Source organism: Cyclopterus lumpus, chromosome 16 (genome assembly GCF_009769545.1).
Source record: "Cyclopterus lumpus isolate fCycLum1 chromosome 16, fCycLum1.pri, whole genome shotgun sequence".
NCBI lineage: Eukaryota > Metazoa > Chordata > Actinopteri > Perciformes > Cyclopteridae > Cyclopterus > Cyclopterus lumpus.
In genome coordinates, this window is record NC_046981.1 from 8,966,440 (window position 1) to 9,103,757 (window position 137,318).

Sequence of the window (137,318 nt, forward strand, 5' to 3'; positions counted from 1 at the left end):
GTGTGTGTGTGTGTGTGTTGGGGGGGGGGGGGGGGGGGGGGGGGGGGGTTGTAAAGTTAGTGTTGTTAAAAACAATGCTGGATGTTTTTCCTATGTGTTTATGTTTGTGAGAGGACAAAGTGTCTCATCAGCGTTTAGATGTTGTTTTTGGCACATAAATAGTAAACTATAGGCCATTAGCTATTTGCATGACAGGACCCTTGAATGTCTTTCAGCTATTTTGTGTTGTTTAAGTTATTCTTTTGCAATGTAGATGTTTTTGACCATTAGGTTTTAATCCATTTGTGCATTTCAAATACCTCGTTGTTCCTGTTTCACTCACAAATAAAGAGTTGTTTGTATTGTTCATGAGAAAATGATGGCTTATTCATTTGTAATATTACAATATTTATTAAACACATCGAAGACTTTAAGACATTTTAGCTAAATCTACACCATGGATTGATAACATAACTTACTTAAATGCACTGCTCTGTTCGCTTTAAACATTTAAACAATCTATTTCTACAAAATTATAATCTTCACTTTTGTCACTGAAAATGAATTGAACTACAAAATGTTTTTTATCTCTGGAAATAAAAAAATAGAAATATTACACTTTTATTACGTCTTCATGGCTTGTAACCATTTAACTTAATGGCGCCAACAATCCCAATAAGCCACAGGGGTGAAAACATCCTGAGGCCTGTCCAGATATTTTATAAATTGTTCAATCTCACTGGGATGAAGTTAGGTCTTTAATAATAGTATTCATCAATAATGGTATTATGGAAATGAGATTAGTCTTTATTTGATTGTAACATGACCAAACACTATTTAGAGAAAACTATCGATGAACAAAGCCAACCACACACAGCGATGCAACCATTTAAAATAGAAAGTCACCAGATTGAGGTCAAATTAAAGCAACAGCGAAACACAGTTCATTTGTTTGCACTTTTAAATGGCGTTTCGTTACATGTTCGGCCTCTGGACGTCCTACAAACTGGACTAGATGGCCTCCTGCAATAAACCACGACCACAGACTCGACTGTTTACAAGGTGCGAAAACGGCAAAGCATGTATAGCGGCTCTGTGGCCGCAGTGAAGCATTTCTAATGAGCCTCGGGCAAACAGTATAACATGTGATATCGTTGGGTATAGGCCGCGCGAGGGTAACACGCACACGCACACACACACACACACACACACACACACACACACACACACACACACACACACACACACACGCACACACACACATGGAAAGAGAAGTGGACCGTAGGCCGATGTCCGTGTCGCTGGGCTGCAGAGGGTCATCTTAAAACGTCTAATTACTTTACAACCGTCTACTAACAATGTGTCTGTCTCGTTGCAGAAACATCCGTTTGACACGTTTCACACACTCAGATAGTTTTCAGATGAATGACACAATATTCATCACTTTATTTGGTGAACAACATGACACAGTTAAAAGAAAGAAGAAGAAGACAGTCCACGGGCTTCTGGCGTTGGGGTCAGAGCTGATCTGAGTGCTGCTTTGCTCGGCCGCCAGCAGGTGGAGCCAGCGGCTCGTCAGAAGAACAACTCTCAAACTGGATGATGCGTTCATGGCACACCGAGATGCGTTCATGGCACACCAAGAAACCACTCCCCATTTATTACAGACCTGCACCAGGTGTGTTGTTTTCGTCGTAAAACATCTAACTAACCCTGCACGCATTCTCATTTGATGGCCATCTTTGGCATCATTTGATCTTTAAAGATCCTTATTCATAAGGGGTTCCATGATTTGTAAAATAGTTTATCTGTAGTATTATCCTTGGTCATGAAATTAATGGATATGTTATAAGAAATACTCACACATCAGAGATGCAACTGATATTGATTAAATAAGGCAAATATATAATGTTATACCTGAATCAATAAATAATAATGTGAGCTCTATAAGCATGCAGATAATTCATCTGTTCATGTAATCACTTCCCTTTAGTCCAGGAGCCGGACTGGACCGGACTGGACCTCATCGATGAACTTGAGGTCCTAAAAGTGAGAGATAGCCGAACCAAACCTCCCCTCTCTTCCTGGTTTCCCTCAGCAACCCCCTCCCTCACCTCAAAAGGTCACCCACATGCAGCTCATTAAGTCTCTTATTCCTTTTGCAAAATACTGTAAAGATAAGCACGATACAATAGTGACATTACACTAAGACCTTCTGTAAAGTCTCTTCAGTCACTATTAGATGGCATTCCTGAGCCCCCCTGACTGTGTGGGTGCATATCACCAATGCAAACGGCCATTTGAGGAGCGATGCTGTGGGAAAACAGAAAGTTGCTTCGCTGCTGTTTGCAGTGACCTCTCACGACCCCAATACATCAAACCTCATGACACGCTGGTGACAGAGGAGCCACAAGTGAACCCTGGAGGAGAAGTTCAGGGGAGTAAAGTCGTGAGCACATGTGAGTCTGTTTAACTTATCCTCACTACGATGGTCTGTTGTTCTGGATGTACGTGTTACTTTTGGGATGTGTGTGTGTGCGTGTGTGTGTGTGTGTGTGTGTGTGTGTGTGTGTGCATGTGAGTGTGTATTTAGATAGGCCTTAACATGTTTGCAAATAATTTCTTGAAAATTATTAATATATCGAGCCATATGTGAACAACTCAGATCAATGCCATTTTCAAGTGAAACAGACATTTTAAAGCTGGACTTTGCTTTCTAGAGAGCTGCTTTATCAACTACTCCTAATCCCCAATTATTTTACTGCATCGTTATTAATTTTGTCAACCTCACATGAATTTCAAAGTATGCTATTTCTTTCTTTAAACGTGTTCTTATCAAGTTTTGCCTTCAGGGCTACTGCAAGGATACTTGAATCAGGTATTCTCTTAAAATTGTGTGTTTTATAGCTTTTATTCCTTTTTTATATTCCCACATTTGTTCATAATTTTGTCTTCTTTGATTTAAACAAAGGACCAGGAATGACCGAATCTTCATTTTCTTCACGACATTTCTACACATGACAGTTTGATTTGCGGCCCTTCCTCGAGCCTCAATCTGTCAAATCTGCTCATGAATCCAGGGGGCTCAATAAATAAAAATGTAATGTGGAAATCCTTTCGTGAACACTGCTTTGTTTCCAGGACACAAGCACATCTCACACACTCTCTCTCTCTCTCTCTCTCACACACACACACACACACACACACACACACACACACACACACACACACACACACACACACACACAGAAGGACTATAAAGCTTACGGCTGTATTTCTTTTCCTTTTTTTCTACACGCAGAATATGAATTCATAGCAGAAATTATATCATGTCGCAATATTGGCAGACACAAAATGCAAATCACAGTTTTTTAGACAATTGGAGCATGATTTTTTAAAAGACATTACCTTGCATTTAAATAGACGAGGTTAAGTCATATGCGAGGTTTAATAAATGTATAATATGCAATTACATTTGAATACATTTATCATATTGTATACAGTATAAAACAAAACAGATGTACATTATACATTATGTACATTATGCAATTATATATGTTTAGTCTGGGTATACATATGCATCACACTCCCAATACATGGAAATGATTGTACAACACAGTATAGGCTGTACATTGTAATTAAAATATAGTTTCTTGACAAACTCAAACTAACGTGGTCGCATGTGGCTCCTTGCTCCCCAGATGTCTCTCGTGGTCTCAGAACAGATGGAAACGCGCCGCTCCTCCTGCAGCTGCGCACATGTGTTCTGACTCCACCAGCTCATAACCAGAAAGATGTGGCGTTATGTCTTAAATCAAAATGTAGGTGCAGAACTAAATGTCCAATGTGTTCAAGTCTCAGAACCAAATTCCTATTTATCGATATTGGAGAGGTTGATTTGTCTTTCAGAGGGCTCTTCGTTCTGTTTCAACACCTGTGTCGGTTTAAATATGGCCAGGTTTATACAGTCTATAAAACATAAATTAGCTGCACATCAAATAAAAAGAAACAGTCAATTAATGTGGTTATATTAGATATTATATTTAGATGTATATAATTTGCCTCAATACATTCTTAACAATGAGCAACACACATTGAATTCGGTTAAATGTAAAGGGCATTTTAATAAGTTCTAAGTCATGTATCTGTTATCTTTCGTTATAGCCTAATATTATGCAATATAAGGATATTAGTTGTTCACAAGATATTTAGTAATACAAATAAAAAAAATAAAAAAAATACACATATTAAGTTTAAATCAAACATTTCAAGCAAATGTGGTCAAACTGAATGATTCGTGAGCCCGAACCGGCCAAAGAGAGACGTGTTCACAAGTGACGCGGAGAAAAGGTATCCGAGTCTGAATGGGATTTCTGCTGAATGCCAACACCCACTCACCTCAGCAAACAATCGATCCCATGCAAAGGCTTCTCCACGTGTTTCTCTACCACTAACCAAGTCCTTTCCACTCCTCTGTGATTTTGTTCCTGTGCCAGTATATTCCTTTTTGAAAACGAAAAGCGAGAGAGTTTCATCATTAGACGGATTTCTGATTTATTATCGAGCGATGGGAAACAGCTTGTATGTAAATGGCAGTGCGTCTCATCCGTGTTGCTCAAGAAATGCCCACATTTCTAAATGTAAAACTTCTCCTACAGCCAGTGGCTGCCCTCTTCCTGGCCATATGATCTAAGGGAGTGTTAGATGGTTTAAATGTGTTCTTAGGGCCAGGAGCTGTCAGACGAGAAAGATTGATCACACACAGTCTGCCAGGGCTCTTTGTTTAGAGCCGCAGCAATAAACAGCCATCACATCCCCACCTTTCCTCTGCCTCACACCACAGTGGCAAATCATCTCTACTTCCCGCTATGTTATAACCAATGATGCTGAGGGGTAAGGATGATGGCTTAGGTCAATATCATCCCTATAGGTGAAATAAAATAAATGAAATGGGATGTGCAGGGAGCCGTAAACTAAAAGGGTGACACATGCCTGTTAAATAACATCATGCCCTCTTACAACGACACCATTTTTCTTTCAGTTTTCCAGAAAACAAAACTTGGATACATATAAAATTACCCCAACATCTGATGAACTAAAAATCACACTCTCTCTCTCCCTCTCCCTCTCTCTCTCTCCTGTGGTGTGGTTGGGGGAGGGGATGACATGCTGGATGTCTGGTGCAGCTTTTCTTCTCCAAGCAAACCTCCAAGAAAGTCTCAAGATTAACGCCTCGCCTCTGCTAACGACTGTGGGCGGCGCCGCATTATGAGACACAAATGTGACTGCTGAAATGATTTGTGCAGTGCCACGCTACGAATAAATGTACACGCTCACACACATGCGCGTACCACAACTCATACGCGCGCACTCGTACGACATGACTGCGTGGACGCGCAAAGGAGGCACAGGGTGGGGAGGGGTGTGTGTGTGTGTGTGGGGGGCGGGGGGGGGGGCGGGGGGGGGGGGGGGGGGGATGTGAGTGGCGAACACACTGACCCCCAAAAATGTGTAAATAAAGCAACCCCTACCCCCGGAATGAGGCGTTACCCCTCCGACTTTCTCGATCAATCACAGGGGACAGTGGCTTCTTTTGATACAAAACCCAAATTGTCATTGGGCAGATGCAATCATGTGACAAGCAGCAGAGTCTAATTCCAACCATGTCTTCACGAAAGCAATAGTTCATTCGCCATACGACTATATCGAGTTTTGTAGTTTATGACAATAAACTGCTTATTGAACTGAATTGGTCTTCAAATCAGGGAGTTTTCTAGACAAGCAGGAGGAGATGAATTACGAATTTGGGCGAGAAAGTGGTTTTATCAACAGCCAGCCGTCGCTCGCAGAGTGCCTGACATCACTCGCCAACCCTGTCGGTGATGCATTTCAAAGTTCATCAATCAAGAGCTCGGAGCTTTCACAGGCGACACTGATTCCTCCTCCTTTCGAGCAGACCATCCCCGGCCTGAACCCGGGCATCCACTCACGCCACAGCCGCTCAAAGCTTCCGCTGGAAGCTGCATCCTTGCCCCCGGAGTACCCGTGGATGAAGGAGAAGAAAAGCATCAAGAGAAATCAGACTGCTGCTGCTGCTGCTGCTGCTGCGACGGCTGACTCCTCGCCATACTTCTCCCCCCAAGGCAAGACGTGATGATTAATAACCTCCATGCAAAAGGCTCCTGGTTGTCTGAGGATTCCCCCAGCGAGGAGCTGCATCCCGGGCCTTTTGCAACGTGGGCGTCCCTTTAAGCCAATATAGGATTTTGATTTAAGCATGCTTAATCTCATCAAGTAACGCACTGACTTGTGATGTAGTGTAAGAGTGTTAATGTTTGACAGTAATGGAGAGTGATAGATTGTTCTTACACGGTCCAGCAGCTGGCATGTTCATTAATCTTCACCCTCCGTCCTGTCCTGTCCACGCAGACCCATCATATTCTGTCTGGGGCCCATAAATCTTCCCAGTCCCGGTGCTTGCTTGCCACAAGTTTCACCCCATGGAGCTTGTTTTTGTGTCAAACACACACGCACACACACATACACACACAACTGTTTGTATTTAATGTGTCTGATTAAAAATATAATCTTTGGTTTATTTGTGTAGGTTCTCCAGAGGTGCCAGAGGTTCCTGTTGGCGGTGGAGGGGCATCCCGGAGGTTGAGGACGGCGTACACCAACACCCAACTTCTGGAGCTGGAGAAGGAGTTTCATTTTAACAAATACCTGTGCAGACCGAGGCGAGTGGAAATAGCTTGTCTGCTGGATTTAACAGAGAAGCAGGTGAAAGTGTGGTTTCAGAACAGGAGGATGAAGCACAAGCGGCAGACCCACTGCAAGGAGAACCGGGACAGTGAGGGGAAATACACGTGTCTGGACGACGGGCCGGAGGATGAGTTTGAGCATGCGGCGGACAGCAGCGCGGCCGGGACGCTCCTGGAGAGGGACAGCTACTTCCACCAAAATACCTTAACTTCACAACAGTGTCACAACTGCCACAATGGAGAGAACCAAAGCCCGACGGTTACGCCTTTGAACAGCAATGAGAAAAATCTGAAACATTTCCCCAACCCGGCACCCACTGTTCCCATCTGCGTGTCAACAATAGGCCCGGACAATGATCATTCCCCGGGCCTGGACGTGTCTTTGCAGGATTTCCACGTTTTCTCTTCCTCCTCCTCTTTCTCACCAAGTTGGTCAGATTCGGCACAAAGTCCCCTGTCGTTATCATCCGAAACATTTGACCTCTTCTCAGAAACACTCACAACAATCGACCTGCAAAACTTGAGCTACTGAAATATTGCAACATGTTTTATTTGAATTCAGACACTTGTGTGCAGTTTTGGTACTAAGCTTTAGCGTTAATATATCTCATAAATAAGGTAAGTTAAAGCAAAAACAACACAGCTATTTATCATGGACAGCAAGAGGAGAGTTTAGTTTTATGGATTCGACTATAACTGAGCATAATATTTTTCTTCAAATAAAGCTTTACATTGATCGGAAACAGCAGCGCTATTGTCTTATTTCACTGTGAGAAAGTTAAACATAAACATACATATTTAAAAATATCGGCGGCCAAGGGATAACTTAATTATTGTCATGCATAATTCATAATTCATAACGCTGAATATAGTTTATCACATTATTCACATAAGGACACTATAAACTGTTTAATTAAAAGCCACAGGATATTTTCAGAATTATATTCTGATGTTGTGAGGAAACTATTGATTTTATAATCTCAAACTTCCTCAAACAAATAGCAAGTGACCATGAGCACTATGGAATACAAATGCAAGTGAAATAAGTTGCAGCCCGCAGTTTTTTAAAAATGTAGTTCATTTTCATATAGATTTAGTTGAAATCTATTTATTTTTCAACGTGACCATGCTTCTAGTATACAAACCTCGGTGATTTATCTGACGAGAAAAAGGCAGATTCATTGCCCCCTCATGTTGAAACCCAGAAAAAGAACCACATTGAGTTGCAGGAGTCCCAGGCCAAAAGCTGTGACTTTTCTTGGCTCTCTAATTAAAAATTTTATTGCCTATAAAACTCACAGCACTGATGGTGCTTGTTTATAGCCCGATCCAGTGTAATACAATAGTTTTAGAATCGCGCTTTATACACCATTGTGTTTTTTCAAAACTTTTTTATCAAATTATATCCGGTTAATTCAATAAATACTTTTTTCCTAATTAGGTTGCAATTTGAATTAACATTGTTCTGCCCGTAAAACAGTAGCAAACACATACAGATACGCATAATTAATGTATAATTTGTTTTAATGAAGGTAAATGTGTGTTAACATGGTCCAAATTGACTCCGTGTCAGGAATCCCTCACACCCACCATGAGCCTCGGCTCGATAAAGCGCACATCACAGTCGCTGTTTTTTAAATTAGGATACTGATATTAAATCTTTAGGGGAATTGGTCGATGAAAAGTCAGAGATTGTTCCAGGAATCACAAGATTAACAATCACGCTGATCAATTATTCTGACCACAGTCTGCAGGCGACGTGATTCATAGCTCCGTATATCTCAGGATTGTGCGGTTGGAATTAGAGCCTCGCAGCAATAATTAAAAAGATGAGGCGAGGTGGTGAACTACTATTTCTACTGAGATACGGTACTAAGTGATGGCTAATTGTGAACCTTTTTTAAAATATAGGACAAGTCTCGAAGGCCCAGGAGGCAGAGAGAAAGTCCGATTTGGTTAGTTACTGAGCTCATTTTAAATAGTGTCAGCATGTCAGTGTCTACAGAGTCTACAGGAGATTAAAAAAATGCAGTCCACAAAAATTAAAAAAATGCAGTCCACTTATTCCTGAGCACACTCTGCTAGTCTCTTTTAAATAAAACATGGGATACACCATGCTGTACCACATTTTCCACATTCTACAACTCATTGCATTAATCATCACATTCATTAATTTTATTATCTAATTTCTTTATTATGTATAATTATATGAAAGAGTTAAGTGACTTTGAGCAACTTGATCATCCAGTGATTCATAAACATGCAATGAGTGATAAAAGGAAAAGAACCAATTGCAAGGAGGAGATGATGCTTTATGGGAAATAGGAAACAACACTGCCATCAGATCCCTAACCCTCTCCACACACACACACACACACACACGCACACACACACACACACACACACACACACACACACACACACACACACACACACACACACACACACACACACACACACACACACACACACACACACACGGGTCAAAGGTCAAGCTGGCTCTCCTTTCCTCTCCAAGCTGGGAGGAACTACTGCCAGGTCAGGAGGGGGTCAGGTTTTGAATGACCTCTGAGGATTTGTGGCTCATAAAGAATGTACCGGTTACTCTGATAACTCGGAACAGGAAGTTATGTGTGTGCAGAAACAATAATATTCATGCAGAATATGATCTTAGCTGAGGAACGCAATCATACATTTCATGACAATGACACACAGATTTAAAGTGCTGTTGATCCTTTTCTCAGGACTATTCTGAATAAACACCCATAGCATGTTCACACTCAACCAAAGTATATAGGACGGAAAAGTAAAAGTACATCACGTTTTTTCTTCATGAACTATCTTTGGATTTCAATCATCAAACCAACTTTTCCTCTCTGACAATTAAGAAGGACAGCAGATAGACAATTACAAATCAATATTGTGTGGGTGTGAATCCCAATGCTGGTCTAAAACTGGAGTAAATAAAGGAGAAGAGTGTGTGTGCGTGTGTGTGTATGTGTGTGTGTGTGTGTGCGTGTGCGTGTGCGTGTATATGTGTGTGTATATGTGTGTGTGTGTGTATGCGTGTGTGTGCGTGAGTGTGTGTGTGGCAGCACTGACAAACACGTCCACCACCTGCAGCTAAAGTACGAGCTAAAGCTTTTCACACAGCCCCTCCAGAGCTGCACTGACATGTCTGTCTCATTTCTCCACAACAGGCGATACAGTTCAAAGGCTCAGTTTAAAACCTGGATTGGGTGATTCTTCCTGTCAAAAGATGAGTCGTGAATGACTGACACCTTTATAAACAATATGACAACCGGCTGCGTTCACTGAATACACAGCTGAGTTATTTTATTTTACTTGTACTGGTGCATTGATTGCATCAGACAGGAAGGGAACATTCTGTTGGTCATTGATTGTACAATAAATAGATACTGATTACAAACGGACTCACAAAAGAGATGCAAACGATGCACATATTTAAAATGTGCAGGAATAAACCAGTGTAGCAGAATTGGCAACGGTTCTTTCAAACATCCACGTTGCTCAATGGCGAAGAAGAACTGTCAGAGAAACCTGCAGAACAGTAATTGCCGAAGCCTATTAATGATCCCTGTTTTGATTTACAATGTTAACATATTCATAAATCCAAAGTGCATGCATCCTTTTTAAAAAGACACTGCCAATGTGTCCAGTGAGTCAGTCACGGACGTAAGTGCCAGATAAATATGATCTGGAATCAATCAAAAATATGATCATGCGTTTTCCGCTGACTTTATTAGTCTGTAAAGACTCGTTGCTCCATTAAAGCATCAACTCCCCGTCAACAGTAGCAGACACAAACATAAATATATATATATGTATACACACAAAAGCTGATAGACTAATAAACCCACGTGTGCATGTTGAATACCAGGCCGTTTTCAGTGCGGAACTGTGTGGTCAGTTATAAATAATCAACGGATTAACTTCCGTGTCCGTGAACTCATCGTTGCTTCCGTGTCGCGTGAAGTTCCCCTCGCCGGACGGTCCACTGAACACATGACGATGCGTGCGATTCCCGAGGAATTCACGACGCTACTTTCAGGTAAAAACCTTCATAACATAATGTGTATTCGCCCACGCCGGTTGTTTCCCTCGTGCTGCGGGGGCTCGTGTCACAAAGTCAGAGACCGTTTTGTAAAAAAGAGGAAGCGCAGACTTAGTATGGAGGACTAGTTTTTTAGTTGGATGTGAACTGCTTCCGTCCACTTCAGAACTGGTGCTTTTCCATTCATGCTGATGAATATCAAACAATACGCCAAAGCATGCGAACTGCCGGAGTATGATCTCCAGCAGTACTGGGCCTGATTGTATGAATGTTTCACCTGGTGGTGTTTTTTTTTTTTGCTCCTAGACCTAGAATATTTTCTCTGTGATGGATTAAAAGGGGAACATCTAAGCAAGAAGGCAAAAGAGAAGAAGGATGCCTTCATCAAGCGGATTAAAGAGGTCAAGTTGGGGTAGGTTGTCTGTTTGCATATTCATCAGATATTGGTTTTAAAGATGCTAATGCCAAACGTGAAAGTTGTTAACAGCCATTTACTGTTTCCCCAACAGTTTCCCACACGATTTCAAGGACAAAAGTGAGTGTTTGTCTTACACTTAACTTAATATACCAGTGGTTCCCAAACTGGGGGTCGGGACCCACACACGAGGTCGCAGCATGAATCTAAGGAGTCACACGATGAGGCAAATGTATTTTATCAGGACAAACCCCTTGAAACGTGTAATCTAATTTTCAAAGACATGTCTCTATTATTTGCTTGTGAAATACTGTAGTGTGCTTTTAACCCGGTCTGAAAAGGGAAAATCACTCTTCAAATAAAATGCTCACACCTCATAGAATCGCACAACAAGTCGGGACCCACTCTATTACAATATAGCATGCACCGTAACTACATTTTACTGCACTTTTTGTGCACTCGAGGTGGAGATGACTCCGATGATGACGAGGAAGTGGACAGCAACAACGATGGAGGGTCGCTGCAGTCGGAGCGCGCAGACAAGGATGAAGAGGCGTTTGAAGGTAAGCCACCAGGACTTGACAGACATCCAAAAGTGGACTATAACAAGCTTTGGATTTCAATTATTAAAATTGCATCTCGGCATGAACATATACAAATCTTTGGGTCTACTCCTTGGAGAAAGTGACTTTGAGTGGCACAATGAGAGAGGCATTCCAACTGTAACTTAGCAACATACTTGGGAAGCAATTTGGGGGCCACAACAGCTACTCCCACCACCTCTTTCACCCCAGCGCTTTGACAGCTAGAGCGTGCTTTATGGTTCTCAGCCACGATCTGGGGACTGAACATGGTGGTAGTTTGAGCAAACACATGCCTCGATATACAGTAGCTTTAACCTTGTATGCTCCATCGTGGAAATATACAAGATTTTGTGTTTACTTGGATAACTAGTGTATCAGGGAAGTCCTTGTGAAGTGGCTATTAGGGGTCTGGAGTTTATGGGCGGCAAGCAGCTGCCAGTTTTATGGCTGCTCTTTCACACAAAGCAACTCTGACACAGCAGTTGAACATTTGCATTGAAGTTGCATGCTGCAAGAGGAATGTCCTCCAGTGAGAAGCAAAATATTGCTTGGTGAAGCTTCCATAGCTTTTACTACTTATTTAAACATCAGTCACACATATACCTATACCTAACACGGGACGTTAGTCAGAAACCCATCTGTTAATGTTCAAACATTTTAAAACAAATTCAATTTTCACTTTTATGTATTAAACACTTCTCCTCCCCAGGTGCTCATCAGTCCCCACCTGTGGCGGCTCAGGACCTGACGTCTGTCTTTAAAGCGGGATACCTTGAGAAGCGTAGAAAGGGTGGGTGCTTTAATGAGGAGATGCATAATGGTAACGATGTCGCACACTTAAATTCATTTAAAAAAACAGATTGATGTTTTGCTTTTACTTTTCAAGGCCTACTTCAAGGATGTGAACAAAACGCAGGCTATTAACTGTAAAGACAAAAATATCAGCTCCACTACAACTAGGATATCACATGCTCTAACAACCAGAATCCCTTTGACATACACACAGCTCTGATTGCCCCCTAAATAAACCAGAAAATGATCCATCTATTCTATGTTGAGATTATTGTTGGTTTTCCTTCCTCAGATCACAGTTTTTTTGGCACAGAGTGGCAGAAGAGATGGTGCGCTCTAAGTCATCATACCTTCTACTATTATGGCAACGAAAAAGGTGCCTCCATTTTCTTTTTTTTTTTCTATTATGAGTCACAGTATACTGTTTGAGAAATTTAAAGTGGATGGACATTTGGCATTCTGCTTTTGAAAGTGACATTGCAGTTATATCTGAACCATTAATGATGTTTTATTTCCCTGTAAGCAGACAAGCAGCAGAAGGGGGAGTTCAGTATCGATGGGTACACTGTCAAAATGAACAGCACCTTACGAAAAGACTCCAAGAGAGACTGCTGCTTTGAAATAACGGCTCCAGACAAGCGAGTCTATCAGGTGCGCTCGTGTCTTGGTGATGATTTGAGTCAGAAAAACTAATGTGGGCTTGAGATGTACCATGTTTAAAACCTGGCAAGGCATGTGTGTACGTGAATTTCATTAAGTCGTTAGTTAAAAAAACCTATTCATTCATTTGACACTGCTGCCTTTGCAATGGCTCAACCTGACATGCATATTTAAAAAGTCTAAATGAGTGTTTCTAACATTCAGGCTCTTCCATGCGGAACATTTTACTATGCATAAATGCAGTATTATTTGTTTATGTTAATTAATATATGTAGAACTGCATATTGCACTGACTGCAGTTCTCATTTCTCTTCTCTTTCATCATAGTTCTGTGCGTCATCGCTGAGAGAGGCGGAGGAATGGGTGAAACAGATAGACTTTGTCTTGAGAGGTTTGAACTGTTTCAATCATCAGGTTTTTTATGCTCTACGTTTAGAAACATTGGTTTCTTCATGAATTAAAAAAAAAAACCAAAAAACTATCACTATTTCCATCAAGTACAGTGTACTTGTACAAGAGTTTTTGTCAAATGTACTACTTCTTGTTTGTAGATATGACGGGCATCATCCCAGAAGATGAAGAGGAGGACCAGGAAGTGTACGACGATGTTGGACCCATAGAAGATGTAGTTGAGTCTGAGCTGATCGACGAAGACATCTATGAAGAGCTCCCAGGTCCGACCACACGTTGGATCATGTGATGACCTCTGTTGTCCTTCAGAACATAGACAAATTGCATGCCTCTTTCATATTGTTTTAATAATGTTTTTCAAAGGGTTAATTTTATGCCAGTGCACTCTTCTCTGCGACAGGTAATCATAACCCTTAAACATAGCACACACTCATGCATAAATACATTTGTCTTGTTTCTCCAGAGGAGGACACGCCCACTCCAGCAAAGCCTCCTCCAAAGTTGGAGCCAGCCAGCAAACCTGCTTCTCCTGCTTCAGGTAAAGCACAGCCACGTGTGTTTGTTCTGCACAGAGGAGTGAAATGTTTAGTTTGTGAATTAGAGTCTAGTAACTTTCACCACATATGCTCAAGTGTGGAACTGTGATCAACAAATTAACATTCTGGCACTTATAATTCAACCTTCTAAGCTGCAGTTAGAGGAAGAAGTGACTTTTAAAGAGGAAGTTTCTGTGAACGTTAACTCAATGCTGGAAATAACTGTTGGCCGAATTGGCCAACTTCCTTTAGCAATTAGTGACGTATTAAAGTTGTGCAAAAATGGCATACCGTCTCTATCTACTTTATCTATTTAAACTTTCCCACAACATTAACACATCCAAAGGGTTGCCTAGAAACCTAAAATGGTCCCAATTCGGATCAATAAATAGTCTGAGACCTGGAAACATTAACAATCAAGAACCTAGCTGCTACTTACTAATTGTGTACAGCCTACTATAATGTTATATTTCTCGTTTCAATTAGTAAAACAAAAAAATCCTTTTTATTTCATAGTAACATAAAAGGATGAAATACATCTGCGGTGCAAAGACAAACAACCAATAATACAACAATACAGCTGCAGCTAATAATTTGTTGTCATTATCGATAAATAAATTTATCTACGAAATGTAAAAAGTAAATCACAATTAACAAAAGGTGACATCCTTGAATGAGTTGTTTTGTCTGACCAACAGTCCCAGTAATTGATATCATACCGAGAAAAGTAGTAAATCCTCACAATAGAAAGGCAATACGTTTTTGCTTTAAAAAATGTCTTGACGAATCGTTTGCAGATTTAATTTTCTGTCAATCAACTAATCATCTTTACAATGTCACAACTAATTATTCCAGACATGGACAACGCTTACAATTGTTATATTTTCAGAGGTGTTCCTGGAATGTTTAAGGCTAAGAATGAAAGCTGGGACACGGTCTTGAGCTCTGCAGGCACACGCGCATCGTAACTGGAGCTGATGATGGAGGGTTACACTTGACTGGATGGTGGCAGTATAACGTTAATAAAAACAAAGCATTGGTTTATGGTCTTTTATATAACATCCTTTAAATGATTGCAGACTGGTAATCCTCACCCGTAAAGTAGGCTGCTGTGGCTCACTCCTCGATGAATTCATCCTCATGTTCTACAATCGTGCGCCAGCTAATGAGCCAAGTGTAGAACAGATTTGACTGCGTGAACGCGATTTACCCCAAAGAAATGACGCATTATGAAGCCTTGACATCTCCTCTTTTAACCCTACATGGGAATGTTTTGTCTTCATCTAAAGTTTTTGTAGTCTGCAAACTTACTGTTTTAAAGGTACTTCATTGTGTCCCTTTGCCAGTGTGAACATACTCAATGCCTAGTACATGAACATGGCATAGAGCTACTGTCTGCCTCCACTTCTAATTTAGGCTCTCCACTGCCTCCTGTTGGATGTGCACACAAACAAGCACTGCTGTGTCTGACATGTGCACGTATTGTTGTCACTCTCAGTAGAAAATACAGCACCTAATCTCTTCCCCTTTTCCATGCAGTTGATAAAAGCACAGACTACCCCAACTTCTACCAGGGCCTATGGGACTGTGCAGGGGACCACCCAGATGAGTTGTCCTTCAAGCGTGGAGATGCCATCTACATACTGAGCAAGGTATGGTCAGAGGTAACACATTGATTTGTCCCATGATGAGATGTAACCAGGATGAAATCAATGTTATGAGATGGGGTTAGTGGTTCTACTGGCCTCAAGACCACCTAAGTGAGTTATTTCTAGGCCCTCAGAGGAACCGACTGTTCATATCCTTTACTGGCAGCCCCTGGCCTACCGCCTGGAGGTGGACAGCTGACGGTGAGAGGCGCAAGGTTCTCTCTCTCACAGTGATGGGGATTAGTTGTGTCACAACGGAAACTGTTTTAGTGCTGCTGGCGGAGGCTGAGCTTAGCTGGCACACAGCGCCATTCCATCACTTCCATCTGCACTGTTTCAGCACGCTGCCGCCGCTGCCGTGCCAGGCGGTGAGCAGCCTTCAGCCCACACACCTCTCAGACGTCTCTCGCACCTCGCCAAATAGGAATGTGTGTTCTCCAGGCTCAGTCCGCCACTTTATTTCAGAGCAGGTGAGGACGTGTAGTGGACGCACAATTTCCGAGGCTTGTCGGCTGGCTGCGGGCGCCAGGTATTGAGAACTATATATTATGTAACTAAACAGGAGTCCTTTTGTGCTTAACTGGTTTATTTGAAACTGGAATTAGATTTTGATGTGATACATTTAACAAGCTTGTTTTTGAACATTGCACTGCAAATAAGTCAAGGCATTTAATATTTTTCAGATGCATGTACACCTTGGGGGTTTGTGTGAAATGTGCACCACTGGCTATATTTCCTGTCTGGTTTGTTTTCTATGAAGCATGAAGTCAACTGAGACATATACTGTTGTCAGTTGGCCAGGTCCTTTGCCAAATTCAAGTCTGCCATCTAGTGGTATATAAAAGCCATGACGATTTAAAAATCGTGACTAATATAATAATTTTTATGTAAAAACCTGAATTAGAATTTCGACCAATAATTAATTTGTATTTTTCAGTCTGGAGCATGTGGCGTAGTCTGTAAGAACACAATATTTTCATTATTGATTCTTCTTCTGATTTATCTGGTCTATAAAATGTCAGAAAGAAGTGGAAAATACTCGCCAACATTTAAATGCCACAGCGTGAACTGACATCTTGTAACATATTGTCAGCCCATCTGTACAAAATCAAAATTTAAGGCGTAACATTTTCACATTCAAGAAATGCAGATGTTTAGCATTTTTGTTTGATGAATGACTTGAGCAAATATAATGGATGATCAAAATTGTTACTCTTTTGTTGACCAGTGACTTGATTAATTGATTCGGCACTAATTGCAGGGAACAAATGCACAAAGCAGACAGACACCATCAATACTCATCGGCCAAATGCCTGTTTATGACTCCTTCTTCGTGTGTGGAAAAGGACCAAGAATCAAGTTGCCTTTTCACTCAGACTGGGAGTGCCATTAGCTGAAACCTTGGTGTTGGGGGTTGTGGCCTGCTGCGGGGGCAATGACCATAAAACCTGTCTGGACTGCAGCAGCCAGCTGCAGCTCAAGGGACAGTTGACTCCTTTCCCCCCCCACACCCCCGGTCGCTCCCCATTCTCCTTTCCCCTCTACCCTGTGTCCCTCCCCCATTCCAGAGGCCAGCAATAGCTGTAGTGTTACAGCTGCGAGACCCCCCAGTCGGGACCTGGGTGTTGTCCGACTCTGCTGCACCACCCCCTCGTCCCTCCCCAAGTCACAGCACATAAAACAAATCAAGAGATGTAACATCTCACTTCAAGGAAGTGGCGAGATGGGTCGATTAAAAAAAGTAGACTCTGTCCGAACATGTTTCTTTCTCGTTATCGTGCCTGCACATCTTTTCACCTCATCCCTTGTTTTACAGTTTGTGCTTATAAACTGATGCATCAGCTGTAGAGTGTTTCATTTGGCACACGTAACTACATTATGGGATGGTCACGTTTTGTATCAATGTGTGCTTTGTCAGTGTGTAGTATCATTAGTCTTCCACAGCTCCGTGTGCATGTTCTCATGCGGTGTGCCGCACTCACTCGAGCATAACTTATTTGTCAGGCAGAACTACACAATGAGGTGTTGCGTTTGTTCAAAGACAAACTGCAGGAAGTCATAACGTGCACTCACACCCTCGCTCTCTTACACACACACACACACACACACACACACACACACACACACACACACACACACACACACACACACACACACGCCTCATGTCAATCTGCTATATTATCCCACGGGGGCTTGTGAAATGTCATTTTAATCATGAGACTCATTCATTATTTGTTTCTTATGATGTTTGATTTGCTGTTAATAATTTAGATCTACTAAATAACTTTTTACTGTATTCATGTCCTGTGAATAAATATTTGACATGGACAGTAAGTCAAGTGCCTTTTTATCTGGCGTGATAAATGGGCCATCTCAAGACAACGGTCAGTGCTAGCCATAACTATTTTTATTGTAATGTACTTGTGTCTAATACTACCATAAGATCACTTACATCCATTACTCTCTCCTGGGAATAACTGGACACAGATGTGGTCCCTCATCGTGCCTGAGTTTTGGCATAGATTTGAAACACTGTGCAGGTTCCTCTTCCTTCAACCTTGTTAGTACATGAGCGCCGGTGTTGATTCATGGGACGACTTTGATGTGAGGTCAGGCTCTTGGCCAGAGGGGGAGAGAGGGGGAGAGGGGTATTCTCTTCTTGTGTCAGATCTCATCTCACATTGTGCCCCTCACATTTCAGCATGCTGACAGCCATTTGGAGCCATTACTTGTCGTGCTTTGACATATTTATGTGTGATGTGCTCCGTGCACATGGGGTTTTGTGTGGAGCAGGAGGATGTGTGTGCAGTCTCAACAGTGACGGTGCAGAGGCAGGACAGGGAACGGGAGACGGAAAGTTGTTGATGCGATGTAGGTGTTGCTTTGGAGGTGGGAGTGAAAAATAAACAAAGAAGATTTTGTAAATGGACAACTGTGTATGCTGTTAAGGAAAGTACTTGCAGCCAATGACGGCCAATAGTGGTGAGCTGACGGGGGAATGAGAGCAGGGAGAGATGGGACATGGCGTGCAAACAAAGGTCCCTGCCGGACACACACCGGGGACGTTGTGGGTCACGGTTGGCATCCTACCTATATGCCTCCAGGGCGCCATATCCTTCCTATGCATCTTTATCTGTTAAACATACTTTCAGTCTCAATGCTCCCAAAGTAACATGGCTGCTCTATGTACCTTTTCCATCAGACAACATGTTATAAACCCTCAACTCTGTTTTACTTTATCAAAGTGTTTGCTGCTCAGTGACAACTACATGACTTCAAATGATGGCTGCCCCCTTGTAGTGGATTAGTCAACTTATTGATTGTTTTGGTCTACTAAGATTTCTTTCATTAACTAGTCATTTTTAATGCTTTTTTTTTTTTTTTATTCCGAGGGATTTGTTTTTCTTTCAAGCTTTAAAGTAGTGCTTTTTTTTTGTGCTTCATTCTGAAGAAACTCTATTTTAAAGCTATGTCAATGAAATCAACTAATCGACTACTGTATAAGATCGTACGAGTGTTAGTCGACTAAGAGTGTCTTCAGTTGAGGACAGACATAAGTGATAAGGTGATGTGGACTCACTCTGATCATCTTCTCCACTCGGTCCCGTTTCAGGAGTACCAGGGCTTTGGCTGGTGGGTCGGAGAGAAGAATGGAACGATAGGAATCGTCCCCAAAGACTTCCTGCTGGAGCTGTACGCGCTTTAGGTTCTCCTCATGCAAGGTGCTCAGACCTCATGACTGCAGAGAACACAGCTCTAACACTTGTAGGATCAAAATGTAAATCTGTAGTTAATCCACTTTACTTTAACTGGTACATTGTCATTTCCAGGATTATTCCCTCCCATATAAACTGTAGGAGACTGATTGGATGAAAAGGGTATTTTTCTACAATATCTACATGTTGCACCGCCCGTTTGTATTTATTTCCTATCTAAGATACTGTTTTTCCACACAATTTCATGCACTGCTTTTGGCAAATTTGATATTTGCAAATGGTGAGATTAATAAAGATTAAACGCATCTGTTGTTTCAGAGCATTTTTACAATGTATTACTTAACCTGCGACTTAAGCCACAAGGTGGCAAAAGGTCTTCTCAAAGGTCAATGATTACTCCCTCTGGAACAGAGATGCTCAAGGCAGAAATGCCGTAAACATGTTTTCTTCTTTTGTTTCCTCAGGACACAAGTTTTGAAATGATGTTTGCAGAATGATCAGCAGAAATTAATTTAAAAAACAATGCAAAGGAGATTTGTCAATGTATTCTCTGGGGGAAATAAACTATTTACATGCGTAGACATAAGGAATAAGTGCATTTATCAATAATATTTCATCCAATGGAATCACAATATCTTCCCTTTTCTAATTCTCATTCTCAGTTAACAATATCAAATCCTGCATGCATACCAAACATATGTACATAACTTCCTGGATAAATGAAAAAAAAAGTTATTTATTTGTAAAAAATAGTTTATTCATCTGTTCAGCACTTTTGTTCCAAGCTTCAAGGGGACAGGTTTTCTTTTTTTATGACACCTGAGAGACCTTGCCGGGCAGAGGATCACAGCGAGCAGATGGTTAGCTGTGCTGATGTACACTAATAAGACAGCCACCCACACACATAGTAGGGATGCCTATCACCCTCTGAGGGGCTGTTTGACAGCAGGCGAGGTGGCGTTGGCTAGGCAAACCCCCTCTGAGGTTACATGCATACTGTACATATCTTTTCACAGCCTCGTCACTGAAATGCCAACGTTTTACAACCATTGTATCTATCGGGGAAGTCCGCTCCTTTTTAAGGTTTCTTTAGACAAAAGGGGCCATATCAAGGTTTTCTCAAGGTTGCAAGAAAATGGGAAGGAAAATGTGTTCATTAACCAATAACTCAGTGTATGTTTCTTTCCCTCTTCCCACTATTTTTCCCTGCTCCTGTCTCTCCGTTTTGTGCCTGTTGAGTGATGAGCTCGTCCTCCGTCCGCTGGGTGACATTCAAAGCCAACATAAATCCTGCTCTTTACGGTACAGTGCAGCGATAAAGCTTCTCTGCTAATTACAGATGTAATGAATTACCATAATTAGTTATCGAATATACTACATTGAATATGGAATATGCATTTTAGGGGAGGAATAGGGATGTCGCGAAACACTGTGATATTCAGAGTGGAAATCAAGAAGATGGCAACGTTATTCCATTATTTAGGCAGATTATTTAACACTTAAAACATGTTTTCAGTTGAGTTACTGTTTTAATACATAAACACAACTATTTCTTTACTGCTTGGTATTTCCCCCGAAGAGTCCTCCTTTTAATGTTCGGCTATGGGTTAGGTTGCTAAAGGCAAGTAAGGCTAAATATTGCCTCTCATTTTAATGTGCCAATAAAGGATTTCCTTAATGGATGTCAACTACACCCCCATCCCCCTCAGTTAGATTTGGACAGCCATATCTGCAAAATATACAGGTTCTTTTATTGCAATTTAACATCAAGATATAATGTTTCATAGATAAATGCCATCATGTAATTAATCTAGTGAGCACTAAATTACACTAATGATGCCAGAATATCTCTAATTAATACAAGCAACCATAAAGATACACTTTTAACCGGTCAAATATATATAGATTGAGCTGCTGAGTAATAATAAATAACATTTGATTTGCTGAGAAAGATGCTGGAAATATAACACAGCATTTCCCTTCAGGACAGAATACATTCATAGTAATAGGCTATTTAGACCATGTATACTTATTCTTACACAGCCAATTAGAATCTATACTTAAAATAACCAATATTCCTATACGTTTGTTAATGTGTGCCTTGTGGGTACACAACTCAGGACATTATGGCTACACTACCGTGTTGAGTATTATCATGTGCTATCACCATTTCATACCGTCACCTCTGGGGTTGGTGAGAAGGCTAAAGACTTGATCTATACCACTTTAGAGAGGTAATCTTGATCAAGCTGTCAGCTGTTTCTGCTGCTCTTTAACCGGGTCTTTCAGCCGTAGATCACAGCACAGCTTCATGTAGAGTTTCTGTCAGGGATAACACTGCCTTATTTATGTGGTATCCACTGGCATTTTGCAGGAAATGTATTACCTCTCCAACTTGCCCTGTGTCAGCATTCCATTAAATGGTCTAAATCTTAAAATCTGATATAGACACTTTTTAAATGCAAGTCACTCTTAATTGAGGTCAGTTTCTGTTAGCATAACTCATGGCAGCTGACAAATGAAGGTTTCCTCTGCTGGCTTTTGACATTGTGAGAAGAAGAAATGGTGTATTTAAAGTGAAAGCTAACGAACATCATGACAGCCTGCTCTGAAAATTCATATTTCTGGAATTTGAGGCTGCCTTTCAGTGATTTTTCAATATATAATGTGTAATATTACGACCTGAAAACCAGGGTTAGTGGCAGGCCAGTAAATATGGGTCTAGACAGGTCATTTATTACAACCACCACACCCACCTCTCTCACAGGTCTGCTCTGGCTTCTTGTTAATTGACCTCTGCAAGTTGCAGCCAGTAATGTCTCTGCAGCTGGATGGGAGACACAAGAGGCTCCAAGTCCAGTTTCTGGCCTTAAAGAACATCACCATCCCCCAAGAAGATGATAAGTTAAACACTATCATGTCACAGCCAGTACTTTAGTTTGATGAAACTGTTGTTGTCGCCTCTCACTTACTGGCTGCGTCACTGCTCCAAACAGGTCTCATGTCTCAGAGTGTGGGGTCGGCAGCCCAGGCTGTCACAGGCTGGGTAGAGCTATTTGTGCTGACATGTCATTCAGGATAAATCTGACTTATCAAAGTGACAGGTGTTTGTCCACCTGCTATAAACATGTCCCACGCCCTCGCTCCTGCTCTCCTCACAGATTATTTACAAGGCTTCAGCCTCTGTACTCCGGCCCTGTTTACTCTCTGGCTGTGGCTCTAATATCAGGTCAGCGGTCTGCCACTGATTTACTCTTAGTAGTGAGTAGTAACGACCCTGGATGGTCTGGGAGGATAGTTTGTAATCAGAGGAGGTCAGAGATGCTCTAACTGTAATTACAGCCCTTTCCACACTGTACCTCTTACACCTCTCTGCAGCTGACTGCCTGCCAATCCAGTGAAAGCTGATCACTACATGGTTGTCCCCACATTCAGGTCCCTGAGCCAGATCTAATTTAGGGCCCATGCCAAGGTACGCCAGGAGCATGGGTACAGAGTGACCAGGCTGATGGGATGGACAGGATATGATGATTATCACGGTTACATTGACAACACCAATGCTCAGTATTATTATTTTGTTTTTGAAACAACCAGAGGAGTTTACATCCTCCAATTACACAGAAAATACATATGCTGAGTTTTAAAGCCTCCAAATTCATGTTTTAGGCCAAAACCCCAAATCAAAAGCATTGCATATTTCTCTGCATGTGGGGAAGGCTTTGAAAAAGCATTCAGACAATTGTGTAGGGAGAGAAACATTTCAGAATATAGTCAAACTCTTAAATGCATACACAAAATGTGAGTGAAAATAAGAATCAAACTATCACTGCTTTGGTTGTATTCCAAGTAGTGTTTGTCAACCAGCTGTATAAAGTATTATACACTGTATCTATATTTAATTTCCCTGTTGGTTTCCCTTCAGATGTACATTATGTTGCAGTTTCAACTGATGCACCTGCAGTTCTCTGAGATGATTTGGCCTCAACCTGCAGGACATTTTCTCATGTTACTTAAAAATGTTTCTCAAGTTCTTTTAAAACCAACTGGCTGCACCAGATTTAGGTTTGTTCTATTAAAGTTGGGGAATTCATGTATTTTGAACAAACATGTATTTAGCACTTTTAAATGTTTATTAATTTAGATACTGTTGTAGATACCTGTTTTCACTTTAACATTAAATAACCATTTGTATCATCTGTAGATCAGAGTAAAAAAAGTCACAGTAAATGTAATCTGATTCAAAATTGTAAAACAATAATACATGGAAACTTCCAGGGGACCTAAATACTTTTTGTAAGCACTGTACTTAAACTTAACAGCTAATGCTTGTATTAATGGCTTACGGGTAAGAACATGTAAAGAAAATGGGCTGAATGTGATAAATCTGATGATGATGTTGCCTATATGTTACAAACATAATCTAAGATCAAAGATCCACACTCACACTATGGCACCTAAACCATTTACCGTTTGATAGATCCAAAAGCCAGTCAGAAGACCTTTGAGTTTGGATTGTTTTGGCTGTCCAAAAAGGTCAATAAAGAGGTGCTGTGCTCAAATAACACAAGTTTGATCTCATTGGTAAACTTATTTCCAAGACTCTGTGTATTTGACCACATTTGAAGAACGTCAAACATTCTGGTTTGGCAATCCACATAATTTTACATGCATATTAATGAATTTGACACAAGCCCTATTAACATACCGTGAATGATAATCATGTGAATTTAGAATACTCATTACATATGTATTACATGAATAGCAGGTGGGGTAATTTGAGTAATTTGTGGCGTTATGCAGACACTGGGATGATAGACGGCGTCTGGAGAAGACAAGCTAAGCCAGCCACTGGATCTACTGCAGAGTAAGGAGAATTTAGGCTCATCATAAAAGATTTCTTCTTGCCTCTTATTTCACTTGGACATTTTTATCTTTTTTTTATTTTCTACCTCATTGCAGCCGTGAGCTGCCTGCTGATTTACACACACTGGCAGCGACGCACAGAGGCCTCAAGAGACGGTGCCCTCCACACCTCCATTCCCCCCTCCCTTGTTTCTTCACCTTCTTTTGTCCTCTCACTGCCACCACGGGACGTCTCTGCATCCATGGAACTGGGTCTGGCCAAAGAGCTCCCCCTCTACCTAACTCCTCATCTCTAACAAGACGGTCGTCTGGAGGGCTTGTTTTTCACGCCTGATCCTGTGACACACAGAGGGGCTGTTCCCATGACACACATTCCTATAAGGATGAGCAAAAGGCATCATAGACACTAAAGGTATGACGCGCATTTTATGAGTTCTTATTAGCTCATTAGTAACCTTGCTATTTGTACAATATTCACATGTGTTTTAGCGTGGATTACAGAATATTTGTGAGTAAATGCAGACAATATTTTAACTCCAGGCCGTCCTTCTCCATCTGTTTGTATGCTCCAAAGGAATTTTTTTTTTGATATTACAGACTGTATTATTTCAGGAAATTCTGAAACAGTGATTTCATTTTCCCTGTTCCCCCTTGAAACCAAACCAAGCTCCTCTGCATTGAACACATGGGTGTTCAATGCAGAGGAGCTTGGTTTGGTTTCAAGCTGATCAGCCCTGATTCCAGGAGACGAGAAGCTGTTGCTGGCCTTGGTACAGTGATCCCTCCCGTTCCCAGTAATTGCTACATCCGTGCACCAAAAGGTGACAGCATGTGGATGGTAAAAAGCAGGTATACCGCACACCGTACAGAACCGAGGAAAGGCACTGGGGTTGTTGGGTTTGATGACTGATAAGTCAGCTTGTTTCCACCCCGACAATTGGGTGATGAAGTTTCAGCCTTGGCGAAAAGTACGTTTCCACCATATTTTAAAACACACACACAAAAGCCACAAGGACAGACCTGAAAATATATTTTTTGGAATCTTTGTGGCCCTCAATAAATCAGAGCTCAGTATTGGCTTGAAATGTGGGAGACCTTGAAACATTTTCAGATAAATTGATAATGATGTTATTAACAGTTCAATTAACCTCAGACTTCCAGGTCATTTACCTTGCTCCTTCTCTTGCCCCGGTTGAATTTGATTGTCTTGCTGTAAAACAAGCTACACATCAGTCTCTCCAGCCTGTGCCGTTATCACACGACTGTTGTTTGTGTATAACTCGGGCATCATTCTTTTAGCTCTCATTCCTTATCTATTGGCATTGCAGCTGGGCTTCTCTGATATTGACTCATCCTGGTTCCACTGAGTTGCAGGCAAAGAGATTTAATATCTCAAGTGGTGCTGAACTCCTATTGCTACTAATGGATTCTGTATAATGTGGCACTTAAAATGCATGAGCAGCTTCTGATTTATCTGTAATTTGCCTTCACTGGAGCATATCTCCCTCAATACCTCCATTTGTGTTTGGCTCTGGGCATTCTGCTTAGTAAACAAACCTTGATTGGGATTTCATATTGTTGCATTCTAATTTCACAATTTGGTTCATTCCAACATATACAATTCTTAAAAAGGATTTTTAGCGATTTTGTTTTAATTACTGAACAGAGGGAATAGAAAGTCAAGCATGAGATCACAGACATAAGGTGGGGTTGGTTTGAGCTGTCGCTGCAGAAAGACATGCTGACTTGGTCAGAAGCAGATGGGCACCTCCCAGAGGGACCATTTCCCTTTCTGCTGCTTTATGTTTCAAACAATATGCATACTAATTAGATTAAATGGAGATAAAGCATTTGTGGAAATAATTAAAATGTGATTTTGATCTTGTACATTTCTGGTTGTGTTCAGCTAAAAACTGACCCTGAAACCGAGTGACATCGCTGGCTCCCAATGTTTCCACGCCATTTGACCTCCCTGGGGTCACACAATATGGAGCAGAGAGCTGTTAGCCAAGGTTTAAAGGTGTCGGTGCTGTCACTAGGCTACAGTTGCTCAAGGTTAACAGCCAGTGGACCAGAGTCACAGACCATTAAAAGCAGAGTCAATAGGCTACTCCTGGACAGGTCGAACTGAAACAAGTAATGTAAACCTTTCAACCCACTGGACTAAACAACACAGATTTAATGTTATAGTGACCTATTTGCACCATGTGCTGAGCCATGTCTACTTTGCACGGCAACTGTAATCTGGGGTCACTTGATGAATCAGTAAACATTTAGCCTTCGGACTGCAACACAGTTTGTGTAATTGTAGGCTTATTGAGTATTACTAAAAATTGGTAATTTTACAAGCAGCTTTCTAAAAAAAAGTAAATTAAAAAAAAGTCACATGAAAAGTTCCATGATAAGAAAAAAAGATAAATCTGTGGCTACAACAGAGAAGGAGTTGCACATGTGTCTGCGCCACAACAGGCAGATACTAGATTTATAGCTTCCCAAAACCCCCCAAAAATATTCTTCAAATTAAAGTGACATTGCGGTACATTTTTAGCATTGTTGCCTATTTAAAAGATCACTAGAAACACTGGAGTATGCCCAACACACCACTCTCGGAAACCACATTTAACTTCTTTTTTTTTATGTTTAGTTACTTGGAATTTGAAATTGTTTATTTATTCAGTTATATGTTCTTTAATCTTTTTCTGTCTAAAGGAGAGCCTAAAAATGGATTCATGAAAAAATCTCATTGAAACGGGGATGGCTATCCATCTACACATTTGTGGGGGAAAATGCCCATACTACAACAATTCAGATGTTCACAATCTCTTTTGAATATCTAATGAAAACAAAGATCTGCAGCGCTGACAGCCTCAGTGTTTGAAGCCATGCAGGGGAATGCTGCCCCACAGCACTGTCAAACACGACACATGTACTGCATTAGCATATGTGGATATGCATGAACACACATGTACCCCCACACATCTTCAGGCAAGATGTCCCCTCCCTCCCCACACCCAATTTGAGTTGGTGGGCTGTCTTACTGTCCAAACTGTTCTCCTTCTCAGAGCAGGTCTGAGGTGCTGTCACCTCTCCATTCTCTGCAACACAAGCCTATTGTCTGCTCTGAATTTATAATGAAAATCACCACCGCTGCAGAAAGACAAAGCTAATCTAATTAGCTGTGAAGATGTCTCAGCCTGCCGTCACTCTGTTTAGTGGTCATTACCTCTGCTTAACATGGTGCTGCACCCTGTGGGAGCACATGTGTGTATGCAGCTCACGCACACAGATACACGTGAGTGTAGTGAACAGACTCATACATGTATATAGCAAGAGAGAGAGAGACGGGTAGAAAAGGTGGCTTGTCAGTGCAGCTGGCATTTTGTTCAGCAGGGAGCAATGTAGCCAGTCTACTTGGTGGCCCTCTCAGACAGGAGCGAGTCCATTGGGATCCCACAGGACCTCCTACCAGCCACACACCTGACAGGGGGGCTGAAATCACTGCAGAGACCCTATTATACATCATACTGCTCAGCAGTGCAGAGGCCACCAATGACAAGCTTCCCACACCTTTCACTTTATGAGGGGGAGGTCAGCCACGGAGAGAGACTTCAGGCTGTCACTGCTTACGGTACTGCATTGTTATCTGCGTGTATCTGGCAGAAATACACCTTGTGAATGACTATAACTAGTGATGCTTCTGCTTTGCTTGTAAAGTAAATATAGACAGTTGCCACATATGTTCATGGGATAAGTGATTATACAAACAGATTGATGTACCAACACTGCCATCTTCAGGCAAGTTGTTGCAACAACTGTTTAGCTATGCAGATGGAACATACTGGTTCACAACACTTGATGGATATACAATAGTTACATTTTTATTACTATTTACTGTACATGGTTCAAACTGAAATGCCCCAATGAGAACATAATAAGCAATGATTGTTTTAAACAAGTGAAATACTTAACAACTACCTAGCCAAAAGGGCATTATGATGGGGTAACAGGTAAATCTCTTCTTCACTGTTCCAGACATCTGTGCCGATGATATGATGATGTGATAATGATGATGGTCTCATGTAGAACCACATGAGCAGCTGAGGGGTTTCTCCTGGCTGGTTCCCATGAGATCAAGTGAAGTCGTACTCTCTGCTTTGTTTATTGCCAAATCCTTAATCCGAAGCTCTGGATCTAAACACTCTGAGCTGGAATGACAGACACCAGAACAGGGGTTGGAAAGTGAAAACAATCTCATAATTTGGAAAATGAGGCCCGAAGGAGTTCTCACGTTAACAATCTGTTCTAGAAAACACATCAGCGAGTCTATTCTTGCTGATGGCAAAGCTCTAACCTTCGATGTAAAAAGGCTTTCAGTTCTATGGAATTGTTGTGGAGAAAGACTAAAAAGACCAATATTACAAACCTGTCCGAGTCAGAGTCACAAGACATGCTGAGGTCCTTCTCCAGATCCTCTTCAGAGTGGAATCGCCTCAGGCCACATTGCTGGACTGCCTGGGCCACGGAGTAGTGGGTCTGTCCAGCAGCACAGGCGTTCATCTTGGACACGCTGAGCTGCGACTGCAGGAAAAGATGCAGGCAGCTGTCCGACAACAGCAGAGGGCTCTCGAGGATCCTAGAGAATAAGGACCATTTCAGTATATTGTATTGCTCGTGAGAACAGTCGTCACATGGCCCAGTGTTTCTGGAAGCTGTCAGCAGTTTTCTTATGGTAGGTTGTGCTCTGTCAAAGGTCACATGTTTATTGATCTGATCACTTACTGTTCCAAAAACCTCTGGAGCCCTTTCATCCGCTCAGTGATCTGTTGACCGTTGTTCAGGCTGAAGAAGGGGTTCTTTGGGGGCAGCTCTGGTAGCTGTACCCTGCAACAACAACAAAAAACACCCTCAAAATGACCATAGTGCAGATTATCTTTAACAGGAAAACTAAAAATATACTAAAATTGTCAGTTCAAAACAGGGTAAGATTGACTTACATTAGCTGTGAATTTGCCTGTAGCTTCTGCCTGAGCCATACAAACTCACTGAACCTCCTTCTCACAATTGAGATCTTCTTGGTAAAGCACACGCTGTCGGTCTAAAACAGGACAAGTGTGACACACGTTACAGTAAACTCAACCTTTATGAAAAGGCTAAGACAACCTTCTTTTTTCGTTTTACTTACATGTATACAGATTTCGTAGTCTATGTAGGCATGCCAAAAGTCATTCTTTCGTATGCGTGGGTCCCGCACCCAAACACTGATCACCTGCTGCATGGAGAAGGCAGGAGAGAAGCTGAACTGACCACGTTATGATCAAGGGGAAGTGTTTTATTGGCAGATAGAGGAAGTGCAATGACCAACAGGAAAAGATTCAAGATCGGAAAATCCCACCAAATATACTTTTATTGCTCAGACAGAAAACCACAATTTTTTTTATTTTTAAGTCTGTACCAGAATTGAAAGCTTCTGAATTCAACAGAACATTTAAGGTTTTTTTAATAACTATGACACTTGTTAAAAATATCATCCGAATGACAGTATAACTTCCGACCTACCTGAGTCAGAGCGCTGTCAGTTTCTTTTCTCATAGTCCAAATGTTCTTGTTTGACTCTCAGTAACATTCAGTCAGCCAGATAAAGTGGTGCTTATCTTAACACAAGTGCCTTTTATTTTAAACTTTTACTGTCTAGGACCAAAGGTTTCAAAATAAAGTCACAAGACTGAGATAAGCTCTTCCTCCTAACGGTCAAGTCACATCAACAGAAGTCCCCGTGCCGACATGACGAACAAACGGCTTATTGACCGTCATTGAGAAAAATACCCAACTGTTTCACTTCTTTTTTTCAATTGATCATTTGTTGAATTGATGTTCCTAAATAATTTTGCCGTACAAAATAAACGAGAGAAAAGTTTCCTTTATTCACAGAGACTTCACAGATCTACGGTCAACAGTTACAGGTATTCAGTAGTAGGCGTGTTTTTAGGAGGTTTACGGGTCCCATAACAGTCAGGGGAGAGATGTGGAGTCAGGACAGTGTCATCAACATACAGGCTTAGTGAACACGGACCTGTAGACGATGCTCTTTGTACAGTAATTGGACAGTCTCATGTCTAAAGTGCTACATTCAACAACTTATTAGCCATGCCAGGTGCACACAAGTTTTTGTTTCAATCTCACTTGATTTATTTTAGATTTTCTTTCCAGAAAATGTGATTCATTGTGCCAGGACTTTGTGTACGCACCAGATAACATTTTTTTTAAAACTCAATCATATTCTTGTTATAAGTCAATACAGAGTAGAAGATACTATTTGGTACTTAACAGCGGATTAGAAAGATTTGGACATTTATTTAAATATTCCACATCAACCACAAGGGTCATAGAGAGACAGTAAAACTGTGGCTATAAACAGCAGACACAAAACAAACATTAGAACAACAGGTTTTCAGCTCTACATGGAGGAAAGGATTGGACAGCAGTTATAATAAACTATATAAAGCACACACCAAACAATCAAGATGTAGCTAAACAGGACTTCAAATACTAAATTACAACACTGCAACAAAAACACAACGCATGTCCACAGTGATCGAGTCCGCTTACCAAAGCTGCTACGGGTTAGTCTGATCTCAAATCAGCTGCTCTACACAAAGGTTAGTTGTAGTCCCCATCGCAGTCGTCTCCTCAAAAGGCACACGGACCTCATTGAGCCCCACGGGGCCGAGAGGACTTAAAGCCCATCCAGCTGAGGATTTCGCACCTGCCAGAATCTGGGATTCTACCTGCAGCGCAATTTCACACCGTGTGCTTTTAAAGTCAGCTGAAGGAGGACACTCAATGGAGGTTAAACTAAGCTTCGGGCGAGAGCACAGCTGTTTATCAGTTCGCCTCTGTACACAACGCACGTACACATTTCACTGCTCCTCGTCGCCGCAGTGCCAGGTCAGCTTCTGCTCATAGAAGTTGATGACCACCTGGGGACACCTGGCGCTGGCTTCGCGGGCCGGCAGCAGGGCCACATCGTCGGAGTTCTTCCTGTGGGGATACACACCATTAAGATGGCCGCCTCCTACTTTTAATGTTTCAGCAGAAGCACAAAGTCCTGACAGTTTTGAGAAGGTTATTGTGAATTAGGAAAAACTAAAAAGGGACTGAAGAATATCCAATAACACTTCAAAAGGGTAATACAGCTATTAGTACTGCATTTCAGTTAAGTTATGAGATTCTTAATACATATTTAAATGTTTCAGGCTGATTTTTTAATAGATTCTTATTTTATTGTGTTTTAAATGTGTTTATTTCTTGTTCTTAAATGAAACACTTTAAAATTCCTCTGTGTTTGACAGGTGTTAATAAATAAATTAACAAGTAAAATTGCCTTGTTTTATGTGGATGAAGCTCCAAAAGGAAATAGGACGTTTCCCGTCAGTTCATTTTAACCCAAACCACGAACTTTTTCAAAACTTAACCAGGTTGGTTTGTTGCCTAATTCTCAGGAAATTTCTGTCAGAAAGCCCTAAAAGCAGAGATCTCCAATGTGCACTGCAAAACACTTGCTCCTCACTTCTCATCGTGCAACTAAAAAGTATATTTACCATAGCAGGATTTGAGACCAAAGAAGTTGAAAATAAATAAAATGTAAGCGTCTGTGTTTTTGAGGGGCGTGTCATGGCAGCTCCCAAATCGGTTACTAATCTGAGGACTGTTTTATCACGTCTAACTTCAAGTCTCCTTTGTTAATTTTATATATATATATATATATATATATATATACACACACACATTCACATAACATGACATTCTCACTGCACAATAAGATTTAAAAAAACCCTGCATAAACCTGACACTACATGCTTCCTCTTCCTTCCTGTAGATTGCAGCATTAAACATGAACGATTGTGAGTTTCAACATCGGACAAACTTTTCCCCAACCACTGGCACTCATTCAAAGACGGAGAAAAGAGGAAGTGCTGGAGTTACCATTTGACGAGGAACATAAGCTCTCCCTGTCTGTCTGTCGAGCCGATGATGCATTCAGGCTCGAGGTAAGTGCTGAGGTTCGCGGGGCTGTCTGCCTGCGTGTCATTTGGCTCGCTGTTGCTCTGCACAGTGAGAGCCTGCTGCGGAGACTGCATGCAGGACTGCAAAGACAACGTCAAGGACAAAGGAGCCGGCGTTAGAAGAAACCACAAAGACAACATCGGCACGCGGAGAAAGCTTGGCTGGGGAGACGTTTCCCTTTAGTTTTCACTGCACATGCCGATTTCGAAAAAATACATTTGATTGATTTCACTTTCAGGAGCATTGTGAAAATAACCACCTTCACACACCATTAAGTTTCATATTCAGCCTTAAAACCCTAAAAAAAAAGGAACAAAGTCTGCCAAAATGGTCAGATGTTTTTACTCAAATCCAGAGCAGCTTCTTTTAACATTAAGGCATAAAGCTTCCTGAATTCTCTGAGCGTAAGGCCCGACATAAATCGTATCTAATAATGTGTTGTGTTGTTATTCTTCTTTATAGGTTTAGGAGCGGAAGTTCTGTGAATAACATGGAAAACAACATCCACTTACAGCCGCTCTGCCACTGCATTTCTCACACTCACAATTTCCGTCTCCTGCTCTGTCATTTCTTCTTTAGGAATTAACTCTTGCTCGGTTTGATCTTCCTCATTCCCCTCAAAGAAATTAGTGTTTCTCAGGAACTCTTGAATGAGTTCAGGGCAGTCCAGATTGTCCTCAGGTTCCCATGTGTTTTCTGCACTGTAAAAACATAAAAGGCAAGGAGAAAATACACGTTAATATCATGCAAAAACGAAACAAACATAATCACACAATATGAGAAAGCAAATCTCTCTCACTCAGTGAAACCTTTCCACTTCAGGAAGTACTCCACTCTCCCGTTAAAGATTCTGCGGCGAATTATTGTTTCTACCACAAACTCCTGTACAACTGGAGTGTCCTCAGTCTTCCTCTGTTTGGCAGTCTGCTTCTTTCTCATCCTGCCATGAACGAGAAGCCAATTAATGCCAACCTGCTTGCATCACTGGCAGTTCACAGCGCAGAAAACAAAGCATAAAGTGACAGTTTGTGATTGCTAAAACTCCACCGTGATGTTAGAAATAAACACTTCCGTCCCCCTGCTGATGGGGTATGCGCAGAACAACATGGCAGTGTTGAGTGCTCAGCTGTGCCCTGCAGACAATGAACCGTACACTTATTCTAGCGCTCCACCTGCTGCCTCTTCCGGGAGCACAACATACACGTTAATCTACACACATGCACAGCTCACTCGGGCCGTTTAGCGTTGAGGATGTGGCGCAAACAGCAGCCTGAAAACGTGCCCGAGTGATGCACAAGACGCGACACTGAACAACATGCACGTACGCTTTCGGGTGTTTACTTAATCTCGGCGGACTGCCTGCTGCGGTGCTGCTCGGCTCAGTTTGGAGCGCGTCGCTGGAAACTACACGCGCACGCAGCGCCGTCGATGCTGCGTTGTGCGCAAAATGTGTCGCTCGGCGTGTTTACATGAGCGAACCAACTTTTCATGAACGACTTGAAAAGAAAGATGGCCGTGGATGCTCGGAGGAAGTGGTTGCCAAGGGAAAAGGTCATGCCAGGAAAACCGGGAGGAGACGACGCGGACGCGCAACCTGCCGACCAATCAGAGAGCAGTCCGTCCCCATTTCCAGTGGTCGGGAATAGCCCCGCCACCCATGGGCGTCAGCTGTGTATGGCAAGAGACTGACTGTGCAATGCCTCACCGTAGACTGTCAATGTCAGTTGAAGCAAATATGTATTTATTTGCAGGGGACATGAAAAAAGAAAATAAATCTTATCAGTGTGAGCAGTTTCATGTCGGGACCCACGTGAAAAAAAACCGTAGCAAAAATGTGAATGTAATATAATATAATATATTATATTTACAATATATTTACAATTTCGAAGAACTTGTATTTTACTACTTTATACGTTATATTATTCCACTACATTTCAAACGGGGGAAAAAAACACTTTTTACTCCACTACACTTATGTTGCCTCTAGTTTGTTACTTTGCAATCAAACAATGTACATGTAAAACATATCTGATCAACATAGAATATGATACATAGTTATATTAAATTAATAGTATACGTAGTTACAATTAGCTTCATCTTTAACGCCATTAAAATGCAGCTTCATGGATAAAACAATTATATACCATGAATATAACATTAGGCCTTTGCAAAATAGTGCCATTCTGTCTCATATTGATGAGAACTTGTAATTGTTATTATTTATTTTTGGAAGTACATTTTGTTACTAACATGTTAAATACATCTGTGAATGCAGCATCTTGTGTATTTTACACTGCTGTATTACTACTTTATACAAAACGAGTTTGGGGTTAGCGCGTGCATTTTCACTGATGGGATCTGTTCTCCACAACCTCCTAAACGGCACTGAGGAGACCACAGAACAACACCCTCTGAGGATTTGATTGACAGCTCCATTTCGGCCAATAGAAAACCCCATAGCTGCTGATTGGACAAGTAAGCGCCACAGGCCTTCCTACTAGTTTTCTTTTTTTCTCACCAGTCACTCTAAAGTGTTTTGTAACTCACCACTGGAGGACGCTGGCTGCTTGTATTGGATTGCCAGGTTCAGCCCCAGTTTACTACGAGGGTGGATGTATGCTGGAAAGCTCAACGGCAGCAGAACAAAAGGTTTTACCAGGAGATGGACTCACATTGGAGCTGTCTCTGATGCACAGTTGTTTCTGATACCATCTCATCCTCAAGGCAGAATTATATAACTTTGCACCCATTTGTTGGTGAAATTCACTAAAGCGTTCAGTACATCAGCCCCGTAATAACGTAATACAGATACCGGGATGCCTCCAATATAAGCAGCACATGGTGATGTGTCACAGTTCTGGAAATGTGTATCTGTTTAATTGTAACAGTAGGGAGTCCCTGGGTATGTAATTAAAGTGTTTTCTGTGAAAAGACTGGCAGACGCCTCCATGGATGATGAATGTGGTGTGTATCATATCCAGAAAAGGAGCTTATTGAGATCACGGTTACAGACAGGCCAGAACACAGGTCTCACGACCTCATGTAGCGTACATCAGCTCGCAGTGCAGTGGATGTGCGATAGGAACTGCAGGTTCTCTATTGATAAAGGCCAGGTACGCTGCTGTTTTCTTCTGTGAAACATTATTAACACTGTGTTGAAAATGTTCTCAACAATTAAACACAATTTTTGTTTCAAATGAGTAACTCCATCTTACTAACTTATAGATCATTGGAGAAACTTTCTCTCCTGAATTGTGACAAGCAACTACAGTTGTGGTCAACTGTGTGTTTCTTCAGTTGCATCCTAAAATTAACATTTCTACAGTGCCAGAGCTTTGGAAACATTGTCAAAATCTTTCAAAAGTTAAGTCATTATTAAGATTTTTTTCTACAGTCTGCAATTGTAGGTTTAAGTTTAAATGAATTGTTGATACATGGATTGTATATATATATATATATCCATCCATCCATTTTCAATACCGCTTATCCTCATTAGGGTCGCGGGGCGCTGGAGCCTATCCCAGCTGACATAGGGCGAAGGCAGGGGACACCCTGGACAGGCCGCCAGTCCATCGAGGGCACATGTAGGGACATACAACCATTCACTCTCACATTCACACCTATGGGACATTTAGAGATCAATTAACCTGCAGCATGTCTTTGGACTGTGGGAGGAAGCCGGAGAGCCCGGAGAGAACCCACGCTGCCACGGGGAGAACATGCAAACTCCACACAGAAGGACCGCTCCGAACGGGAATCGAACCCGCAGCCCTCTTGCTGTGAGGCGACAGTGCTAGCCACTACACCACCGTGCAGACATTAATATATATATATATATATATATATATATATATATATAATATATATTAATATTAATATATATATATATATATATATATTAATGTTTTTACAGTTTTCCCAACAGAACCAGGTTAACCATATACCTACAGTAGGTTACAGTATGCTTTCGCTTTAGACCCAGATTTCAGGGCAAGACATGTGCTAGTTATCTGCTGTATGTCCTGCAGTTGCCCTTTGACCCGTCCCTGTTGGCTCTTTTGAGGTTTTAGTACTAGTTCCCATAGTAACCAAACAGCTAATGGGGTTGAGCTGTCGCAGCAGGCGCGGTAATGGCAGTAATGCATGCAGTGAGGTTCTGTCTGGATTTACTGCCTAGTATGGTATGGATCCCTTTGGGATATCTTAACCAAACTCTGGAAAGTCAGTGGATCGTTTCAGCTGTGAAATGCTCAGAATCAATGTTTACAACTTGTTTTGCATGTTTACTTTTATGGAATAAACTGACAGATAGATGATGTGGGGAGAGAGTTAAGCATCATACATCACTGGCTGGTGAACTATGCCTACATTTACAAATAACTCAACAACTCATCATCTGTTATAATCTAATACGGAGCCATTAAAACAATTAAATGACAACCTGGATCGTAGGACTTGGAGTTAATTATACAAATATTTTAGATGTTTTATAAAACCAATTACATGTTTTGCATGTGTTTGTAGTGTAAATGACTCAACAACAGGTACAGAGTGATTTAAGTCCTATCTTTGTGCCTAAAACCAAACGGACTGAACCCTAGATTGACCAGGGCACTAAAAATGAAATACAGATGTTGATGAAATGACATGCTCCAGTGTAAAGGGTGAAAAGATATATTGCATCCCTTAAATCAGCTTAGTTCTCTCCCAGACAAGCACATTCCTGGGGCCCTCTGTGAATGCAGCCCTCATACAGATGGGCCTTGAGAGCCACCTTGTCAGAGCAGAAATGAGTCCAGATGGCTGGATCCTGCTGTGAGGGGCTGTGCATGGAGTGAGTAGTGGTCTGTGTGGCGCAGGCCAAGCCTGACTGGACGCTTTTCCCTAGCGTTCCCTCAGTACCACCTCGAGGCTCTCCGGTTACAGCGAGGGCGAGGACATTCACGTCGGCCCTGTTATTCTTAACCAGCGTTAATCTGGTTGTATAAAGAGCAGTGAAACAGTAATATAGATGGCTGGTCTGAGTGACTGATTGACTGATTGATTGATTGATTGATTGATTGGCCGCACATTTGCTAAGTGGTGTTCTTGGAGATGATTCCTACATGTAATGCACACACACACATGCACACACACACACACACACACACACACACACTCACACACACACACACAGCACATTTGGAGTGAAGGCAGCAGTGTGAGAGCTTGGATGCTTTACTGTCACCAACTCTGTCACCACTGCAGGAGCCCTCAGCACCTTCAACAGCTCCACACACGGTCTTCAGATCACAATCAGAGTCACACACTAAATCAATCTGGCTCTGGTGCAACGGGCTCCAGTAAAGTTTATGTCCTCTGTATGAATGCAGCAGCCTTGGAGAGAAAAGTGACTTTTCATGAGTAACAGGACATGGGACGGCCGACCACCTGGGTTTGCTTGCGGAAATTTGTCTCCTGTTTCAGAGCTCTTATCGTGCCCCCAGATACTTTCCTCTGTGTTATTCTATACCTTGTTCTGGAATGGAGGGCTTCAGGGGGGTAGTTATTGCTATACTTTGTTTCTGTAGAGTTATTTGGAATTAATACAGTAGGAATGTGTAATGTGTATCTTCAGATTATTAATTTCACTGCAGGTTTCAAGTAGAAGATTTCAATTTTAAAAACAGAAATGTCTGTTTAGGTCACTGAAGGAAGCACTTTATATGTGCTCGGAGAGTTAAGCTCTCTCTCTCATATATATATATATATATATATATATATATAATATATATATATATATATATATATATATATATAGATCTGTGGCTGTAGTGCTATACATGACTTGGCTGAAACAGGACTAATAAATCGTAACCTAACCAATAGATGCAAATGAACTGGACTCTCACAATTGAAAGTTTATGACTCTTCTGTAGAGAAACAGGAAGTAGTTCCCGGGCCAGAAGAAGTTTCAGAACAAGTCAGATAGTGAAGGTGGTTTTGTTGCTATAGCTTTTAAGGTGGTGACTTCATCCCATGTGCCTCATGGGGGGGTTTCCGCTCTAAACCCATCAGATCCCGTAACACTCTGATTGACAGGTGAATGGCACCAATGACAAGCTACCCCCATCCCCCCAGGGGCCAATGTGGCACAAAGTGAATGGATAAGAGTGGAAGGGAGAAGGATCGCCTTTGAACCTATTTCCCCCCTTCTTCTACTTGTCTCCCAGTCTCTCTGTCATTCTCCTCACTTTTCTTTCTTTTCTCTGTGGGGTGTGTTTTGTTCTTGTGAGTTCTGTGGCTGATGGAGCTCGTTGACTCGAAGCAGAGTAAAACGTGAAGTTAAATTAAGTCCTTTCAGAGGGTCATGAAGGAATGTGCCAGTTAGCTCACATAACTGATACTGTCAGGGAGAAGTATATGCTCTTTTGAATGTCATGAAATTAATATTGTTTAGCCTAACCCATTTTTTTTTCTTTGGTGAACTTGTTTTCCTGAAAAGGAACTAATTAACAAACGCCCTCAAATTCACTCGGTCAAATTTCAGAAAAAAAAATAATAATTAGGCTGCAAAATGTAATCTGACACAGATTTAAAGGTGGCATTTTCTGATACGGCGTAATTATAATCGTTGATTTCTGTTATGTAATTTGAGACAAATACTCACAGTAACGGACTTGATGGATTGCTCTCCACTGGTTACTCACAAAGCAATGAATGCTGCTGTCTACACGGAGATTGTTTGCTTTCTTGTTTCCGACCTTTGTCACACATCCTCTTACATATCAGTTTCTCCTGACGTTAAGTGTTCCCTTTCAAAGCTACCCATCACCATCCAGTGAACCCAAACAAGGAACTCTCCCATGACTTGTTTTTTCTTCTTCTAATAAGCATACAGGCATTTTTTGTCTGGCTTAAACAAGCAAGATATAACATGTTAGTAAGTCCGCTTTATAGAGGCTGGTATAGGTGGATTTTGTTACCTTTAGACGGAGCAGCTGCCTCTCCTTTCCCACATGGCATATAAGTAAAATCACTTCTATATATTTATCACATGAATATGAAAGCTATAAACGATGGCCGTACTCTTAGAGCACTTATCAGAATGACAGCTGAATAGTATCTCATCCTTGAGTGGTGAGAAGACCTTTGCCTTGGTAAATCTCCTTGTCACTGTGCAGCTGCTGGTTGTCAACTCTTATTGAGAGCAGCTCCACAAACCACCGAATCCAGTCTGTTGACCTTTCACTCTTTCTCTTTCTCACAGCTGTACACTTTGAACTTTAGATGTGCTCCACCTCCAATCTGGTTTCAACCCCTTAAACCAGGAAATCGGCCCATTTGCAATTAAATTCTGTGTCTGGTCTGCACAGGTCTGGATGCAAAGCTTTCCCCTCAAATAAAGAGTTGGCTTTCTGGGTCCTGGGGATCTGAAGCTTTTCTGCCTCAGCCAAAAGTGCTTTGACCATGACCCATTTCAGCTCAGCCAGGCCTATAGCAGCTCCATGCCATCTGAAGGCTAAGTGGTTTATATGTAGGCTCCAGACTGAGCACATGGTGGGACTAACCAGCTCTTGAGTCTTTGCCTGCCTGCCATCTGGAAAATAACAGCTTCAAGCAGGTCCTGCCAGTAATCACCCTGCAAACTCTGAACAAAGGCACAGAGTACACTGTGGAGCAATCTGGATAATTGATGGAGACAGGCTCCAGTAACTGAGTCTATTCCAAGAAGTAAACAGTCTAGTTTTGTTTAAAACATTGAATTCAGGTTTGAGAAGCTGTATTTGGTTTTGATGAGGTTCAGTGGGGAAAAAAACAGAAGGAATATAATTGCAAAATTTAATTTACGAAATTAGTTTGTAGCATACACCACTTTGAGTGCTTTCCAGGAAATGTGTTGTGTTATCCCCAAGATGAACAATTATCACATCTCATCCCCATTCATGTTGACAAGATTTAAGCTCTGCCTTGAGTTTGGCCATTTGGAACCTTTTGCCCTCCAATGTGGTTGGAATGGAATGGACAAGATATTTTTGAGCATACCCCAACCTAACCAGCTGCTGGCTGTGGTGTCATATTTAGCATAAAGACACAAAAGTGAGTAAGCATCCGGTCCAATTACTCTTTGAATTGTTCTGGATTCACAAAGAAAAAGAAAAATGTGTGACCTTTGTCCCACATATGTGGCACACAACTCTGAGTTCATTTAAACCAAAGCCACGACTGTTTGTAGGCAAGACAGCTCTTCCTTAAGTAGCTTTATACTTGCATGAAATAGTTGCTGGTTGTGAAAATTGGTTTCCAGAGCTTGCTTTCCACACACATTGGTATAAAACACTGAAAACCACCTCGGTTTGAACCACTGCCTGGACCTGACAAAACATGAAGCTGATGTACATTGCCCATCCTCCAAAATGTCGTTTTCAATTAGAATCCTGTCAGGGGTTAATCTGGAAACTATTACTCAGTGTGTCTTGAAAATAAATTGTTTGCAGCTGAGAGTCAAAAGCAGAAAGGGGAAACTCAGGCGGGGGAACAAGTGGCAGAGTCCCTCCGGTGAAATGCCATGTTTAGGCTGATGCACAGGAAACAGGCTCTTATGAGCCAGGAAATGAAGTGGCAATCACAGGCCGACTTATATTTCCCCTCGTGCTTTCAGATGGGCCTTGTTATGCGGAGACACCAGGGCTCCATCTTTTGTTCACACCGAGCCAATAGTAAACAACCCTTTTAAAAGACGTTAAGTGCTTGTGAGGGCTAAGTGGTTTGTTGCCATGAAGTCTTGAGTTTCTCAGAAACCTTTCCCCCCCAAACATTACTAACGTAACTTTAAAATAACGATACTTTGGGACATGAACACTGTCTCACTCATGGTGAAGAGATGTCTTTAGATAAAATGACTGTAAAAACTGTGATTGGTGTTAATTAATATCTTCTCAATAAATAATAGTAACCTTTGCCTAATAAAAAATACGATGTATAGTTTGGAATTACATTGAGCTGAATTCAAAATGACATTTTACTTAATTTAGTTTGAATAAAATCAGCTGTGAATCACTGAGTATATATATATATATATATATATATATATATATATATATATATATTATTAGGAAAGTCAAAGTACAGATTTAGGAAATTGACGAATGTGACTTATTACGTGGTATTTGTTTTTAATCAACTTCCACTATTTTTTAAATGTATTTCAATACTTTTTACTCAAAGTTGTAGTAATTCAAATCTATTCAATTATATTACTTGTCACTTTGTTGCCATAATTTGTTTAACTAACCATTGGTCACATTTTTAAGGGTGATGTTAAACAACAAAATCAATTCTCTGAATCATAATTCAACTCACTTCCACAGAAAAAAATAAATGTGTATTTTCTATACAGACCCCAAGTGTGAAGGATAATGTTACCCTTGGACCCTGAAATTGTGAATATGGTTAAGCTCGACTCAGAGCGATGAATAAAGTGCAACAGTTGTCGGCTGAGTGATAGCAAAAGCAATTTTCGGACAGGCTGAACTTGAATTCTCCAAGAGTCTAAAATATTGATGTCAGATATTGCTCAAACCACAGGGAGTTCTTTCAAGTTGGAAGTTTGAATGGTGAAACTACACACACTTTACAATAAATGCTGTGACAAGTCAAAATGTCTGCTGTGAAAAAGATCTCGGAAAAGCAAGGCTTTCTTTTATCCCTACATTAATTAAAGGTATTGCATAACGTTACAAAGTACTTCTATAGAAAGCCTTTGCTATAGAACAAAATGTGTGCTCATAGTTTTGTCTCAACCACTGACCAGATACGACCAGAGTTCACAGCTATGCTCGTGGCTGTTCTCAACATGCTCTTTATGGCTATTCCAACATGCAGATGTTTCATCATCCCTGTTTCGTATTCCATTCCATATTTCAAAGGTGAAAGTGCCCCCCGCAAGAGGACATTTCAGGTCGTCAGTAAGATTCAGCATCCAGGGACCATGAAGATCTGTACAAAAAGTTAACATAAATATATGTATTATGGAACTATACGGTAGCATATCAACAAAAAACGGATTGTGCAAGAATAACATGTCATAGACATGAGACAAGAGAGGCTGACAGCTGACTGGGGTTCATGTGGACACAAACGTCCTGTGTTCCAAGGTCAGAGCCGGCTGGATGCCCACACAAACCCAGAGCTGCCTCTGTGCGATGCAAAGGACCACCTCTCTGTGAGGGCCTGCCCCGATGGTCGTGAACAGGGATTTATGCCGTGGAGCTCAGGGCTAAGTTGAAGTCAATATTTACAATTATAGTTGATGTATTCTGAGTGTGTGTATGTACATTGGTGAGGGATGAAGCAAGAGAAAAGAGAAATACTGCTGTCTGACCTTTGAGCTCAGTGTACATGTTCATAGTGTTTATGGTTTCTTCTCACAGGCAAACTGATGACCTGAGTTGCTTTCTCCAAGAAACACACACAACACCAGAGTCCGTCAGAAACATTTTGACCTAACATGTAACCTGTAAGCAGTTTCTTATCTTGTAAGTACAAATGTATATATCTGCAAAATCAAGCATATAAATAAAAAAATAGTTTAGTTCAAGGTAAAGACGCAAAAACAAAAGTCTCTGGCGTTGCCGAATGATGTGTTGATTGCCTGTAGATGAGTCAACACAAGTAACTCAAAATGCTAATTATAAGAGCCTTGAGTCTTTCAGCTTCATATGAAATCATAGTATTGATATTATCACAAAGTTATATTCACAAGAAAGTTTAAAAGTTGGCAATAATGGAAAAGAAAACATTACCCATCTTTGCTTTTGTAACTTCTGCTGAGTTTGCATCACTTTTACACTCCTTCACCCACTTGTGGTTGTTTCCATCTGTTGGGAGAAGGTTAGAAGTTAACTGCTGGAGGGGCTTGTTTCTATCGGGGGTGAAACACCCGCCCGTCCATCACCTGACAGAGATGACAGCCATTAAGCCAAACCAGAGGAGTTCCTGCCAACAATCAGAGCGCTTTTCATCCAGCTCTGGCCTGGCATCGGGGAGGGGGGCGTTCCAGCTGTCAGCAGGACAGGGGGACCCTCTGAGATTCTGGTCAAATTCATTGCATTGGTCAAGACCACATGCTCCGCCCTCTCATTCTCTCCCTCTCTTTCATTCATTCTCTAATACAATTCAGTTGTGTGGTTGGGCGTAACAAGGTTTTGCTATTCTCAATTTACCATTCAACTTCCTTTCTTTGGAAACACTGTTCACTTGCAGTAATGCCAGCGCTCTTACTCACCACTTGAGGGAAGCAAAACTTAACAGAATGTCAAGCAGCAGAATGGCTGTAAAACCGATTCACTAATATTCATATACACACATACTTCTGAATGTATCAAGTATTCCTTTCCCTTATCCAAACCGCTTCTCCTCTTTAGGGTTGCGGGGGCACTGGAGCCGATCCCAGCTGACATTGGGCGAAGGCCGGGTTCACCTGGACAGGTCACCAGTTTATCACAGGGCACATATAGAGACAGACAACCATTCACGCTCACAGTCACACCTATGGCCAATTTAGAGTCTCCAATTAACCTGAGGGGCTGTGGGAGAACCCGCAGAACCCACGGTGCCACAGGGAGAACGTGCTCCACACTGAAGGACCGCCCGGGATCGGGGATCGAACACTAGGCCCCGTTTGTTGTGAGGAGACAGTGCTCGCCACTGCACAACCAGTAAATGGATGTTAAACCAAACATGAAATATTCTCTTCTAATTGATTTATTGATTAATCAACTAATAATGTTCAGAGTAAAGTATGCATTGTTTTAATACCAATAAAGTCGTCAAATCTCTAAATGTGACAAATAAACTTGCATAATACTATTTGTTTATTATGTTAGTCACAATCACATTTCTTTATGTGAGAGATTGCTCACTGTTGCTCAATTGTTGATGCTGCTCCACTAACAAAACTAAATCTGGAATGTTCTGTCTTTAACATCCCTGTAAATTCATTATTTAGTGCATTGCAATCAGACCAATCCAGATAATTATGTTGATTGAAATAAACACAGCACATATTAACAAGCCGTTTTGACCATTTCTGTCTTCAATTGCAGCCAGTGTCAGACTCCAGTCCTGTCTGATGCTTACATAACCAGTGAGCCGCCTGCATGAATCAATTATTCATCTCCATGTCATAACCTCTGAGATTGCTTTGATTACGACAGACAGCCAGACAAGGCAGTGCAGTAAATGGCAAAGAGCAAACACGCACCAATCTCCTCCGAGTCATCATGTGACTACTGACTCAGGGACAGTACCTCCAAATAAGACGAGTGTCTCCGCTGCACTCAAAGACTTTTGCCCACAAACAGCCCTCGGCAGTCAGGAAATCAACAGGAGCTTTTCCACATGGGATTCACAGCGATCCGTGGTCCGTCCAGGGCAGACAGAGGAGGGCAGATATATATTTCTTCTTTGTCAAAAGTGTTTGAGGCATTTCATCAAGGGAAGTGGTGTTGACTGACTGCTGTGGTTGGTTTAAAGGTTAAGCAGTACAGCACATCTTGATTTATATGCCAGGATAATCAACCACGAGCATCTGGTCTGGACAACTTATGAGAAGTCAGAGAAAGAATGAAATAATGGCAACCTGTAAACGTTCAAAGGCTTGTTTTTAAGGTGGCTGTGATGGTCTCTCTGCACTCAGGGATGGAAACTATCTCTAGTCCTGTTCACAGTAAATCACGGGGTTAAAACGCACCATACTTCATAATGACCGTCATTCCCTTCTTTTGTACTTTTTCTGCTTACGTCTTAGTTCTGCAAAACCCCATCTGGGACACAGTGATCGTGCAGTGGTTAATTCCCCGGCCACTAAGCAATGATCAAAGCCCTCTGCTGGATCTGCTTAGTCTATAACAACCTGCTGTGGAAAGTTTAAATGCAGATAATCTTCACATGTATAACCGCTGTGGTGCAAAAGGCTCAGCGAGCCCACAGTTAGGTTTGTATTGGACAGAAGAAAAACATTTCCCATGTGTTTGAACATGTGCTCCAAAATATATAAATTAGAGAAAGATACTTACAGACATTAAAGTGTATACAGGTTTTATTTGGCCTGCAGTTTCCAGTCGATTCAAGCTCTAAACTTCATGACGTGCTGGTGAATGTGAACTTATTGAAGCCATCACAATGAAAAAAACTAATAATAGACTTTCAGTGGTGTATCATGAAAAATAGATACACAAAACAAAAATAAATAAGCATGAGGCACACAAAGCTATTCTTGCTACATTACCATTAGTATTGAGAGTAGGTATTAATATTCATAGTCTGCTTCACACTATTACATTTGCATGCATGGCTTTGCTCGCCAGTCTAGTTTCTAAAAATAGATATAGGACATTTCCTCCAGATTTACAAAGAGAGATCTCATTACTGTGGATATGTTCACACACACAGTGTTTAATAACTTTACTGTATCATTCTGATTGTTTGGTTTCTATTCTCAGCCTCATAGGAAATGAGTCAGGATACACATTTAGGTGGATTAATATCTTAGAGATCATTACACAAGTGTCTCCAGGGTGTTTGTTTTTCGCCCAGTCATTTAGTGCTTTGTTTGTCAGTGTGCACATATTGCATGAAGTGTCCGGCTCAATAGGAGAGAAGGACATTGTGTCCGTGTGAGAGGAAGATATAAGAAACAGTAGGGAAGAGAGGGAGAGAGATCCAACACTATGTCTATCAAAAAGGAGGTTGGAAGGCTCTCCCTCCTCTCTCCATCTGACTCTCCCCTGATCACCGACCCTGAGGAGAATAAACTCAATCCATGTTAAATTATAGATTAGGCCCGACTCTGGTTATGGTTTAGTAGCTGGCGGCAGCATGCGCGTCGAGCTGCACTGAGTTTGACACATTTCTGTTGCTGCTCCTGCTGCCTCACCTCACATATCAGGATTTAAAAGAGACTGTATGAATATGTAAAGATTCTCTCAACAAGGTGCTCTCGGTGAGGATGTGTCTGTGTTTTGTGGGCTTCGTGGATGAGTTACCTTAAGCGTCACTTTTCAGGCCACGTGTTTTTCTCACTGGGGACATTTTGTTCATAGATGAGTTTAGTTCTTTTAGCTTCATGATGAGATGATTTGAAAAATGCTGATTAACATTAGTTGTTTATGAATATTGCACACTGTTCTTAAAGGGATAGTGCAGGTGTTTTAATGTGGCGAAATAGAGAGGATCACAGACATGGGTGCAAAGCAATGTAGGCAGCAAAACATATTTTCGCCAGCTAATAGAAAGGATCACCTAAAAAGATCAATATTAGTTCATGCTATATTTAGAATATTTTCCAAACGCACAATAGGAAGAAATATTTACTTAATCTATACTTCAACTTTTGATAATCATTCAACTCATACACTGAGAATACGTTGACATCTTGTAAATAAAATGGGCAGTCTATCACAGACCCAGTGCATCGAGTTTAATCTTTTCTGTGGACGGTTGTTTCAATGTTGTCGGTGTCAGAGGAGCAGAGGAGGTTCAGCTTTTCAGTCTGAAGGCCCCTTGGCACGCAATCCTTACAAATACACATTTTATATGTTGTAGCCGATGGGTTCTTTATTTTACTTGCTCTGTCATATAACATCATCATGTACAATTCTTATTTTTTCTTTCGTCATATTCATTGATGTATTTAATTTGTCTTGTCAATCACTTTGTGACTATTGGAGTCCATTTCACAGTCTTTTGTATGTACCTCCCTTATGTGACAGTATGAGTGTCGCCGATTTGTCAATCAACTTTCAGATAAATTACGAAAATTGAATGAATGAATTACAGGAAATAAAGGTGCTTTGTAGCAGCTCGTCCACAAGGTATTATTAGCTATAACCGCAGTGTGAGCTCATTGCGGTGCAAGGGGCATGAGCAAGCCAGTGGCTGATGCTCACATGCACTAACATGCACTAAATGCACTCATGTATGTCAACAAAGCAGAGAAGCTTGGATAACAACTCACACAGAGGATTGTACTGCTCAGATAGACATTGCTCCACTTTACATAGCAAACAGTTGTGTTCTTCTTACATTAAGCCTCTGTATCTCGTATAAAGCACCTTTCAGTATTAGTGAACCATGGAAATCTACATAAATCACAACTTACAACAAATAATCAGTTGCCATGCCACAGCATTTTATTCACAAAACCAGATAGAGATTGATTTACTCCCTTTTATCTGAAATGTAGCACTTTCTCGTCTTGTCTGATCACGTTTTTTTATTGGACAGTTTATAAATAGCAGAAGAAAATGCCAATTCTACAGCATGCATAAATATAGAGTCCGATGTATGAGAAATAAGGAGTGTATAATTTTGGTATATATGATCGAAAATAGAAACATTTCTCTGTTCTCAACAACAACAACAGTGACAATATTTGTACGTAACAATATTCAGCATATCCCTCACAGTGATTTCATGCAAAGCAAATCTCATAGGGCAGTCAAAGGCAGTCAAAGGCATTAACATCAAACATGATACGTGCACTTTTCAACATAATCGGCACACTGCCCACTACAAGACACTGTGATGAATCCAAACAATAGAAAACAATGGATATACATATACATATATATAATATTAATTTATAATAATATAAATTAATCTGTGTTATAACCTTTTAAGGAATTAGGGTCTCTCTGTCACACACATACACACACTTACAATCAGCCTCAAGAGTTAAAATTGTATCAATGACTTTCTTCCATCAATGAACATTTTGCCTTTCACATTATTTACCTTATTCCTTAACATAGAGATACAAGATATCATGATACGAATGTAATTCACAGAAGGAGTAGACGGCCGAGTGCTTGGTTTGACCTACAAACATAGAAAATAATGCCATGCAGCCAAAGATTTGCAACTGAGTAACAGTAAGGAACATTCAGGAACAAGATCATGCTCCGGTCGACATTCATAATGGCATAAAATGAGTTTTTATGTTGGAGAAATCACATTGATTCCTTTCTGTTTTGTAAAGGCGTTTCAATTTGTTTATGGATTTGAGGCAGTTCCCATGACCAAACATTACAGTAAGTGTCCCTCTTTGGTTTCAACAGTAGTCTCTCAATCTTATACATCTCAGTAAGTTTAAAGCCTTCAGATAGATAGATAGATAAATAGACATGGGAAACTGCCCTTTTCAGTATAGTTTGACCAACATGATAATCACACTCCTGAGTTTAACACAGTGACACTTGGGAAAGCAATGTGCTGCATGAAACTGCATTTCATCTACCCAGATTTGTAAAAATGATTGGGGTAGTGCATATGTTCACAGAATATGGAGGAGTCCCATGTTGATAAACCTTTACTCAACAGCTTGCTTTCTTTTTTCCAGCTGATGCTGATTAACCATCACAGAACCTCAGTTTACTCTGCTGCTCAATGCTGACGCACTTAGACTTTGACCCAAACTTGGTGTTTTCAACTGACTTCAGAGTCTCTGTGGAGTCTCGGTGTTTGTATCTGCAGCTTCATGGGGCTCAGGACTCTGATCTGATACACCACTCTGATTGGACACTGAGGCTCTGCGTGTCTCCTGATAGGATGAGCAGAGCTCCTGCCATTTGATTCGATTGGCATCTATCCCATCAACCATCGGCTGCAACTTCCGGTTGAGCTTCAGCAATGCCTTGGAGCGACACAGGGGAGTACAGTTGATATTTCAAACTCCCAAACTTTATTGTTTCAGACCCCAAGTATAGTGCACTTTAGATACCACGGTTTACCTACCTGATAAAGGGGTTTTACATATCCCATCTATCCATTCCAGCTGTAAGACAGGTAGTTCATCTTTGCGATTGCGGTCAAATATGGCCTACAGAGAGGTGATATTCTTCTGTTAACCATGAACCAAAAACATTCATCATAATCATTTGACAAGAAATGGTCACATAAGAACATGGTTTGAGAGTGGATAGAAATAAAATCTGAGGGAAAAAGTGAAAGAAATCCTAGTTAAAAATGAGACTCTAAAAGCTTGCTTACTTACCGCTGGGTCACCTTAAGCTCAGACCTCTCTCTGTCACCCTGTTTCAAAGAATTCACTCGTCACCAGCTCTGCAACCTTGTGACACAAATGCCGTCCATCGTTATTTAATCATTCAACTAAAATGCCTAAACTGTCAGTATGACAGAACATACAGACAGGTCATTTTCCACTTATATTTCTACACTCCAATCCCTCAAACATAAAAGCACAGATGTGAGAAACATCAAACCTGTTTGGATATCTTCCAGGACGAGTGACTGCGCCCAGATCGCATCCTGTCATCAGCATGGACCTGTCGACGACATCAAAGCTGGTTTCTAGCTACTTGTTTGGCTCTCCACAGTTATCGTGATTTGGCACATACAAGTTGTGTTTTAGTACAAAGGTAGAAACCTGAGAACTTGTCTGTGTCCTTCATCTGTCCAGCTGAATTCCCCAGACAGAACACACTCAAAGAACTTGGTTCTGCGCCTGACGACGCAACGAGAACCATCAAGGATACAGAAAATGTGAAAAAGCAAAATAAAACAGTCAAAGACGGTTTTTCATCACACAATCACAAAATGTGGATTATTCTTATTACGTGTAGAAGTTTACCTAATTATCTGTAATAATCTATTTCAGTTTCACTTTTTAACAATCATGTAGTACTTCAGCGCTGAATCCAGTAAAAAGACTACTTACTCAAAGTGCAAAGTAAGGTCTGTGGAGAGAATCGCCTGCTTCAATAGTTGCATCATGTTGCTATACTCTTTAGAGCAGAGGTTTTGCAAAGATATTGTGACCCTGTGAGAAGAAAAATACATTAGCATATAGTAGTGCATACAAAAAAGCAGGCAAGGATGAATAATAGTGGCTAAAATATTGGCTCCTTACAGCCAATTGGTAAAGTCATCGCTCACTGTCAAATATGGCTCCCATTATCAATCTAATTAGCAAAGTGTATAGACTTTCTCTGTCCCCTGTTAAATGAAATCATACAGAACACAGTGCCTGGTGGTCTCACTGATCAAAGCAGTCTCTTAACGTCACCATGGTCGAAGCTGACGCCTTCCCAAAACTCATACTGCACACCAATGGCTTTCTGGTTGCCCAGCGCTCAAAACACATCAAATGTTGAAATGTTTCCAACAAGTGATCTACCATGACGTCATGGATGATCATGTTGTTTTTCCATTCATTTTTTTTATTTCATACATTTTTATGTCATATGTCCCAACTAAGGACATGTGTTGCAAACTATCTTACGGCTGTAGTATGTGGCACTGAGCCATAATTATACAGACAAGAAAATATGCATTCAATTACACCTTATATGATATTGAAGCTGTTTGTAACATTATATTTGATGCTTCTCTCTGACAGTGAACATGTCACATTAATTGACTAATCTAAATTATAAGTCTAACATCATTAAGAAGTAAGTATTCACAACATGTTATATATCACTTCAAGTAAAACACTTGCTCTTACACTTGGTCAAGGAAAGCAGACTAAAGATAGTTCAGCTAAGAACAGTAAACCTCTAAATTACTTGAGCGTTATAATGAAATGAGAAATACTGGTCTGACCTCACTTTGCAGGATCATGACTGCATGGTTTGAAGTGATGATGCTCCAGGGTGGCGGACGTCCCCATAGAGCAGAGCCAGAGGCAGAGCCTGTCCTGCAGGACAAAAAGAGCAGTGCAACTCTCAGACACCTATAAGACACGTGTTGGTCTTCATATTTTAGGCCTGCCTCACTTACTTGGCTTGAAATGCGTTGTTGGTGCCCTCGTGGTCCAAGTCATGACACAGGCAGCCGACCATCAGCGCCAGTATCTCAGCCTCTGAGAGGACATCCTGGAAACTGGCTGTCTGTCAAAAGAAAAGCAGATCGTCACTCTTACCCATTCATTTTGAGTCACCAGCTTTCATTCTTTATTCTCTATTCTTTCTGTTTGGTTTTATTCATACTTTATTAGATATTTCCATTTATTTCCATTTAATGTGGTGGGAGAGGAGAGGAGATAAACAGATGTTTACTAGGTGTACTAGGTCCGCAGAGACGTATTTCTCTCATGACTTTAATAATAACTTCGACAACTTGCAATCGTCATCAGGGGTCTAAGTTTGTATGTTTTTAGTTTGTTTTGAATTTGCCTTTGCTGTAGACAGTTTGACTCCGTAGAATGAAATTAAGAGTCTGGCATGAGAGGAGTTGAAGATCTTGAAACGTACTGTGATCATAGCAAACATGCACTGCGACACATTGAGGCATGCCTCCAGTTGTGATACGCCACAGTTCGATAGTTCTTCCTCACGGTCAAAAGCCAGCGGCATAAACCTAGAAACAAAAAACAAAAACAGACAAACAGGTGATATACATACACCCATATACACTTTATTTGGACGCTAAGCGCCTGACAACATATCACAGGACATTCACAAGGCCCTCACCTCATAGTCAATTTTAAAACTTTTGACGACACCAAGGTCCAGAAACATTCGGAGTGACGCGGTGATCATGGTGTCATTGTCCAAAGAGAAGTCGTTGAAGTGAAACTCATCGATGCCTAACTCCCTGCTCAGGGGATCTTTGCTGCCTTATGGGGCAGAGGACAGAGCTGTCAATCACACAGTGCCAGCAATGGAGGCGGCAAAGCACTAAAACATGTTGCAGAATATTTTGTTTTCTTTCTTTCTGAGATTACCTTAAGTCTGTCAACTTCTAACTTGCAACAGGTAGCATGGTAGGACAACATCTGAAAAGAAATATAAATCATGTACTGAGATATAAAAAAAAGATTCCGATGCTATTGAGGTGAAAATAAGACCTACTCTTAAAAAGACGCTGTTTGTAGAAGATAATAATAATTGGATTTTAATGCCTATTTTTCCTACCTCTCTCGTTATGTAATCAGGATCGTGATGTGACAAAACCAATGTGTTGCTATACTTTGGGTCTGCTGACATAGATGGAAATCCATGAGGTGTTTAAAGAAACAGAAAAGATCATGTGACAGAAGTACAGGAGTGTTGCCTTGTTTTCTTTGATGAGAGCGGAGCAGACTGGCACATGTATTTGTCATGAACTATTGAAAGCAGTTGAAATATGTATGGCCGAGAAGCAGACCCATGTTTACTGAGGATATGTGACTGCTCAGGTCAGATACCGGCAGCGAAGCAGAACACAGACGGAGACGCGAATGAATGTGGAGAGCATCCGTTAAGGTAATCGGTATCACCACTTTCCTCAGTTACTATTTCCCCATACAAATACAAATGTTTTTTATTTTCAGCTTCAAGTAATTTAGATTGTTTTAATTTACTCTTCAACAGAAGACCTAGTATTTTCCATAGATCAGTCTATGAAAGTACATCGCATATAAGATTGGTCCATTTCAAAGCCAGCTTGTATAAAGTTCATCGTCTCATGGATTGTTAAACTTCATTAAGCACTTTTATGAGTGTCCAGATTCAGCTTAGAGCATGTTTTAATGCAATTAATTTAAATGAAGCTCAAGCGGAAGTTCAGTAAGGAAGACACTCTTTACACTCTGGTTCATTCATAATCAGTCTCTAATTCTCTCAGTGGTTACTCCATCAGCTGATTGGGGGGGGGGGGGGGGGGGGTGTACGTTAAATGAACCAATCAGATTCTGCACAGTCTTTGTAAGCTAATCACAGCGTTGTTGGCAAACTTTTAAACATGTTCTCCTCTCTGCTGCTGTCAGTTGTCATTTCAGCTCAAATCGATGCGACCCTCCTCCCCCCCAGACTCCTCCAGTCAGCATCAGTCCTGCTCATCTTTCATCATCGGGTTAATACAACTCTCTTCTTCTTGTTCTTCTTCACCACCACCAGTGTCTGGACTCCAGGGGGATTCTGCCTTCGCAGAAATCAGCATCACTACCCCTCGCTTATCCTAATTCAGGATCGCTAATCCAATCGCCAAGGACTTTGCACTACTCAAATATATGCAATTGTAGTACCTCCTGATTGGTAAACAATACATTCACATGACTGACCAACTTGTTCTCATTCCAACTCGTCACATACTGACGCTTGTCAGACCCTTTTGGCGTCACTCTCTAATTCGCTGTTTAGCCAAGCTCACGGTAAAAACGTGGTTACGGTTGTGAATTCAAACAAAAACTTTTGTTTAGGTTCAGGCAACAAAACCACTAAAAGCACAACATAAACAAAGTAAAATGTAAATAATGTAATATAAGTATGTAAAACATGTAACAAACATCACTAACATAACTTTAAAATAACCCAGTAACACTTTGGGACACGAACACCGGTATCCTCTATTTGTTTGTCCCATCCACCATGCATCCCTGTCATCGCACTCCCCACGCATTTTCTCTGAGCGTCTAATAATGGATGGGTTTACAAGGTAATGTGAATGCGCAGTGCGTGTCATACAATCGCTAAAAGGTACGTTGCTATCTGATGCCGCGTGGCGTCTCAAAGCGTTTGTATTTGGCTCGCTGGAAATGAGAATAGACATGATTGTCAGGTTTTCTGAAGACTGGTGGGTAGTGGATGATGTATTTCTCTAACGTCTCTGTAATTTTACCTGTGTTAATTATTTCACATGTTAAAGAGACAGGAATGATGGGAAAAGAGAAGGAAAAAAAGTCTGTATATGAATATCTGATGCATATACAGACTTATCTGAAAGTGATAGAAATCTGGTAAAAAAAAAGAGTAAGATTTGCTGTTATCAATAAGTTGCCGATCTTACATCCAGTGCCACAGACTGCTTGGCCCACATCTTCTTAACTTGATTGTACATCATAGTGTTGTTAATTCCAAGTCCACAGAATATCACAAATGCCTGTACACAATCCAGAGAAAAAAACACAAAAGAAACCTTAAAAATATGGCATATTGTGTATCAAATGCAACAATGAACACTTAAAGTTTTGTAATTAGTGCTTTAAAAACAAGCCTCAAACAGTCGCTGGTCTGCATCATTGAACGTCTTCCTGTCTAGGCGATTCAGAATTTGTGCGACCCCTGGGGAAATGACACACACACACACACACACACACACACACACACACACACACACACATGGACTTTAACATGGAAAGAGATTTCCCAGTGAGGACAAGTTGGTTATTTCTCGTCAATTTACCAATGATATGATGAGTTCGATTCCAGATGGGGACACATAACACTGATCTGATGTGAAATCCTGAGGCCTGGTCAGCCTGTAAATAGAGGACAATTGAGTTTTCTTTGGAGTGGAGCATTAATTAAAACACAACACATATATTTGCTTTCTTTGGTGTTTGTGATGAGTGTGTCTGTCTCTACTTGCTGCAGCCTGAAGCATGTGTGTGTCCATGCAGACTATTGTGTCCACACCTCAGCATCAAAGCGTGGGTCCTGACACACATCGCTGATGTTCACAGGCAGCCCTGTGGAAGCCACCAGCTCAGCAATGCTGTTATTGATCAGCCAATCAGAGCACGGTAGCTTTTCCATGCTGATGATGTGCCCAATAACACAAACAGGAAACATTAATTAGGTCCGACAGCAGTAATTATTGAGACTGTTATGTATTTGTATAAATGCACATCACATGTATCCATTGAAGGTGTGTGTTGCTATTTTGGCCCTTTTCATGAGGTCCCTTTCACCTGATGTCACGGTCCATGTCGCACAGGGGAGACATGAGTTCAAACGTCTTGGAGAACTTCACAACCTACAGAAGACACTTGCATCAGCTATAATGACATTTAGCAACACAGATAGGAGCGTTTTGGACATTAAAAGCTACATTTCTTTAATAGAGAAGTTAAATAAAAATGAATTTGTGAGGTCGGATAAGAGCACACATGAAACCTGAGAAGAGCCTTACAGGTGTGTCGATGTCTTCAAGGAGAAGCACGGAGCAGCGTTCACATTGCAGCAGGGTCAGCGCTCGCTGCATGATCTTCCTAACAATCTTCTCCAGGTCGGTCTGCTCCTCAAATAAGTCGTTGACCACCTCCAGCAGAGCCTGTGGCCACGAGAAAGGTCACTAATGACTTAGGTGCATTGCAGTATTAACAAAATACACATGTTGAAACCTGCATATTTTCACTAAAAATCTCTAAAAATGTAATGCTTCTGATTCTCAAGCATCTATGAAACAACCAAAGATCGTTTTCTAAACGCACAGTTTACATTCTCTTACCCTACTCCTTTCATACTCCTTGCGAGACTCCGAAAACAACTTGGCATTGGTAATCGATATTCCACAGAATGGGAGATACATCTGCAGAACCTGAGTAAAAGTACCAAACAAGTGGGGAAAGGCATAATCAATAATAACGTGACTGGGTAAGAGAAAATAAAAGAGTGAGTGGAGTTGGGAGAAGAAAGTCTTAATGGAGTTTGCTGCTTTTCTGCAGACATTTTCTCCAATAGATTCCTCGTTAATGAAGTATTGCTCTCGAGAAAAAAGGCTTCAGTGAAACATTAAGGACCCTAAAATGTCAGACTCTTTGGAGCATAAAAGCAGATACTTTTACCTTTTTTATAGATTCTCTTTCAATACAATTGTATAATAAAAAATGCTTAAATTATTGCAATATAAACTTTAAATTTTAAAGTTGATTTCTTTGAAGTAGAGGCGAGGGAGGAAATGTATTGAGAAAAAAATGATTTTCCACAACTTTATTCTGCCACCTTGTGGACAAACTGTTGCATCTCGGTGCAGCTGAACTGAAAGGTGAATAAACACAAACAGTTTGACGATTTATTTTATGAACTACAAAGTGTGTATCAAATGAGTACCTTAAACCAGAAGCCAGTACTTTTCACATATATACGAGATACACAATATATTATTTGCTCATCATCAAACTGCAGAATGAAAATGCATATTTAAGCTGTGGAACATAACAATAAATACAAAATAATTCACACAGATTCTAGCAAACCCATTTCAAGCAGATTGCTCGGAGCAATTTAAAGTATATCCACTCAAAATGTGTTTCCTAAGTGTGCGTATATGTTGCAAAGCCAGACAGTATAATGCTCCACACTTGAGTACGAGTATGACCTCCTCCATTCATTTTTCTTGCGTTTTGCTTCCGAGGGAACACTTTGGCCCTCTCCACAGCCATTAACAGTGTCTTTAGCTGCATGGCTCACAAGCTTATGTGTAATAAGTGTGTGTGTGTGTGTGTGTGTGTGTGTGGTGTGTGTGTGTGTGTGTGTGTGTGTTCCACAATAATCCAATTCAACTCCATCTTTGAAATGCCCTTTAGGGTCAAACAAACTACAATAATACTGAAGCTATTAAATAGTGGCTGAAATGCCCGTGAATAGGGAAAATGTCCTGGTAACATGGACCTGAGACAGAAGCTCACCTTCTCATCATCCTCAGTGAAGGGCGTGCCCATGGGATTTTTGTTGATTGCTTGTACAACACCTGTGACTTCCCCATCACTGTTACAGATGGCCATACAGAGGATGGACTGAGTCTTGTAGCCTGTTAACTTGTCTATCTCATCACTGAAGCGGTGGTCCTGCAATCGTGGTCACATAAACATATGTTGCACATATATCAAACATGCATGATTAACACACAAACAGCCTGTAACTTAACTGTGCCCAGTCAAAAACAGCACATTTGATGTTGTATGACAATACATTGCTTCAAATATTTGGGGTTTTACGTGATTTTGTCACATAATAAAGGAGCCAGGCACAATTGTTTGGCTAAATAAATTCAAGGTTTCAACAGAAGGCTTTTACTATAAACGGAAAACCCTATGACGCCCCTGACACTTATCTACACTATTACAGTAATAGACCTCAGGGGGGTCGGCATAATCATGTAGCCTTAGCTTCCATGCAGCCCAGGGCCATGATATAAGGATGTGGGAGAGCTCTGGCTTGTGGCAAGAATTGTAACGCTTGATTGCCCTTTTCTTTGTTATAAAGAGAAGTTTTTTTATTTTGATATAATTGAAGTAATTACAGTCGTTCTCCTTTTCTTTGATTTGTGCGGTCCTTTGCTCAATTCAGAGAAACAATTGATTTTTATCTCTTCCATTCTTTTTGGAAATATAAGGATACAATTAATGTATGAATATTTGCTCCCAAAAGTGAAAGATAGTCTGATCCCCACATCATAAATGAATAGCTTCACTGGCTATATATCTGTATTAAATGAAGTCTAAGTTTAATAATGTATTCATCATATACTCCAGGCTCACCTCATATGCGTTTGGGATGTTTACAGTTTCCCCATGCTCTGCCACATATCCAATGATGCCCTTCCCCCATGGCACCTGCACTTCATTGGAGTTAAGGGTGCTGGGTGATGGCCTGACAGTGGTGCCAGAGTGAACGTCAAAGAATTTAGACACCAGTGTCCTCTTGTGCGCGGGTCCCTCCACGAGGAACAGCGAACACCTGTCTGCATCTACCAAGATACACACATTGATCAGGATCTTGTAACTGAGGTTTGTCAGATCCAAGTCATTGGAGATATCTTTCACTAACTCCAAGAAAAACTCCCTCTCGTTGGATTCCTTGAGTCTGTATTTGTAGTCGATGGCGCTGGAAGCATACTGTGGCACGTTGACCCTGGACTCCAGCAGGGCGCTCAGGATGTGCGCGGTGGTCGGAGGCAGGGAGCTGGCTTTACGCAGGAGCGCACGGCGCCTCGTGCTGGACTGGGTCTCGTGATTGCTGAGACTCACATGCTCGTCGTAGGTCCGGTGTGCGGTGGTGGCTTTGGACCGGGCGAAGTTCCGTCGCAGCTCCATGTGGGACGATCTGCGCCGGAGCCCGTCCGGGTTGGTCGTCCAGAGCGGGTCCGTGGCTGCAGCAGCGCCACGCTTCTCCTCGGCTGTAGATACTTTCAACGGCTGATGCGCCTTCAACCATCTGCTAACCTGATCACATTTCGCCTTTCGAACGAGATACTCCTCGAAGAGGTCTGGATGGCAGTCCAAAAATGCCTCAATATCCGAGAAGTCAAATGTTGTCATGGTGAAAGCTGCTGCGCGGACCAAAAGAGTTGGATGAGTGGATGGTGATGCTCTCAAAACATGCTCTCAAAACATGTATTCATGCATCCCTTTTGTGAGCCAGTCTTCTTCCCTGAAACACTGACAGTAAAAGGAATCGAACAGATTCAGTTTATTTGAGATCGGATCGATGATAACCGAGAGACGTTACAGCTGTCAGTCAAGTCGAGAGGGCGTGTCTGTGGGGAAAACTACTATTCAGTGTAGAAAAACACAGCGCCTACTTATTCTCCTTAAAAATAGAAAAGAAACTGCAGGGGAGGCTGTTCGCTCGCTCTCTTTATTCTATACCACCAGAGACACCCTCAGCAGGGCTCCAATCAAAACCGAGCACGAATTTGTGTTTCATTTAGAGTGTGTGTGTTTTTTTTTTTTTAAACCAACTGGGCTATGAAGACTACAGCGCAAGGGTCCCTGACCCTCAAGCAGGATGAGGGTGTCATTTAACCTTGCAGGGCTTCATAAGCAAATTTAACCAAACCTCAACTGTCAGAAATCACTCTATATACAAACTACAAATGCATAGCACTAAGAGATGGACTTACAGTAGGCCATTGTTCAGTCTGAAGACTTGCTGCACAGGACCATGTGTCAAAATCAAATTAGTAAATATTTCAGTTTGTAATCTTACATGGTAGATATTCCTAAATCAAATTACAATCATCTAATTGACAACCTGAGGCTGCTGTAGTGGTTTAGGGGGTGGCTACTACTTGGCTTCAGGGGTCACAAGGGTTACATCTCATTAGTTATCTGGCAGTCTTTTTTGACTTATGGGTTAAACTGGTAATTTGGAGAAAATAGCCAATGTTTTTCCTTTACAGAGAGGTTAATTATTTCATCAGTGTTTCAGAGGTTATTAACACAAGAACTACAGATTAATGTGAACTTCACTTGGTGTGTACAACCCTGTAGGGGTTAAGCATCAACCTCCATGTACACATTAAGTTTATATTATAGGGAAATCACTGCAGGCTGTGGCACATTTATAATGCAGCAGCAGGGAACATAATCCAAAGACCGCCAGCTCAGGGCCAGAGCAGGGTAATCGGTTACTGGACTTAGGCTGCTTCATAGGACTTGGGTGTTTAGCTGAGACTTTGGACAAGGTCTTTTGGGAATCCCAATTAAAAAACAGAATGCCGAATATGGGTCTTGTGAGTGCCAACCAACAAGGCAAACCTTGCATCTTTGAAGGGAGCCATGTCCAAGAAGAGGCTGCATTGATTATACTGAACGTCTTCCCAGTGTGCTGAAAACTGCAGGTATTTATGCAGTTTACAGGTGTGCTCTCTTATTTTAAAACCCCTGAATATGTTTTTTATTTTTCTTTATTGATCACCTTCTCACTGTTAGTAATGGCACACTATTTTCTGCTCATTTTCTAATATTTCACATTTGTATCATCAGAAAGTATCTCTTTCTGTGCCTTTCATATGAAAGGCATGGAGTTTCCCATCATTCCTGTCTCTTTAAAAAGTGAAATAATTAACACAGAGGTAAAATTACAGAGATGTTAGAGAAATACATCATTCACTACCCACGAGTCTTTAGAAAACCTGACAGTCAATGCACCAATTAAGATTTAGATACATCATTTAAATGTCCACACAATTCTGATGAACCAGATTTGATCCAACGTTTTTGAAGGTACGCTCATAATAAATACATTTCAGATAAAGAGCTTTTTAACTTTAATTGTCATGCTCTTTTATTTGTGAGTATTTCATGGTATAGTAAAAATATTTATGAAGCCAAGTTTTCAAGTTGGTTTATGTTGACATTGTATTTTTCATATTACTGTAAAGCATGCAAACATTGAGTCATCCCAAAATATGAACAGGCATTTGGGGATATCTAAAATAAAGATTTCACAGTTCATTTTCTCATGAGGCGTTAACACAATGTGGTCTGACACACTGCCATGTTCCTCCAAAAATGGGTAAGACAATTTGTAGTATGGTTACTTTTCGGAATTTCTACAATCATCAGAGTCTTAGGTGTTGTCTAGGGTGACACATTAACCATATTCATGCATGCTGAGTCTCGGCAGAGTAACAGCACCACGGACAGTGCACGTCTAGCTGTCCACCAAACCCAGAAGAAGATGTTCTACAAAATGAGCACATAATGTCTAAATAAATAAAAGAACAGGATGATCCTCAGACTGAAGTCTCCTTTGAGACATTCTTTGAACACATTTTGTGACTTTGTCTTCGGAATGCAGTCTAAATGTAACTGTTTCTATGTTGCCTAAGAATTGAAACAAAGAAACACGACTCCTGTAACCAAACGCCACACACTCAGCTTGTATCCGGTGTCAGCATGTGCCGAGGTGGACCCAGCTTGATTTTCATTCTACTACACTCTTAGTTCTATGAGTTCACCAAACTGTGAACATGTAATATTATCAGATCCACACTTGATGACTGAATGATGGGCATCCGGAGCAGTAATTACCCACTGCGTATGAATTAACTGGTGTAATATGTAATATCAGCACATTGAAAATGTGCTTTTTCTGGACTTGGCAAACCAAATGTGTTGCGATGTTTCAGTCTTATGAAAGTTTAAACCACATCTCTGCTCACACACTATGTGCTGTGGGCTGGATTGGGTGTCACTCCGATCCTATTGTTCATTGTAACATCATCACTCTGTCTGTCCCAGGAATCCAAACCCAGTTTACTGGTCACAAGTGAAGACGAGGGAGTCCTGTTCTGTCAAAGACAGCTTCAACGTTTCTACTCCATTTGGAACAAGAATACTGCATATCTGCTCCAGCAGAAGAAAAGAGCCATTTGCTCTTCGCCCCTGTCCACGTAAGTGAACATAACAGTGAACATAACAGTGAACATGAGTGTTGTGGGATGTTTCTTTGCTTAATTGTTGTGTTATTGGTGTATTTCATAATTATAAATGTTTACTAAAGTAAAAGATAATTAGAAGAGGTCTCCCCAGAGATCACAGTCAAATCTTGTGGTGACAGAGAAGCGTATATGTTTGCATTTTTATCTACACTATAGCATATGCTGATATACTACATACTCATGTGTGTAAACGTACCATTTATGAGTCAAGTTGGTTGTTCGACATTTAGGGATAAACTGGTGGGAAGTATTTCAATCAGCAGACAAATGGGCATAACAAATGATATATTGCTTTAAATGAACACTAAGGATTTAAAAAAGATTAGACAAAACAACAACATTGATTAGCAGACAGGATTTCACCACAGATTTGGTTTGATTATCTCCCCTCATTTACCGATCTTTCCCTTGTGTTCCATCCTGCCTTCACCTCCTCTATTCAGAGTCAGAGCTCCAGCAGTCAGATGGAGCCCAAGTCCTCCCTCAACCACGGCATCCCGCCTGATCTAAATGGCCATTGTCACTTTGGTTATGGAGGAACCATCATAACTGAGTGAGTGTAAAAACATTCTGCACAGAAATGTAATAGAAAGAAAATGTAATACATCACATTATAGATTGTTGTTTTTCCCTCGCAGCGTCGCCACCAGTCAACAACCTCATGACTATACTGGCAGAAAGAAGAGTAAAGTTCGTCTCAATGACCAGCTGTGAGTAGCTATCAATTTATCATAACTATAGTCATTATTAACATGAAGGATAACATTATTGTTGTTTCTTTTCTCAGCATACCAAAACCAACAGACATAAATATGGCGTGAGTACTTTCTTTTTGATAGACCGATTTATATATTTTTAAAAGCTTACTACTTGCATTTAAGGTTTCTTGTGTCGGCCTCAAACCTTGATACACTTCATCTTTATTTAATTCCCTGCTAACAGGGAGAACATTATAAAGATAGCAACTCCAAAACAGCACCCCTATTCATCCCACATCTCCCAGTTTGCAATGTTCCCATCCTTCCGCTCCCCAGATGACCACGAAACAGGAGTCAGAGCTGCCTCTCAACATTTCCTCAACCCCCTCATCCCAAATAACGCACCAGATGTCACTTTGCTGAAAAAAACTATAGGTACGTGAGTAAAACATGTTGAGGTTAAAGGGGATGAGAGACTAGATGCTTCCACAGAAGTTTAATATGTCTTTATTTCCATGTACAGGTGGTCCATACAGACATGAGGTCTTGGAGACACCCATGAAAAACAGGAAGAAAGCTGTTACGTGGACTGGAGAACACGGCTTCTTAGATGTGAATAATAAAATATTGTACATAGCTTCACATTCTCATTGCGGTTATCCAATGCATCAAGTCACAGTTGATCTGATCATTTTCAAAAATTACCAATGTTCTTCCTTCAGCATACAAAGCCATTGAAAGGAGAGAAGCAGGTATTCTACCCGACTCCTCCAAAGACGATTCTGCCCAACCCTAAACTTCGTGACCAGGAATTGTCGTTATCAGAGCGGACAAGCAACATGCTGAAGAATTTGGAGCGGACACAATGGGTCACCTCCTACCAAATGCACCACACAGGTAAAGAAGCCTTTTTAAAAAAAATTGTATTTGTTTATTTAATAAGGGACAGTGCACAAGAGGCTATTTTTCATCTGTAGTCCCAGAACGTATACGTTAGTGTGTTGGTGACAGAACAACAGTTAATGGAGTAAGGAGTGGATCTAATATTAGATCTAATCTAATATTTAATTTTGAGACTGGACTGCTGTTGGTACTGAAATAATATCCAGGACCGTGGGTCCCCGTGGCCGCAGGAAATTCAGGATTCAATGAATTCAAGTTTAACAATATTTAATGGCTAAGATAATAGTCAAATAGCGTTCAAGGCCGTGGAGCTGGAAAGGGAGAGCTCTCCACAGACGGACTCAGCTGCCCCAAAGCATCTCTCTTTTGCCAGGAGCAGCCATGAGCCAGGGGCTGTCTCAAACCTCCCAAACCAAACAGAACTCTGAGCTCCAGAACAAAGGTCACGGTCGTTAGTATTAGTATAGCCATGCAAATGAGTTCACACCTAAAGGTTAGTTTGATTGGATAGTTTAAACAATGGAGACGTTCTGTTCGCTAAGCTAATTCATTTTAAGATGGAGGTCAAATGTCACACTTCAGGTCAGTCAGGAAGTTCCCTCCAGAATAAAACTTATTATCCTGCCTTCAGAATAAAAGTAACATATCAGGTTTCAATCGGCCTCCATCTTCCATCCATCCATCCATTTTCAATACCGCTTATCCTCATTAGGGCCGCGGGGGCGCTGGAGCCTATCCCAGCTGACATAGGGCGAAGGCAGGGGACACCCTGGACAGGCCGCCAGTCCATCGAGGGCACATGTAGGGAGATACAACCATTCACTCTCACATTCACACCTACGGGCAATTTAGAGATCAATTAACCTGCAGCATGTCTTTGGACTGTGGGAGGAAGCCGGAGAGCCCGGAGAGAACCCACGCTGCCACGGGGAGAACATGCAAACTCCACACAGAAGGACCGCTCCGACTGGGAATTGAACCCGCGGCCCTCTTGCTGTGAGGCGACAGTGCTAGCCACTACACCACCGTGCAGCCCAGGCCTCCATCTTAACTATCCTATCCAAACAATAAAACATCATTCATTCTCATACAGTTAATCATTACATTTGTCATCAACAAACAGTTACAATAATAGAGTGAAAGGAAATAGAAGTATCTCCTGCTCTCCCAGAAAATTATACTAACATGCCTTCACTCAAAGAAAAACCTCTTTTTTTTTCAAACTCTTCTCCTCCCCAATCATTTTCTTTCAGTCGCAGCAAGAAGCTGAAACGTTATGTATTATATAACACAGAGGATATCCATGATTTTAACATCAATAATACTGTTGGTTTTTGATTTTTCGAAGGATCTGGGCCAGCAAATCCACTAATGATAGACGACTTCAAGGAAAAAATCTGTAACATTACAGGGATGAATACACACACCCCACTGGTAAAATCCTTGAGAACGTTGCACCTTTTTACAACAACATTTACTCTATTCAACTAATCGTATTAAATACCTTTCCCTTCAGAGAGAAAGGTCTTTTCCCGTATTTGTTCCCTCTAAACCCAGAGGAGGATGTAGAAAAAGACAGCAGAGGAGCACCTGCAGTCCCACTGCTCATGAACTCCCAAATCGATCTCAAGCTCCGAACCAAGGCTCTCCTTCAGCTGCTATGAACCAACATAGGCAACAAGAGATCCCAACTAAGTATAACGAGGCAAGAGATCCAAACCAAAAGTCTCATAATCAACCAAAGTACAGTTCTGGCTCCACAGAAGTACAGAGTGCTAAGCCGTCCCAGGAGGTCCTACATAGACAACAAACTGAGAGCAAAAGCTCTCTGTATGAGGACAGAGAGAGAGAAATGGAATTATCCATGTCACACATCAGCCAAGAAGCTAACACTGCCCGGATCTCAGGTACAGAGCAACTAGACATGTACACCTCCCCTCTTTCCCGGGAAGAAACGGAGGTCAACTGGGAGAAGAGCCTGACCGAGCTGTGTGGAGGAAATCTTTCTAGCATTAGTCGGTCATCTGAGGTCAAAGAGGTGGCAGGTATTGAATCAAATGCTAAGTTATCATCAAGGGCAGCTTCGGAGCAGGAGATGATGGCAAAGGGCAGAGAGCTGCCAGGCAGTACGTCTAACTCCTGCATCCTGCCAAGGCCGCCTATCCTTCCTGGCATTCGCCCAGTGGACAGAGTTGGGATTGTGGGTAAAGAAGGTAGAGCTCTCTGCCTCCGGGACCTTCAAAATGAATTCAGTAAATCGAAGGCCCATCGCGACTTTAACTGCTCCATCACTCATGCTGCTGTGAACCTGAGGGACAATGTTGTCACAGGGAAGAAACATGACTTCTACGGGATCAACTGTTACTACCTGCATGGATAATACTGGACATGATTTTTCTTTACATCTGGTAGCAAATACTATTTTGTAAGTATAGTAAACAGGCTATTTGCAGTATGTTGTTAATTTTCTCTTTGGTTCTAAGCATTCAATTTGCAAGATTCATTAGAGCTCAGAATGAATAGAATAGCTGTTTTATAAAAGGCTCCCTTCAGCCCCAGCTGGTTTAGAGCCAAATAAAAGAAACAGCCTTCAAAGCTCACTTCTGTGAGTTCAGTGTGCCTGCACAGTCCAAACTGAGGAAATATTCAGCAGCTGTAAATTCATAATGCTGCACAGATGAATACTTTGGTCTTTACTGTAACCTTTTTTTAATTTCACAGAGGAGAAAGCTTCTCTGAAGATGATATTTCCCCCTGTCACAGAGTTCACCCCAGAGCTTTGTGTTGGCTGTGTTATGGAATCTACCTCTCTGTATCGTAGGTGCTGCAGTAACCTTCGAGCTCGCCGGTGTGAAAGGAAAATAATGCCTTTTTCCATGTAATCTGTTGCAGTCAGGCCGACTCTCTGCAAAAGGTGTTTTGTCACAGAAAGTCCTTGAGCAGCAAGCCTGCAACCTTGTGTGATATAACAGCCTCTCATTCAGGCGTTTGGAAAAAAATGAAAAAGAGAATGGCTTTCACAGCCAAATAGACCAGTGCAATTTTCTTCCTGAATATTGTAGACATTGTACATCTAGTTGCAATGCAATTTCTAACCAAGATAAGATTGGTGGTGTTGGTTATTGTTGTTTTTCTCCTTTTTTGCTATTGTGCATACAACAAAACCTGCATTCTTATAAAACAAACTGCACTTGTGTTTTATTCAATGTCATGTTTGCTGAGTCACTCACTATGCATGCACATATTTTTATTCTCAGAAATGTATTTCAAGTTGTCTATTTCCTTTTACTACTTATCTATTATTACGTCATGAGGACACCTGCAAAGCCGTGATTCAACAATAGGTCCAGCAGATGGCGGTATATTAGCATTTTCGATCACAAGTTCTGTCAGTTATCATGATGACTTCATTTTGTTGTTTCTTTTTATGACGGTTATCTTATCTTTTTGGTGACTCAATATCCTATTCAGTTAGTAAAAACCAAATAAAAAAAATAAATCCAACTTCTTATCTACACGTGGACACAGGAATGTAATATGGAAATACATCTGCAAATAAACAATGACTAAAATACCACACGTGATGGGTTTGTGTCTCCACTGCGTGCCCTTGCTTTTGGTGTCTTCCTCAACACGTCACGGAAAAAGATGCTGTCAGTGCCACAGACTCCGCCCCTTCGAGCTAACGCGGCGCTCTTCTCTGCATTTTAATTGGAGTTGGCTTCACTCGGTCACGCAGGGCGGAGCCTGCCCCCATACAGCGGTGGAGAAATTGATGCCCCTCAAAGCGGGGCTGGACGGTGCATGTGTGTGCATGTCCGACTGGAGAGGGCTGGCTGGCTGAGGCTGTAATTCGAGTCCCTCTTCAGTGGCCTTGTTCTCTTATTTGGGTTATAATAAACCGACTGTTTCCAACATCTGTCTTCACCAACTGGAATGCACATCTGTAACTTTGTCAAGGTGAGTGCGTTTTTGTCCTTTGGTAAGTACAATCAAATTGTCTTTTACGAGATAACGTTATTCTTTCTTGGAAATCATATCAGTTAAATAATTCAAGTGCATTTAAAAGTTCATTGCAGTTCCTGTTTTCTTGCTCTTTGAGGCAGCATTTAAAACTGAACATTTCATAGCAGTTAAACTGCAGTAAAAGAGTACTCACTTGTGAAGCTTCAAGTAGAAATAAGCCAAATGTAAACTACATTTATTCCTTTTATACACTGTTTAACTCTCCTGTTGGGTTTTGCAGTCGATCTTTTGCAATATTTGTGTTACGATCATAACATGTGATTCATACAATCAACACTAAAACATCCTTTTAGTCTCCATGGTAACTCTGAGCTCCCTTCCTCTTTAGAGAAGACAAGTTGTGGAGGATTTACTATTTCCATATAAATCATCACAGAGTAGCAAGCTATCAGTAAATCTCAGTCCCAAGCCAAAAGTATGAATAATGTGCCTACACGTATGAGTGGCTGTATCTCTCTGCTGAGTGGAGGTGTGTGTGATAGTGAGTGACGATAGGATCCATTTTCAGATTTAATCAGAGCGTTGAGCTCAGTATCTCATACGTAATACAGTGTTTGGAGCAAAACAATGGAATAGGAGGATTTAGAATATTCCTGTTCCTATGCAGATGGCAGACATAAGATAATATGTATGCAGTTATTAGCACACTCCCAGGTAATTACAATGGTGTCTAATCCACCATAATAACAGTGATTGGCATGCTGAATATAGGTGTTTGTGCCAAAAAAATCCAGTCAAATTCTGTTAATCCTAAAACATTTGGTTGAGTCAAAGCTGTTTTGTTTATTTATGTGGCTCACTTGCAGACGGGTTGTAATTTCTGGACTTAACCAAGTTTATCTCAGCTGGTGTGGTGTCAACAGTGCAACAGAGGAGGCTTTTCAGGGGCTGCTTTGGCTGTGTGTCTCAGTGTGAGGCTCAATAGGAGCCATTGAGGGTTTCTGTAAAAACGCCTGACATGACATGGAGTAAAGAAGGTGGATAGTGAGCACATCCTGCATGCCTCAGATTGGTTTACAGGTGAGGACATAATCACAAACAGGGGAAGAAGTCTCAGAGACTAGAAACTTTGCTTTGAGATGCTTCTTTATACTTCGGAGGGTCGTCAAATTAAGCACGTGGACAGCTTCTCGGTTTACACTATCCATTTCTTCACCCGGCTCTGAGGGTTGTTTGTTGGCCAATTTGTTATTCTTGCAGCTCCCTGAGGTTTTTCGTTCCTAAAACACCGAAATCAGTGATTGCAGTCAAACACAGGGATACTGTGAGGGAGAGAAATCAATATAATGTGTGGAATGCAGCAGCAGGAAAAAAATAAAAATAATTTGTCTGTGCAAAACATTTATCTAAAATAGCAATGGGGCATTGCATTGCATGAGGTCAACTTCACGGTAATTTCAGCTTCACCCGTGTGTCGAGCTGAATCTTAGAATAAATGTGCACAACCTAAACTCTGCAATCACCTCAAGACAGTATTTCTACAGTAACCAGTTCAAAAACTGCTCCACTAAACAGCAAGTGAATAATGCAGGTGGATAAATAGCATCTCCTGCATGTGGCAGGTGTTGCTTCTTTTTGCGTAATAGGCCCCCATAAATAATTCATGTAGTTTCCCTCAACAGGTAGAAGTGCTTTTAGCCAACAGAGAAACTAATGTTATGAACCATGTCACCATGTCACCTTTTTTTGACATTTCAATAAAATTACAAAAAAGGCAATGGTACTATACAGTAGCAAGCACACGCCACAAATAACAATGAAAATGAATGAAATAACAATAATCTTAGAATTTCACTTGTATTAAATAAATAAGATCAGACTGTTTCGATATTACGTAATTCTGTCTGTCTGATTGTTTTCCAGTCAAAGTGACTTGGACTATCTCGTTAATTGTGTTTTAAAGGCTGAAGGAAGCTGGAAGGCTGCTTTCGTAACTCTGTGAACGCTGGCAGATATTAGCATGACATTTTAATGAGGGGCAGCATTAACTTAAAAAAAAAAAGCACACGCCTAAAACCGTCCATTGAGCCTTCTGGTTTGCAGGGCTGAAATATTAAACCATATACACGATTGCGGCACTGACTCTTTTTTTGGTATTTGGTCTTCAAATTATTCAAATTATTACTTCTTCTGAACTAATACCTAAAAAGACTGTCATGTCTGTCTGAAGGATTTTGTTGAAGAACGATATGCCTTTTCAAAATAATGTTTCCGTTAGCACCTTATCACAATTGCCAGATTTTGATCAGTGGTTCTTCCATTCAGATTCTGTCAACAACAATTTTGTTTGCGTCTGCACAGGATGAGCTCATTTTCACCCCTGTTTGTTTTCACAACAGTCGGCTAGCAGTGTCATATTTCATTAAGCGAGACCAACAGTTTCACCCTAACAGATTAAAAACCAGACCTGTAATCAGAGTCCGAGTTTCTAGAGACTCTGGACATGTCATGCAGTATGTAAGAGATGGTCATCGGGGCTCATGGGGCTCTTCATGCGTTTTCAGTGGTGCTAGAGGCGTATCAGGATGGTAAAGTCTGTCTGTCAGTTGGTCCACCACTCTGATCCAGATATCTCCACAGCTATTGGGTAGATTGCCATGAAATCAACCTCACCTGCACTTTGTGTTTAGTGGTAATTAGTCAATGTTAGCATGCTAACAGGCTAAACTAAGATGGTGAACCTGGTCAATGTAACCTGCCACACAACATCATATTAGTATTGTCACTGTGAGCATGTTAGCATGCTCATTAAAGCAGCATTTAGCTTCAGTACAGCCTCACACAGCTGCTAGCATGGCTCGTTGGTATGCAGTGACAGCTTTCATGATTTCATTCCATCTGCATTATTACAAAGAAAAACACATTCTAAAACAATAAAAGGACCCAAAAAAGAAGAACTTTTTATTCTTAAGATGATTCAGTCATTAATATCGAGCCAGAAATAAATGTTATCATTTCTCGTCATATAGTGAAATTGTCACTGTGAGATTATACATTTCTCTTACTTTGCAGTAAAGTATGCCACTAAAACTCTACACATACAAACGGTAGAGCAGCTTCAAAGATCTGTGGATGTCATGTGATCACACCAATACTTCAAGCACATGCTGCAAATATCGTCCCCAAAAATACAAAGGCAGTCAAACCACCAAAACACAAGCTTTTCAGCTACAGCTTGAGTCAGTTGCTGGTGCTGTAACAGTTTATATCCGATGTTACTACAACAGAGCAGGGATTCCTACTGTGAGAGTCGTCAATACTCCAGTTCATGACATGAAGTAAATCTCTCCAAGACGCGGGTAACACTTCTCAGTTCAGACAGTTTATCTGTCCCTAAATGGAAAGTATGGAAAAACCAATGCCATGTCCTAAATATATCTGCTCCTGAAGGACTTAGAGATTGCTTGGGCAGTGCAGAATATGTATTTTGTAATACCTTCTTTTTAGGCCTATTTTTTCTCAATTGTTATGAGACTGGATCTGCATTCTAACAATCACAATGGACACCTCAAATGTCATCATCCTCTATTCTGGGATACATCAGACTAAAGGTGGAGATAATGCTTTTGCATCCTAATCAGAGCAGTGGTATGATGGTAAGCGCTGTAATCTTTAATTTTGGGAAATCAACAGCTGGATCATTGCTGTCACGCAAGTTGCTGCAAGCGAGAGGAGCATTTTACTCACTTGTGTTTTTGCCCACTCTTTTGTCCAGTGAGTGTTGAGCTAAGCTGTGACTACTCTGCGTCCTAATGAGGTGGTGTTGAGGTTATGAGTCTGTCAAGTTCCCAAACATTGTGATTATAACAAAGGAGAGGACCTCTGTGACACACAGCGACAACAGAAAGAAATAGTAACAGCGAGATGGGGGTGGGGGGAGCACGTTGAGGATGTGGTTGATTAACAGGATGTGTTTGTTAGAGAGTGTGGCAAAGCTATGTCATATGTCAGAGTTTAGTAGACATGAATGAAAGACGTCTTATGCTGCAGGAAGGTATCGTGTCTCTCTCTCATTATTACAACGCTGCAAGAATTTACTCTTGGGGGCGAATATGATGAGTAGAGAAGGCATCAAACCTCCATTTCATCAAAATGTAAGATTGCAGATAGCGAAGACAGACGTGCACGCTTTAAGCTCAGCAGCCTGAGTTGGTTTTTTTGGAGTGGCTCATTTCACCACGAGGGCCGTAAGCAGATCAGAGGCATGTGTAGACATCTGTGTGTCTCTCTCAGAAATGGCTCGCAAATGTGACCATGCTTGATTGAGAGATGTACCAATGAATAATCAATCTCATTTTGGGATGAAGACAGTTTAGTCTATGTGTCAATACTCTGAGCTAGTGGCTTGCTGGGTGATAGTGAAGACACTAAGGATATTGTTGCATGAATATTAATATATATAGTCCTCAATTACACTGTTCAGGTCTTTTGGGGTATAATAAAGGGCGGAAGTAATGACTGGAGATGGCAATTAATTACTGCATCTGATAAAAGAGACTTTCGGGACTGTTGTCTGTGCAGTTGCCCATGTTCTACTCTCCATGATAACTCTTCAGACTGGGTTGAGAAGATGATTCTGATTGCAGCAGCCTGTTGAAGGGCCTTAACTGAAAACTCAATGCATTCAGATTGGAGTTGCATTCAGTTGGAGTTATACCACTATTAATCTGTTCTCAGAAGAAACCAAATAAGGGCATTTCCCAAAGGATCTAACTCTTACTGTACATTCAATCTTACAGTAAAAATTCAGCATTTTTTTTAATTGAATTTCTTTTTCCCTTTGAGACATTACATCAGCTTGTTGCTGCGGTCAAAACAAAGACGTATGGAATAACAAAATGCAGGTCTGATTCAGTATTAAATCACATCACCACATATTTAGTTGTGGTCAAAGTAGTGGCCATTGGCCAGGGAATATTGTTTTCTGCTGATTTCTGATCCCGCCATTTCCTTTGCTGCTTTTACATCAGAGTTTCTCTTCCCCACCCAAGAAAGAGTTGTTCTGCATTTCACATAATGAAATCACAGAGACTAAGTGGCGTCATCCCAGCAGGGTAATGCACAGATGTAATAACATTACTGATATTAAAGTGATACGTTTTAGGCGCAGCAAATGAAAGCCCATGTCTCCTTTGGTGGGAAGCAGCTATCAGAAAATGTGCCTCTCTGCTGTTACCAAAGCAAACAGGAAGAATATTCACTGTGCTCATGACAAACCAGCTTCTGGTGAGTTTATCCTGCAGAGGAAGAGAAAGGCAAATAAAATGAGGCAAGTGTTTGGGGTCTGATTTGGGTTCATCCAGATGGATGATGACAGCATTAGAGAGGTAGGCCACTCGCCTCGCCAGAGTTTGCTTTATCGCTAAAGAGCTTTGTATTGAGAGAAATGATCTGTCAGAGAATGGCTGGTGGACTGTACAGATAAGGTGGTTACCACAACACCACGTTAAGTGTTTGTTGAATGCAGAGGCCATGTGTTTTGTCAAGTTTATGTTGAAAAGATCAGAGCGAAGCTTCAAGTGTTTTTATGTATTTAAAGGTTATCTTCTCTGCTTGGTAAAAGTAAATCTTCCATCCTTATAAACATGCCTCTTAAAGCACACTTTCCCTCATTGACATTACTGAACTCTAGCAGTGTTGTGTCTTCCTAAAATGAGTTTGACTACTTTCACTGTGTGTATTTGTCAACCCTTTGAGTCACTTTGGTGCATCAATGTTTCCTGTCATTATTGCAAATATGACATATTTACTAAGAAAGCAGCACCATTCAGCCACGAGACGTTTATTCCAGTGAGTCACATCCTAATGATGCCTGAAAGCCTGCTCGGCCTGTGAGCCCTCTGACAGACTCTGGAGACAGTGGAAGGACAGACCAACATATGCAACATAAACTGCTAAATGTAATAGAGGGCTTTCAGCTTTGTCAATCTAGTTAGTGCAGCTTAAAAGGACACTAAGCCATTTATAACTTCAACTGAAATATAAAGCTGACCAAGGATGTGTTGACAGATGTCTGGAATGCCTTAAAGTTACATAACTAGGCATATGAGCTCCGAAAGGAGTACAATCTCAGCAGCTTGTTGCTTGTTTTGTCAAGCACCTGCAGACATTTATGGTTATTCATTTCTGGAAGTGGACAATATACGTTTTACTGATATGATTTCCTGTGATATGAAAATGCCTGTGAGCCATGTATAAAATGCCTGAGCATCCTGTACGGTTAAGTGATGAGTCCACCCTGAGACCCTTGCTGCATGTACAGCTTAGAAGTTAATTGACAACTATTGTGATAATAGTTTAATTCAAGCACAAATTACAAATATTAATTGGTTTCAGCTTCTCCATTTTGAGTATTCACTGCTTTAATCTGTTTTGTGTGATATACTATTTTAGTGTGTTAAACAATAAGTAATTTCAAGATATATCACCAAAAAACATTTTGGCAGGTATTTTTGATAATAAATGATAATCGTTGGTTGCACAATCCCTCATTTCCTGTCTGCTCTAGTTCATACTATCCAATAAAAGATAAAACACCCCCAAAACTATTAATCAAAACTAATTTACAGTCATGCTTTGAGGTTGTGGACACACACAGTGCTGCTTTTGAGCTAAATGCTAACGTTAGCATGGCAACATGCTCACAATTTCAATGCTAACATGCTGATGTTGAGCTCGTAAAATGTTTTCCATTGTCTTCATTCTAGTTTAGTGTGTTAGCATGTTAACATTTTAAAAACTCAAATTGAAATGTGATGGGAATGTCATTAGTTTTGAAGGTCATATGCCAAAGTATTGGACAATTAAAAATGTTGGTCTGCCGGTGGTGTTAAATTAAAACTCAGTTGATTACAAAGTAATTCCAATTCATTCTGAATGAGACATGATTGGCAGCATACATTTTTACGAACATTTTGCTTCCAAAAAACCTCAACTGTCAATCTCATGGTGGCGCTACGAGAAAAGTCAATGGTTGTTCGTATGACATGTGATCGATCTAATAGTAACTAAGACATTTCAGTCTGGAACGAGAGGCCGACATACAATCTCTAGAGCCTTAAGAAAATACGATGTCGGCGGTGATTCTTTGGCACTGCTCTTCCAGAGAAGTTGAAACTTTTGGAGCAGTCTTTTTGCTGCAGTCGGGGGTCAGAATGAGGTTTTCCAATAAGATGATGATTATGTGAGGTGAGAAAAGCAGGAAAGCTTTGAGTTTAAAGCTCCTGCTAGTTGTCACGCTGTGTCACGCTGGTTTGTCATTATTACAGGTTCCACTCACCCACAACTTACTGCAATATTCAAGAGATGTGTCACCTCTCCATGTAGAGACACTTCGAAAAGACACTTTAAAAAGAACATATTTTCTATGTCTGTTCCTGGAAACAAAGATTACAGGTCTCAAGCATTTCCTGCAAACATACCAGTAAGGATTTAAATGAGTGCTGGAATATTATTCTACAAATAGATTGAATTTCAGTTAGCTTGTCACCTATTGATTACAGCTTTACAGTTAAATGCAGGGAGTCCGGAGAGATGTATGATGATACCACATCCTGTACTATTTACTCTTTATTTTCTGTAATATTATCAAGCCCAGACAATAGGCGTTGATCATCTCTTTATCTTGTATTCGTATTGTGACAAAAGTTGGCATCTGATATCATTGGCATGCACTATGAACTGTCTGAATGGTTAATGAGGAGTTACACCTTAGTACAAATGTGCCCCTGCTTTAGATTTCTAATGATTTGTAGTCTGTAGAGTATACTGTATATTATTTAAAAAGTGTTATTGTCCACTAAAAATTGGTATGACAATTTACTCCATGTACTGAATGTTAATTGTGTTGCTCTGGTGTATCGTGATATGGATTTTGTCCATACGGCCTGGTACATTTAATGGGATAACAATCATTCTTTGTCAAGGTCAGTACCATTTGTATTACAAAACAGAAGTATTATTCAAACACAGCAGTCAGCAGATGGTGTGTCGCATATTTTGAATGCTTTTTTGATTTTCTCATCACCAGGCTTCGCATTTGTTGGTACATATCTGTGTTCATGTACATGCACTGCACATATGCAATATGTAGTTTTGTGTTGATACATTCATACATGAAAGGGAGGCCATCTTGATGACAGTATAACTTTGTGGCTGGTGTTTATCTTTCAGGGTTCATGTGGTCCCTTCTGTTTTTTTGACACACTCATCCCTGCATGTGCTCTTCGTGGAATGGAGCTTTGACATCTAATACTGCTGTAGCCTCGATTAAAGCCTGAGAAGTGGTGCCTGTGGTGCCTGGGGCGTGGTTAGGCTCAGCTGCAGAGGGGAGTGGGGGTGTGGCTCAGGGAACAGGTGCCAGGAAGAGGCCTAATTGGCATCAGCTGCATGGGATCAGGGGTTGTGTGCCTCTCCCCTATATTAGGTGCAATAGGGATGGAGGCACGGGACCGGAGAGCAGAGACACAGCCAGAGAGAATAAAGAATATTGCCAAATGATAAACCGAAGTTTGCTCATCCCTTGGTGCTGGGGGGGGTTAGTGACAGGAGCGTGTTACAGTGCCCTTAGCGGTGACAATGTTACAGACCTGCGCATAGCAGGTGTGATCAGTGGAAAGTTGATGAATAAATCATAGGAGATGGAGAGGATGGAGTGGATGCATTACATTTAGTATCTCATACATCTTGGTTGTCTGTAGCTTAGCTCCTGCAGTTGGGTTCTTTTGTGTGTCCTGACTTTGATCCATTGTTGTGGCTGTATTTGGGGTGTTGAGCTCTGTCAGGGTAAACCACGGCCTGTGGTCCACAGACAGTATGCAGCACACAGCTTGCTAAGGCAGGTAATTTGATTAACCTTGCTGCTGCTTCAAAGTGGTTGTTCACACATTGAGTGTCTGATTCAGTGTGAGTCGGCAGATAGTTTTCATTGGGAGAAAGAAAAACATGAATAGCAAAATCAAATGTTAACATTAGGCCCACTTTGAAGCACTTTTCTAGTACATTTGGTGCAAATATTTTTTACTTCAGTGGAATTATGACTGTGAGGAATCAGGTTAATATGATCCCATTGTGTCCTTGTTTTAAGAAAATTCCAGTAAAACTGTAATTCGAAAAATCTAAAATATATTCAAATGGTATTAAATGTGTTTTTCTTTACATGCCTGATAATGCATTACTGTAGAACAATAAGTGAGAAAGTGAATAAAAAATTGCAAATATTTGCTACAGTTTTGTGAGGATGTGAGGATCTTCTGCTTTTCTCTGTTTTAGATCATTGTACGTTAGCTACTTCACACTGTTGTTTTGATAAAACAAGCAATTTTCAGATCTCACCTTGAGCTGTGGGAACTTGTGATAGGCACTTTTCACTAGGAAATGAATTGGTGGTTGCAGCCTACACAGAACAGCGGTTTGATTGGGTTATGAGGAATGTTGCATACATTTGTCAGATCATGATACTCCTTAATAGGAGGGAATATGCCCGTAATAATATTGTAATGTTTTAATTCACAGTATTGCCCACCGAGTACTTGAAAATATATTTAGCCCTAACCACAACTAGGAAAATACGTAGTGTGGATACATTCTGTGATAAAAAGAAAAATTCAGACCAAATTATAATGTTGTCTCTCACAGATCTCGCAGATGATCTTTAGATGAAGTCGTGATCTCAGACCTAATGGTCCACAAACTCAGTACCTTTGTGCATCCACAGTAAAACTAAACTAGAGCTGTATGTGCAGACATGGTGGACCATGAACATAATGTTAATTTGTCTGTGTGAAGTGTGGCAGTTGACTGAGGTTGGCCATTTACTAAAGAGGCCCATTTATTTTCACAGTGTGATGATATCACATCTCACTGCATATTTACGCTGATGTTAATTTCCTGGTCACTGTCCTGTGATTGAGATCTGTTACTGAAATACTGAACCATGTGATGAAATCTAAGAAAGAGCTGATTTTGTTCACTAGTTCAACTTAGTCATGATTAGCTTGTTCTTTATTGAGTATTTCAAAATTAAGCTAATTTGTACTTCTACTCCACTACACTTCAAAAGGAAAACGCTAAAGTGTTTTACTTTTATCTGACGCTGTATGCACTTTGCAGGTTAAGCTTTTAGATCATCTTAGTGTACCAATGCAGCTGCTTACACATTGTCTATTATTTTCAGTATAAATATTAGGTTACATCTTCAAGTACCTGTTTTTACCGATAGTGATTCTGTAGTTTTCCTTAATTTATCATCTAGAGACATTTTGTATGAATTGCAGTAATAGTATTACAGTATTGCAGTATTGCATTTATTTGGGTCTGACTAGTTCTTCCAACACTGTTGTAGGAACATACTGCTCTAGTGGGTAGTTTAGATCTGTATGATTCTTAAATGCTAACAATCCATCACTCTTTGTAAGGGTAAGATATGAATTATTCAAACCTGCGGTCTGATCTTTTTGCACACCAATCCATATCCTCCAGTCTTGTCCATCAATTTCATTTGCTTATGGTCACAACTCTTCTGTGTCGCTATTCTCATTACATCCCATATTCTGCAACGTGAAGATGGAAGTAACTAATCGCTCTAAATAACCTAATGCATTTTTCAGTGGGACAGAGCAAAAAAGCTTTCAAAGTGCTCGCTTCTGAAAGACATCTTTCTTCCCACCCTCTTTCGTCTTGACTCCATCTCCACACTATCGGCTCTTAGTAGAGGAATGTTCCTGCTGCTCCAGCCTTAGCCTGCACTGGCCAGTCTGCAGAGATGGGTTCAGAGGAGCGCAGTCCGGCCATGTCGCAGAAGATATCCTCCGTGTCACGCAGCAACAGCAGCGCCTCATCCAAACTTGACAGCCGACAGGTAAAACACAACAGTGTTGACACTGTAGGATTTGAAATGTTTAAACCATTAGCTTCTCCACTTTTTTTTTTTGACTGTACAGTATTGCAAAAAAGGCTACTGCCTGTCCCTCAAGGATCTCTGTATCATGGGAGAATTACTTTTTCTCAGACGTTCCCGCACAGCTTTATTTGGCTCTTTATAACTGCAAGCCGGAAGAGACGGCCTCATCATTTCCTTAAAATGTGGACACATTTGGAGTCCTCTGAATTAGTCAGTTTCAACAATCCCTTCAGAGGTATAGGTCTCTCAGACACACATTAGTGAAGACATTAGCACCAAGAACAAACTGTTGTTACATTTTCCTTAAGTGTTTGTCTGCAGGCAGCAGACTCATACATTTTTCATTACCCGCAACAGCTTTTCTGTTTGGAAATGAAAGTAATAAAGGTTCACTCCAGTTCTGCCCACAGGACACACGGAGACTGGTGGTCTATCACTTAGATTAACACAAAATACAGGGACTGAAAAAGTGTTTTAATTTGCAAAGTAATAAATAAATACATTTCAAACCTCAAAAGCTTGAGATGTGCTTCAATCTACAGTAACTCCAAGTTGAATTTGCTTTAAATAAATAAGTTTATGATTTGAGCATTTTGATCAAATGTTTCAACATTTTGGGAAATATGCTGATTCCCTTTCTGGCAAAAGGTTATGTGGAAAGATCTTATAGCGCTGGTTTACAGCAATTGCTCAGAGTCTGCTCAAGGTATGGGGTGCACTATGATATCAAGTTCAACAAAAGAGTTCATTTTTGTTGGGAGACCAGGAGCTAAATGTGGTGCAGAAAGTTATATATATGGGTCACATCAGAATGACCTCAGTGATGATGACGCTGTGCAAACTTTATGCACAGGCCAATATGCTGGCACATAAATTTCATATGTGTGAAGAAGATGTTAAAACTGTACTCCTCTCTATACAGCCCACCTGTGGTGCAGTTATAGTAATGCAAAAATAAAAAAGATTCAGGTGGCATTTAATGTTGCTTTCAGAATTTTGCTCAAGCTTCCCAGATGGACAAGTGCAAGTGTGTGACTCGTAATGTTCCCACTTTCCATGTTGTGTTGAGGAATTTTATATCCATATTTAAATGTCGATTAAATGACTCAGAAAATGTATGTATAAAAGTCTTAACTGAGCCAACACAGAGTGGTGCAAGGTATTTTTCTTGTTTGTGGAAAAATTGGTGATTTTAACCACGAGTGACTTTTTGACTGCAATGTCCTCGTATTGTATTGTATGTTATATATTGTTGTTGTATTTGTGTTTGTTGCTATATGGACTTATGAGTCTGAAATAAAAAATAAAAAATAAATAAAAATATATATATATATAGCCCTCTCATCACTGTATGGTAAATATGAAGCTGGAGCCAGGAAATAATGGGATAGCTTGACTGGAGACAAGGAAGTGGCTCTATAACCAGCTCTCCCACAGCTCAATAATGAATCCATTATCCATAGTTTATTTTATTCATAGAAAAAACAAAGTGTAAGAACATCTCGATTTACAAGGGGTTGTGTGCCAGACTATTCCTACTCTGGGTGCAAGAACTTCCTGGAACCCATAACCTTAAACTTAACTTGTTATTTAGTCAATAGTGAGCTTTAGAGGTGGTATATTGTTACCCATTCAACAGAGCTGGGCAAGCAGCTGTTCTCCAAGCTAACCATCTTCAGGCCGTAGGTTCATATTTTCAGTGCAAACATGAGAGTGGGATCAATATTCTCATCCAAATCTCGACCAGAAAGCAAATTTCCCAAAATGACGAGCTATGTCTTTATAATCAGTATATTAAATTGGACCATTTGGATTCATGACCTACAATGTTCTTATGCTGAGAGCTACCCTTGTACCAAGACGTGTCTTCTTGTCAGTTATCTCTGGGAGTATCTCTCGACCTTGAGGAAAATTGCCCGGGCAGCATTGTGTGACAATGACTCACTGCGTGAGAGTGTCAGTGGGAGATGTGATGAGCGCTCAGGGAAAGTGAACAACCCATAAGCCACGCCCTCTCCATCCCCCCAACCCCCTACAGAAATTAGGTTTATTTTAGACGGCCTCACCTACAGCAGTCAGCCTCTCTGACTGATAGAGTTGGTTTGGCCCGAGCTGCTGTACACTAGAACACTCAGAGACACACTGAGATAACAACCATAGAGTCACCTCAAACCTCTGCCAAGAACCCAAAGAACCTCTGGATAGCTGTGACGTGATGTGAGTTTTGGTCCCACTTGAATACCTCAGAAAGTTTAAGATATCATCCTAATGTACTGCTTTTTCAACATGAATTATTTATCCTATAACTGTTCACGAATGTGTTCTGTTGACAATGATATAAAACAGAGAAAAGCAGCACAGCATCATGTTTGGATAGCTGGCACTAGGGAAGGTTTTGCATCTGTGCTCCGTAAATGACAATAACATTTGGAGACTCACAAGAGACAGATTTAAAATAAAAGTGTTCAAGGGTTCATCCTGTTGACCTCGTGGTTAAGATGCTGAGCATACAACCACAATGTTGTTGGTTAGATTCCAGCAGGGTTCCTCTGTTGCATATAAATAACCCTTCGGTCTCAACCCCTTTTCTGTCTGTTTCTACACTGTCAAATTGTCAATAAAAACAAACATGACAACAAAAAACAGGGTTTAAAAGCAGCAAAGAATGTGTTTTGGCCTATGGCCAAGCTTCAAAATCACTGTATCCTTGATTTCCCTCCGGGCAACTCAATAGAGTATTTCATTTGACCGTCCCTCATTTCAAGATGATGCCTCGTTTGTTTAATAAACGCTGGTCACTGGGCGCATTGAGAAAGCATTTTTCATAACATGTGTATATATATATATATATATATATATATATATATATATATATATATATATATATATATATATATATATATATATATATATATTATATATTATGCATATATACTTTCTTTAAATGAGCTGGTTGACATCCTGTTGGCTGCTGCTCTTTTTTAAATTTGTGATTGTAAAGGGGGAAAGTATTTTTGAGCCTGTGTGCATCACATGATGCTGCAATACCAAGTGTGGCCAATATGTCAACATTGCCCCATACAGCTCTGCTCCTAAGGGCTTGTCCTTCCCTGGTCCTTGTCCATGTCTTTTTTCAGACTATATAGGGGTTATGTTTCCGATTTAGAGAGACAAAACATTAACGGCTAGACAATATAAAATAAAAGTGAAATAGACCACAAATAATGCAATATTCTCTGTGTCCAAAAATATGTTACAAAACCCTCTGTGCATTCGGTTTATACTGCTTTCCTGGAATGATCACTGCTGAAGTACATAACAGAGCTGTTTGGATTAGTCTGTGATGAAATATCACCTTAATCTCTGTATTTGCAGGGGGATTTGGATATAGTGTTCTAATCTCAGTCAGGAAATGATTATTGTGAAGAGTTGAGATTAGAAAGGTAAGCTAATTTTATAAATAGGACCATGAGGTGAAAGTAGTGTGTAAAGCTCCGCACTGGACACCACATTTCTTCGGGCTGAATTTTTCCTCAGCCATGAAACTCTCATCTCCCACAGCCTCCCACTGACTAACTGACACTGCATTGAAAGAGAGACTGAAAATGTAAACAGCCACACATTTCTACATTTAGTTTGAGACCTCTGTTATGTTGATGATTCATTAGTTTTAGGTGACCTAACCTTGCTGCAACTTTGATCTGCATGTGTACGCACAAGCTGCTAACATCTATCCATCATGTCAGAGCTCTCAGAAACCATCTGTGCCCACAGGACAGCTGGGAAATAGTGGAGGGCCTGCGGGGAGGCTTCAGCAATGTCCTGGAGCCCCAGAAACAGGAGGGCTTCATGCTGAAGAGGAGAAAGTGGCCCATGAAGGGCTGGCATAAGGTATAATCAATCAACTGTGAGGTTCATAAATGACACACGTTGCCTCCCACTTAATCTTCTCTCAGAGTGATTGACTTTATGATGTCATTCTAGACGCACTCGACAACTGAACGTCATTTCTATTTCCCAGTCGTACTTTACGCTTTCCAGATTTCTTTTCTAAAAATGTGCTGAGTGTACAGTTGATGATTCCACCCACAGAGGAGTCACATGTGACCCGGGTCAGTGACTGTCTAAAAGCTTTCACTGGGATGATACTACTTGGTCCATTAGCTGATGGCCCGTTGGTTAATAGAACTGTATACATTTAGTATTGACTCACAAACAGCTTTTCAGGTCTTTGTGCTTTCAACTGAGCACCAAGAGTCACGTTTACAAAGACAGGGGATGAATAAGATTGCAATAGAGTGAGGGGAAGATTAATAAAGGCAGACAAGATGCAGGAAAATATCCTGGTATGACAAACATCTCACTGCAGAGACATTACCATCATGCATGAACACGAGTCATACTCTGTCACGATCACAGAGTCATAACAGTGACTTAAGATGTGCGGTCAGGGGTGTGTTGCATATAATCCCGGCTGCATCTCATTCACTCATTGTCCTCCCTTCCCCCGACAGAGATACTTCTTCCTGGACAAGGGCATCTTGAAGTATGGCAAGTGCAGTGCTGATGTGAGTACAAATGCCTTCTGGCTGCATCCTATGTGGTTGTCAGTTACAGAAGACTACAAAGGACACGATGGGTCTTGTTATGGGTCTATAATTTCTGTGTGTTGAATTTGCCTTGCAGATTGAGAAAAGGAAACTGCATGGCTGCATTGACGTTGGTCTCTCTGTCATGGCCATTAAGAAGAAAGCCAAGTGCATCGATTTTGATGCTGAGGAAAACATCTATCACCTGAAGGTAAACCACAAGGCTAATGAATGTAAAGCATTCCCGACAGATTTACTGGAAGTGATGTTAAACATGGATTGTTCAGAATATTCCTTTTTTAATCCTGGAGCAGGTGCTAACATCAAAAAGGCTTTAAAATGACCTTATGTGAGGGAGGGAAAATTACAGTACTTGTGTGTTTTTCCACCTTCACGCCTCCTCCCCTTTACTTGCCCTTGTGTTGATTTCTGATTGTAGTATCTGCTCTACAGATTAAATCACAGGAACTGTTTGATGAATGGGTTTCCAAGCTGCGTCACCATCGGCTCTATCGGCAAAATGAGATTGCTATGTACCCTACTGAGAAGTGCTTCTACTATCCCCATTACCCTTCCCCCAATTCCCCTAGCACAGCGAAGAGTGCCTCTATCAGAAAGGTATACCTGTGCACTACATGGCCCACTGTAAATTGAAACAAGTCTATTTAAGATCAAATATGTTATGCTTCTGCTCATAAATGTCATTATTTCATATTTGCTGAAGTCAAAGTCCTTCTATTGAAGAATTGTATGAATTAAGCAAATTGTTGGTCTGACCTTGGGGTCTGTTTACTCTTGCAGTGCATGTCTATACGAAGGCAGTCTACAGTGCATTCTGCAGGAGACTTCCCTTTAAGTTGCAACAGCCAGGCCAAAGTAGCTGCCTGGCTCCAGTCATCTGACGACATGGACAAGTGCTCCAAAGGTGAGACAGTAGAGCTGTGCCTCGTGATTTGTGGAGTTTCTCAACACTCAATGGTATTCTGATGCACTTATTGTCAATAAACTGTAAAAATCTGATTTGGCTGAGAGCTAAGAACCATGGGTAAAATGTGGGTTGGATCTGGGATTTCCATCCAATTACTCGCTGTGCTTTATTCAAAGCCTCCTAGTTACAGTTCAGTTGCCATTGAGAGTAAGAGAGGCAGGTGATCGTAGCTTCAAATGCTTCAGTTATTACCAATATTAACTGGGGCAACTGAGGCTCAGAGGATCGGTAATTCGATCCCCAGCTCTGCTAGTCCATGTCAAACCCCAAATTGCTCCCGTAGCTGTGCCTACGGTGTGTGTGATGTTGTATGAATGTTAGATAGTCCTGACGTGTGGTACCTTGCATGGTGGCCACTGCCATAAGTGTACGAATGGTGTGAATGGGTGAATGATGTCATGTAGTGTGAAAGCACTTTGAGTGGTTGGAAGACTAGAAAAGCACTCTACAAATACAGTCCATTTACCATTTAAATCTGTCTGCCTGCTGTCTTAGATAGGACTGGCATTATGTTGCTGTTGATTAAACTGTTTGTCTCGGTTTTAGTTCATTAATATTCTGATGATGTGTCCTGTCGACATTTACCTCATATCTTGGAAAATATACACAACAATCCTTACACACGAGTTAGGATTGCCACTAATTTAGTTGTTTACTACTCTTCATTAAATATATTAATCAGATACTTACATGTATCTGTTGAAGCCACTTCCTGTTCTGAACCACTGTCAACGCCAAGCTTTTTACAAGCCCATCAAGGAAGTTCCCCCCAACCTGCTTTGTAAATTGAGTGGCTTGTGTAGTTGCTTGGTCACCTGTCCTTTGTCCCTACGAACAACAAAGTCTTGGTCGTCACTGACTTCATGGCACATTGGGGAGTTTGTACAGTCTGTACAAGGGGCGATTGATGGGTCTGTCCTTATTGGCCAAACCACTCCATGCAAGTGTTTCTGCCCTGCTTTCTTTCTGATTCTCCTTTGTCTGCTCTCTTTCCTTTCCTTGATCATCTTCTCTTGATGTGGATCTTTTCCCTCCAATCAACAGACTTATCAGTCTGTGAGGTCTACCTGCTGGAGCTCAGCCACCTGCTTCAGAGTATGGAGGTCCTGCACCGAACCTATTCTGCTCCATCTATCCAAGCACTGCAGGTCAGCACGTTATTCCTGATTAATTTCACATTTACAATGCAGATAAGGGTTGCTCATCATAATTGCAATTTAAGATTAAGTCTGAAAAACTGGCGAGTAAATTAACCTCATCACATCCAAAATACTAGATGACTAAGAATCTTGTGCAAAGTAGCTTGTCTTGTTTCGTCGTTTAAAATTTCTCTCCACCAATATATTTTGATTCCCCCAAGTCATTTGCAACTAAATATAGAATACACTGAAACCTTACTGCCAGCAATGAAACCATTTCAGAAGAAAAGCTTCTTAAAAGAAAAAACTCTCTGTCTCGAGCATCAATATCTTATCCTTTTGTTCTCTAGGGGTCTACATTTGACAGCCCCAAGAAGGAAAAGAGACTACCAAGGATATGGCGCCCTAAAAACAACAACAAAGATGTCAAAACAACTCTGCAGGTAGACATCACAACAATGAAGTTTGACCATCTTTTTTTTAGTCTCTCCAAGTTCTACTCCTCGTGTTCTACTGTAGGTACCGAGCTGCATCTCCTCTGGCTCTACCCGCCTCCATGCCTCTAACCCCAACCTCTCCACCGCTGCACTCGCCAATGACAAGGCCGACACCGAATCCCTGGACTCCACTTTGGATGTGGCCAAGCTGCAGGAGGACTTCTGCCGTGTTGCCACCAACTGTGAGTCAAATATTATGAGCTTTTCATTTTCCGTCATTTTAATTTACCATTTTGATTTGTATAAGGATGTCTGACAAATTCGTTATTTTAAAAATGTGTTAAGAAACTGAGAACATAAATCTGTCTGCCTGCTGTCTTATTTGCATAATAGATATGACTGGCATGTTTTTCTTTGTTTATAACAGTTGTGACCGTGGCAGCTGTTAATTACTGATAAGCTGTTTGTCTCTGATGAGTGCCCTGTCAGCGTTTTCTCCTAGCAGTTGCTTAGTGAGAAGTTTACATTTCTAAAATGCAAAGTTTGGGAAATACAGGTCTTAATTAGTTTTCTGCCAATCCTCATTACAATATATATTCAGATACCAGATGTGTTTTATGTTGATTTGTGTTTTACATACCGTTCCCACTTTTTCTGTTAAATGGTATTAACATTTGCCCCAGCTGTCGATGTATGTACATTCAGCAGTATGTAACTAGGATTTGTAATGGTCTTAATCTAATACAGCAATGCTTTAATATCACCAGCGCTATTCACTAATGGGGCTTCCAAAGCACCTATTGTGAAGTGTGTGGTAAAATGAATGTCTAAGAACAAAGATTGCACCTGAGTGATCGGAGATAACCAAAATGTCAAACTTGTTCCATTTAATTAGAAGTCTGGTGGGATAGACTTGTTGTATTGTGATTAGATCTGCATTGCTCTGAAATGAAGGCCAATTGGTTTCCAGTTAAAGCTCCCCTGTTTTTCTCTTGTTGCTGCAGTGCACGCGACCATGAAGACAGCCCTGAGTTCCCTAACATCTGAGAGAGAGAGATTAAAACAATGTGTCGACCACGAAACAATCCCCCCGACCTCACCACAGGTTGTCGGTTTGAAGAACACACTGGCAGCGGTACGTGCAACAACACACACAGACAGAAATGGTAGAAAGAAGTTAAGTGGTTAAGTGTTCCACTTTCTTTTAGACTGTTGCACTCCTCTCAGAAGCCGTATCCTCCCACACCAATTGTCAGGCGTGACACATTGTCGAGCCTCTTAGAGGGATTACTAGCTGCTGGTGTGATGTCTGCCCACCTGAACATGACCATGTTCAACAGTCATGGTTGCTGCCTCCCACCAAGAGTCTTTTTCTATTTTCTGTTTTATAGTTACACAGTCATTGTCATGCTGACTTCTTTAGCACATTAGAGCTTGTGTTGCTCCCTAAGCCAACACATTTCTTTGACTTTAAATACCGTGCTTGGTGTTAGATTCTACCTACTCCACCTCACAAAGTCGTAGGTGAGTGTTATAGTTTGGATTTCTGACGTATGTCTGCAGTGATAACACTTGGCTCTTTGGTAAATGGCATGTTTTAAAGCCTGCTTTTACAAAAAGAGAAAAAGAAACGGTGGCAATGAGTAGCATAAGTAAGGATTTCATCTCAGTATTCAGTGTCCAGGGAATTATTTGTTGGATGTGTGCGATAAACAATGTTTACACTGGTTCTTTTCCCAGGCTTTAGCCCAGAACACTGAGCTGAGAGAGCGCCTGTGCAAGATTCATGCCGAGTCCCACATCGTAGAGCCCACACTAATACATCTCACTTCCCCTGTGCAGGTGGGTGAGGGAATGCAGTGACTCTACTCCCCCCCCCCCCCGCCATCATGATGATTATTATTATCTTTGTCTTTATTTTCATCCCACGCAGTCTTGACTGAATGAGTTGTCCCTTCCTTCTCATCCAGATTCAGCCAATGTTGCCCTCCTCTGCACCCCCTCACTCGACTCACTTTCTATTAGAATGACAGTGACTATAAAAAAAAAAGTGAACATCATTTTCTTCACCACGAACTTAAAGGGAATCACATCATTTGAGTTCCCATTATTTGATATATAAAAGTGCTTCCTCTCAGTCCTGTGGTTCTCTCACATGGCTACCTGTCTCATTATCGTCTCCTAAAGGAAGCTCTTTGCACACTTAATCTGATTTGCTGACCAGAGCGTGTGAGCTAATCTACTTAATCATGTCAATGGAAATTTGTTTGAACACACTGTACAAATCTAATATGGCTCCTCTGTGATTATCGCCAGGCTAATTAATCAGCTTCAGCCAAAACCAAGGATGCAATGGCGTACTCACTTCCATGTGTGGCTCTTTGGGAAATGCTTCTTTTTCGTAATTAGTTACTTGTTTTGACTTTTTTTCAGAAGAATGATCAAATGCTATGAGTTCATTTTGAATGTGCATCTTATTTTATGTCAGACAGCAGAGTGGGTGTCCACACTTGTTGCACACTTGCACTCCTCGCTGGCTCTTTTTAATTAATACAGTTATATATTTTGATACAGTCTCTATAAATGGGTTTAATTGATACAATTAATTTAATCCTGAAGTGTTCTGAGTGTTCTTGTAGAATTTATTTTTTTGGACAGTTTATGGCTGTTAAACACTAAAATGATGGCTCATGTTGCTGTGTAAAAAATATAGAGACTATATGCGTATGGTTGCATAATGTTTCAATTCAGTTCTCCATATTTTATATTTTATTACATTATATATTGAGAAACCAAATTGCATTTCATGATACAATCACTAAATATAGTGTACTGAATTTGGACTAGACTGAATTATTTAGGATATTTTCTCTTTTCAGTAACACTTTTATGTGACTGTCTTTCAATATATTGCATGTTGTTTGTGTTCTGATACTCTTAATTATCCCTGCATTGTAATGGTATAGTATTCTAAATGACCCCTTCTGGCTATGAAGATGTTTCCCTTTCCTTGTTCTTAATTATAGCTGTGAACACTGTCTCCTAGAAACAGGACTCTGTCGATGAAGCCCCTCCCCTCGTACACCAAGTATCCAATGAGAGCAGAGCTTCAATCACAGAGTCTTTGTCCGAGTTCTTCGATGCACAAGAAGTTTTACTGTCTGCTAGTTCCTCTGAAAATGAGGTAAGCGTGAGAGCTAAACGGTTACCGTGAGCTGTTCAGAATCAGCCAATGGTATAAACTGACATTTATGGCTGCATAATGGAATTATTATTATCATTGTAAATGTAATATCATGTCATTTCTCTTGTTTGCAACTATTAATGGATGATAAAAATGAAGAAATAAAATTAATCCAGATAGATGGGTACTAAATTACTTGATTTATTATCACAAACTTTTAAGCACATTGGGACAATTCAGTGCTGTTCTATCGAAAATAGAAACCATTGCCTTAAAGCAAAGTCTTTACGTTGTATCATAAAAGAAGTAAGACTTCACATCAGTCTCCTCTTCCTCCAGTGATAGAAGTTAATTACTTTAATCTAAAAATACAGCGAGTTGAGGTACAAATTAGTCACCAGGTCCCAAGGGACCATTCATCTCTAACGCAGTAGATCTTCTGCTGACATGACAGGATGTTGAAAGAGACCTGCCTAGTCCCTTTCTGCAGGTGCTATTCAAAATGTATCTATCAACTAAAGTGTGGGTGTTTTTGTAGATATCAGAGGATGACTCATACATCAGTGACATCAGTGACAACATTTCCATGGACAACTTCAGCAATGAGACAGAAAGTGAGAGACCAAACTCAGGTAAACGATGGGACATATGCTGTGGGCTGGATTTAATAATAATGTTAATGCAATACTGGCCTCAGTGCAGTTTTATAGGTTCAGATATCATTCTCTACATTGACTTACTTTCCATATCTGGTGGTTGCATTAACCGCACCAAGAGCTGCCTTATTGACCTCTTACACCATCTGTTCCCAGACTCTACCCTTTATCAGCGTAGATCCTGCTTGCCCTCGCCCAGCCCCAACAACAGCACCATCAGCCTGTGGAACATCCTTAGGAATAACATCGGCAAAGACCTGTCCAAAGTGGCGATGCCTGTACAACTTAATGAGCCGCTCAACACCCTGCAGAGACTGTGTGAGGAGCTGGAGTACAGTGAGCTGCTAGACAGGGCTGCTAACACACAGGACCCTTTTCAACGTATGGTGAGATGGAAAAGTTGCTGTTTGAGTCTCTTTTGTTCAGATGAGATGTTCACTTGGAGCACATTAATGGCCCCCTTTGACAGAAACAGTTGCCCTTGGTGAAGCTTTAGTTTAAGTTTTTAAAGATTAAAAAAAATAAAGATGTCAAGGGTTTATGCTAGAATTGGTGGAAATAATAACTAATTAAATCCTGGACCAGAAGCAGCCAATTTGTTCATTCTGCTTGTGCACGTGACATGTCCATGTTGAGAACATTATATTTTAGGGGTTTCCATCAAGAAATCAAACTATTAATTGGCTTGGTTTTCATACTTTATTTAAGGAATAGTTTGGCATTTTGGGAAATACGCTTCCCAAATCTGTAAAGCTATTCTTTAGAAAGGTTCATAGATACACATTTCTTACAGTAGCCATACTTATTACAATAATAACCTGACAATCACAGCGGTGGCAGGTATGAGGGTAAATATCACTTTTCATGTGGATGTTCAATCAGTATTGATGGTAAATGTAGTCAATTGAAGCAATAAATTCCACAGTGTGTAATATATTTACCAAGAAAACAGAGTTTCACTGCTTGCAGAGCCGTGCCAGAAGTACCAACAAGTACCAGGATGCTTTGTGCAGACGCTACTGACGCCAGGCCAAAATATAGTGTGTGTTAATACTACCGAGCCATTCAGTACGCCAGAAAGATAGTTTGACAAATGCAGTGCGTAAACTGCATCCGGTTGCATTTTGCAGTCTTTTTGGGCTATTTTGACCAACAATCAAGGGTTATAAGCTGCACCTATATGCAGGTAATAACATAAAAACACGGAGGCTCAATGGCAGCACATGAGAGTTTTTGACGTATTTACCACTCACAGTAAATAACCGACATAAATGAACACAGCATTTCGCCAAGAGGCAACGAGTAGCTTACAATAGCACTAGGCGACAAAAATAAGAATTGAATGGTCGCCGTCTCAGCCCTGCCAGTCTGCACACCTCTGTTCAAGTGAAGAGTGAAACTTTAATCCATAGCAACACACTTTTGGGCTTTCTCAAGGTTTGGCATTACCAATCAAAAGAAATTGCCCAAACTGACATTAATTGCAACATAATGATTCAGTTTCTGTTGGCATCGGATGGCAATTTGAGCAAAGGTCCCACCAGTCAGAGTTTGCTCCTGGCAAACACTCACTGGCTTGACACATGTTCCCTTTAAGTGACTATCAAGAACAGTTGTAAGAGCCAGGAAACCCATTTCTTTTTGCTGGCTGTTATTCCTCTAACAAGGGACATTATGTGCTAGAGACTCTAATCTCTTTCCAGCAGGAAGATTCTTATTCAGGGTTTCACTTTTGCTCACATTTGCATTGACTTACGATGTTGTTTTGTGTGGGAGGTGTAGAGAATAGTTATTAAGCGATATGCAGTATATAAATGTGAAATGAATAGCATATGAAGTTGGTGTCAGCTCCAATCTTTGGCCTCCCATTATGATGTGGAAGTAATTACCAGTGCTCTCTTGGCTCAGTGCAACTAATGGATGACTATCCAGACATTTATTCTGCTCATTACAAATTAATGTACTGATAATATATGGTACTTTAAAATTATGATATATCTGAGATAGCTCAATGATCTGTTGATCTTTCTCTTTTTTTATCCTTAAGGTATTTAAAAGGTCAATTTTACTTCTTGCTCCACCTCAGTAGATGTAACTCATTATTCTGTGATAAAGATTAAAAATAAAGCACTGCTAACTGTATTGGTTTCTCTTTGTGCAGGTGTACATAGCTACTTTCGTTGTATCAGGTTATGCATCCAGCTACTACAGAACTGGGGGGAAGCCTTTCAACCCCCTCCTAGGGGAGACATACGAATGTGACAGGCCAGATAAAGGCTTGCGGTTTGTTGCAGAGCAGGTATTCATGAATCCCAATTTCTGTGCTATGGACAATCATAATCTAATAATAATAATGCAGTGAAAGTATGCCTTTTGTTACCCTTTACATTGTCAGGTCAGCCATCACCCACCGATCTCAGCTTGCCACGCAGAGTCTAAAAACTTCATATTCTGTCAAGGTAGTCGAATATAGAAATGAATCTGAACCATTGTCAGTGTCTGTAAAGATTGCAGTACTTGCTTGTCTTGATGAGCGTTAGTGAGAACAATTGTTTTTTCTTTCTTATTGGTTTTGTAGATGTGAGGTGTAAGAACAAGTTCTGGGGGAAGTCAATGGAGATTGTTCCTGTTGGTACCACTCATGTAACTCTGCCGGGGTAAGTCTCTTCTGCATCTATCATTTACTCGAGGACAGACACACAGACTGTACAATCCAGTGACCGTGTCAGTTAAGAAGCCATGTACATCTGTACGCATGACATCTATTGCTTCTGTCCATCCGGGGAGAGCGATCCTCTTCTGTTGCTCTCCTGAAGGTTTCTTCCCTTCCCGTTGTTTTGGGAGTTTTTCCTGATCCGATGTGAGGTCCTGAGACAGGGATGTCGTATGTGTACAGATTGTAAAGCCCTCTCAGGCAAATTTGTAATTTGTGATTTTGGGCTATACAAAATAAACTGAATTGAATTGAAGTGCATGTCCATATCTGTCAAGTTAAAAGGAATTGTGTTTTGAATCCTCTTTGTTTTAGCTTTGGTGACCACTACGAGTGGAACAAAGTGACATCTTGCATCCACAACATTCTCAGTGGACAGCGCTGGATTGAGCACTATGGGGAGATCTCCATCAGAAACTCCAGCAGTGATATTTGTCAGTGCAAGATCACTTTTGTTAAGGTGGGGCAAACATGAAAAACGTTACATGTATTAGCTGTATGAAGGGCTTCATACAGCTACCAACAACTTATTTAATGCACCTTTTGAAGACTCCTTATTAAAAAAGGTGGGGCTCTTCAAACAATAAAATACAAATATCCCTCCATGTTAGTAGAAAAGATAAACATTCTTATTTGTATGCACTTGAACTAGACAAGACTTAAAATTATTCAGTTGGTAAATGTGACACTTAAGGCAGAATTACGATTCCTTGCATGGTGCTGCAAGACCACACATGTTTATTTGAATTGCAGCTTTCAAACACAAATGCTATTAAAGCCCTTAAGGATTGATGTCGCACCTGCATTCCACTTCCAGTCAAGTATGTCCAGTACTGTAGAATATAGTGATAAATAAGCCAGAACAATAGTCTATAATGTATTCCAGGTATATCATACTGTTGCGCTTTCTTTCCTTCCTCTCTCTCTCTCATTTGCCATATACTTGTGTTGGTAGACCTCCCTCATCTTAATAACCTACAAAGGCCTTTTTCCATATACACGAATCACACACTGGCATAATAAATGCTGTAGTCTCTTCATTAGTCCATACACCTTCTACACAGATGGTGCTCTTCACCTGCATGCCATCAAGAACCCCTCGATGTTTTCAGTGTTTGATGTAAGGAAGCTTTTACTGAGAGGAGAAGGTTAATTGCTTTAGCTTGTGCCCATTTGAAAGACCTCCTGAAGATGTGCGGGGTAGCAAGTTCAGACATGCCAGTACCCATTATGCATCTTCATCTCCCATTGAACACAGCAGACCAGCGCACACTGTGGCTTGTGATTGGTTTACATAACAGTAACACGTTCTGACTGCAAGAGGACATGATCGAGATCCATCCTCTATGCACATTGTAGGACTATAACTATAATACACTATAATACTATGTTCTTCTCCACCTGCCAATTATTTTCCCAGGCCAAATACTGGAATTCAAGTGTGAATGAGGTGGAGGGGGCCATCACAGACAATAAAGGGAAGGTCGTCCACAGACTCTTTGGAAAGTGGCAGGAAGCAGTTTTCTGTGGAGACCCACCCTCAGCCACATGCATCTGGAGAGCAAGTATGACAAGTTTCTTTCATGAGAATGGACTGTTCTCCTTTTTGCATTGAATATCAGCATCTGACGCAGTGGATGTTATTTATGTGCAATGTAGATGCAATGCCAGTAGACCTTGAGCAGTACTACGGTTTCACCAAGTTTGCTATTGAACTAAACGAGCTGGACCCATCCCTGAAACTGCTGCTACCATCCACAGACACCCGACTACGTGTGGACCAAAGGTACCAGAAATTAAACAACTGTATTTTCATGCACTTAGGTAGTGGTTATTGTTGCCGTTCAATAACCTGATTTCTTAAACATCAGTAAGCTGGAAGATTTCTAAAACATGTTTAAAACAGAGAATCAGTGTATCATCTGACATCGATATAAAAATAAACTCAATGTCAGTGAATATCTGAGCACCTTTCATCATCTGCCAGGAATCTCATTCCTATCCTCTTGACACGCTGTCTAAGAAAATGCTCACCCAACTCTAGGATCAAAATACATAAAAAAATATCAAGTAACTGCAGAGTCTTTCAGATTCATCAAACTAATTTTAGCTAATGTTAAGGTTTAAAAGTCTGTGAAGTATACACAAGGCAGCAGCATGTGTATGTATACCTCACAGAAGAAGCACTTTGCCATCAAGGTCAAAATGTACACCACATCTAGTATATTAATATTCTGAGTTGTGTATTTTCCGGTTTATCCACAATTTATCTTACTGAAATGATGTAAAACCAAAGAACATAAGTATTACATTTGAATAGGGCGGATGAATGTTTGACCATCTTTGCATAACGAGTGTGTCTGCATGGCAGACTGCTGGAGGAGGGGAACTTGGAGGCTGCAGAGGAGCAGAAGCAGCGGATTGAACAGCTGCAGAGAGAGAGAAGGAGAGTCCTGGAGGAGAACAACGTAACACATCAACCTAAATTCTTCAGGTAGCCTAAATATCAAGATGTATTAGTTTCACACTGAGAAAGTCATCTGTGGGAGAGTAATAGTGCTTTATGCAGCGTTTCACTGTTACAGAAGTTTGTGTCACAATTTCAATTTCAACACGCTCAAGTATCTTCCACGGTATTCATCACTGCCTTGCTTTTCTTCTGCCTCCACAGAAAGTCAAAGGATGATACCTGGGTGAGCAACAACACATACTGGGAGCTGAGGAAGGACCCTGGCTTCACCCAAATAGATTGTCCTATGCTTTGGTGACCCCTGAACTGCAGATCACGCACATTTTGACCTGCACAGCCTTTACTGCGATCCAGGCTGGGTTCTAGTGATGTCTGTATCTTACCATCCGCATATAGTGCTGGTCTTCTTTACTGCAGTTCATCAAAGTCATTGCCTTAATAGCAAGTGCTTATGGAAGTTATGTAAACATGTTTATGCAAACATATTATGAGAATGTTGATTCATTTGGCAATGTTGCCCATATTTCCACCTGATATGGTACACTGTACCACTTAAACTGAGAAAAGAAAAACTACTTGGTATAAAGAATGACTAATCTTAACTGGTCTACACTAGCTTAAAATGTATTGAACAACCTGGTCACTTTCGCTGTTGTCTTATCATGGACATTCTCTACCTCTGAGATAAACTAGCCTTGATATGCCATCGATGAAGTGTATACACATCCGATATTTATTCTGCACCTGCCTGATGCCTTACTTGTTGTACTTTAGGTTATTTTATTGTTGTTGCATCTCTGAGATCTTTTTAAATAATGTATGTTTTGTAAGGACCAAACAAGAATTGTTCAAATGATATTTGAATCCTTACGAAACTTTTGTTTCTGTCTCAGAGCAGTAATTTCTGCTTTTTGCTAAGAGTGTGTGAGTGATTGTGCAACTATGAGCAGCAGTCACAACCATTTTTCACCATTGTCTACTTGGACCCTGGGCTTTGGGACAAAAAGTGTCCAAAATGATGCTCCGTGAGCTCAAATAAAATCTCTGATGCTTTCTTTTTGTGGAATAATTTGTGACTGTTCAAAACTCTGAAAGCTATGAACCAGAGAGTTAACACAACTTCTACTTAAAAAGGTGAAATTGGCAAGATCTGGCCAGAATGTTTGTTTAAAAAAAATTAACTAAGATCATTACAATGTTGATGTTATGTTAAAGACATCTATGTATTGTGTTGCAGCGATATCTACTGAAATTATCTTGCTTGCCCTGGCTACTTCTCTCTCACTTGTTTCTTGAGAGACGATGGTGAGTCATTGTAGCATCCAGTCTGCCTTCAGTCCAGCAGCAGTTGTTAGCATGAGTTGTCAGCACCGGGCGTCACAGCGGACTGGCCCTGGGTCTAACTTTTGTAACGGCTGCAGCAGAATGTTGGCCAATGTGGTGGGGAGTCCGAGCAATCCACTGCACTCCAGCCCCGTGAACTGCAGGTCCATCTCATCCGGCCCTCTGCTCCTTCAGTAATGTAGTCTTCTGGTGGCTGGGAGGACAGAACACAAATATGAGTATTTTCTCATTTCTGTCACTATGGATACAATAGACAAACTATCAAAATGTACACAGACTGAACTAATGGCACATTAAACACACACTACAAGTGTATATTAGGATTTTAGATAGACGTTTTATTTAGGTTTCAGCAGTTTGGTGAAATATTGCTTATTCTTGCCCTAGTGTTAGTAGTTGACTTTGACTTGACTATAGAGGTGAAATGCTGCCCCGTATTTCTCCGGAGTGTGTGGCCATGACTTAACTGAGATGTCATCAATGTTGGTTACATGTGCCAACAGGAAAAGAGAAAACAACTGAATCATCAGTTTTGATATCCACATGTCCACAGAGGAGGAAGTTCATCTTGTGCTTTCAGAGCAGCTCAATTAGGAGGAAATTAAAGGCATTTGGTTAAAAACATTTGCACATTTCATGTTGCATGGAAGCAATATCATCTTGAAAGAGCCCTTGCCAATGTCTTGCTTGTTACACTGTTATATGATCGAAGGTGAGTCTCCATAAAATAACAGTTTCACCACTGAGGTAACTTTATGTGTGGGACAAGGGTGAAAGATACCTCGAAAATAAAAGCAGGATTTGCTCAGAGCTGCAGGTTTTGGCTCCTCCCACCATGGTAATATGTGGGTTGGCCACAAACAGTGCTCTCCAAATAGAAATCTTGACTTAAATACATGTGCAATGTGCAGTTGTTCAGTGTGTCTGTGTGACACAGATGCTGGCTGGGTGAACAGTGTTCTGACTCAAATGATTAAATGCTGGCATACAGCTAACTCATTCAATCACTTATTTGGGATGTAGCCACTTTATATGATGTGCTTGACTTCTTGTCTATATTACTGTACATGTTGCTATAGTCTAACTAGAATCAAAGGCTAAACAGTCCTGAAACAAGTTAAGGTGATCAGATAAGTCAAAATGGCTATGAATACATCAATGAATAATAATGATAAACCATTTTACATTGATGAACAAACACTGAAATATTGAGCTAACACTAGTGGCTCCTAGTGCCTACAATGTGTATTGCATCCGTCAGTACAACAGCGTTAAATGATGCTGATGATTTTGTCATTCCCGGATCTTTTATGAGTTTAAAAAACACAACAAACTTGGACATTTGAATCTAATGTGTGTGTTAAATACTAGCATATAATGAAGTAGCATACTGCTGACTTATCTGATCTGATTCAGAGAACGTGTACACAATTTAAGATGTGAAGGGAAGCTGGTGAATTGCTTACTTTTTTCCACTAGGTGACAACAAATAGCCATCAATGGTGCGGAGACGGTACAAAGATTTCGTAGATCATCCTGATATATATATAATAATTATCATTATTATTATATTATATATTATATTAATATTATTTGATTATTATCCTCACCATTATTTGTATTATCTGTATCTTTATTATTGTATTATTAGTATTATCATTGTTATTATTATTATTATTAGTAGTATTATTATTATTATTATTATTATTATTATTAGTAGTAGTATTATTATTGTTGTGTTTTGCTTAGCCTCAGTAACACGCCCACAGTTTCCTGTAGTGGGGGGGGGGGCGGAGCGTCTGCGCGTCTTTTGTCCAAAACCAAAACCAGCCGCTGAACTCTGGAGAACTATTGACTGCTCTAATAATCTGACCCTCAACCAGGTTCCTCGTCAGGTTCCTCTCTCTAACAAGGCTTTCGGGTAAGTGGTCAAACATGTGGCGTCTGCATTTAGTTTCTTTGTTGTTCTCCAAGCAGACGAACTCACGAGCACAACAACTCGAGACTGTCGTGTTTCCTGAGTGATGCTACCAGCCCTGTAACGTGTGCTGCTTTCTCACCGTGAAGAGATGTTTGCAAGAGGCTATTTCCTTAAATATTCTGAGAATGTGAGAACTGAAAGAAAATAAGTAAGGAGCGGCTGATGACACCATGTTGTCCGCCGGAGGACGAGCTCACAAGTCCTCTCTGCCTTTTCCAAACCATTGTCCGCCTCACAGGTTGTATTCAGCTGGGAGATGTTTGCCACTGCCACCAACAACTTTGTGAAGGAGGTGGACCACAGAGGTTCGCTGATCCCAGTGTCCAGCCTGAATGACACAGTGGCTCTTCTGACAGTGGTGGTGAAGCGCAGTCGCTTCTGGGTCTGGCAGAAGCCCAAATACATTCCAACTGATTTTAACCTCAATGATATACTGACAGGAGACACGCCTATAAAGCCAGGTAAACGCCAACACCCTCTGTATGCTGAGTTGTATGTATTTATTATTTGAAGATCACAGAAAACTGAAATGTTTCACTGTCCTCAGGTGTCATAGAGACAGATTTCATCAAATACAATGGGACATTTGGTGACAACATTCAGGGAACCGTAGATGCAAAGTTCCCCTACTCCAACGTGAGCCTCGAGGGTAAAGACTCTTCCAAACTCCAGTCATCATTTGGCAGTTTAAAGAAAGAAGAAGTGGATGTGCAGAATTTGCTGCGAGAGTCCAAAGACAGGTTAGTTCCACCCAACTAGTTAAAGTTAAATAGGGTTGAATTAAAAGAAAAACACTGTAAATATCATCTGACATACAGTGTGTTTAAGATCAGGAATGATCTTTGTCCGACCATAAAGTTGCACGTAAAACAGGAGGCTCGGTTGAATATTAACACCCGCAAGAAAATAGCGTGTCTCAAACTTTATTTTAAAGACTTAAAAACTGGTAATTCCGGGAAATACTGTCTAAAGCTTTACAGTATTTCCCAGTTTCATAATATTCCAAGAATGTTCCCTGTGAAACATTTGTGAATTCAACATGTCAGGATCCTAGATATGTCCCATGGGCTGGTCCAGCAGACAAAGGAGAAGTCCAGACAGGCTTTTGGGATCGTGAAGGAGCGTATTTTGACGACTCAGCCCTGTTCGGTCATAGAGGAGGTGCAGCAGGGAGGACAGTGTGGAGCAGGGCTGAGCCTCTGCGGACCCAAGAGCGCAAAGGTACAGTACCTTATGAAACTCATGTATTATAGTTGTGTAGCGTTTGTAATTTTATGTGAGGGTTCAACACAACCAAAAATCCCTCCTTCACTGTAAGCATGTACACTCAACAAGAGGTTCCAGGTATCATTAGTGATGACATCCATTTAAATATACTTCTCGTTAATATGTTTGGTTATTTCCTCCTCAGTTTGTAGCATCCTACTTTTCCTGAATAAGTTGCAGCAACTTTGAGCTTTGAGTAGATGGAGAGCGCAGAACACTCTTATTTTAGAAGGGAAATCTGCGCCATTTATATTCTAATATCTTACCAATTGTTTGTGGAAAATTAGATGGATCTTGCTCTTTGTTAATTTAGTTTGTTGTTTTCAGTTATGCAAAGAGGAAGAAGAAGTCTTTGCTCAGAGACTGGTATCAAAACACTGTTCATGTCCTAAATGAATGAAACGTTTTCTAACAATAAATTCAATAGCAGCCACATCTTCATGTTTACATCCTTTGGGGTCAGACACAAGAGTAAATGGGTCTACACATGTCCATTGCACTAATAGCTGTTATTCAGCTGTAACACGTTTTAACCTGGATATTTCCTTTTAAACAGACTGGGTTTTGTCATCATCTGTGTGTTTGGCCTCACATGTTCACACCATTATTGCACATCTGCAGGTTTCCTTGAAGGAAAATGGGAGCTTGAGTACAGACAGTAATGTCACCATGGAGATCCCCATCCATACTACCATTGCGTATGCCCTTATAGAGCTGGAGATCAAACATGATGGGCGCTATGGTGAGAAACTATTCACGTACAACTGATTAAACGTTATTGCAGTTCCATTTCATATCGAGGTAATTGAAATGTAACGCGTTTTATTTGCCTCAGAATTGTGTCTGATGTCAGACACCACCGGATGTTTTGAAGTAGATGGCCCTAAGAAAGGACTGTTGGGCGTCTTTGGAGCTCCTGACTCTGAAAATGGCCACCTTGCACAAGGTAAATTATGTTTTCATCTCTGAAGCCATAAAACACGTGTCTATAGATAGTTGTTGTAGCGCATGACGTGTTCAGAAATGCATTTTGTTTTACAGGCGCAAAGAGCCTCTACAGATTAGAAGCCTCCTGTCTTATCATAATGGTGTGATAACAGCTTGTTAAAATGTGTTTTGACCTTATTTATTAGGTCTCTCGTGTCAACTTGTGCGGTGTACTTTTAGTTTAAGAAGTGCTCGGTTTGATTTAGTGTTTAGATCTGCTGCATGTACACATTTAGTCTATGGAGGTTGATGATGAGGTACATCCTTTGTGTATTTTATTTAGAGCTGGAGCAACTGAGAGATCATTTCCAGCTGCTTTCAACTCTTTCCACAAGGTCTTCTCTACTCCAACAAATCACAGAAGTCATGGCGGACCGAGGGGCCGTCAGTTCACTGCAGAATGTGGTAAGAGAAGTGATGTCAACACAAAGTTATCTTCTGGAGTAAGCATTTGGAGCCTCTATAAACTTGTCTTTTAAATCTGTCTCAGCTGGAACAGATGTGCTTTGATAAGAGACCTGCCCTGGGTGATGTCACAACAACAGAGTCCCAAAAACAGAACATCCAAGCAATTCTCGACCTTTTAGAGCAGTCTGGTCAAGTGGCTTCCAAACCAGTGCTCTCGGCATTTCACCTGATCACCAGCGCCATGGATGGTGAGAAAGCTGGAATTATCTGAAATGTTACTTGAATTCCTCACTGTGAAAAACAAAACTTCTCCATTTAAGGTCAGAAAGAGATGTATGTTAAGAGATGTATGTTAAGTCTCAGAGTTCCCATTGCATACAGAAGTCTGCATACATCTTGTATCTGGGTCTTTCTCTTTCAGAGATGACAAACGATTGTCTTTCTGTTTTGGGAACGTGCTGCAGCCTCACTGTGTTACCGGCTCTGGAGCTACTGGTTAGTAAAGGCAGTTTTTACAAATGAGAATACAAAAGCATGTTATGTGAGGTTTTTAGTTTTTTGTCACGATGCATCCCATTGATTAAACTGCCTTTTATGTTCCTGTCACACCTGCTCCAGGTGCAGTGCGTATCGGGGACGGGGGAGTTGTCTCTAAGCAGCGCAGGCGTCGCTGCGCTGACAGAAGACGTCTACGAAAAGACTGAACGTCTGTTTGCCTCCTCTAATGTGTCCCTGAAGAGAGATGGAAACACAGTGAAGACCGAAGTCAGCCACATGCCAGGAAACCTTCCTCTGGTCCTGTGTATCGCTGTTAGAGGACTCGCCTCGTTGGCCCACTGTGATTGAACTGAAGACCCCTTAACATCCACCCAAAACTTGAACCATTACACTGGAATGAGGTAAAGGGAAACACGTAGCTCAAGTGTTATCGGTCAGGTTTTTTTTCCTCTTTTGGTGCAGTAGAATTTCCACTAAGACAATGTTTCTGGAGGGTAATTATATAAATATACTAGTGATGAAAGAATACGTAAATTAATGCTTTAGTGAATCGACGACAAATGGTGAAACAAAATCAATTCAATCAATTCGTTTAGGTCATTTTGAAGATGTCGTCTTAGGCTCTGGGGAAAGTGTAAGGGGCATTTTCCCCTGATTTCTGATTTTATCCACACAAAAAAAAAAGTGATTACAATCATAAAAATTATCCACTTTTGAGTCTATTACTTATTGCTAAGTAAGAGAGAGACTACAATTGTTCCTACTAAAAGTTAAGCCACACCTTCAAGCCAATTAAAACTGAAGAAAAAAACTTTAGCTGCAGCTCTTAAATATACTATTTCACAACTGAATTCAGAGTTACGCGCAGTCTTTGAAGTAGAATGTTCACTACATGTTAAATTATTGGCACATACTGGTGACTTCAGCATCAATAGTTGTTCAAAAGTTGAATAAAATATTTCTTTTTAAAAATGGTGGTCATAGTATCTTAAAGAAGCCTCTTGATTTCATAGTCTTCTTAAAATTAGATTTGAATTATTTGTATTTGTAATATTCAAATACCATGGTCTAGGTGAATACTAAGTTCTGATTGGCTGTGGGGTGTCTGTTAATTCCTGATATAGGACAAGGAATATATAAAAGAGGAAGGGTAATGATGTCAGTGTGCCAGACTTGGTGTCAGTTCTATTAAAGTGAATGGGGCACACTGCAAATCCCACTATAACCCTTTAAACCCATCTGTGGTTTCCCCTTTGACTGCAAATTGATTTAAGTAAATAAAAACATTGTGATGTTGGTTGTTTAAAAAAAATATCTAAGTTAAGCTTTCCTTGTTATTGGTCTCCAAACAGATCATGGCTATATGCGCACACCTTTTTATCTGTTGATCTTCATTGTGCAAAACAAACTAGCCTTTTCAGTCCTGATATGCATGTGAACTTTGGTGAGTTTTTGAGGATGATAAAGCCTCCAAAAAGGCAATTCATCTTGGAGAAAAATAATTATTCCTACAAATACAATAGGTTCTTATTACCGCCTCGCTGCCATATGCCTCCACCATACAAAACATCAGGTTTCAGGTTTCCATGCCCGTCATTATTTTATCTTCAACCGTTGTGTGAAATCGTAATAATTACCATATAGGTTATGGCCTAGAAGTGTTGTGTGGTCACAATGACCTTTGATCACTCAAACCTTGCCTCTTGCCATAAACATACTTGGGACAAACACGCCACCTCAGATCGTTAAATATCTTCTGTTTGTGAACACTCACGTTTGTCAAGTAATTCCGTTAAAAGAGCAAAACAAAAGTGGATCATTAGAAAACACCTGTTATTTATTTGACATCTGAAAATACATCTTTTCTGAATTCTTGTAAAATATACCTTTTATTTAAGTAAATAGGAACTTTATTTAAAACAGTTAAGTTTTAGTAATATCACATCAAAGGGATGATTCACTGAGATTGAAGTACCCTGTTCAAGAGTTCTGTGGAAAGTTTCTTTTAAACAAAGACAGCACCATATCGACGGGTCTAACAGTCAGAAATACTTACATGATCTAAATATCCTGACAAACAATCAACATAATTAATGTAATCTGTTGTGCTTGAGTGAAAGAGAATTAATGGGTAAACACTACAGAATACATTTTTCATCTGTACAAAAGAAAACATTGACTCGCATGACATTTTCCATGTATGAGTTTGAACTGCAGCGACAGCAGAGCATAAATGCAGCCTTGAGGAAGAAGAAAGGTGTCAAAAATATGATACTATTCTACATGAATGACAGGTTTGTAGTGACCAAATGAGATGATGTACTGGAGACATATGCACTGTAAACTGTAGCACTGAGGTATCGTTCTTTTCAATGAGCAAGATCCTCGTTTTTCGCAAAATAAATACCTATTTTACATGCAGAGCATAAGAATTAAAACAGGAAATGACAAAAAAAAAATGACATTTGCTTTTAAAATATTTTGACACGGGCCAGTATGTTCTCCCAATCCACATGAATAGAAAGGATTCATAAAAAATAATAAAAAATGACAATAAATAAGTACACTTCCTGTGCATTGGGAGTTGCATAGAGAGCTGAAAAGGAATCTGGCAGTTCAGATCAAGGTGACTCCGATACAGCTGTGTGCAAGACCTATATTCACACAGGCCTGATGCGTCCGTGGGTGCAGTTTAATTCTCCGTCCCTTAAAGTCTCCCCTTTCATCCCAAGCCTAGCAGCTCTGTCTGTCCAGTAGGTTGTAAAGCATCAGTAGACCCAGCTGACTGGAACCCACTGGGGCTCTATGAATAATCGCTCTACCACCTCTTGCAGCTTGTCAAAGGCCTTGTCCAGGTTGTCATTGACAATAGTCAGGTCAAAGTAGTGGCTATATGCCCGACGGATCCTGGCACTCTCGTCCACAGTCTTCTTCAAATCGGTCTCCTGATACCGAGAGAGATTCAGCCCATTAAGATGATGAAACGACTATTTCATTAGTAATAACCCCTGAAAGGTTCATCATAAGTATTTAAAAACCTCACATGATCTTAAGAACATACCGTGAGTAGTTTGGTGGTAAGTCCAGCATCTATCACCGCTTTGTGCATAGCTCTTAGCGTATCCAGTTCGGGAGCAGCAATAAACACCACAAATGGCATAAACTCAGCAGTTTTCAACACTTTCAGGGCCTGGGCAGAAAATATAATGTCACAACCAAAGATTTAGGGGAAACAGATCTACACATTCAAAGCGTGAGCCTTTGACTAACCTGAGGGTTGACATCCAGGATGCAGGTACGGCCTGCATCCACCACTTCATGGATGGAGTCGATCTTGGTGCCATAAAGGTTGGCATCATACTCGCCATGCTCCAGATAACGGTTCTCCTTGATGTCCTTCTCCATCACTTCTCGAGTCACAAAGCAGTAGTTCTGGCCGTCTCTCTCCTCTTCCCTCGGATGTCGTGACGTGACTGGAGATAGACGGCGAGGAGACGTGTTACATGTACAGCAAATCTAGTTGCAGACAATTCAACTACCTCTGCTGCCCGTCTCACCCACTCACAGGGTACAGTGGTTCCATATCGCAGAGGGTTCATGACGATAAGCCTGTTCTTCAGGCTCCGCCTCCCAACTCCCTGGGCTCCAATCAGAACCAGCGTTTTCCTCTGAAACGCTGGCATCTTGGCTACTTCCTCATAGATCTGCAGCTCATAACGGTCAAACTCTGTTCAAGGCAATTCACAGGCTGGATGAGTACCATAACGTTCTCTATGCAATCTTTTCACAACATTGCGTGCAAGTACAAAAATAAGATCCAGTGGTGATGCACACCTGCATTCTTTGACGTGAGGTACATCATTTTTTTCTTCTTTTTCTTCGCAGTTCCACATATCATCCCTGAGGTCAATTTAAAGAAAGTATTAGATCACCACATGGTGGTGCTACAGCCAAGTCTTTTCTGACCATCATAACTTAATAAGAGAAAGAAGCATGGTGTGAATGAGTTGGCTTGCAAGAGAACATGATTTGAACTAACCTGTGCCAGAAGTATCCCAGTCTCTTTTCACAAAAGCTTTCCTCTTCTCCTCCAAGAACTGACTGGGGATGAGACCAGTCGCTCCACCAACAACTTTGCGTGCCTAATCAGAAATCGGAGCAGTTAAGAGAGATTAATTATTTCACATAGTAAAAGATACAATGTCTAAGTATCTGTCACCAACTTCTTCTCCTCCTCCTCCTCATCTCTGGCAGCGTCTTGCAGCTTTCCAAAGTAAATTCCACCTCACTTCTAATTAGATGTGCAGCTCTGGTCTTCTCACCTGCCACCAGTTGGGGTCCTCCTTGTTGACTACATGCAGAATGTCTCCCTTGGAAAAGGCCAGCCCTGCCTCTTTACAGGGAATCAAGTTGTCTGTGGCCGGATTATAGTTGAAGTGAGGCTTCAGATAAACCTACAACATAGGGTGTTAACAAGATATCATACAGAGAGCAAACACATACACGATTGAGCAACACCATAAATACCTATTTAAGTAGTGTTTATTAACATTAAACATAGCTGTTTAATGTTAATAAAACAATTTGTTTATGTCTGAATATTATTCAATTAGCCTTCCTATTCACAACCTTTACCACAAGTGAAACCCAACAAGCACATAACTAAATCCTCCCTGGCACAAAGGTCAGTGGCTGACATAACCCTGCACACTGCTCCTCGGTGTCAGCTGTTGCATGTACATACATGTTACTGTAAGAAAAGGAGGCGCTACTCCAGTGAGTAGAGGGTGTGTGTCCCAGATGGTGTGAGGAGTGTTATTAATAGACCCTCACTGGGCTCAATTTTCAGAAGCCTGACATTCTGAGATCACCCAGGACAGGCAGCGCTCCCCCAATCCCTGAAAGGTAGTTTGGCTTGTACACTTGGCAAAGCAGGACTTCCACTTCCACAAACACATGCTGTATTCTGATAAACTTAACACACTGCTTTCAAGATATCAATCTAGTTGGAAAGAGTTCATTAAAAAAAAATAGTATTCAATTCAGATTTCTAGTATCCCACAGGTGAATCACTGGGCAGGAAAAACATCAAATGCAGCCTCCTTATTCCTCACCCACCTGTGGAGGTGCCGGCGTGTCTCTGTAGCTGGGCAGCACCTTGAGTGTGATGCTCCCACTGCAGTCCCCCAAGAGCTCCTGGAGTTCATGGGGACTCTGACCGACCGCACGACCATTCACCTCGCGGATTATGTCTCCTGTGTGCAGCATGCCCTGTCTGTCAATCGAGCTGCCGTGCAGGATCCGTGCAATCACCATCTCTCCCTGGTCCACACGGAACGTCACCCCCTAAAAGAGACATTTAGTATCATACATTCATTCAGAAATCGTGCCGGAGGTCTATTTTATGGCATAGTCTGTCTGGTTGCTGTGAAAGAAGGAACTTATGGCGAGTTACTATGTGAAACTAAGTCAGACTATTCAGCAGATGGTCAATAAAAGAGGACATGAATAAAAGCGTTAACACGTTGCCTCTACAGAGCCGTGGTCGATGTAAATGCCTGGCTAACTTACCAGTGGTTCCCCGGCTTTCTTCTGGATGCCAATCATTCTGACAGCATCAGCTGGCATGAGTGAACTCGTCAACAAGGCGTTGCTGTTCACTGCAGTGTGGGGCATTTCATAGCACTTTGCAGCCACTTTATCATGAGCCTCTATCAAAGACTGAGGCAGAAAAAAGAAGAACAGGAGAGGGAAGTACAGACAGTAATAAAAGCAAGGTTCACAATATCTGTACTTTACGATTTCCTCAAGTACATTTACATCTTTTGTTCACTAAGACAACAATCAGCACTAAGGTGTGGTTCATGCACCAAAATACAAAACTCTGTCATCCATCCATTATCACCCGCTTATCCGGGGTTGGGTCACGGTGGCAGCAGGTTCAGCAGGTTCTAACAACATGCATTTGTAAAAAAATGTTTTTAAAAATCTTATGATTGCATCGACTAATTGATCAAATTGAGAAGATAAAACAGTCTGGTTCTTACCCTAGCAGCCACAACATAGAGTTAGATAGTCTTCTCCCTACGACTTTACCCACATAACTCAGCCTGCTATTGGCCCAAGGAATACACCCCCACCCTCCCATGCCACAGCTTGTAAGTGATTGAGAATATAAAGGGCGACAAGGAAGCAGAACTGCTACCACTTCAGAGAATAGTAACCAGTTGGTTGGTGTAACATGCTCCGACATCCACTCCCACACAAGTAGAACACAAGCTAGATCGTTCACTCGACAATTATCTGGTCCAGTAGTCCCCCATTAAAAGTTGTGGACAAGAGGAATGAGGTCAAAGATACCTTAAAGTGCGGCGCCTGAAGGATTTTGACAAGCTCAGCAGCGGTAGGATCGTTTTCTGGCAGGTTGTTGAGGGAATCCATGATCTCTGTGACCAGCTGAACATTATCATCCCGCACAGCTTTTAACGTTACTTCTTCCAGACGCTCATGGGCCTACACACACACACACACACATTTTGGTTGGTATTTTTGAGCATATATTCCTATGTTAGGAACTTTAAGTTCATCAACTTTGTCATGAGTTTGGTTTTTTTACGGTCTTTACAAAATTACTAATGTTTTGACTTTTTTAAAAACAAAACGTTTACTGGCACAACATTGTTGTCCACCCAACCTATTCATTTCGTGTAAAACTTGTTTCCTTATACTACGTTGCTTGTCATCCCACTGACCGGAATTTCATTCGTTCAAAGATAAAATGAAAAGCATTTCACATTGAACTACTCCACTAGTTACACTCAGTGAGCAGACCGATGGCATAGGGGTAGATCAGATGGACACCCGACAGGGTTCACAAAGGGTCTTTCATGGTAATTTTGTATCTCCACATTGATTTATGGGAACTCGGTTGAGAACCCATGGTGCTACTAATAAGAATTTAACGGCTTACATTTCTAACACAGGGAAAAAGAGATCATATGGTTAATCCTTCACTGACAAAACATTATATTGTAAATGTTGCTGTTCTTGAATCTACAAACTGTCAAATTATAGAAGTGGACACCATCAAAATGCCACATTCTTGTGATTTTATGCAAAACATGAATGGCTGCAATATCAAACTATTCCTGTGATACACAGAAGACAAAAGGGAATGTAACAGTTCAATGTAATGTCAACATTGCAGCATCTAAACATGTTCAAGTAGAAAACCAAAATACAAGTATGAACCTGAAAATGAGGATATGTCCTTTTTAGGTCAATATGCAAAGCTCATAATGGTTTCTCTCTTCTAAAAGGCAAGCATAGTTATACTGGCCAGGAAACATTTCCTTCCAAGTAATTTAAACCTCGAGACCACAACAGTGAGCACACGGCGAGATTAGTTAAAGTCACAGGGTAACCCATTACAAGATGCTGTGCATACACTTGTTAAAACACCATGTACGTATGTTTTAGAGAGAGAGGTTGGCTTGAACTATTTCCCCTCCAGCCCACAAAAATAAGCATTTGCCCAATGCCTTTCTAGTAAGAATATGTTATTGAGCCTCATAGGATACATTGTCATGAAGCAGTCGTCATCATGCACATGTGGCATCATGGGAAACTTATTACATTTTCATTTCCCCAAGCTCACAATGGCATTTGCTCCACTTCTAAACTATAGCTAGAGCTTCATGTTGAGCAAATGAGATTATGTGTGCGTGTGTGTGGTTTTACCTTTGCGAGGGAGCGCACAATGGGGCTCTCCATGATGCCTTTGAGGAATATGAGATCAATATCGTTGGCTCCTGAGCCTGATGGCAGGTATTTCAGGTTGTCCAGTACCTGCTGCATGGCTGAAGGGAAAACAATTGGGTTAATGCCAAACACACTCGTACTTTTATTTGTTAGAATGAGAGTTACCGCTTTGTGAATACAGCCCGATAAATTAGTGACAAAGCTCACAGACAGTTAAGTTAATAAATAAATTCTGAGCCAATGAAAAAAATGTGTCTATAATAAGAGCTTACAAGGCCAGACCAATAGTGAACAGTCTATCAATGGGCCAATACAGAGATCGTCCTATATTTTCACTGCAGCAGAAACAAGCATGCAGAGTCACAAAGGAATTGTTCTACTAACAGATCTCATAATTTCAAGAACATGAATAGAAATTACATTTATGTACTTCCCAATTATGACATTTCCATTTGAAGGGGTTGTTATGCATCCTGTTTTGTTTGTTTCTTGAGAATAAGCAGTCCATTCATATTAATTTAAGATTGAAACAGTAGACAGAAATGCAGTCCTTATATGAGCTGAAACATTCTACAAGTACATCATGTGACAATCTTTCTTTTGTTATGTCTGATTATTGTATGTCACAGAGGGACAAATGGGAAAAGTTCAGTCAGCTGCAAACACACCCACACAACCATCTCTGGGCAGTGGGCAGAGTACCATTCAAATGGTAATGAAATGTCAAATTGTGCACACACCATCACACAACAGTTCTTTGCAAAAGATTAGTTACGACTTTGTCTTTAAACTTTGTATTGACAGCTTACCTTTGCCAGACTTTGCATTGGCCACAATCATGTTTAATATTTCTCAGCTCAGGACGGCAAAACTCTCTTAACACGGTTGAAAGCCGCCCAACTGCCTGCCTACAGAAACCAAGGCAACTGGAGGGCTGAAGAAGGTTGGGGGAAAAACACCTACAGGTCAGTAGACAGTATGCCAAGACCATCATGAAATCAATCAAGCTTAACGGACATTTACTAACATGTGTTGTGGTTGAACAAATTCAGATACAGCACGGATGCATGAAACAGATAACTAGTTTGTATGTTTCACGTGTATGTTAGCAGAGAGAGCTATAATGAATTGAGGGAATGACAAAGAGGGTCATTGAGTGACAAAGGATGAGTCTCCTCCATTCTGACTAATGGTTGTGTCAGCCACAGAGGGAGGCCTCTGTGGACTCTGTGCAAACAAGACCTACAAACAGAGTGAGTGTGCTTTCTGAACATAGGTCCCATTTCACTGAATAGATATCATAAATACAACACAAAACTTTACTCCATATATACAATGTCAGCAAAAAAGGGCAGATAATCATCCAAAGCCAAACGTAAACAAGACAGACACAAACTCACCTACAAACTGTGTTCAAATCATCAATGCAGCACTCCGACACGGAGCCCCACGTTTTCTATAACACACTCATCTGGTAACTCCGGACTGAAGAGAAAATGTTAAAAAAAAAAATCCCATTAATCTTCTTATATGGTAAAATTGTCGAAGACAACCTAAAAAAACACCTAGTTGATAAAAGCAGCTCATAAGGTTCCTTCTACCCAGAGGTTGCCTTCATTGCCAAAACGTATTCTGTTCATTTAGTAGTATTGTAAATGCAGCCACTGTGATTGGCTAAGTTAATCACATGACCTATATCTGTTTAGAGAGACTCATTGCCTACCACCAACTCGGACAAAGAGCAGCTCAGAAAAAAAGTGAGACTGGGAGAGCGACTTGTCTTCTGCAGATTAAAGAAGATACAATGTAACTAAAATAAGCCTTTCATTTTATGAGACACATATATAGCCTATTTCACTGAATTACTATTAAGATTGTTTTAGTAGTTGTTGTTCTTAGTGGTCTATAGTTATTCACTTAGGGTGGAAACGAAAGCCACCACTGTGCCTGGCACATGCTAAACACGTTTAAATCAGACTTGTTGATAACCATAAACATTTTGGAGAACCCATAAAACCGTAAACAGGATACAAAATGTAGTCACTGAACTAACTGTATCCATGTATTACTGCTGAGGGTATTAAAATACACTAATAGCACATTAAACCATTCTTTTGACGACACCCATTTCCCGAAGAAGAAAAAAATATATGGAGAACTAGACAAATATATTATTGATTTACTAACTGTAAAATATCTGTATCAGTATTTATCTTGGTGACCATTCTAAAATCTACGGGATCTGTATTAAATGTGTTTATGTTACGAGTTAAATAAATATGTAATGATATAGGACACAACTTACAGTATACTATCTGTTTACGACGAATACTGTATAATTAGAGTTTGTGAGAACTCAAAAAAAGATACACCTCATTAAAGTATATCGCTTGCTGTACTACGTTACAGTCACACACTCTGAGCTCATTCAGTTTTCATAAGTTAGGATCCAGTCCTGATGAATGGAGGAGCAGCCAGATGGGACCTGAACTATATGAGCTCCTGGAAACAGATCACAAATAGTGAGGCTGCTCCCATGTCACGGAAGGGCACCAAAGTAACTTACAGTGGAACTGAACCAGTCAGCCTTCAAGGAACGTGATGGCTGCAGGGAAGCAACGGTGGCACGTGTAACCACTTCCTACGTGGAGTAACTCAGCTACACATTATCATGTTGGCGTAAACGCACAACGATCCGATGTCGTTTGCCATGTGTTGAACCACAGATAACAGGCTGGCGTGTCCTAGTTGTTGTCACGACAGTGGTGTCCGTCCCGGACCAAGTTGCTGCTAATTTGTAGCTCCTGTGTTGGAGGAGGCACGTTAGCGATGCTAACGATTCATAGCAAACACCAACGCGCGCTCTCACGTGAAGCATCAGAGTGACACACGCAGGCGTGTTAACAACCAAGCCAGCGAAAAAGCCCTATTTAACTTAGCGGCTCACCGTGTCCTTGTCGAGCAGCGCGAGTCACCAGCTAACGCTAGGAGCTAACCGTGACATCGTGTGGCTGAGCCTCGCGAGCTAACGTTAGCTGGAGTTCGAAACCAGAGGGTCCCGTGAATGGTGAGTTCACGGTATGCGAGTGTCTGGGGAAAAAAAAAATGAATGATACGTTACCTAAGTTAACCAGTAGCACCCAGTCACTCGCGCACGTGTATCTCCATTTCCCAGTTGGCAGATTCGCAGAGAACTTGCGCAGTAGTCACGTTAGTTAACTTGCTGGTGAATTTCCAGCGTGCCTGTCTGCGCCCTTCCCTCAGCTCCTCAGCACAGACAGTGATGTGCTCATGACATATGCCGTTCAAGTTACTTCTAACTAGCCCATTGAAATGCTGCACAACCCACCCATATAATGTACTGGGAACGTTACCTTCAACAAATAAGAGTGTGTGTAGATATATATATATATATATATATATATATATGTTTATGTGTGTATATATATATGTGTATATATATGTGTATATGTATGTGTATATATGTGTATATATGTATATATATGTGTATATATGTATATATATGTATATATATATATATGTATATATATATACGTATATATATATGTGTATATATATATATACATATATATGTATGTGTATGTATATATACATACATACATATATATATATATATATATATATATATATATATATATGTTTATGTGTGTATATATATGTGTATATGTATGTGTATATATATGTATATATGTGTATATATATGTGTATATATGTATATATATGTATATATATATGTGTATATATATACGTATATATATACATATATATGTATGTGTATATATATACATACATACATATATATATATATATATATATATATATATATATATATATATATATATATATATGAGTTAGCAGCTCCATACAACTATTTGGTCACCATACGTTCAAACCGCAGTACTCCTTGCTCAGTTTCCAGGACTTAAAATCTCTAGTTGTGAATTTTAAAATGTGCCAAAGTAGGTGGACATTTAGAGAGTGTTACTTTATCTATTCAGTAGTGGAGTGAAGTAGTGTAACAGTATTAACATATTTTGTAATGCACCCTATCAGTCTACTGACAACATGTTTATGAATTGGACTTGGAGGAAACACTTACCCCATCAAGATGATATACTGTATCTGTACTTGCCGCCATTAATGGCACCCGAGATATTCCATCTGCACATCTCCTTCAAATAATCTAATTTTGTACCACCCATCAACATGAAGCACCAAGCACTATCCCATTTACTAAATCTAGTTTCAGCTGCACATAAGCTTCTTTGGGAGAGCCTGCTCTTGCATAGTTACAGAGAGCCATGAAGCTTGGACTAGGTGTCATAACAGAGTTAACCAACCTCTCAGGGTTACTGATTCTCTTTTGATGTATTCAGGTCACTTGATTGGATTAAAGTGTTAATCTGTTTTCAGGCTAGATGGAAGTACATCTCAGCTGGTTTAATATAACAAGTGTAATAAATGCAACACGGTGGTTTACTCAAGTCACAGCTACTTTATATTTAACTATCCCCACAAATAACTTACGCAGCAGACATACTCCATGTCTGCTGCGTAAGATATTTGCCCAAATTGAACAATTCTCCAAATGTTTAGACCAGTAGAGAGCACTGTTACTCCGTCAGTGAATGACACGCATGCTGCAACATATACTACTCCACAGGCAAGGTCTTACTGTACTGCTGGATGTTTGTCAAGCCAAATGAGCCAGAGTGAGACAATGGGTCAACATGTCAATACCATGTTTTAATGTAGCACTGGCAACATTACAGACCAAAGTAGTTTCATGACACAATGTGTATTCCATGCAGCACAAGTTAATTTTATGTAATTTAAAGATTTTGCACTAGCTTTGTGGCAGTTATCCTTAATATGACAGCGTCACCACAGTGGCAGGACATCATACCTACAAGACAAGGAAGTTACGTATTTAGTATGATTTCAAGTTCCCTGTCCCCATCCACATTCAAGAGAAACAAAGTCTATTAAAACAGTAATAATATTCCAATCCCAAACCATTTTAACACATTTATGACAATAGCATTTCTGAGATGAAAGTGTGAACATAAAGTGAAGCTTCACAAGAATAGATTTATTGCATGGCTGTTGAATGTTATTACACTATACATTGTATGGAGGTTTGTACTGTTCTGGTATTTCATCTCACATATTCTATCATATACGTTATATTGCATAAATCATAGACAACAAAAAATAGTAAAAGTAAATACATAAGTAAAAACATTACAAATTACAATAGCCCTTTGACATAATTTACCTGATGTAGTTTGATCCTGGAACACTCTCTGTGCTCTCCCTCATAAACACATCAGCAAATAGAGTATCTGGAGTTTCTCTTTTCCCATACCTATGCATAAAAAAAGAGCCAACAGTACTTATTTACATGTTCTTTCAAACCTACAGTATGTTATAGAAATGTAAGAACTAACCTCTGTCTGGTAATGAGATTTATGTAGTGTCTTAGTGCAGAATAGTATTTGATGAGCTCTTCAGGTGGTGCGCCTTCCCGGGGACTGGCAGGCTTGACTGGATATGCGCTTATTCCAGAGTCAATACATGCCAAGAGACAGAAAGCCAGAATACTCCGCGACATCACAGCACTGGACCGAATCCTGGTTCACAGTAAAAATGCACATTACAAAAAAATATTATTCAACAATGCCACAATGGTAAAATCGGAAGTAGAAGCTCAATGTTGGATTGATACTGCATCATGAAAGCTTCCAGATCCAATCTTACCGACATTCAATCGAAAAGAGTGTCTTTCAATTAAAAGATATGAAATAAATACAAAAAATGCTTACATTATAATGCAACTCTTGCTAATTCTGCTGTAGTTGATTTTCTCGCTGTTCAAAGCTCCTCTTTCAGATTCCCAACATTGCCTGTGTTTTATACTGTGTGTGTGTCGGATAGGGAGGGCGGGTCATTTCATTCACTTTTTGAGTACTCCTGAGACATATCTACTCCCTCATTAGTTTAGTACTGCCTGAGAGTCAAGGCAGTGAACAAATGAAGATACTTAGTTACATTAAGTTGAAAAGACCAAAACATGTAAGTTGTCACAGAATTAAATTAATCAAAAATGTAATTATTTGAATTGAGGTATACGTATGTTTATATATATATATATATATATATATATATATATATATATATATATATATAAACTGGATTACAAATTTACTTCAGAAGTCAACATGTGCTTTGAGAGTTTATTTATTCCTAAATTACCACAAATCAAACTATGAGTTTAACTGCGCTCACAGAGGCCCACATAATTTAAATCGATTTAAAATTAGTTATTTTATCCTTAATCATTTTTGCTTCTGCATTAAATGCAATAGTAAGGGAAGAAAAGAGTAGCTTCTATTACAACACATTTCACTGCTGTTGGCAAAGTATCGGCACAAGCGGGGACAGACTTCGATTAATTTAAAATGTCCACTTAAGAGTCACAGCCAGCATGACAAGTCTCAATAAAACCAATGATGTGTAACTTCAAATGGCCGATGATGGGCTGTTGTTTCACATTAAGTTGAAATATGTTTGGAAAGATAATGTTTCAGTTTATAGAGAATTGCAGAATGGTCTGCATAAATCAATAAAAACATTAATTCATTTAAGTATAAACAATTTCAAATATATAATCCTGTTTGGAAACGGACGGAAGAAATTGCAGATGTAGTTCTTGTTATCACATTGACAGTTGATTGATTTCAATAATAATAATAATACATTTTATGACTTTAAACCTATTGATTTTGCATTCTCTCATCCCATGTAATCGACATGAATGCAAAACGGTGGCATAACTGGCCCTTTAAACACTATTGACTCACACACAGTTGTAGCAAGACAATAACTAAACCATTTTCACCAAAGCCGGAAGCACAGTTCCAAATTGCAACAAATCATACAAGAAAGGGCAGTAAATCGCTCAAACCCATAGATTTCCAATTCCAGGTTGATAGAGGGCACAAAAAGCTTTCAGTCCCTAAGTGGTAACATTACTTTGATTGTATCTATTTTCTTTGAAGAGCACTCTTGTTAAATTTGACAGTAGATTGGTGCTGTCGTTTCCTATGACAGTCATACGAGAACTCTGTTCCAGAGCGACAGCAGTCTTTCCAGGAAAAATACAAGCAAACTATGAAGTTAGAGTAGCTCCTAAAAAAGAACGAACAACAATGAACTCACTTGTATTACATTGTCAGTGCCCGCATGACTTCAATTAGCCAATAAAAGATTACTTCAATGCTTTAGTCGATGAATGATGATTTTAATGCTTAAAAACAGACTTGTTATTCCCTGTTCCTTTTCCACAATGGTGAAGACAAGGGATCTGTCTGAGAGCATCAGCAGTGCTATCATCCCCAAACACAAGAGGGTACAAGGCCATCTCCAAAGACCTTGGTATCCCTGTTTCAACAGTTCACAATAACATTAAGAAGTTTTTTGGACTTGATGGTGAGAGGAATATTGCTGAGAAGTTTGGTGCAAATTGTGTAAAAAAGTGGGCTGTTTTGCTGCCTCTGATACTGGAGACCTTGACCGTATCAAAGAAATCATGAAATCAGAGGATGATTAAGAGAAGGGAAGTGTGCTACCCAGCGTAAAACAACTTGGTTTGGGTCAAAGATCATGGGCTCACCAACATGATGAAGACAAAGCACATCAAAAAGCACACAATAGCAATTAAAAGGTAACAAATTGAGTTTTTTAAACTGGCTAGGAATAAGGCCAGATCTCAATCCTTTTGCACATATTTAGAGAGAGCTTAAATCTACCATTGGTGAAAGGAATCCTGCAACCTTTGAGAGCTTGAACAAATGACAAAGGGAGAGTGGAGAAACTACTAGCTGTCAGGTGAAGAAGCTTACTGATGGCTACAAAAAAAATATGGAGGCAGTCATCGTTGCCAAAGGGTGTGCAACTAAATATTAACAAAAGGCACCTTTTCATTTCTTCTTTGAAATTACAACCTATACATTGGAAATGTGCTTTTTGTTAAATTACTTTGGACGACACTTTATTAAAATATTCTGACGATAGATACACTTTTGGTATATCTACAAATATAGAAGTAGAAGTCTTTATGTTGACAGATTTGTATTGACGTCAGCAATTTTGGAGCGATACTTTGATTTGTGGACTTATTTCGTTCAGCTAAAAGTGTGTTTTATTTTAATACAATCATTTAAATAGAAACCACAAATCAAAGTATCACTCCCAAGTTGTTGACGTCCATTCAAATCTGTCAACATAAATACTTCTACAGAGCCAAGTAATAAAACTTGTCAAGACTGAAATAAGATGTGTCCTGGTGGCAATTGTTTATCCTATTCCTCCAGTGACGAGCAGCTTAAGGAGTAGAGAAAAGTCACCATTCATCTCATTTATTTCTGAAATAATAGATGTCCTGGTTGGAGAAAGGTAAATAATAAATGCCTGAGTTAAATACATTGGTATTGGTTTGGTAAATACACATTGGTTTGCCTATACCTCGCTGACAAATAAGGGCCAAGTGGATAAAGCTCAGAGAGCTCTTTAAGTGTGTAATAAAGTTGATGTGCTCTCGAAAACACCAGCCTATTCTCCTCATAAACACCTTCCACTGAGAGAGCACCAAACACTGGAACCAAGTGCCAACCCACATGCAGGACTCATATGAAACTTAATAATGAACGTATTTTACTTGTTTTCATACAGCAAATGCAGTACTAGAATAAACTGAATATAACAGGTAGATGGGCTTGAAAGAGAAAAGTATTCCTAGTCAATTGAACCAGGAAATAATGAATAGTTTCCGATTCATTTGTTCTGTATTTTGTGCAACATATGGTTGACATACACACACACACTGATGGAATTATATCAGCAAATAAAGCTTTACAGGGATTAATATACAATGCAAGACCGATACTTAACTGTTGTTTTCAAAAGCTACCTAATCTCCCTCAGTCTCCTCCTTCAACCATTAATGGCTACACAACAGTGGGTATCATGGCTGTGTGACTAATAATAACATCAGCCACAAGAGCCACTTTTGAGACAAAAACACAGAACTAATCTTTTTCTTCCACTTTCAATTTTCCCTCTATGTCATTTTGCTAATCAACTAGAAAGCAGTTTGTTTAATAGTTCGTGAAACAGGTCACATAATGAATGTCATTAATCAATTGCATCACCTGTGCCACGATTACCGATTTGAAATCGTGGGACAGTCTGACTTGAGACTAAACATTTCATATTTCAAGTCCACAAAGAGTTGTGTTTTGGTGGGGTAAAGCAGGAATCTGATATTTGAGAATCTCTTGGTGAGTCATTATTTAGACCATGTAAGTATAAACAACACAATCACAAGGAACAAAACACCAAGTCCCATCAGGCTCTGTGGAGGCATCTCCCGCTTCATTACATTTAACCATTTAGCTAATGTTCTTACCCAGCATGCCTTAAAACAAGTCAATGAACCAGAATGGTCACTTGCTAGGAAGTGAAAAGGTATAATGGTGGTGTGCGTGTGTGTGTGTGTGTGTGTGTGTGTACACACACACACACACACACACACACATTCACTTATGTAGCATATGTGCCTCTGATTCTCCACAAAAACACTCATCTGCTTCTGAAAGAAACCCAGAAACACACCTTTTAATTTTCAAATGCTAATTCATAAGTGCATTTTTTTTCCAGTAGCATGATATCCTAAAGTCTGATGATATGCAGAAGACTTTACAGTTTTAGACTGCAGAAGCTTTTTGAGTGCTGACCAACCTACCTGTTTTACCAATTCACTGAGCAATCTCTTTGCACATGTAAGTGCTGAGTGAGTGAATGCACATCAGGACTAACTCTTGGGCCAACAACCTCTTTTCTTGTTGGGAGCAATCAGACCATTTTATTTGGTTGAAAGCATCTGCTGGAAAGGTTTATTGTTTTGGTAACTCCACAAAACCATTTCTTTGGAAAAAACATGTTCCTAAAACTTGCTCTTCTAAAAACAAATATGAACCTTGTATGGCAGGTGAGACACTACATATAGTCAATCATTTGCCTCAGAAGAACTTTTCAGTTCTCATATGAATATTTTGTCACAATGCTTTATTCTTTATCTCCACTGCATTTTTTTAGGTCAATCATTTTAACAACAAAAGAGAAAGGGGGACCATTCTTTGTAACGAGAACTTAAAAGTTTAATAAATATTTTTAAAATGCACTAATGCAGTAAATGTTAAAAAACAAGACATTGTCACAACAAGAACATATTGAGAGAATATCTGGAAGGGTTTTAAAATGATTTATTTTTAACCACCAATGTCAAAAATCAGTCAAACATAAACACTGTTATTATACAAATACCACCTGGTGCTCTTTAATGGTTAAATAATGTGAAAAGAAAAGGGTACATGAATAATAAATATGATGGGGAAGTGATTCATACAGTATTGCTGTTCAATCAATTCAAATCACAAAAATATGTTTGATATTTGAATTGACAAAAAAGCACCTTTTATTTCTACTCACTCGGATAGGGGAGGATGCATCCAAAGTCACAAAGAAGTAATAAATGTGCACACAGCTTTTATGATTTGTCACTTTGTGACTTCAAGATCATATATGAAGTCTTCTGGTAGCGTCTCAATGGGCATGCTCTTCAGCTGCTCATCATACGTGCGGAGAGTCCAGAGTTTCTCCAGTTCGTACACTTCTCTGGTCTCTGGTAGCATGAAGTGAACAACCATATTCCCTGAGAGAGAGAGGAGCAGGACAGTGAATGCCACTGGCAACTCTATCAACAAACATTAGTTTATATTAAATGCGTTTTAATTTGTCAAAACTTGACATTAAGAGATAAGATCTCAGTTTTGCATACCAAAGTCAATACACATCCAGTCCTCAGAATCTTTCCCTTCAATCTTGACATTCGAAGCTCCAGTTTTCTTCAGAAACTTGTACTAGAGGAAAATCATCCATTGTGTAAGTTGTAAAACAAACACAGGTTGCACATATACATACCCTTTGACAATAAGACAAATATTAGTTACCACTTTGATGGCATAAAGTGCCATTGCACGGAGGTGTCTTGTTGATACACCGCTGACAACGATGAAGTACTCTGCATATTTGATCTGCGCTGGTACTTTAATCACACAGATGTCCACTGCATTTTCCTGACGCATTAGAGATACCAACACGTCAAGAGTGAAAGTCTCAGGGGTTCCTAGAGAAAGGGTAAAACATTTCGTCTGACAATCAAAATTAGGTAAATGCTACCGTGTATCCTTTTTCATTTGTGCTGAAACAGAGAAATGGCATCACATACAATGATCAAAGCAATGTAGGGTGACTGAGGGACCGTATTCACTAAAGGAACCAAGGCTGCAACTAATTTGCAGGTCATCTTCCTGGCTAAACGCTTTATCTTTCAGTCTTCACGTCATGTCACATTTCCTAATTCTGAAAAGTATATTCGATTAGTCAAACAGAAAACTAAAATCGGCAACTATTTTGATAATCAATTAATTATTCCAAGTCATTTTTTCAATTTAATAAAAAGCCACATTTACTGTTTTCAACTTCTGAAATGGGAGGATATGCTGCTTTTCTTATAGTGATAGCAAACTAAATGTATTTGGGTTTTTGACTGCTGGTTGGACAAAATAAGCTATTTGAAGAAATCACCTGAGGCTGTGGTGGGACTTTGAAAATACTTGGACATGTCATAGGTAAAAATATAAATAAATTACTCAAGAAAATAAGCAGCAGACTAATCAATAATTAAAATTGTTCCTTGCAATCAAATAATTACATTTTTCATCAGTTTCCCAAACACTGAGATTATGTATTCAATTCTTATTTTGTCCAAAAGTGCAAAAAACAAAGATAATCTGTTTGCTATTATACTTGTTAAAATAAAAGCAGCAACTCATCACATTTAAGATGATAAGATCATAACATATTAATTAATTAATACTAATTCAATACCCTAAATTATAAATGTATCAACTCAAGGAATCAAGGAAAAGGAACACATCCGCACATTTAATAAGCTGTAATTATTTAATCGTTGACATTTTCCTATGAAGTAATTTAGTAAACTAAAAAAAAAGATGCTGAGTAGTCAGTTTGATCGATCAGTTAATCCATCGGTCCAATAACCATTTTAGTGACTTACTTTGACTGTTGTCACTGTCGATCTCCGCCTCCTGGAACATGCCAGCGCTCCACTCTGAAAGACTGTTTTCACCTCGCACCCCTGAATACCATCTCTGTGTTTCTAAGTGACGGGTGGACACCGTGTCACGACACCTGTGCTGACAAGAGGAAACACCTGCGGTCAAACGCAGATTGAGACAACGAGCTTTTGGGAAAGAACAGACGCCTTTAAAGACAATTGTTTGCTCCATTAAAACGCTCCTTCTGAACACCGAAGATACCAGTTTCTTAGAGCGATTGAGAACATTCATGATTTTAACGTGTACAACGTCACACTATCACTGCATTGATGCTCTATAACTTTGTGAACAGTCTCTGATCAGAAGCGCTGTCGTCCCCACGAGCACATCAGAGGCTACAAACAGGAAATGTCTCTTGTCCTTCTTCTTCTTTGAGCTTTATTGGCGGTTGGCAAACAACACATTGATGCATTGCCGCCACCAACTGGTGTGGAGCAGGATGTCCAGTCCTTGTAATATTAAAGAAACCATATTCTCTCAATAATACCAGTCATTCTAAGATTCTGAAATAGTACTTGACAGCACTTACTTCCTGAGTTCTTTTGCAGAATATATGTTGTATTAAACTGTACCTTTTCCTTCCCAAGGTTTCTAATTAGGTGTCTTCTTTCTTTCCCATATTTCTGATAGTGTACAACACCATGTTGCACTGTTTGCTCTTGTCCACAATAGTCACATGTGCCTGTATCATGTACTTTTAAGCCCAGTGTGTCCAAAGTCTTGATATGACTGTTTCCTCTCTCCTGTTCCGTCCTAGACATCTATTTCTCCCACTTTCCTCTGAACTCGGTAAAACCATCGCCCTTTTCTGTCCTCCTCCCATTGCTTCTGCCACCTTTCCTGTGTAATGTTTTAAGGATGTCCGGTCTACTGTCTGAATGACGGTTCTGTAAGCTGGCTAATGATGAACTGGAGTCTGAACAAATGATTGCCCTCAATGGTCTTGTGTCCTCTATCCATTGTAGTGCTAACATTGTTGCCAGCATTTCCAATGTGTACACTGATAATCCCTCCGTGATCATTTTACTATTTTGATATTCAATTCTGGAACAATAAATGCTACTCCTACTTTACCACTAAACTCTTTGATGCATCTATAACAACCTGGATATACATGTGGTATCTGTCAATGTGTGTCTGTATTGCATGCACATTAAACGTACCCCCTCTATGCTTGTTCTTTTTTAATCATGCGTAGTTTACAGTTACATCAGGAAGTATCCACAGTTATATTGCTGGCAGTGGAACTGTGAGATTTGACGATGTTAAGTAATTTTGCTTTCTGTACTAATGTGCATCCAAAGCGTTTTGTCTGTTAGAACAATTGTTACTCAACACCGGTTTTAACATCGTTTTAAGATGCTTAGAGCTGCAGATGTTTGCAGGCTTCTTCGGTGGAAAGTGTTGAAGTTTCCTCGTGGTTGGCAGTTTTCTTTTCACAATCTGTGCTTCAAAGTAAAAAAAAACCTTGGGCGACTCGAGCGGAGAGAAAGTCAAAAATCCAATGATGTATAATAAATAGTATTTAATGATAAAGATGATCAACAACATATATGGTCCTCGTTCGAGGTGCGTCCACCTGTCCAAGAGGCCACGGGCTATAAGCAGCTACTCTGCTAACTAGTTAGCTGTCGGTCTCGACCACGCACAAAGGTTTCGGTGGGTTAAATACTCTTTGAGCGATTGGGCGTACGGCCCCTCCATTGGTTAGTTTCGGTAGCATGCAACTACATTTTAACAACACTACATGCTACCGACTAATCGCTTCACGGGAGGCGAGGCTTCAATAAAGTAAACAATCCCACGCTGAAATAGTTCCCCTACTTCCGCTAGCTTTCCCACTTCCGGTCTGCGCAACAAAAATATTTCCGCCAGGAAACAGCTGTTTTTTTACGATATTCAAGAGAAACCTCAATTTTAACTACACATCCCATGATCAATACATTTCATTAATACTTGAATCATCTTACAGCTATAATAAACATACAGTGACTTTCTTCTATGTTTTCCTAATACATTCTTCATAATATCCCTTATTAATTATCATATATTTCTTATGTATTCATTTAAACATAGACATTATTTATATACAAGTAAAGATAAAAACTATTACAACTCTACAATACATAAAAGTCGGGCCTGGACGTGTACGAGTGAGAACATGACTTTAATTAACGCTACAGACTGTGGTAATAGTTTGTAAATTATTAAATTTAAATGTTTTTAGAATAATCAACAAAAGAAAAGTTCATTTGACAAATTCAATTCCTCTTCCAAGTTTGTATTTGTTTTTTTGTTGTTTTTTTCTTAAATTCAATGAATTAATTTTCTGTATAGCTCAGAATCACAAATTAGCTTCAGAAATTAGCCTGCTTTACTGTACACATACAACATCCCTGTCCCAGGACCTCATATCGGATCAGGAAAAACTCCCCAAAAAACAGAAAAAAACCTTTCACATGGAAACCAGGGAAAAAACCTTCAGGAGAACAGAGGAGGATCCCTCTCTCCGGATGGACAGAAGCAATGTCATGTGTACAGAATGAACAATGTTACAACACATGCAATGAATATGACATAAATTATGAATAATGAGTAGTAGGCATGGACCACGATCCATGTAAACAGAAGGAGGTAGAGAGGAAGGGGATCAGTATGAAGGTAGATTTGTGTCTTTATTACGCAAAAAAATAGATTTTGAGAGCACATTTCTTGTTTGTAAGTGAATTAATTGTTAGTTTTGCCTATGAAACTATAATTTGTTGCTGCAAATCAAAAATATTTGCACAAATCTATCTTCATACATCAGAAGGGCCATGGAAGGAGTGAAAGCGTGTGTCAAAATTGGATGCCTGATAGAGCCTTCGGAAGAATTCAGCCAACAACTTCTCTCGTTCTGGTAGATCAGAATCAGAAACTTTTAATAAACAAGTAGATTTACACCTACCATGAACTTAGCGTGGTGGGTGGTGCGACATAGGACGTCAGACATAACAAACAACAAGCAACAACAGTAGACAACAAATAAACAATCAACAAAGTGCAGACGAGACATGGAATAAAATGTAAAATGTACAGTATAAGATAAAGTGCGATTATAAAGTTTATGTAATGTTTAAGTTAAAGTGACGTGTATTATTTAAGTGTGCTGGTATGTGCAGAGGAGTGAGCCCTGCAAGGCCAGTCCATTTTTCTGATGAAACTATTCTGATAACATGCGTGAGTGTTGTGGTATGAGGCTATCTATTATTGAGAAGCAGACACCCGGACATTCCCAGACCAAATTTCACCTGCTATGTGTTATTCTGAACTTGAGTAATCTGACAAAAGCATAACATTATAACAATATATAAGCATTTATATTATCAGGAGGCAGGGCCAATGAGGCAGGAGGCACAGCCAAGAAGGCAGGAGGCCAGGCCCAGGTCAGGGCCAAGGGGCAGGAGGAGAGAAGCAGGGGCAAGACGGGGCAGGGCCCAGGACCGGCTCCAGACACAGCCATGACCAATGGAAAGCATTCAGAAAATCCTAATTGTGTTCTCTTTACCGCTCACTCAATATGAACTATCACAGTTCACATTAGGCGAGAGGTTGGCTGTAGCTCATGGGGATGAGTCCCGCAACCACAAGGTACATGGTTCGATCCCCGCTTTCCCCATAGTTGCATGTCAAAGTGTCCTTGAGCAAGACACTGAACCCCCAGCTGCTCACAAGGCACTTCACTGCAGCCCACTGCTCCTTAATAACCAAGGATGGGTCAAATGCAGAGAAGAATTTCCCCACGGGGATAAATAAAAGTTTACATTATGATTTATTATCATTCAATATGAACTATCACAGTTCACATTAGGCGAGAGGTCATCATTCACTCACCTCAGCTAGAGAAAATTCATCCAGAGATAACCTCTGCACCACCGTGCCATTTATGAATAGACATAATAAAATCATAATTTAGATTCAATTCATGTCTTTTTGTATATCCCAGAATCACAAATTTGCCTCAGAGGTCTTTAAATCTGTTCACCGAATCCTTCATAAAAAATGTTTGTCTGTAAATTGGTGATTAATCCAAGGTGTCTGATACCTCCAACACTACTGCCCCCAGACCTGAATTATCAGCCGAAAAAAGATATCTTCACTTTGGGCAAGTCATGTTTTTTTGTACATCCCAGAATCACAAATTACAAATTAGCCTCAGAGGGCTTCAAATCTGTTCACCGAATCCTTCATAAAAAATGTTTGTCTGTAAATTGGTGATTAATCCAAGGTGTCTGATACCTCCAACACTACTGCCCCCAGACCTGAATTATCAGCCGAAAAAAGATATCTTCACTTTGGGCAAGTCAAAAAACAAGTAGCGATGTCACGTTGTACAAAGGGCTTCATATTCCAGATAATTATCAAAGTCAAAGTCAGCTAAGAAGAAATAATGATATTCATAATATTCTAATATTTGATTTTTTTAAAAAGCAGATCCTTAAAAGTGTATATGAAAATGACACTGGAATGTCATGCAGGAGGACCTCTGCTATGTCCATGATTATATTCATGAGATTTTACTATACGGTTTTTGAGAAAATTAAAGTTAAAGCCAGCTAAGAAGAAATAATGATATTCATAATATTCTAATATATATATATATATTTTTAAAGCAGATCCTTACAAGTGTATATTAAAATGACAATGGATTGTTATTCAGGAGGGCCTCTACTATGTCCATGGTGATTTTAATGACATTCTACTGTACAGTATTTGAGGAAATCAAAGTCAGCTGAAAAGAAATAATGATATTCATAATTTTCTAATATTTTATATTTCTTTAAAGCAGTTTCTTAAAAGTGTATATTAAAATGACACTGGATTGTCATTCAGGAGGACCTCCACTATGTTCATGATTATATTCATGAGATTTTACTGTACGGTTTATGAAAGAAATTAAAGTTAAAGTCAGCTAAGAAGAAATAATGATATTCATAATATTCTAATATTTTAATTTTTTTTAAGGCATTTCCTTAAAAATGTGTATGAAAATGACACTGGATTGTCAGGGGGACCTCTGCTATGTCAATGATGATTTTCATGAGATTTTACTCTAAGGTTTTTGAGAAAATCAAAGTCAGCTAAAAAAAAAAAAATGATATTCATAATATTCTTTTACAGCAGATCCTTAAAAGGTTATATAAAACATATTTATTTTTATTTAAGAGGACCCCTTCTATGTCAATGGTTATTTTCAAAGGTTATATCTAACGTTCAATCAATTTAATCCAGTTACTCTCCTGTTTTGAGTACATTTTAGTGTGCTACTGTTATTAAATTGTCACACTATGATGAAAGGAAGGACTTGGATGCATACTTGGATAGCATGGCACAGGGACCTATGGCGACCACATAGCACTGCAATGGGTTGCTGAGATTTTCTCTGTTCGATTTCTCATAGGGTTCTGTTGAGAATGAAATACCTAGAAACGTAGAATAGACACCCGGCACATAAGAAGGCCTTGACACGCCAGTTAGTTAGAACCCCGGCACCATAATAAGGCCTTGAAACACTGGTTAGATAGTCACATGGCACATAATAGACCTTGATACACTGTTTAGAAATAAGCACACAAACATAACTTGCATAGACTCTGCCCCACACAGTTCTCATGAGAACTCAGCTAGATAGCAGGAGGCAGCTTGAAGGAGCGATGCCTGTGTTGACGAACTGTCTGCACATCGTATCAGATAAAGAACACCTGCTAACTGACCCCCCTGAAACACAGAGACTATGCCCCCGCTTCGCACATAAGATTGCACAACATACACACACACTGATCTGCTACGCCACCTGGAGGCCAGATAATCCGTGAGCGTCCTGTGCTCCAATGAGGCTCTCAGGAAGTCTAAACCAGAGCCGCCATATAGTCGACCAATCAAAAATGCCCTTAAGGACGATATAGGCTAAGTGGGCACTCTGCTAGGCGCCCTTTTTCTTTGCTATTTTTAGCTAGATTCAGGTCCATGCATGTTTAACTGCTGGACATAATACTCCTGTTAGGATTGAATAAATGTTCATTGACTGATTTTAATTTGCTTGTCTCAAGTCTTGATTTCACTACCACGACAGTTCCTCCATCCGTCTGCACTAGCAGTTGTCCATTTGGATTCGACAGTCCTCCAGGACAGCTGTTACTCTGAATCTGAGCTGGTTTTTAAAAACTGTCTTCAATTGTCCCTGTTGGCTTTGTGACATTCTCTTATTTCACAAGTCACGTTCCCGCACTGTTAAACGCGAATATTCCGAGTCTCCTTATTCCCTTCAGAGATTCGAGGTGGGCCTCTAAAGCAATCAAGCTCTGGTTCTTCTTAGTCAGGATTTTCTAATTTTCTTCAACTTCTGCCTGCAGATGACTATTTTCTGGACACAGAATATCAACAACATGCAATCCTTCAGAAACTGCCCTTTGGTGAACGACTTTCATGCTTTGGCGATTAACTCACTCAACACATAACTTGCCTCAACTGCAGCATGGTCTTCCTCATTTTCTTGGCCTTATAAAAAAAATACTTTGCTGAGTTGAGAGTTATTCCTGAAGCTGCGCTGTGCGTTTTTTACTTGAAGTAAACAGTCTGTGTTCATCATCCACTTTCCTTTTTGCTTTTGTAGAGTTTCTATACAAATCTTATAACTCAGCTCATTAAACATGCTCATTAAAGAAATGCATTCAGTATAATACCTTGTTGTACCACCATGATTGTGAATTATGTAATGGATCTCTGTTACTGGATGTATATGAGAGTGTAATAATAGTGAGTTGTTGACTGCAGATGCTCATCGCACCAACACACACATGCAGAGAGAATGGAATGTGGTTTTTGTAACAAGCTCCTGGCTGTCACATGCAGGTCCCCCCTCCCCAGCACCAAGGAATGAGCACACTTAGTGCATATTTCGGAATATCCTTTATTTTGGTTGCAGACTGTTCCTCTGCTCTCTCCTCTCTCGTGCCTCCACCTGCACCATATATAAGGAAGAGTCACTCTGGCCTTGATTCCCTTCAGCTGAGGCCAATTAGGCCTCTCCCTGGCACATTGTTCCCTGAATCACTCCCCCACACCCCTCCGCAGCTGAGCCTAACCACGCCCCAGCCACCAGTTTTATTTAAATGTTAATCGCAGCGACACCTTGATGGGAAGATCAAGAGATGGGGGTTTCTCTTGCCACCAAGCATGAACATGCTGTGCTCCAACCAGAAGAACAACTCCGCCTGTGACTAGACTATGATCTAATGTATTGCCTGTATTCTTGACCAATGTGGCGAAGTCACTGCTTCTTTTACCTGTATATTTACAGTATGCATTTACCGGTGTTGTGGAGTACAACCCAACAATTAATGAGCAAACGGAGTCCGGTGAAGTAAAGTTAGTTCTCAATATTTATTCAGTAATAAAAAGCAGAGTTAATGCTCCCGCACAGTTAAACGTGCACGGTCCTACGTTGAACACCCAACAGGGTTGAGTGTCCAAGGAAAAAGGCGCTTAAACAGAGTGCGCGGAAGCTTCATATAGGATTCCTCTTGTGAGGTCCCATTGGGTTAAAAGTCAAAACTGATGCAGACGGGGCATGGGTTATCCCAAGCCTGTCCGGTAGGAGCTCTGGGCAACCTCCACCCACACTGGCTCACGTCCCGGCATCTTCTTATCAGTGCGCGTGCATGTTGTACGGTGTGAGAAGGTGGGGGCATGATCGGAGTGCGAAGGTGGGGGCATGGCGTTGTCGGCGGGATGAGGTGGCCTTGATAAACACAGCTGCAGCTCCTGAGAACTAGCTGTAACTGTTCTCTCAGCATAGGAGTTGTTCTATGTGTACGAGCATCAGTAAGCCACTGTCTGTCTTCTATGAAACTTCTTATAAAGTAATACAAGCCTATGTGTCTCAAGTTATTTGCCAACAGTGTAATGTATTTATTTTTTTCCCACACCGGTTCAGGATTTGTAGGTTTGCTCTGCAGACAGGAGAACCACGATTGTGGGCTGTGGCCCAGAGGAGGCTTGCGAATCTCTCAGCTGAGACTGTACTCTGTATCACTGCGTTGTTTTTCACTTAATTAAATACGCTTTATTATAACTACCGATACAAGACGTCCCTTTGTCCTCAAAGAAGATTTCTGAACATAACACTTTGGAAAGAGACATTTTTGTTGTTCACAGCAAACAAACATCAAAGCCCTGCATGACCTGCTTCTTATCCAAAACTTCCCCGTCGTGTGCCTTTGCCATTATTTTGAGCCAAACTAAATACATTTGTTTAATAGAATTGTTTTTATTTATTTCAATTGTATATTAAGGGGTAGTTAGAATGTATATAAAAACAACAAAAGCTAACACTTTAAACATCCATCCATTATCACCCGCTTATACGGGGTCGGGTCGCGGTGGCAGCAGGTTCAGCAGGCCGACCCAGGCCTCCCTCTCACCCGCAACACTTTCCAGCTCATTCTGGGGGATCCCGAGGCGTTCCAAGGCCAGCCAGGAGATATAATCCCTCCAGCGTGTCCTCGGTCTTCCCCGGGGCCTCCTACCAATTGGACGTGCCCGGAAAACCTCTAATGGGAGGCGTCCAGGAGGCATCCTGACTAGATGCCCGAACCACCTCAGCTGACTCCTTTCGACACGAAGGAGCAGCGACTCGACTCCAAGCTCCCCCCTGATGTCCGAGCTCCTTACCCTATCTCTAAGGCTGAGCCCGGCCACCCTACGGAGGAAGCTCATTTCGGCCGCTTGTATCCGAGATCTCGTTCTTTCGGTCACGACCCAGAGTTCGTGACCATAGGTGAGGGTTGGAACGTAGACCGACCAGTAAATGGAGAGCTTTGCCTTCCGGCTCAGCTCCCTCTTCACCATGACGGACCGGTACAGCGCCTGTTTTACTGCTGCAGCCGCACCGATCCGCCTGTCGATCTCCCGCTCCACCTTACCCTCAATCGTGAACAAGACCCCGAGATACTTGAACTCCTTCGCTTGGGGTAGGCAGTTTGCCCCCACCTGGAGGGAGCAATCCGCCGGTTTCCGGCAGAGCACCATGGCCTCAGATTTGGAGGTGCGAACTCTCATCTCTGCCGCTTCGCACTCGGCTGCAAAACGACCCCAGTGAATGCTGGAGGTCACGGTCCGAGGAGGCAAACAGGACCACATCATCCGCAAACAGCAGAAAGGCGATCCCGAGACTCCCGAACCGGATCCTCTCCGCCCCCTGGCTGCGCCTAGATATCCTGTCCATGAAGGTCACGAACAGGACCGGTGATAAAGGGCAGCCCTGGCGGAGGCCAACACCCACCGGGAACGTGTCTGACTTACTACCGAGGAGACGAACACAGCTCCTACTGCAGGCGTACAGAGACCGGATGGCCCGTGCCAACGGGTCCGGCACCCCATACTCCCGCAGCACCCCCCACAAAAACCCCCGAGGGACCCGGTCGAAAGCCTTCTCCAGGTCTACAAAGCACATGTAAACTGGTTGGGCAAACTCCCAGGACCCCTCCAGTAATCTTGCGAGGGTAAAGAGCTGGTCCACTGTTCCACGACCGGGACGGAATCCGCACTGTTCGTCTTGAATCTGAGGTTCGACAAGCGGTCGGAGCCTCCTCTCCAGCACCCTGGCATAAGCTTTTCTTTAAACAATAAAACAAAAAACAACAAACAAGATTATATCCATGTCTTAATAACAATGTATTAAAAATTAAAAACATTTTAGTTTAGTTTGCGTACAATGTTAATTATCTTTAAGTTTTGAGAAGGTAGTGTAACTTCCATTCGTCAGACCTTTCGTCCAGTTGTAGTCTTGACTATGCTCTCTACCAGGTTTGCTGTGAAACGATAGAGTAGAGGACAAGACAATATTAATTAAATATGAAATGACCTTGAAGAATTTTTATTTAAATGTATTTAACCATGAAAAGCCTCATTGAGATTAAATATCCTTTACAATAGTGTCCTGGCCAAGACAGCAGTAGCACATTAAACAAAGTTTTAGACATACAACATAAAACAGTGACAGACTATTACAAAAAACGAGTAAAACCAAAACTAAGACTCAAGTCATCACATCCCAGTTCATTAGAAAGATTGAATAGTTTTTTTTAAATGAGGCAATCCCCAAAGGAAGCTCACAAAAACATTGTACACATAAACCTACCTATTTGGCATCTTGATGCTCCCTGTATTTTTCTGGAAGGGTTGACCGTATCATCAGGGCCGCTGAAAGGTACAGCACCGCAACTAGCTATAAACACACATTAGAAAGGACCAAATGTAATTAGACAGCAATATAATGCAGACGTTATTTTAGAAATTGATAATTCAGTTGAACTGGACAACAACAAAACTATGTATGCAGTAACCGATTCATATGAAACTAATAAGCATTACAGTTAATCCTTAGATTAGATGCAATCAAAGGAGCATTTGCAGTATTTGCTATTTTACTGTCCTCTATGCACATTAAAAACAATACAACACTGTCACTCCTCCACATTTACCTCTCTTGCTCACAATGTCGAGTTTGATGTTAACTATTTAGCCTTATTGTGGCATAACTGTGCAGCACATTTAAGCTAACGTCCAACCCTGTCGCGTTAGCTATTTTCATATGCTGTAAATGAAATATGACTTTATGATAGTAGTTGTGATTTTATAATAGTTTTACCACAGAATTACCACCTCTTTCCTCCCTCTTTTTCTCAATACCGTGGCTAATTTCCATACTATCATACTATTAGCTGGCTAGCCTTATTTTGGCTTGACTGTGCAGCACATTTAAGCCAACGTCCAACCCTGTCACGTTAGCTATTTTGATATGCTGTAAATGAAATATGACGTTATGATAGTAGTTGTGATTTTATAATAGTTTTACCACAAAATTACCACCTCTTTTCTCCTCTCTCAAAACCGTGGCTAATTTCCATACTATCGTCACTCTCCACCAAATCTGAGTCTCCCCACTCTGATCCATTCACAACACAGTTTTGAAAAAATGGTACCTACTTTTGTATTTTGTCACATATTCTTCGGCTGTCATGTGTTTGTTGTCTACCTATTATTATTATACACTTAGTTTTACTTCAAATACATTGTTGACTTTTTCAAGTTCAAGACCAAACCTTTAATTTTCAGGTTAAAATCTTTTTTTTTAAATGATCAAAAATATTGGCCTAGATTTGGCTCCATACACACATATCTGCACAGATTTTGTTTTGCAAAAAAATAGCTTATCATTTTACACAAAAGGCAATTTATTTAGCCAAATATAAACATTTTTATGACAAAAATATAACGATTTATTTAGAAAGGAGAAACAAAGCTGTTTATTCCTTAAATACAAGTGTATTGCAAATGTGACTTTGACTAGCTTTACTCCATTAACCATCAGTGTGTTTCTAGTTAGGTGGATAGTTTATTTCTAAGTAAGCGTCACACAGATAAGGCATTAAGCACTCGTGTAAAATATAAAGTGGAAGTAAATGCTAATTTATAAATCACACTTTACTGTTGTGGTTTAGACCCCATTTACACGATGGGAAAACGCATATATTTTCATGCGTTTTGGCCTTTCATTTACACAAAAACGGAGGTTTTATCACGGGAAACGATCATTTCTAAAAACTCCGGCCAAAGTGGAGATTTCTGAAAACTCAGTTTTTGTGTTTGCGTGTGAACTAGGTCAAACGGAGTTTTAGGTTGTCAAACGTCACAGTATGCGACTAAAAATGCTTCACGTCATGTGAGCGTCCTATGTTTAGTTAGTTTACTTAGGCTACTGATCATGGATGGTGTCAAGGTAGTGCTTATTTGTGCGTTAATGCAAACCCTTTTGGCCTGTTTGTATTTACAAACACAACTGATTTTTTACATCGAGGAGCAGAGACAAAGAACTGCACGAACTTCTTCAGCTTTCTATACTCCCAAGACGTAGGTACATTACCTGCCAACGAAAAGGATGTTGATCGTGTTTTTCGTAGTTGTTGTTGGTTTTGAGAATTCTGATTGGTTTGCATGTCTTTATCCTTCTCGTTACACTGCCGACTACAGGTTTGGCATAGTTATGATGGCGCCCGGGGGCGTATTTATGCGGGTTCATATAAACAGAAACTTTTTTGAAAACGACCTTGTGTGTACGACGTTATTTTTGAAAACGGAGGGGCAGAAATATTTGTTTCTGTAAATATCCAGCTATGTGTAAATGTGGCCTAAATCTGTACTGTTAAAAATAAGGGATACAGGGGGGAAAAGGCATCACTAGGCCTGGACTAATTCATAGTCTAGAAAAGTCCCATACCGAAAACTCAGCAGCTAACGAGGAGGATTGCTGCTGGTTGGCCAGGAGCTGCTCTTCCTTCTGCCAACTCCTGTCTTGATTGTTGTTGTTTGGCTGTCAGTGAGCTCATTACCGGTGCTCTCATTTTGCACACTTTCTTTTTTTGACAGGGAAGGTATTTTAAACTCAAATGTTCAAAGTCATTCTCTTCCAACTTTCTTGTGAGCCTGACGTTTTCCATTTTAAGGGTAAATATTTCTGTATTCAGCACCTCAGAATTATCCCTGAATTCCTGCTCCTTCATTTTAAAAAGAGAAGTCATTTCTTTCTGCTCTTTATTTAATTTATAGAGCTCTATCTGGTAGTGACCCAATATTGTTTTTAGAGTGTTAAACACCTCTTGATCAACGCCCCTTTGAAAACATTTCGGGAAATGCTGACACATAAAACATCAATTGCAGATGGTGTCCCTCAACATTTCGATAATGTCCCCCATCCCTGTTATGCAAAATTGTTTGCCTTCAAAAGGTCTTGTCCCTGCACTTGGGGCAGTGATGGTTGGCGGCGGTTCATCGGTCCACACAGACCTTGGACCACCTGCCGCGCTACAACTCCCCCACCGGCTCCATAGACACCCCCAAGGACTCGAGTAATCTAGGAGAACAGTTTATGATAACTATAGCTTAATCTTTTCAGCAGACTTGGTGAATTAATGTCTCGATCTGCTCTTGTCCATGACCTTTATATTGGGGTACAGAGTTTAAAAACTACTATTAAGCAGTTATAATAAGGTGTTTGCAACCAGTTGATCTCAAGGGTTCCCTGTTGCTCACATATTTGCATACAGAAACGCCCCACCAGCTCCTTATAAGGGCATGCAACTCAAGAGTGACACAATTGACAGACTCCACAGGCAACACAAAAAAGCAACTTCAGACTGATTCAAATCGGGTCAAAGCGGAAAGCGAGGACCGGTCGAGTAAACTGATTGACACCTAACTTCACCGGTGCAGATACTGTTGCACAATGTACATTTGTATTATAATTATTTTAATCTGAAAATGTCTGTAGAGTTGATGTGAACGTAATCACCAACGGTCCAAGTTCAGAACGAATCCCAGATGAGAAAACGCCAAATTTGTCTCAGAAAGTTCAGAAAATCCCCAAATCAAAGTCCAGGAGCCGGATTACTGACAGACAGCTCACAGATCGCCTCAGACTGGCTGTCTGTGAGTGCCTTGTAGTTGGGCTCATAAGTACAGAGAGCCAGTCTGAGGTGTTCAGTCACAGACGTCACACTGACTTGAGTCACATGACTTCTGATGGCATTGTGATGGGACACAGAGCTGAACTGAACTTAAATTAATTGCACTCACTGATAATTGTGTCAGTATTGTGGTGTAACTTCAGTTGATAAATACAACAGTTAATATTGGTAGTTCATCCAGCCTGCTCATTGCAAATGTGTTTTTTCATGTTCATATTGTGTGCGGTTAACAAATAATTGTCAAATAAGATCTATCTATTGAGGCGTTGAGGAGACAAAGACTGTCCAGACTGTACTTTCAACTTGAGGCTTTTTATTTGGCCTAATTGTCGTGATCTGCCTGCCTCAGACATCGAGCCACGGAACTCACACCGCAATCTGCCTGCCTCTAACGTCGAGCCACGGAACTCATGCCGCGATCACGCAGGCAGTCGAACACGCATGCCTCCGCTTTCAAGCATATGGCAAATATGCTTCATTATATTTGACATGTTCCCCCCTTTGCACGCAATTATTTTGTATATTGGCACCGGTTTTCGGTACCCAACCCTAGTTATAAGTCTGACTTCAGATGAGTTAAGCAGTTGCTGTTATGTGCAGCTGCAGGACACTAGACCCAAACGCCGTCAACATGAGAAAAGGCAACTTTATTGCTCACTGAAATCCAAACAGACAAAACAGGCTCACACACATGATCTTCAACGATCTACACAAGACGAACCAACAAAGGGTAATGACACGAACAGGACTTAAATACAGAAGGCTGGTGCAGGTGATTGGACACAGGAGGAAACAATCAGGGACAGGGCAAACAATCACAGGGACAGGAAGTGCAGAGAAACAGAGGACATGAGAGACAAGGACTTCAAAATAAAACAGGAAACACGACACAACACTACGGATCCTGACAGTTGCATTGCAAGATTAATAGATTCCCCCTGATCATGAGACTCCTGTGGCACAGCCAAGGAAGCAGGAGCCAGGACCGGCTCCAGACACAGCCAGGACCAATGGAAAGCATGCAATCCTACTTTCAGGAGACCTTAAGCACGGCAAAACCATGAAGGTCTGGTCTTCAGGCGTATTCTCGTCTATGTGATACTCAAGCATACTCTCATCTGTGTGAACCTCAGATATATTCAACAGGAGGTTCTCATCTCTCTGATTCACGGATGTATTTTCAGCAATACGGCATTCCTCTCTCAAATTCTGATGGCCAGCAAGTATGTTCTCCTCCTGCCTCATTTTGAGCTTTTGTTTAAGATGACGGATGGTTTTGTTGTTGTTCAGCTACCCAATACATATATTTAGCAAGCTCATTACTGGTGCTCTTATTGGACACCAGTAATAATTCCTTTTTCTCAAGATCCCTTAGAGCTTCCCTCAATTTGTACTCTTCCAGATTTTTGACAATGGTCTGCTTCAGTCTTTCTATAGCCTCATCTTTATCCAAGTTGGCTAAGTCAACAGCCTGCAGTGTTAAACGCAAATAGTCTTTGTCTTCTCGTGCTTCCTTGGTCAGAGATTTGAGCAGGACCTCATTAGCAATCAAGCTTTGGTTCTTCTTAGTCAGGATGTTCTGGATATCCTGTAGATCTTCTTTCTCTGCCTCCAGATTACTATTCCTTGCCTCCAGTTTGTCTATCTCAAATTAATTCTGGGCCAGTTTATCAGAAAGTAACTTAATCTGCTTGATCATAAAGGTCTCTCTTTCCTCGTATTCCTGCAACGTTTCCCAACGTTTTTTGTTCTTGGTTTTCACCATCTCCATTTGGTGTTTCATTTGGGCAGCCTGGTCATCACTTTGTTTCTGAACATCTTCTAAACGCAGCTCAAGTTCATAAACAATTTCCTCCATACCATTAATAGATTCCCCCTGATCATGAAACTCCTGTGGGAGCTCAAGGGAAACCGCTGGCACATAGATATATGATTCCTCCATCTCTGGAGTAGCATGCAAATTATCTTGAGACATTTGTATTTCGTTCAATCTTCTGCGTTCCTGCTATCTCTTAAAAGTCCTCAAACACTTATTCCTGCCGTGTTCAATACAGCCAAAAGAAACTGTTATCTGAACTGACTTTGTCACTTTGCCTTTGATCGTCGAATCTCTGACGTCACCACCCGCGCCTTCTACGTTATGAGCAAATGCCCAGAGGTGGCTTGATCCGCTCATTTTACCCAGGATGCATCTGAGGTGACTTGTGAATGCATTTCGCACCAGTGACAAGGAACAATGGCGGAGGAGAAAATACACAACTGAAAGATATACTACCGTTGTTGAGTCACGGAATGTAAGGATGTTTTCAGGCGACAAGTTAATTGTGTAAGCATCAAATCTGTGGTGTGTTTGTCGCGATGCAGCCGATTTAAGAATATTCGCCGACGATTTAGGAGTTTTGGAGGATCTAACGAACAATCTTTAGTCTCAGAGTTTATTATTTGTTCACAAGTAAATCAGTTTGACGCGAGCCGACAAGAGATGGCCGACTTTGCTCTTGAGTCTCAAGGTCGGACACGCCCCCAAAATGTCTTCTCTGGTCTTCAAACGGCCGCATTTGATTCATTGGTTCATTTGTGTGTGTGTGTGCGCAGGTGCCAGTGTGGTCAGCACCAGGTGTTCAGAGATAGTACACGTTCTGTGTGTGTGACCCTGTTCGGGTTCCCTATCTGGTACCCTACTGAGAGCCCTCGGACGGTCATTCAGGTTTGACCTTTGACCTCCCTCCTTCGTCCCACTCCGGCCTCGTATCCACCAAAAAGTGACTTAAAGCCGCATGTTGGATGGTCATGTGAACAGCAGATTAGATGAATTCAGCTTCACTGACATTGATGCTTTCTAGTGACATCATGGTGCGTTCAGTACAAGCGAGTATCCGCCTCGAGTAAACTAAACCGTTATCATGATGTGTGTCACATGTAGTTTTATGAGATAAACTTGTAATATTAAAAATAAACAGATGTTGACAAACTGCAAAAATTACATATATCTTGTGATATCTGCCCCCACCCCCTTCAGGGTTACCCGGTGCCGGGGAGGTGCTGCGCGTTCACCGGCATCCAGGGCATATCTCTCTC

The 137,318-nt window shown here is 40.6% G+C and overlaps 11 protein-coding genes and 1 long non-coding RNA gene across 25 annotated transcripts in view; 4 read left to right on the forward strand and 8 right to left on the reverse strand.

The window, feature by feature from the left end:
• Positions 1-5,770: 5,770 nt before the first annotated feature.
• Positions 5,771-7,275, forward strand: LOC117745351 (homeobox protein Hox-A2b-like). Its single transcript, XM_034553617.1, has 2 exons — positions 5,771-6,105; positions 6,576-7,275. The coding sequence occupies exons 1-2, from the start codon at positions 5,771-5,773 to the stop codon at positions 7,273-7,275; spliced, it is 1,035 nt and encodes a 344-aa protein (XP_034409508.1).
• A 3,405-nt stretch (positions 7,276-10,680) lies between these two features.
• On the forward strand, positions 10,681-19,898 carry skap2 (src kinase associated phosphoprotein 2). Of its 2 annotated transcripts, none has more exons than XM_034553491.1 (12): positions 10,681-10,815; positions 11,125-11,230; positions 11,328-11,353; positions 11,698-11,796; positions 12,527-12,607; positions 12,902-12,985; positions 13,133-13,260; positions 13,597-13,660; positions 13,821-13,943; positions 14,144-14,218; positions 15,756-15,868; positions 19,479-19,898. In XM_034553491.1, the coding sequence occupies exons 1-12, from the start codon at positions 10,770-10,772 to the stop codon at positions 19,569-19,571; spliced, it is 1,038 nt and encodes a 345-aa protein (XP_034409382.1). In that variant the 5' UTR covers positions 10,681-10,769; the 3' UTR covers positions 19,572-19,898. The 2 variants fall into 2 exon arrangements, with proteins under 2 accessions (XP_034409382.1, XP_034409383.1); XM_034553492.1 differs by having other exon boundaries at positions 13,136-13,260.
• On the reverse strand, positions 13,937-15,632 carry LOC117745272. The gene is made up of 3 exons (XR_004611221.1): positions 15,528-15,632; positions 15,311-15,378; positions 13,937-14,244 (listed from the first exon to the last, which is right to left on the reverse strand). It is a non-coding gene; the product is annotated as an uncharacterized LOC117745272 (long non-coding RNA).
• Positions 19,899-28,300: 8,402 nt separating the features above from the next.
• On the reverse strand, positions 28,301-29,763 carry snx10b (sorting nexin 10b). The gene is made up of 5 exons (XM_034554094.1): positions 29,627-29,763; positions 29,439-29,539; positions 29,224-29,325; positions 28,868-29,077; positions 28,301-28,649 (listed from the first exon to the last, which is right to left on the reverse strand). The coding sequence occupies exons 1-5, from the start codon at positions 29,717-29,719 to the stop codon at positions 28,520-28,522; spliced, it is 636 nt and encodes a 211-aa protein (XP_034409985.1). The 5' UTR covers positions 29,720-29,763; the 3' UTR covers positions 28,301-28,519.
• Positions 29,764-30,343: 580 nt separating this feature from the next.
• On the reverse strand, positions 30,344-34,038 carry cbx3b (chromobox homolog 3b). Of its 3 annotated transcripts, none has more exons than XM_034554096.1 (5): positions 33,850-34,038; positions 33,308-33,448; positions 33,053-33,209; positions 32,428-32,588; positions 30,344-31,482 (listed from the first exon to the last, which is right to left on the reverse strand). In XM_034554096.1, the coding sequence occupies exons 2-5, from the start codon at positions 33,445-33,447 to the stop codon at positions 31,362-31,364; spliced, it is 579 nt and encodes a 192-aa protein (XP_034409987.1). In that variant the 5' UTR covers position 33,448; positions 33,850-34,038; the 3' UTR covers positions 30,344-31,361. The 3 variants fall into 3 exon arrangements, with proteins under 3 accessions (XP_034409987.1, XP_034409986.1, XP_034409988.1); XM_034554095.1 differs by having other exon boundaries at positions 33,834-34,038; XM_034554097.1 differs by lacking the exon at positions 33,850-34,038 and adding an exon at positions 33,556-33,805.
• A 3,166-nt stretch (positions 34,039-37,204) lies between these two features.
• pde11al (phosphodiesterase 11a, like) lies at positions 37,205-58,534 on the reverse strand. The gene is given in 29 exon segments (XM_034554317.1): positions 37,205-37,484; positions 48,916-48,998; positions 49,001-49,183; positions 49,285-49,299; positions 49,301-49,369; positions 49,540-49,584; positions 49,586-49,618; positions 49,773-49,792; positions 49,795-49,835; positions 49,937-50,014; positions 50,228-50,310; positions 50,312-50,329; positions 51,115-51,144; positions 51,146-51,178; positions 51,180-51,203; positions 51,288-51,401; positions 51,765-51,799; positions 51,802-51,870; positions 51,962-52,132; positions 52,240-52,288; positions 54,280-54,372; positions 54,487-54,554; positions 54,676-54,751; positions 54,909-55,029; positions 55,184-55,248; positions 55,405-55,545; positions 55,723-55,812; positions 56,903-57,061; positions 57,755-58,534. Coding segments are annotated over 29 exon segments (3,066 nt in total).
• Positions 58,535-66,771: 8,237 nt separating this feature from the next.
• osbpl3b (oxysterol binding protein-like 3b) lies at positions 66,772-95,201 on the forward strand. Of its 5 annotated transcripts, none has more exons than XM_034553193.1 (23): positions 66,772-67,004; positions 77,779-77,928; positions 81,745-81,861; positions 82,485-82,538; positions 82,657-82,770; positions 83,013-83,177; positions 83,361-83,484; positions 84,592-84,695; positions 85,037-85,129; positions 85,206-85,365; positions 86,128-86,258; positions 86,864-86,965; positions 88,170-88,307; positions 88,846-88,939; positions 89,120-89,349; positions 91,125-91,262; positions 91,359-91,422; positions 91,542-91,620; positions 91,992-92,136; positions 93,097-93,241; positions 93,336-93,462; positions 94,048-94,170; positions 94,348-95,201. In XM_034553193.1, the coding sequence occupies exons 2-23, from the start codon at positions 77,833-77,835 to the stop codon at positions 94,442-94,444; spliced, it is 2,640 nt and encodes an 879-aa protein (XP_034409084.1). In that variant the 5' UTR covers positions 66,772-67,004; positions 77,779-77,832; the 3' UTR covers positions 94,445-95,201. The 5 variants fall into 5 exon arrangements, with proteins under 5 accessions (XP_034409084.1, XP_034409082.1, XP_034409083.1 ...); XM_034553191.1 differs by having other exon boundaries at positions 77,782-77,928; XM_034553192.1 differs by having other exon boundaries at positions 77,782-77,928; positions 88,176-88,307.
• Positions 95,202-97,285: 2,084 nt separating this feature from the next.
• On the forward strand, positions 97,286-101,606 carry gsdmeb (gasdermin Eb). The gene is made up of 10 exons (XM_034553459.1): positions 97,286-97,411; positions 97,710-97,932; positions 98,019-98,211; positions 98,518-98,692; positions 99,359-99,479; positions 99,573-99,683; positions 100,008-100,129; positions 100,215-100,380; positions 100,554-100,627; positions 100,751-101,606. Exons 2-10 carry the CDS (start codon positions 97,728-97,730, stop codon positions 100,976-100,978), a joined length of 1,395 nt encoding a protein of 464 aa, XP_034409350.1. The 5' UTR covers positions 97,286-97,411; positions 97,710-97,727; the 3' UTR covers positions 100,979-101,606.
• An 838-nt stretch (positions 101,607-102,444) lies between these two features.
• Positions 102,445-111,693, reverse strand: mpp6a (membrane protein, palmitoylated 6a (MAGUK p55 subfamily member 6)). 4 transcript variants are annotated; one of them, XM_034553457.1, is made up of 15 exons: positions 111,339-111,497; positions 110,958-111,195; positions 109,792-109,876; positions 109,201-109,325; positions 108,371-108,489; positions 106,991-107,143; positions 106,202-106,351; positions 105,749-105,976; positions 104,953-105,084; positions 104,670-104,772; positions 104,465-104,530; positions 104,196-104,357; positions 103,901-104,103; positions 103,692-103,820; positions 102,445-103,575 (listed from the first exon to the last, which is right to left on the reverse strand). In XM_034553457.1, exons 4-15 carry the CDS (start codon positions 109,229-109,231, stop codon positions 103,399-103,401), a joined length of 1,653 nt encoding a protein of 550 aa, XP_034409348.1. In that variant the 5' UTR covers positions 109,232-109,325; positions 109,792-109,876; positions 110,958-111,195; positions 111,339-111,497; the 3' UTR covers positions 102,445-103,398. The 4 variants fall into 4 exon arrangements, with proteins under 4 accessions (XP_034409348.1, XP_034409345.1, XP_034409346.1 ...); XM_034553454.1 differs by lacking the exons at positions 110,958-111,195; positions 111,339-111,497 and adding an exon at positions 111,513-111,693; XM_034553455.1 differs by having other exon boundaries at positions 110,958-111,497.
• Positions 111,694-113,293: 1,600 nt separating this feature from the next.
• Positions 113,294-114,038, reverse strand: LOC117745758 (peptide YY-like). Its single transcript, XM_034554287.1, has 3 exons — positions 113,863-114,038; positions 113,691-113,780; positions 113,294-113,318 (listed from the first exon to the last, which is right to left on the reverse strand). Exons 1-3 carry the CDS (start codon positions 114,024-114,026, stop codon positions 113,294-113,296), a joined length of 279 nt encoding a protein of 92 aa, XP_034410178.1. The 5' UTR covers positions 114,027-114,038.
• Positions 114,039-118,717: 4,679 nt separating this feature from the next.
• On the reverse strand, positions 118,718-121,037 carry malsu1 (mitochondrial assembly of ribosomal large subunit 1). The gene is made up of 4 exons (XM_034554285.1): positions 120,615-121,037; positions 119,485-119,660; positions 119,313-119,394; positions 118,718-119,186 (listed from the first exon to the last, which is right to left on the reverse strand). The coding sequence occupies exons 1-4, from the start codon at positions 120,904-120,906 to the stop codon at positions 119,032-119,034; spliced, it is 705 nt and encodes a 234-aa protein (XP_034410176.1). The 5' UTR covers positions 120,907-121,037; the 3' UTR covers positions 118,718-119,031.
• A 9,225-nt stretch (positions 121,038-130,262) lies between these two features.
• LOC117745362 overlaps positions 130,263-137,318 on the reverse strand; it is a 10,270-nt gene continuing 3,214 nt past the window's right edge. For 2 of the 4 annotated variants that reach the window (XR_004611229.1, XM_034553638.1), the window contains exons 5-6: positions 130,856-130,942; positions 130,263-130,526 (exon numbers count right to left, since the gene is read on the reverse strand). Coding sequence is in view for 2 of the 4 variants with exons in the window: in XM_034553638.1 (XP_034409529.1) it covers positions 130,856-130,942 (87 nt within the window). In the remaining 2 variants the exon portion in view is untranslated. The remainder of the gene's footprint in view (positions 130,527-130,855; positions 130,943-137,318) is intronic. The other 2 variants (XR_004611228.1, XM_034553639.1) reach the window with 2 other exon arrangements.

What these genes read in the sequence shown, in the direction of transcription:
- LOC117745351 (XM_034553617.1), top strand. Translation starts at nt 5,771, where the DNA reads ATGAATTACGAATTTGGGCGAGAAAGTGGTTTTATCAACAGCCAGCCG. An exon ending in GCGACGGCTGACTCCTCGCC is followed by an intron (nt 6,106 to 6,575) that starts ATACTTCTCCCC and finishes TAATCTTTGGTT; the next exon opens with TATTTGTGTAGGTTCTCCAG.
- LOC117745758 (XM_034554287.1), bottom strand. Translation starts at nt 114,026, where the DNA reads ATGTCGCGGAGTATTCTGGCTTTCTGTCTCTTGGCATGTATTGACTCT. An exon ending in AATCTCATTACCAGACAGAG is followed by an intron (nt 113,781 to 113,862) that starts GTTAGTTCTTAC and finishes TTTTATGCATAG; the next exon opens with GTATGGGAAAAGAGAAACTC. An exon ending in CCAGGATCAAACTACATCAG is followed by an intron (nt 113,319 to 113,690) that starts GTAAATTATGTC and finishes CTTGTCTTGTAG; the next exon opens with GTATGATGTCCTGCCACTGT.
- cbx3b (XM_034554096.1), bottom strand. Translation starts at nt 33,447, where the DNA reads ATGAGAAAGAAGCAGACTGCCAAACAGAGGAAGACTGAGGACACTCCA. An exon ending in CAGAGCAGGAGACGGAAATT is followed by an intron (nt 32,589 to 33,052) that starts GTGAGTGTGAGA and finishes TTGTCTTTGCAG; the next exon opens with TCCTGCATGCAGTCTCCGCA. An exon ending in CTTATGTTCCTCGTCAAATG is followed by an intron (nt 31,483 to 32,427) that starts GTAACTCCAGCA and finishes GTATCCCCACAG; the next exon opens with GAAGAACTCCGACGATGTGG.
- gsdmeb (XM_034553459.1), top strand. Translation starts at nt 97,728, where the DNA reads ATGTTTGCCACTGCCACCAACAACTTTGTGAAGGAGGTGGACCACAGA. An exon ending in GCGGACCCAAGAGCGCAAAG is followed by an intron (nt 98,693 to 99,358) that starts GTACAGTACCTT and finishes GCACATCTGCAG; the next exon opens with GTTTCCTTGAAGGAAAATGG. An exon ending in TACCGGCTCTGGAGCTACTG is followed by an intron (nt 100,628 to 100,750) that starts GTTAGTAAAGGC and finishes CACCTGCTCCAG; the next exon opens with GTGCAGTGCGTATCGGGGAC.
- osbpl3b (XM_034553191.1), top strand. Translation starts at nt 66,981, where the DNA reads ATGCACATCTGTAACTTTGTCAAG. An exon ending in AGGACCCTTTTCAACGTATG is followed by an intron (nt 89,350 to 91,124) that starts GTGAGATGGAAA and finishes CTCTTTGTGCAG; the next exon opens with GTGTACATAGCTACTTTCGT. An exon ending in AAACTTCATATTCTGTCAAG is followed by an intron (nt 91,423 to 91,541) that starts GTAGTCGAATAT and finishes TTGGTTTTGTAG; the next exon opens with ATGTGAGGTGTAAGAACAAG.
- snx10b (XM_034554094.1), bottom strand. Translation starts at nt 29,719, where the DNA reads ATGCAGCAGGTGATCAGTGTTTGGGTGCGGGACCCACGCATACGAAAG. An exon ending in ACTACGAAATCTGTATACAT is followed by an intron (nt 29,540 to 29,626) that starts GTAAGTAAAACG and finishes GTCCTGTTTTAG; the next exon opens with ACCGACAGCGTGTGCTTTAC. An exon ending in CAGGCAAATTCACAGCTAAT is followed by an intron (nt 29,326 to 29,438) that starts GTAAGTCAATCT and finishes TTGTTGTTGCAG; the next exon opens with GGTACAGCTACCAGAGCTGC.
- malsu1 (XM_034554285.1), bottom strand. Translation starts at nt 120,906, where the DNA reads ATGAATGTTCTCAATCGCTCTAAGAAACTGGTATCTTCGGTGTTCAGA. An exon ending in CGACAGTGACAACAGTCAAA is followed by an intron (nt 119,661 to 120,614) that starts GTAAGTCACTAA and finishes CCCTTTCTCTAG; the next exon opens with GAACCCCTGAGACTTTCACT. An exon ending in CACTTTATGCCATCAAAGTG is followed by an intron (nt 119,395 to 119,484) that starts GTAACTAATATT and finishes ATTTTCCTCTAG; the next exon opens with TACAAGTTTCTGAAGAAAAC.
- mpp6a (XM_034553454.1), bottom strand. Translation starts at nt 109,231, where the DNA reads ATGATTGTGGCCAATGCAAAGTCTGGCAAAG. An exon ending in AGAAAGCCGGGGAACCACTG is followed by an intron (nt 105,977 to 106,201) that starts GTAAGTTAGCCA and finishes TGTCTCTTTTAG; the next exon opens with GGGGTGACGTTCCGTGTGGA. An exon ending in AGGACCCCAACTGGTGGCAG is followed by an intron (nt 104,773 to 104,952) that starts GTGAGAAGACCA and finishes ATTTCTGATTAG; the next exon opens with GCACGCAAAGTTGTTGGTGG.
- skap2 (XM_034553491.1), top strand. Translation starts at nt 10,770, where the DNA reads ATGACGATGCGTGCGATTCCCGAGGAATTCACGACGCTACTTTCAG. An exon ending in ATTAAAGAGGTCAAGTTGGG is followed by an intron (nt 11,231 to 11,327) that starts GTAGGTTGTCTG and finishes TTTCCCCAACAG; the next exon opens with TTTCCCACACGATTTCAAGG. An exon ending in CCTTGAGAAGCGTAGAAAGG is followed by an intron (nt 12,608 to 12,901) that starts GTGGGTGCTTTA and finishes TTCCTTCCTCAG; the next exon opens with ATCACAGTTTTTTTGGCACA.